At 44.9% G+C, this 140882-nt stretch overlaps 5 protein-coding genes, 2 long non-coding RNA genes and 1 pseudogene across 25 annotated transcripts in view, besides 9 other annotated features; 6 read left to right on the forward strand and 2 right to left on the reverse strand.

Moving 5' to 3' along the window:
- Nucleotides 2429-2723: a silencer, noted in NCBI's record as "tiled region #5260; HepG2 Repressive non-DNase unmatched - State 9:DNaseU, and K562 Repressive DNase matched - State 9:DNaseU". NCBI's record gives its function as "represses a minimal TATA promoter and a strong SV40 promoter by Sharpr-MPRA in HepG2 and K562 cells {active_cell/tissue: HepG2 | K562}" and the evidence as "EXISTENCE:reporter gene assay evidence [ECO:0000049][PMID:27701403]".
- Nucleotides 24158-24658: an enhancer, noted in NCBI's record as "H3K27ac hESC enhancer chr17:56219338-56219838 (GRCh37/hg19 assembly coordinates)". NCBI's record gives its function as "activates a minimal SCP1, AML or CMV promoter by ChIP-STARR-seq in naive H9 embryonic stem cells {active_cell/tissue: H9 hESC(naive)}" and the evidence as "EXISTENCE:reporter gene assay evidence [ECO:0000049][PMID:30033119]".
- Nucleotides 30565-41766, forward strand: OR4D1 (olfactory receptor family 4 subfamily D member 1). Of its 2 annotated transcripts, NM_001386095.1 has the most exons (4): nucleotides 30565-30765; nucleotides 31610-31977; nucleotides 36038-36144; nucleotides 37316-41766. In NM_001386095.1, exon 4 carries the CDS (start codon nucleotides 37335-37337, stop codon nucleotides 38265-38267), a length of 933 nt encoding a protein of 310 aa, NP_001373024.1. In that variant the 5' UTR covers nucleotides 30565-30765; nucleotides 31610-31977; nucleotides 36038-36144; nucleotides 37316-37334; the 3' UTR covers nucleotides 38268-41766. The 2 variants fall into 2 exon arrangements, with proteins under 2 accessions (NP_001373024.1, NP_036506.1); NM_012374.2 differs by lacking the exon at nucleotides 36038-36144.
- On the forward strand, nucleotides 39140-41301 carry MSX2P1 (msh homeobox 2 pseudogene 1; annotated as a pseudogene). The gene has a single exon (NR_002307.1). The product of NR_002307.1 is annotated as a msh homeobox 2 pseudogene 1 (transcript).
- Nucleotides 41767-49162: 7396 nt separating the features above from the next.
- OR4D2 (olfactory receptor family 4 subfamily D member 2) lies at nucleotides 49163-53297 on the forward strand. The gene is made up of 2 exons (NM_001004707.4): nucleotides 49163-49234; nucleotides 51819-53297. Exon 2 carries the CDS (start codon nucleotides 51837-51839, stop codon nucleotides 52758-52760), a length of 924 nt encoding a protein of 307 aa, NP_001004707.1. The 5' UTR covers nucleotides 49163-49234; nucleotides 51819-51836; the 3' UTR covers nucleotides 52761-53297.
- Nucleotides 58476-58676: a silencer, noted in NCBI's record as "peak2916 fragment used in MPRA reporter construct". NCBI's record gives its function as "represses an SCP1 promoter by STARR-seq MPRAs in K562 erythroleukemia cells {active_cell/tissue: K562}" and the evidence as "EXISTENCE:reporter gene assay evidence [ECO:0000049][PMID:32103011]".
- Nucleotides 66409-67002: an enhancer, noted in NCBI's record as "H3K27ac-H3K4me1 hESC enhancer chr17:56261589-56262182 (GRCh37/hg19 assembly coordinates)". NCBI's record gives its function as "activates a minimal SCP1, AML or CMV promoter by ChIP-STARR-seq in naive H9 embryonic stem cells {active_cell/tissue: H9 hESC(naive)}" and the evidence as "EXISTENCE:reporter gene assay evidence [ECO:0000049][PMID:30033119]".
- EPX (eosinophil peroxidase) lies at nucleotides 74907-87355 on the forward strand. The gene is made up of 13 exons (NM_000502.6): nucleotides 74907-75103; nucleotides 75219-75312; nucleotides 75552-75727; nucleotides 75895-76012; nucleotides 76144-76273; nucleotides 77145-77351; nucleotides 79120-79438; nucleotides 81221-81381; nucleotides 81720-81975; nucleotides 82406-82576; nucleotides 85262-85499; nucleotides 86403-86615; nucleotides 86917-87355. Exons 1-12 carry the CDS (start codon nucleotides 75028-75030, stop codon nucleotides 86602-86604), a joined length of 2148 nt encoding a protein of 715 aa, NP_000493.1. The 5' UTR covers nucleotides 74907-75027; the 3' UTR covers nucleotides 86605-86615; nucleotides 86917-87355.
- Nucleotides 82261-83104: an enhancer, noted in NCBI's record as "H3K4me1 hESC enhancer chr17:56277441-56278284 (GRCh37/hg19 assembly coordinates)". NCBI's record gives its function as "activates a minimal SCP1, AML or CMV promoter by ChIP-STARR-seq in naive H9 embryonic stem cells {active_cell/tissue: H9 hESC(naive)}" and the evidence as "EXISTENCE:reporter gene assay evidence [ECO:0000049][PMID:30033119]".
- On the reverse strand, nucleotides 87622-101436 carry MKS1 (MKS transition zone complex subunit 1). Of its 12 annotated transcripts, none has more exons than NM_017777.4 (18): nucleotides 101332-101436; nucleotides 100801-100910; nucleotides 98847-98917; nucleotides 98269-98424; nucleotides 96922-97019; nucleotides 96440-96568; nucleotides 95946-96050; nucleotides 95163-95271; nucleotides 94559-94615; nucleotides 93161-93203; nucleotides 92840-92905; nucleotides 90694-90764; nucleotides 90286-90355; nucleotides 90075-90182; nucleotides 89266-89399; nucleotides 88646-88728; nucleotides 88464-88561; nucleotides 87622-88351 (listed from the first exon to the last, which is right to left on the reverse strand). In NM_017777.4, the coding sequence occupies exons 1-18, from the start codon at nucleotides 101409-101411 to the stop codon at nucleotides 88260-88262; spliced, it is 1680 nt and encodes a 559-aa protein (NP_060247.2). In that variant the 5' UTR covers nucleotides 101412-101436; the 3' UTR covers nucleotides 87622-88259. The 12 variants fall into 12 exon arrangements, with proteins under 12 accessions (NP_060247.2, XP_011523260.1, NP_001308197.1 ...); XM_011524958.3 differs by having other exon boundaries at nucleotides 98847-98926; NM_001321268.2 differs by lacking the exon at nucleotides 96922-97019.
- Nucleotides 90840-91341: an enhancer, noted in NCBI's record as "NANOG hESC enhancer chr17:56286020-56286521 (GRCh37/hg19 assembly coordinates)". NCBI's record gives its function as "activates a minimal SCP1, AML or CMV promoter by ChIP-STARR-seq in naive H9 embryonic stem cells {active_cell/tissue: H9 hESC(naive)}" and the evidence as "EXISTENCE:reporter gene assay evidence [ECO:0000049][PMID:30033119]".
- Nucleotides 101264-101543: an enhancer, noted in NCBI's record as "active region_12461". NCBI's record gives its function as "activates an Ori minimal core promoter by ATAC-STARR-seq in GM12878 lymphoblastoid cells {active_cell/tissue: GM12878}" and the evidence as "EXISTENCE:reporter gene assay evidence [ECO:0000049][PMID:35858748]".
- Nucleotides 101495-115760, forward strand: LOC105371841 (uncharacterized). Its single transcript, XR_934884.4, has 2 exons — nucleotides 101495-102240; nucleotides 114841-115760. It is a non-coding gene; the product is annotated as an uncharacterized LOC105371841 (long non-coding RNA).
- Nucleotides 115761-120764: 5004 nt separating this feature from the next.
- Nucleotides 120765-140882, forward strand: part of LPO (lactoperoxidase) — a 29935-nt gene continuing 9817 nt past the window's right edge. The window contains exons 1-9 of one of the 5 annotated variants that reach the window (NM_006151.3): nucleotides 120765-120920; nucleotides 125159-125236; nucleotides 126175-126262; nucleotides 129659-129819; nucleotides 131241-131358; nucleotides 131747-131876; nucleotides 132596-132802; nucleotides 134363-134687; nucleotides 136992-137152. In NM_006151.3, coding sequence (NP_006142.1) covers nucleotides 125161-125236; nucleotides 126175-126262; nucleotides 129659-129819; nucleotides 131241-131358; nucleotides 131747-131876; nucleotides 132596-132802; nucleotides 134363-134687; nucleotides 136992-137152 — 1266 coding nt within the window. In that variant the 5' untranslated portion in view covers nucleotides 120765-120920; nucleotides 125159-125160. Of the gene's footprint in view, nucleotides 120921-125158; nucleotides 125237-126174; nucleotides 126263-129658; nucleotides 129820-131240; nucleotides 131359-131746; nucleotides 131877-132595; nucleotides 132803-133423; nucleotides 133996-134362; nucleotides 134688-136991; nucleotides 137153-140882 lie in introns of those variants that run through there. The other 4 variants (NR_027647.2, XM_011524808.3, NM_001160102.2 and 1 more) reach the window with 4 other exon arrangements.
- On the reverse strand, nucleotides 123859-131265 carry LOC124904038 (uncharacterized). 2 transcript variants are annotated; one of them, XR_007065862.1, is made up of 3 exons: nucleotides 131123-131265; nucleotides 127350-127473; nucleotides 123859-126696 (listed from the first exon to the last, which is right to left on the reverse strand). It is a non-coding gene; the product is annotated as an uncharacterized LOC124904038 (long non-coding RNA). The 2 variants fall into 2 exon arrangements; XR_007065861.1 differs by having other exon boundaries at nucleotides 126419-126696; nucleotides 131075-131265.
- Nucleotides 130965-131530: an enhancer, noted in NCBI's record as "H3K4me1 hESC enhancer chr17:56326145-56326710 (GRCh37/hg19 assembly coordinates)". NCBI's record gives its function as "activates a minimal SCP1, AML or CMV promoter by ChIP-STARR-seq in naive and primed H9 embryonic stem cells {active_cell/tissue: H9 hESC(naive and primed)}" and the evidence as "EXISTENCE:reporter gene assay evidence [ECO:0000049][PMID:30033119]".
- Nucleotides 131661-131730: an enhancer, noted in NCBI's record as "active region_12462". NCBI's record gives its function as "activates an Ori minimal core promoter by ATAC-STARR-seq in GM12878 lymphoblastoid cells {active_cell/tissue: GM12878}" and the evidence as "EXISTENCE:reporter gene assay evidence [ECO:0000049][PMID:35858748]".

The raw sequence follows: 140882 nt of genomic DNA on the forward strand, positions 1-140882 counted from the left end.
AGGACTTGAGAGGCATATTGGTTAACCTCTCAGTTACTCTTTGGTAAATGTGGAAATAGTAGTCCTTACCTTTTAGGCTTGTGAAGATGAAACGAGATAACATGTGAATTCTCAGCTTGGAGCCCAGTATACAGCAGCACTCAGTATGTGGCGAATTTTGTTAGGACAATATTACTCTTGGGCTAGGTACTGTGCTGAGCACTTCACATACATCTCCCCAAAAGGCTGTCATGATAGTATTAGGATCCTCATTTTGCAGCTGAGGAAACAGAGAACAGAGCCTGCATAGCATCCCAAAGTCACTTAGCTTCTAAGTAAAAACCAGAATTTGAACCCTGGTTGATCTTACTCCAAAGCCTTAGCCTTAGGTATAAAGGCTTGTGGTAGGTTTTTCATGATAGCAAAATATTAAAAATATAATTACCACCAGTAGGGGATTGGTTAAACAAGTTACAGGACATCCTCACAATACACACAGTTGCAAACAAAGTATTTAGGAAGATTTTCAAGATATGTTAAGAGAAAGAACACAGTATAGAACAGTGTACAGTATATTACTATTTCTATAAAAGAGGGTGATTAATATATAAATGTATGTGTTTGTTTATATATGCACAGGACACACAAGAAACCAATGACATTAGTTGCCTATCAGGAAGGGAACTAGGTGGCAGGGTGACATGGATGGGAGGGATACTTTACTATGTACCTTTTTTTTTTTTAGATGAAGTTTCACTCTGTCACCCAAGCTGGAGTGCAGTGGCACGAACTTGGATCACTGCAACCTCCGCCTCCCAGATTCCAGTGATTCTCCTGCCTCAGCCTCCCGAGTAGCTGGGATTACAGCCGTGCACCACCACGCCCAGCTAATTTTTGTATTTTTAGTAGAGATGGGGTTTCACCATGTTGGCCAGGGTGGTCTCGAACTCCTGATCTTGTGATCCACCCACCTTGGCTTCCCAAAGTGCTGGGATTACAGGCACGAGCCACCATGCCTGGCTACTACCCTTTTATATTTTTGTGTGTGTGGAGATGTGTGTGTGTTTTTTGTGGTTCAGAGCTGATCTGTAAATTAATATGTAAATAATTAACGTGATTTCACTGACTTCATTTTTTATCACCCTCCCCCACTCTCAGTCCCTACAGCTTGGGTTCTTGTGTTCCTCAAACATTCATTCCAGCCCAGGGCCTTTAAACTTGATTTTCTCCATGAGACCCTCTTCCCCTGATCCTTGCCTTTCCTTCACCACATTCAAGTCTCTGCCCAGATGCCATCCTTCAGAAAGGCCTTTCCTGACCATGTGACCCGAAATAACCACCACTGTTCATTGTTGCTTTATTTTCTTTACATCACTATGCACTGTCTCAAATTATATTATTCTGTTTTTCTGTGTATTTACTTGTTTCTTTTCTATTTCCCCCACTAGAATGTAAGTTCCAGTAGGACGAAGATTTTTTTCTGTTATATATCTTAGTGTATGATACATGATAGATGCTTAATAAATATTTGCTGGTGGAATTAATGAGCAGATAAGCATAACCTTTCTCTGTGATATTTATCACAGATAAATATGTTAATTTATTAATCAGTTAATTGAACATATATTTATCGAATGTCTAACATATTATAAAACAGTCAAAAGTCCCCATCCTCATGGGGCTTTTATTCTTATTGATTGAGTCATTTATTTACTGACACACAACTACAAGCCAGGCTCTATGCTAGGTACTTCAGAAGAGACAATGACAAAAAGCAGGTGTTTTTCCTTTAAGACATTTGTACTTGTTTAAGGAATAGGGATGGGAGTGGGAGTAGGAGTGGGAAAAGATTTGGTTGCACAGTACAAAATCTGAAACGTTAGGTGCCGTAGGGCTGGGAATGAAGACAGGGGAAGAAAGACCTTATTTGCATTCTCTGATGTCTTAGGCTCTAGGGAGAGTGATGGAAATGGGAGTAGGAGTGGGGAAAGATTTGGTTGCACAGTACAAAATCTGAGATGGTGCTGTAGGGCTGGGAATGAAGACGAGGGAGAAAGACCTTATTTGCATTCTCTGATGTCTTAGACTCTAGGGAGAGTGACAGAAATCAGAAGAGAAGAAGAAGTGTTGATGGACAAACAAGTGGTCCAGAATTTTAACAGAAGAAAACAGGAAAAATTGTATTAGACTTTACTTTCTACCAGAGATGCAGGCAGGAAGCAGCCCTATGTAGCGCCTACTGTCATACTCATAAGACACCAGCTACACACCATGAAACAGGGACCTCAGTCACAAAACATCCTGTCTGAAAGGTTCATGCATGTCACACAATAGGGGCTTAAATAAATATTTGTTGGGTGAATTGAGCACATAAGTGCAACCCTTTGCTGTAATAAATTTGTTAATTAATTGAACAAAAATTTATTCAGTGCCTACTATGTGATATTTTGTGGGGAGGAGTTTTCTAAGCCCGACTTGGAGGAAGACCATGGATTTAACCTGCAAGGTGTCCACTGCCAGCCTTGACGGGCCCTTCTGGAGGAACTTGCAGGGTGAGGTGAGCGTTGGGAGCTTTTTTAGGTGTCTGTAGCCATGTGCTACTGTCCATGGTCCTGAAACACCACCATTGCTCTTTAGGACACGAATTCTTCTTCTAGCACAAGAACATTGGTGACTTGTGTCCAGCATCTTTCAAAAATCCTGAAACAGGTAAGGAAGAAGAAGGTAGAGGAATATAGGATATGCGGGTGGGAAGAGAATACACAGAGGCTCTTAGAAAGGCACAGCCCCAAGAGAGTGTCAGGGAGTTCTTTGGCTTTGAAATATTAATATGTATTCACTTCCACCATGAAGGAAACCACCCTAGACCTAGAACACGGCCAAGACACTGTAAAGCTGAAGAATAGGGAGAAATTTCTGCATGAGGCTAAGCAAAGGTGACTATGAACAATATTGGGACGGCAATATCAAGATGGCTCAAGTGAAATACTAGTTATTATATCAAAGAGTTCATAATAAAATTAAGCCATATGGAGAATTTTACATATTTATTACATACTCATTATATAATATGTATAATATATAAATTACATATTTTATGTCATATATAATACATTGTATATATTTTATATGTAATGATAATATACACTATATGTAATATTCCTCATAACATATTCATTATAAAATTAAGCCATATGGAAAAGTTTAAAGAAGAAACAAACCACCCAGTTCTGTCACTCTGAAATATGATAGTTCAGGCCGGGCGTGGTGGCTCACGCCTGTAATCCCAGCATTTTGGGAGGCTGAGGCAGGCGGATCACAAGGTCAGGAGTTCGAGACCAGCCTGACCAACATGGAGAAACTCTGTCTTTACTAAAAATACAAAAATTAGCTGGGCGTGGTGGCGCACGCCTGTAATCCCAGCTACTCAGGAGGCTGAGGCAGGAGAATCTCTTGAACCCAGGAGGCAGAGGTTGCAGTGAGCTGAGATCGTGCCACTGCACTCTAACCTGGGCAACAGAGCGAGACTCCACCTCAGAAAAAAAATATGATAGTTCATCAAATCTAGGTTTTGATTATACTTCAAATCATTTTTTGTATCACTAAAAAAAACCTACCAATTAAACCATAACAAAATGCTTTACATAATCTAGAGTTTTTATTAAAAGAACTGTTTTAAACTTGTATAAATATATATTTTATAGCATGTTACTCATATACAAACATAAACAAAAAATATAAGAAATAAATTGGTCCAATATATTTCTAAAACACCTTCACATTTAGCGTTCAACTCTTCTGAATCACCTTTTGGCTCAGTCGTTGTGTGTGTGTGTGTGTTTGTGTGTGTGTGTGTGTGTGTGTGTGTGTGTGAATACAATATCCTTTGTGCATCAAGAGTATCAATGATGCAGCATTTCTTAAAAGAGTGCTCAGCTTCACGCCTGCAATCCTAGGCCTTGGGAGGCCAAGGCGGGCGGATCATGAGGTCAGGAGATCAATACCATCCTGGCTAACACTGTGAAACCCTGTCTCTACTAAAAATACAACAAATTACCCAGGTGTGGTGGTGGGCGCCTGTAATCCCAGCTACTCGGGAGGCTGAGGCAGGAGAATCACTTGAACCCGGGAGGCAGAGGTTGCAGTGAGCCGAGATCACACCACTGCACTCCAGCCTGGGCAACAAGAGCGAAACTCCGTTTCAAAAAAAAACAAAAAAACAAAAACGAGTGCTCAGCTATTGTCTCTGGACTTTATTTCCAAGGCACTGCTTGGAGTTTTGATGCTGGAACTTGCTTGATCTTACCAGAAGATGTCAGCAATGACAACTACTTCATGGCTGCCACCTGGCTGTCAGCCATTGTGTGGTCACTAGATTTCAGAGTTGTTTATATGTGAAAAAAAAAAAATCAGTATTTTAGAATGGGTGAAGACAGTAACTGGTAAACATTATTTCAAATATCTTTCTGTGCTTATAAACAACAAGAAGAATAAATGGATAGAAAGAGAAAGTTTTACATAAGGTTAGACAAAAATGATTTTGTAAAAATTAATCACTACATTTTATCAAAAATGCAAATTAAGCTTCTGAAATTTTAATGAAATTCAACAGAAGAAAAATAAATTGAAGTAGATCTGAAGGAATGGCTATAATTTAAATAATGTTTCCACCCCAGGAGATATTAATTACTAAAAGGATTCTTATAAGGGTAAGGACAAGTGGTTATAAAAACCATAAAATCATAAAGAGGTTGGAGTCATTGATTTTTCAAACCTCACACATTTCGATTTCAGACAGTATTGATTGATCCCCCGCTATAAAAGGTGAGATGGTTAGCACAGTTACACTTCCTCCCTCCTCCCTTTGCCAATCTCCCAATTTTGTTGCTTATGTTGATTTTTCTCTTGTTGGGATTTATATTATTTATATTCTGTTTTGTAATTGTAATTCCTAGCATTTATAATTAGTGTGTAAAGCTGACTTCCCAATCTTTTTGCACTGTCTTCATTTTTTTTTTTTTTTTGAGACAAGAGTTTCGCTCTTGTTGTCCACGCTGGAGTGCAATGGCGCAATCTCAGCTCACTGCAACCTCCATCTCCCAGGTTCAAGCGATTCTCCTGCCTCAGCCTCCCAAGTAGCTGGGATTACAGACATGCACCACCAAGCCTGGCTAATTTTGTGTTTTTTTTTTAGTAGAGATGGGGTTTCTCCATGTTGGTCAGGCTGGTCTCGAACTCCTGGCCTCAGGTGATTCACCCACCTCGGCCTCCCAAAGTGCTGGGATTACAGGCGTGAGCCACCGCATCCGGCTCTTCTTCATTTTTAAGTCCTTTTGGCTTTGTAATGACATCTTTTCAAAGTAAGACATGCACATAGTTTAAAAAGTCAAGTTTTACCACTTGGCCCTAAATGAAAAATTGCATTTCTCTGCTCCCTATTTTCACTTATCCAAACCTCACAGCTCTGAGGGAGTAATCCCTACCTTTTACAACGATCTCCTTTGTTGTCATGTTCACAGCCCCCAAACAGTGACTTCTTGCTATGGCAGCTGAGCTTTTCGATGATTTACTAGACCTCTCCTAACACACATATACATACACTCAGCATCCTCTCATCCTCCACATATAATTATCACCACTTTTCATTAAATCAAGATCCAGTGCAGAGGCCTGCCAACATATGTGACAGCTGTACTGGATCATTTTTTATCACCTAGGAGGTGATAAAAATATAATAATCATGAAATAAAACAAATATGTAATAGTAAGGAAAAGAAACAGTGAACCTTTTTTATTGAACTTCATATAACTAATAACAGTAAAAAATAAAAAATGAATATTGCAGTACTAAAAAAGGAAAAGCAATCATCCTAATATTGCGTCTTTTTTAGTGTAGGTGCCTTGGATGCACCAGCTTGTAATTTTTTAGCTTTTTCAGTAACTTTATGTAATGTTGAAGGTATTATACATTTCAAGATAGAGCCATACATTGCTTTTTTACATTTTTTCCTTACTGAAGTCCACTGGATTAATATTGTTTCATGTTAGTATGGGTACCTCACTTCAAGTTTCTTTATAAAATTCAGAGTAATTACAAACTGAATCAGTTGCTGGTTTCACAACAATATTACAAATGACCGCAAGTTCTTCCAAGCTCCTGCAGGACAAAAAGCACAACTATTTATCAAAGAATTCTTATATCTATGTAACAGAATTTTTGTCTTTAGTTACAATCTGATATATTAATATTTTAGGTTAGTAATTGTTCAATAACTATTAAGTGATCTTTAAAAATAAAACAAATGTCTCCAAAGGGTACCATTTAGGAAAGTACTAATAATAACACTAATTATACATTACATTTTTCTGGATTCATTCTTTAGTTTTAAAAACTAATAATTAATGGCCGGGCGCGGTGGCTCACGCTTGTAATCTCAGCACTTTGGGAGGCCGAGGCCGGTGGATCATGAGGTCAGGAGATAGAGATCACCCTGGCTAACGTGGTAAAACCCCGTCTCTACTAAAAATATAAAAAAATTAGCTGGGCATGGTGGCGGGCGCCTGTAGTCCCAGCTACTCGGGAGGCTGAGGCAGGAGAATGGCGTGAACCCGGGAGGCGGAGGTTGCAGTGAGCCGAGATCCCACCACTGCACTCCCAGAGCGAGACTCCGTCTCAAACCAAACAAAAAAAAACAAACAAAAAAACCTAATAATTAAAAAAAAAGAATAAATTTTAGGCCAGGCACAGTGGCTCACCCCTCCAGCACTTTAGGAGGCCGAGGCAGGTGGATCACCTGAGGTCAGGGATTCGAGACCAGCCTGACCAACATGGCGAAATCCTATCTCTACTAAAAATACAAAAATCAGCTGGGTGTGGTAGCGGGTGCCTGTGGTAGCGGGTTCCAGCTACTCAGGAGGCCGAAGCAGGAGAGTTGCTTGAACCCGGGAGGCGGAGGTTGCAGTGAGCTGAGATGGCACCATTGCACTCCAGCCTGGGCAACAAGAGCGAAACTCCGTCTCAAAAAAATTTTTTTAAAATTATTTAAATTAAGTAAAGCATATCATATATGAACAAAAACTGGCATTTACCAACCAAAAATATTATATTGTACCTTTTTGTTTGCACTGTTTCATTATTTTTAAACTCCAAGTGATTTGCACAGAATGACAAGATGAAGTAACTCAAGTTCTGTTTCTTTGTCGTTACAATACTGTGCTTGAATTATTTTTAATCTACTGTTTAAAAGCAGGAATGTGTGGTACCACAGGGGTAGAGACATAAACTGCACTAGAAATGAACCTGAACAATGATTCTGAACTATTATAAGTTTACTCTCAAACAATTGCCTGTAGCTGAATCTGTGTGTGTTGAAGATGGAATGTACAACTGGGAGTTGCTCAATTAGCTTTCATGTAAAACATAAAATGTTTATTAAAGGATAAATAATAAGAATGTGTTCATTTGAAGCTTGCAAATATAATGTTAAAGCTCAACAGTAATTTCAGAAATTATTTATAAATTATAAATTAGACAAACAAAAAATTTTCAGTGGGGGGAAAGAAGAATTTTATAATTGACACTATTTAGAATTGCTAGTGCACAGTGACAATGAAAACCACACTGACTTCTAGTTTTGTGATAGTTTTAAAGTTACCCTCAGTAATGCACTTCTTATTGCCAGCGCTTGAGGCAGACCGCTCTCACCATCCATCTTTGGTATGCCATTGGTTCGGCGTTTATATTATCAAGGTAATGCAATTAATATTGATAGTTGAGTCATAAACTGTACTATAATTACATTCCAACTTTTTTACTTCCTGAAGTTAATAATTGCCTCTTTTTTTGTTTGTGTTGTTTTCTATACACTAGTTCATTCTGAAATTTTCCACCAGAACTGAAAATCTTCTTTGAATTTTTGTTCAGACACCCCAAATGATCTATCAATTCTGCTTTTCTCTTGATATCAGTCCTCTGGGAGCAGTACATCATCCTACCACAAACTGGACAGGTTACTTCTTAAACACATTGTCTTCCTGGAAGCAGTTATCTTCCTGGCACTTCTCTTCACCACTGCCTAAGAAGTTTCCATCATTTTCCTTTTGTGTTGATTCTCACGTCTGGATCCCGTGTTTTCCTTCTTTATTCTCTTCATCATGCCGTCACAAAAGCACATCTTTCAGTAGCTTTTGGAGAAAGGGTGTGTGGGAGGTAAATTTTTAAAACCTGGCATATCTGAAAATATCTTTGCCTTTACAGCTTTATGTTTTCATTTTAATTTTGAATTAACATTCAGTAAAGTTGACTTTGTAGACAATTTTATAATTTTTTTTTTTTGAGATGAGGTCTTGCTCTGTCACTGGAGTGCAGTAGAATGATCACAGCTCACTGCAGCCTTGACCTCCCAGGCTCAAGCGATCATCCCACCTCAGCCTCCCAAGTCACTGGGAGGCTGCCACCACACCTGGCTAATGAAAACAGTTTTTTAAATTTTGGTAGAGACAGGGTCTCAGTATGTTGTCCAGGCTGGTCTCAAACTCCTGGACTCCAGCAATCCTCCTGCCTTGGCCTCCCAAAGTGCTAGGATTACAGATGTAAGCTACCGTGACTGGTCACAGTTTTATGAATTTTAACACACGTTGATTTAGGTAAGCACCACAAGATACAGAAGAGTTTCATTACCTCCGAAAACTCCCTCATGCTACCCCTTTGTAATCACACTGTCCTTCCCATCCCTAAGTCTTGGCAACCACACATCTGTTCTCTATCACTATAGGCTTGTCTTTTTGAGAATGTCATATCAATGGAATCATACAGCATGTAACATTTTAGGACTAACTTCTTTCATTCAATAATGCCTTTGAGATTCATCTAAGTGGTTGCATGTATCAACAGTTCATTGCTTTTTCTCACTGAGGAATGTTAGGTTTATCTATTTACCACTGAAGGACATGGGGTTGTTTCCAGTTGTTTATTGTTGTTTTGGAAATTATAAATGGAGCCATTACAACTATTTATTTACAGGTTTTGGTGCGAATATAAGCTTTTAAGTTTTCTAGGGTAAATACCTAAGAATTGTTGTCATATTATAAAGTGTATTTAACTTTATAAGACTGCCAAACTGTTTTCCAGAGTGGCAATATCATTTTGTAATCCCACCAGCAATGTCAGAGTTCTAGTTGCTTCTCATCCTAGTAAGCACTTGGTATTGTCAGTATTTTAATATTTTTAAGTATGTGTGGGGGGGGTGTTTGTTTGTTTGTTTGTTTTTTGAGACATAGTCTCACTGTGTCACCCAGGCTGGAGTGCAGTGGCGCGATCTCGGCTCACTGCATTTCCGCCCCCCGAGTTCAAGCAATTCTACTGCCTCAGCCTCCCATGTAGCTGGAATTACAGGTACAGGTGTGTGCCATCACATTCAGCTAATTTTTGTACTTGTAGTAGAGTCTTGTCATTATGAACTGGTCTTGAACTCCTGGCCTCAAGTGATCTGCCCGCCTTGGCCTCCCAAAGTGCTGGGATTATAGGTGTGAGCCACCGTGCCCGGCCAAACTTTTATTTATTTAGTTTAATTTTTACTTACTTATTTATTTGTTTGAGACGGAGTATCACTCTGTCACCCAGGCGGGAGTGCAGTGGCGTGATCTCAGTTCACCGCAACCTCCGCCTCCTGGGTTCAAGAGATTCTCCTGCCTCAGCCTCCCGAGTAGCTGGGATTACAGGTGTTTGCCACCACACCTGGCTAATTGTTGTAATTTTAGTAGAGACGGGGTTTCACCATGGTGGCGCGGCTGGTCTTGAACTCCTGACTTCAAATAATCCACCCATCTCAGCCTCCCAAAATGTCGCAATTACAGGCATGAGCCACTATGCGTGGACTTTTAAACCTCTCTTTCTTTATAAATTACCCAGTCTTGGGTATTTCTTCACAGCAATATGAAAATGGACTAATACACCTTTTATTTCTTTTTATTACCTTAATTAACTGGCTGAGAATTCCAGTATGTTGTTGAATAGGAGTAATGAGAGTAACCATCCTTGCTTTTTTCAATCCTCACAGCATCTTACACATGAATGTTTATCCAGGGATCTTTAGATATTTGAGGAAACCATCTGAAAAACAGGTCAATGGGAGTCGTTATATTATTCCCTCACTCTTTTATTTTTCTCTTTTTCTCTCTTTCTTTCTTTCTCTCTCTCTTTCTTTCTTTCTTCTTTCTTTTCCTTTCCTTCCTTCCTTTCTCTTTCTTTATTGCTTTTCTTTCTCTCTTTCTTTCTCTTTCCTTCTTTCTCTCTCTCTCTCTCTCTCTCTCTAGATAGGGTCTCACTCTGTTATGCAGGCTGAAGTGCAGTGGTGTAATCATAGATCACTGCAGCCTCAAACTCATGGGCTTAAGTGATCCTTCCACCCTAGCCTCCCCAGCAGCTGGGACTACAGGCATACACCACCAGGCCTGGCTGAAGGTATTTCTTAATTTTCCTTTAGCATCCAGTTTGTTCTTGATTAATCTGAAGCTGTTATGCTTCTTGTTATTTTGTGGGTGGGTGACCTATTCCTTATCTCTGGAGACTTTAAGGACCTCGTTTTTATTCTTAATGTTTTGAAATTTTATGAAAAAGTGCTTAGTGTGGATTAAATTTCTTCTGATGATGTTTTTCAGTCTGAGAGACTTTTATTTCTTTGATAATTTTTTCACCTTTTTAGTTGCCATTCTTTTGGGAATTCCTACTGAAATAATTTCTAAGCCTCTTATGTATTTTCTTCAGTTGCTTACCTAATTTTTTATTCTACATTCAGAAGAGATTTCCTCAACTTGATTTTCCAATCCCTCTGTTGAAGTTTTAATTTCTGTAAACATATTTGAATTCCCAAAAGCTCTTTTTTTGTTCTCTAGTTTTTAAATATAATTCCATTCTTAATTTATAGGTATTATATCTTCTTGCTTCTCTCTAAAGATACTAATTACATGAACTAAAGGGTTTTTTGTAAAGGTTTCTTACATTCTCTGTATCATTTTTGTTTTCTTCTCATTCATTTTTCTATTTATTTTGTTTTTGCTTTTTAATGTTGAAAGCCTTTCTTAAATGCCTGGTTATCTTTGGTTGCCTTTATCCATTTAGGAGGAAGGCACTAAAATTAGATTAGAACTTCTATATATAGGCAGAGCTCTTATGCTGATGGACTTCACTTTAGGGGAGCAGGTGGAAAATTGGCAATTCACTGGAGGACCCCAAAGTGCCAATATATTGAGGCCTGTTTTTCTGGGGTTGCTGTTTCTCCAGAGGGGGAAAAGTATTGGTTTCCTGTCTTTAAGTTAGATGCTAGAGTTTTGCACTGGATTAAGAAAGAAGATGAAATTCAGTTTTCTTTTAGTCAGGGAAGTTCCCACCTATGTCCTTCTATCATTTACATTACCTACACTTGAGTCTGTGACCCTGATATTACAAAAACTTTTCTGTACAAGACAGACTTGCAACATTCTCAAGGGTCTCCTGCTTTTGGCGTATCACATTCATTCCTGTTGTCAGGTACTTTACCATAACATGGTGGACATTGCAAGTTGTCTACTCAGCAGTCATGCCTAATTCCTTCTTCCTTGCCTGATTCCTGCTAAATTACCTGAAAAAGCTAAGTATTCATGTTCCCAGACCATTTAGCAGCTAGTAGTAGTCATGTGATAAATCCAGTAATTACCAGTAAGACATAGGGGCATCCACTGGGGAGTTTGGGGGAAAGATTTATTCTCCATGATTAAAGGCAAGAGATGAAGGAAGACACTGCCCACACTACTTTCCTCACTTCTAGTATTGAATGAAATTGCATGAGGACATATATGATGATCGAAGCCACGGAAACCATCTTGGACCATGAGGGAAAAAAAACAAGAGCATCACAGATTCACTGAACTGGTATTGTGATCTCATCAAGTCACTGGGTCACAGCTGGCTCATTGGCTTTGATCCTCTGAATTTACCTAATTATTTTTTTTAATCTTCCTTCTTCTTTTTAGTTAAATATTCTGTCTTGTTTTCTATTTCTCCCCTTGTCTTCTCTCATCCTTTCAGATCTTTAAAGAGTCTGAAGCTTGGATGGAAACACAGACAAAGTTATAGGCCCTTACCTGTTCTCATTAGGTCTTTTCTGAAACAAGATGAGATATGAATAAGCAAATGGGCTGCTCCCCCTATGTCCAATAGAGATGTCCAAATGAGATGTCTGTCATCTTTCTTCTTCTTTGCTGCCATAGAGGTCTTCATCTGACTAATACAACATGGGACCAAGCTTTATTCCCTCCCCACCAAAAATGCTCTTAAAAGTGACTTGGTGGCTGGGCGCAGTAGCTCACGCCTGTAATCCCAGCACTTTGGGAGGCCGAGGTAGGCAGATCACATTCATCAGAATGACATCCACTCATTCTGCTGAAAAGAGTTCTCATGAAGGAACTCACAGATTATTTGTAGAGTGATGGGATAAACACTGGAGAAGGGGTCAGAAAGCCTCGATTTCTGACCTTCACCTGCATAATGTCCTCCCCTGGTTCCTCATGTCTCTTACAGGAATGAATGTGATACACCAAAAGCAGGAGACCCTTGAGAATGTTGCAAGTCTGTCTTGTACAGAAAAGTTTTTGTAATATCAGGGTCACAGACTCAAGTGTAGGTAATGTACATGATAAATACAGATAAAATCTGTATTTATTAACCTAGTTCCTCAAAGCTCTGCATAATCTTCTCCCTGCCTGCTCTGTACCCTCAGCTCCCACCAGCTCCCCTGTGCTCCAGCCTTACGGAGGCTCTCCAGGTTCCTGGATTATAAAGTGTATGCTCAGAGGTACAAGGAGGAGCTGGTACCATTCCTTCTGAAACTATTCAAATCAATAGAAAAAGAGGGAATCCTCCCTAACTCATTTTATGAGGCCAGCATCATCCTAATACCAAAGCCTGGCAGAGACACAACAAAAAAAGAGAATTTTAGACCAATATCCCTGATGAACATCGATGCAAAAATCCTCAATAAAATACTGGCAAACTGAATCCAGCAGCACATCAAAAAGCTTATCCACCATGATCAAGTGGGCTTCATCCCTGGGATGCAAGGCTGGTTCAACATACACAAATCAATAAACATAATCCAGCATATAAACAGAACCAATGACAAAAACTACATGATTATCTCAATAGATGCAGAAAAGGCCTTTGAAAAAATTCAACAAACTTCATGCTAAAAACTCTCAATAAATTAGGTATTGATGGGATTTTTCTCAAACTAATAAGAGCTATCTATGACAAACCCACAGCCAATATCATACTGAATGGGCAAAAACTGGAAGCATTCCCTTTGAAAACTGGCACAAGACAGGGATGCCCTCTCTCACCACTCCTATTCAACGTAGTGTTGGAAGTGCTGGCCAGGGCAATCAGGCAGGAGAAGGAAATAAAGGGTATTCAATTAGGAAAAGAGGAAGTCAAATTGTCCATATTTGCAGATGACATGATTGTATATCTAGAAAACCCCATCGTCTCAGCCCCAAATCTCCTTAAGCTGATAGGCAACTTCAGCAAAGTCTCAGGATACAAAATCAATGTGCAAAAATCACAAGCATTCTTATACACCAATAACAGACAAACAGAGAGCCAAATCATGAGTGAACTCCCATTCACAATTGCTTCAAAGAGAATAAAATAGCTAGGAATCCAACTTACAAGGGACATGAAGGACCTCTTCAAGGAGAAGTACAAACCACTGCTCAATGAAATAAAAGAGGATACAAACAAATGGAAGAACATTCCATGCTCATGGGCAGGAAGAATCAATATCATGAAAATGGCCATACTGCCCAAGGTAATTTATACATTCAGTGCCATCCCCATCAAGCTACCAACGACTTTCTTCATAGAATTGGAAAAAACTACTTTAAAGTTCATATGGAACCAAAAAAGAGCCCGCATTGCCAAGCCAATCCTAAGCCAAAAGAACAAAGCTGGAGGCATCACGCTACCTGACTTCAAACTATACTACAAGGCTACAGTAACCAAAACAGCATGGTACTGGTACCAAAACAGAGATATAGACCAATGGAACAGAACAGAGCCCTCAGAAATAATGCCACCTATCTACAACCATCTGACCTTTGACAAACCTGACAAAAAGAAGTAATGGGGAAAGGATTCCCTATTTAATAAATGGTGCTGGGAAAACTGGCTAGCCATATGTAGAAAGCTGAAACTGGATCTCTTCCTTACACCTTATACAAAAATTAATTCACGATGGATTAAAGACTTAAATGTTAGACCTAAAACCATAAAAACCCTAGAAGAAAACCTAGGCAATACTATTCAGGACATAAGCATGGGCAAGAACTTCATGTCTAAAATACCAAAAGCAATGGCAACAAAAGCCAAAATTGACAAATGGGATCTAATTAAACTAAAGAGCTTCTGCACAGCAAAAGAAACTACCATCAGAGTGAACAGGCAACCTACAGAATGGGAGAAAATTTTTGCAATCTACTCATCTGACAAAGGGCTAATATCCAGAATCTACAATGAACTCAAACCAATTTACAAGAAAAAAACAACCCCATCAAAAAGTGGGCAAAGGATATGAACAGACACTTCTCAAAAGAAGACATTTATGCAGCCAAAAGACACATGAAAGAAATGCTCATCATCACTGGCCATCAGAGAAATGCAAATCAAAACCACAATGAGATACCATCTCACACTAGTTAGAATGGTGATCATTAAAAAGTCAGGAAACAACAGGTGCTGGAGAGGATGTGGAGAAATAGGAACACTTTTACACTGTTGGTGGGAGTGTAAACTAGTTCAAGCATTGTGGAAATCAGTGTGGCGATTCCTCAGGGATCTAGAAGTAGAAATATCATTTGACCCAGCCATCCCATTACTGGGTATATACCCAAAGGATTATAAAACATGCTTCTATAAAGACACATGCACACGTATGTTTATTTCGGCACTATTCACAATAGCAAAAACTTGGAACCAACCCAAATGTCCAACAATGATAGACTGGATTAAGAAAATGTGGCACATATACACCATGGAATACTATGCAGCCATAAAAAATGATGCGTTCATGTCCTTTGTAGGGACATGGATGAAGCTGGAAACCATCATTCTCAGCAAACTATCGCAAGGACAAAAAACCAAACAGCGCATGTTCTCACTCATAGGTGGGAATTGAACAATGAGAACATATGGACACAGGAAGGGGAACATAACACACCAGGGCCTGTTGTGGGGTGGGGGGAGGAGGGAGGGATAACATTAGGAGATACACCTAATGTTAAATAACGAGTTAATGGATGCAGCACACCAACATGGCACATGTATACATATGTAACGAACCTGCACGTTGTGCACATGTACCCTAAAACTTAAAGTATAATTAAAAATAAAATAAAATATAAAGTGTATGCTGGGCCATTTCATCTCTGAGCCTCTGTTCTTCCTGCCAGAAACACACTTCTCCCTCCTTTGTCTGCCTAACACACTTGAACTTCTCCTTTCTTCAAATGACACCGTATCTAGGAAGGCTTCCCCTGTCTCCCGAGCATGGCTAATTGCTCAGCCCTTTAGCCTTTGAGCATTCTTCTAGGTGAGGCATTTCTATCTTTAGTGCGTTTATGTGTTTCTGGGTCTCTCTCTCCAACCAAACCGTGAGTTCTCTGAGAGTAGAATGGATGTCTTGTTTTTGAATCCCCAGCATTGAGCATAGAGGTATATCTGGTCATGCCTCTTGCTGCTCTCCTACTCTTCAAGAAATTAAATTTTAAAGTATTGATTCCATCTTTAACAAACATTTGCATAATATCCACAATGGGCCAGGTATGATACACCAAAAACAATAAATAACATTGTAATCAACTTGTAAAATAGAGAAAGAAGACAACCCATCTTCATCCCACATCCCTTAACAAATTTGTTGTTGAGATCTGGGTATTTACTTCCAGTATATTTGAGCAGAACAACTTTTAAAGTGGTTCCTATGAGCCTCATTAGCTTCAGCAGCCATGGCTGTCTACTGTGTTGCCATTAAAAGTTTGCAGGCCCCAAGAGAGGTGGACGAGCCAGCCTAGACCTCCCTTGGGACTTGACCTTCCACTGGGGCACAGCAGTGAGTCAGTTTCCAGTGGGGATTGTCAGCAAAGTAAATAACCTCTCATTTGAATATTTTCTATTTTCCAAACTCCAACATCAGCATTAGCACATTTGATCTCATCTATAATTCTTACTGTGTCCATTTTGTGGATGAAATGGAGAGACTTGGCAAGGGTTGATGGAAAGAGCATTATGATAGTCCTGTGTGTAAGACCCAACTATGCCATTAACCAATCTCATGACTGGGAACAAGTTATATCACGTCTCCAGGCACCAGTTTCTGCATATGTAAAAGTAGAGAACTGGATTAGATGACCTCTTAAGGCTCCATAGAGTTTCAAACATCTAAGATTTTATGCCTGCTCAAGGTTACTTGGCTTGTTTGTGGCAGAACCATGGCAAGAATTGAGGTTTTATTCCATCACTCGGCAAATAATCTGTGAGTTCCTCCATGAGAACTCTTTTCAGCAGAATGAGTGCATGCCATGACCTCTACCTCTTTCTCTCTGTTCATTGTTGGAATAGAAAGACTTTGCTAAAGAGGTAGAATAAGAAGGGAGCCAGATGGGAGGAGAGGGTAGATGAAAACAAACAAACATGGTTGAAACATTTTGCACTTAAATCTGGGTCATAAGGAAGAATGATCCAGGGCATAAGTGATGATCTTGGGGAAAGTGACCAGGTCACTTTTTTTTTTTTTGAGACAGAGTCTTGCTCTGTTGCCCAGGCTGGAATGCAGTGGTGTGATCTTGGCTCATTGCAACCTCCACCTCCCAGATTCAAGCGATTCTTCTGCCTTAGCCTCCTGAGCCTGAGTAGCTAGGATTATAGGCATGCGCCACCATGCCTGGCTAATTATTATATTTTTAGTAGAGACAGGGTTTCACCATGTTGGCTTGACTGGTCTCAAATCCTGACCTCAGGTGATCTGCCCGCCTCAGCCTCCAAAAGTGCTGCGATTACAGGCGTGAGCCACTGCGCCCAGCCACCAAGTCACTTTTAAGAGCATTTTTGATGAGGAGGGAATAAAACTTGGTCTCGTATTGTATTAGTCCATTCTTGAATTGCTATACAACATACCAGAGGCTGGGAAATTTATAAAGAAAAGAGATTTAATTAGCTCACAGTTCTGCAGGCTGTACTGGAAGCATGGTAGTAGCATCTGCTCGGCTTCTGCCAAGGGCCTCAGAGAGCTTGCAATCATAGTGGAAGGTGAAGTGGGAGCCAGCATCTCACAAGGTAAGAGCAGGAGCAAGAGAGAGAGAGGAGGGGAGGTCCCAGATTTTTAAACAACCAGATCTCCTGTCAACTGAGTGAGAACTCACTTATTACCAAGGGGATGGTGCCAAACTGCTCATGAGGGATTCGCCCCCTTGTTCCAATCCCCTTCTGCCATGATCCAATCGTCTCCAACATTGGGAATCACATTTCAACATGAGATTTGGAGGGGACACATATCCAAACCATGTCACATATTCACCTTGACAGAAGGCAGCTTTCTAAAAAGTGAGATAAGGCTGGGCATAATGGCTCATGCCTATAATCCCAGCATTTTGGGAGACTGAGGCAGGAAGACTGCTCGAGCCCAGGAGTTAGAGACCAGCCTTGGTAACATAGTGAGACCTGTCCTTACACACACACACACACACACACACACACGAATAAATAAAAATGAAGCAGGAAGATTGCTTGAGCCAAGGAGGTTGAGGCTGCAATAAGCCATGATCATGCCACTGCATTCCTGCCTGGGCAACAAGAGTGATACTGTCTACAAAAAAAAGAGTGAGATAAAAGTAAGTCTGATTCCATAAGCAGAGACGTCTCTGGAAGAGAATGTATGGGAAGGAGACAGGAGAGGCACCTAACCAAAGGCAGATACAAGAGCTTTGAGAACCTGTTAAATAGCCTCAAGGTTAAAGTTGGAATCAGCTGAGCCTTTGAATAAGGAAAAGTAATCTGGAACAATTACCCAGGGAAGCTGAGAGACCACAGAGCTCTTGAGATCCTGTTAACTCCCACTTACGCCAGCAAGAAGAGGGTGACAAAGTAGGAAAGGGAAGGGAACACACACACACACGTGCATGCAAGCACACACTCACAGAGGGGAGACCTGGAGAGATGAGGAGATGTTGAGTTCATATCACCAGGAGGCCCAGAAGCATCATCTCCCAGGTGAGAGGCAGTGGCATGATCATAGCTTACTACAGCCTCAAACTCCTGGACTCAAGCGATCTTCCCACCTCAGCCGCCTGAATAGCTGAGGCTACAGGTGCTCACCACCACACTGGTTAATTTTTTAATTTTTTGAGGAGATGGGGTCTTAACATGTTGCTCAGGCTGGTCTCAAAGTTCTGGGCTTAAGCTACCCTTCTGCCTCTGCCTTCCAACGTGATGAGATTACAGGTGTAAGCCACTGCTCCTGGCCCAGTTCTGCTGATCTGTCTTCGAGTTCACTGACTCTTCCTCTGTCATCCCCATTTTGCTATTAAACCTCTTCAGTAAATTTTTAATTTCCATTATTGTATTTTTCAGTTCTAAAATCTCTACCTGGTTTATTTTTGCAGCTTTCATTTCTTTGCTGAGAGCTGCTATCTTTCAATGTTTCAAGGGTGTTTAGTTCTGCCTCATCCAGCATGGTTGTAATAGCTACTACTAAGCCTTTGGTAATTTTAAAATCAGCATTATGTCAGGTTTTTTTGATTGTCTTTTCTCTTACAATTTGTTGGAGTTTTCCTGTTTTTCTCTTTTAATGTTGCATAATTTTGGATTGTGTCTTGGAATATTATATTGTGAGACTTTGAATCCTGTCAGTGTCCTCTGGAGTGCTGATTTTGTTTGTTTGTTTTAGCTGTCAGTTAACCCTGTTAAATCCTGACCTGCCTTGAGTGAGGTGTGTGGTTCCGACGTCCACACTTTCTGAAGCCTTTGCAATGCCGCTCGGGTCTGCATCATGCGTGTGCCACCTAGGGGCCAGTCTGGGACCCAGGTGGTGGTTTACACCATATTTCAGTTCCCAAAGCCTTCGTGATGTTGCTTCAAGTCATTTCTACCCATGCACGGATTTAAGGACCCCTTTCTATGGCTGCCTCCTTTCTATGCTTTACTCCATACAGTCTGGCTCCTAGGGGCCGCTTTTTCTGGTGCTCTGGCTACAAAGCTGGGGTTTTAGCTTCCCTTTACTGTCACAAACTTTTCATGACTGGGTCTGTCTCAGGGCAAATTGGTGAAAGTAAAGAGAGAGAAAATATATTATGGACTTCCCCCACCCCCCACAGGGTCTCAGCAGGTAGCTATGGAAGGAAAAACAAAAATCAGAGAACTCACCACCATATTGGTTACATTAAAGTGTTGACTTCCTTCCTCAAACTGCTGTTACTTTCCAGAGTTCTTTAGTTTTTATTTACAATAGGTGGGAGAAATTGGGTGGAATCTTAGAACCCCTAGGTTACAGCATTGATTTGTTTGGTGGTTATACCTTTCTGGTGTGATCTCATTGTCCTTGTGTCTTAGTCCATTTGGGCTGCTATAACAAAGCACCTTAGATTGGGTAATTTAAAACGACATAAATTTATTGGCCATGGTTCTGGAGGCTGGGAAACAGAGACTCTCTGAAAGAAAATGAAAGGTAAGAGACACGGTGAAAGGGTAAGACAGCTCTCTGGGGCCTCTTTTATAAGGGCATCGCTATGGTTTGAATGCGTCCCCTCCAAAATTCAGGTGTTGCCAACGTGACAGTATAAAAAGATAGGACCTTTAAGAGGTGGTTAGGCCATGAGAGCGCCTCCTTCGTGAATGGGCTCAGGTGTCCTTATAAAGGGGCTTGATAGGGGAAATTGATTTCTTTCTTACCTTCTGCCTTCCATCATGAGAGGACACAGTAAGAAGGCTCTCACCAGATGCTGGTGCCTTGATCTGGGACTTCTCAGCCTCCAGAACTGTGAGAATTAAATTTCTGTGTTTTTAAAAATAAACTATCCTATCTCAGGTATTCTGTTATAGCAGCATAAAATGAATTAAGAGAGGTATTAATTTCACTCATGGAGGTGGAGCGCTGATGACCTAATCACATTCCAAAAGCCCCATCTTCTAACACCATCAACTTTGTGATTAGGTTTCGACATATGAATTTAGGGGGAACACAAACATTCAGACCACAGTATCTTCAGAAATTATTCTGCTCTTTAGTCTTTTAGTCCTTGTAACAACTTTGTACAAAATTTTCCCTCCATATTTTTTTGCGGCTCATTTTCATGTGAAAGTAGTTTTACTAAACTTTTAGAAGGGGACATGATTCACACATTTCCCTCTTCAGTTGTTTTTATGTAGTATTCAAAAATATGACTGGGTGCTGTCCCATGTGCCCGTAGTCCTAGCTACTGGGAAGGCTTAGACAGGAGGATTGCTTGAACCCAGGAGTTTGAGACTAGCCTGGGCAACATACAGCAAGACCCCATCTCAAACAAAACAAAAAAGTATGGTGACTTGCTTTCTGATATTTTTCTAGCTCTATCCGCCTCACCATTTTTAATGTATACCTTCTATTTGTACCTTCTTTGTCTTGATAGTCCGTCTCTGAATCAATTTTAATCCTCCCTCTTCAGTGCGGAGTTTGTGCTGAAAGGAGGCTCTGGCTTATCAGTTTTGAGAATTTCTGTGACTTAGACTCCTCCAGTCCTTCAGTTTCAACACCTGGCTACTCATCCTCCACTGAATTTGGAAGAACCAGTCCCTGTTTCAGCTACCATTTTTGAATTGGCCTGCCATGCGTTTCAGAGGATACCTGTTGGCTATTTTTTATTTTCTTCTTTTTGGATGCGTCAGGCACCCTGTTGCTTCCCGCTGCTTCTTCCACAGATGTTGGTACCACCGAGTAAGATTTTGTGCATGGATCTTCTCCACTTTCTTGTTGGGGCCCATGGGGTTACCTTGTTACTTAGTTTTATTGTAAATGCTGCCCATATATTTTAATTTTGCTATTTACTCCTCTGCTGGTTTTTTCTATTTTAATTCTTTAGTTCTAGAGATTGTGGAATTGACGTTGAGAAAGCTTAAGTGGTTTTCTAAAGGTTATACAGTTTTTTGTTTTTGTTTTTGTTTTTGTTTTGTTTTGAGACAGACTCCTGCCCTGTCTCCCAGGCTGGAGTGCAGTGGCATGATCTTGGCTCACTGCAACCTCCACCTCCTAGGTTCAAGCAATTCTCATGCCTCAGCCTCCCAAGTAGCTGGGACTACAGGTGCCTGCCACCATGCCTGACTAATTTTCTGTATTTTTAGGAGAAACGGGATTTCGCCATAGTGCCCAGGCTGGTCTCGAACTCCTGAGCTCAGGCAATCTGCCTGCCTCAGCCTCCCAAAGTGCTAGGATTACAAACGTGAACAACCGCACCCAGCCAGTCATACTGTTTATTTGTAGTGGAGCTGATACTTGCACACATACCTTCTGAATCCTGGTCCAGTGTCTGTTGTTGTTGTTGTTGTTGTTGCTGTTGTTAATTGAAATTTTTATTGAAATAATTATAGATTGACCTGCTGTTGTAAGACATAATAGAGACTTCTTGTATACTTTGCCTAATTTTCTCAAATGGTAACTATCTTAGTTCATTTTCCGTTGCTTGTGACAGAATACCCAAAACTGGATAATTCATAAAGAAAAGGATTTTCTTACAGATAGGAAAACTTGAGAAGTCTAAGGTTGAGAGGCCATATCTGGTGAGAGCCTTCTTGCTGTTGGGGACTCTGAGGAGTCCTGAGGTGGCACAGGGTATCACATGGTAAGGGGACTGAGTATGCTAGCCTGCTAGGTCAGGTCTCTCTTCTTCTTTTTTTAAAGCCACCAGTTCTCTTCCCATGATAACCCATTAATCCACTCGCCTATTAATCCTTGAATGGATTAATCCATTCATGGGGGCATAATTCTCATGATCCAATCACCTTTTAAAGGCCCAACCTTTTAATACTGCCACATTGGGGATTAAGTTTCTAACACATGAAATTAGGGGAACATGTTAAAACCATAGCCGTGATATTTTATTAAATTGCAGTGTAAGATTACACCCAGAACATTGCTGCTTTGCTATTTTAACATGGGAATTCTGGGATAATAAGAGACTATACTGATGCCACCACTATTATGTCCCTAAAATAATCCCAGGGAAATTTGATGCAGAAGGATAAACAATAAAATGAATCCCAGTAAAGGCTGAGAACTCCAAAGATAACGACAGGCTTTTAGGACATGCAGAAGAATCAAACCACCTTTAAGGACAAAAACAAGACTGGATTTATGCCTCCAACAATAACATTTAATTTTTTTTTTTTTTTTTTTTTTTTTGCAAAAAGGTCTTGCTCTGTCACCCAGGCTGGAGTGCAGTCACGCAATCATAGTTCACTGCAGCCTTGAACTCTTGGGCTCAAGTGACCCTCCCTCTTCAGCCTCCTGAGTAGCTGGAACTAAAGAAGCACTCCAGCACAACTGGCTAAGATTTTTTATTTTGTAGAGATGGCAGTGGCGGGCGGGGGGGGTCTCACTATGTTGCCCAGGCTGGTCTTGAACTCCTGGCCTCAAGCGATCCTTCCCACCTCTGCCTCCCAAAGTGTAGGGATTACATGACTGGGCCACTATGCCTGGCCAACCATTAATATTATAAGACAATGAGACAATATCTATATTGTCCTCAGAAAAAGAGGGTGTTATACTATGCTTACATCCAGGCAAACTACCATTCAAAAATAAAGGAAACAGGTATTTTAAAATATGCAAGGACGTAGAGAATATATTCCCAGTCAACTCCTTTGAAGAAAATACAGGGAACAAACTTCAGTCTATCAAAAGATAAATAAGAGACTATGCCAAAAGTATTGATGCTGAGCATTAAACCTATTTAAAGTAGACTTAAAGTCAAACACGTGAAGAAATTTTGGTTTCCAAATATAATGTAAATGTTACAAACCAGAAAGAGGTAGAATTAGTAAAAGTTGGAAGTAGAAAAGAAAATGAGAAGTAATCTAAGCATACTAATTTCTTCCTTTTGCATTGTTTAAAGCTAATGAATCAAGTAATGGAGGTATGAGTTTAACTTACATTTTATAAATAATTAATAGTACCACTAGACCAACTAACAAAAGTTGTACAAACAACTAAAGTTAGGGAATAAAACAGAGGAGAGGGAAGGGAGCTGAGAAAGGGAACATTCTAATTTTTTAATATTTTAATATGGATAGTCAATAGATACTGTCTCAGTTGATAATACATATATCTGCTTATAAGTAGATAAGAAAACATAAAAAGAAAAATTTTTTGTAAAAAATAAAATGCAAAAGAATCGTTAAAACTAGAGAATTTTCATTAAATAAGATGATAGAAGTAAAACCAGTTATAAGAGAAAAATAGACAAATCTACAATCATGGTAGGAAATTAAAAGAGGTCTCTTTCAGCTACTGATAGGATGAGAGAAATAAACAAACAAGAAGGATATGAAAGATTTGAGCAATACAATTAACAAATTTGACCTAATTAGCATTTATAGAACACTGCATCCAGACATCAAAATCATTTTCAAATGCACAAGATACATTTACCAAAATAGACAGGCCAGAAATCAAATTTCAACAAATTCAAAAACTGAAATCATACCAAGTGTGTCCTTTGACCACAGTGGAATTAATTAGAAATCTAAAACATAAAGATAGCTAGTGGGATGACAACATGGAAGATAACTGAAGCAACTATTTTAGAACTCTGAAGTCTAGTCAAACACTTGCAGAATTCTGGAAAGTGCTTTATTAAAAAAAAAGAATTAGTCCCTCTCCCTCTCCCTCTCCCTCTCCCATGGTCTCCCTCTCCCTCTCTTTCCACGGTCTCCCTCCCCCTCCCTCTTCCTCTCCCTCTCCCTCTCCCTCTCCCTCTCCCCACCGTCTCCCTCTCCCTCTCTTTCCACGGTCTCCCTCTGATGCCGAGCCGAAGCTGGACTGTACTGCTGCCATCTCGGCTCACTGCAACCTCCCTGCCTGATTCTCCTGCCTCAGCCTGCCTAGTGCCTGCGATTGCAGGCGCGCGCCGCCACGCGTAACTGGTTTTCGTGTTTTTCTGGTGGAGATGGGGTTTCGCTGTGTTGGCTGGGCTGGTCTCCAGCTCCTAACCGCGAGTGATCCACCAGCCTCGGCCTCCCGAGGTGCCGGGATTGCAGACGGAGTCTCGTTCACTCAGTGCTCAATGGTGCCCAGGCTGGAGTGCAGAGGCGTGATCTCGGCTCACTACAACCTCCACCTCCCAGCAGCCTGCCTTGGCCTCCCAAAGTGCCGAGATTGCAGCCTCTGCCCGGCCGCCACCCCATCTGGGAAGTGAGGAGCGTCTCTGCCTGGCCGCCCATCGTCTGGGATGTGAGGAGCCCCTCTGCCTGGTTGCCCAGTCTGGAAAGTGAGGAGCGTCTCTGCCTGGCCGCCATCCCATCTAAGAAGTGAGGAGCATCTCTGCCCGGCCGCCCATCGTCTGAGATGTGGGGAGCGCCTCTGCCCCGCCGCCCCGTCTGGGATGTGAGGAGCACCTCTGCCCGGCTGCGACCCCGTCTGGGAGGTGAGGAGCGTCTCTGCCCGGCCGCGACCCCATCTGGGAGGTGAAGAGCGTCTCTGCCCGGCCGCCCCGTCTGAGAAGTGAGGAGCCCCTCCGCCTGGCAGCCACCCCGTCTGGGAAGTGAGGAGCGTCTCCGCTCGGCAGCCACCCCGTCCGGGAGGGAGGTGGGGGTCAGCCCCCCGCCCGGCCAGCCGCCCCATCTGGGAGGGAGGTGGGGGGGGTCAGCCCCCCGCCTGGCCGGCCGCCCCATCCTGGGGGGAGGTGGGGGGTCAGCCCCCTGCCCCGCTGGCAGCCCCGTCCGGGAGGTGAGGGGCGCCTCTGCCCAGCCGCCCCTACTGGGAAGTGAAGAGCCCCTCTGCCCGGCCAGCCGCCCCGTCCGGGAGGGAGGTGGGGGGGGGTCAGCCCCCCACCCTGCCAGCCACCACGTCCGGGAGGTGAGGGGCTCCTCTGCCCGGCCACCCCTGCTGGGAAGTGAGGAGCCCCTCTGCCCGGCCACCACCCTGTCTGGGAGGTGTACCCAACAGCTCATTGAGAACAGGCCATGATGACAATGGCGGTTTTGTGGAATAGAAAGGGGGGAAAGGTGGGGAAAAGATTGAGAAATCGGATAGTTGCCGTGTCTGTGTAGAAAGAAGTAGACATGGGAGACTTTTCATTTTGTTCTGTACTAAGAAAAATTCTTCTGCCTTGGGATCCTGTTGATCTGTGACCTTACCCCCAACCCTGTGCTCTCTGAAACATGTGCTGTGTCCACTCAGGGTTAAATGGTTTAAGGGCAGTGCAAGATGTGCTTTGTTAAACAGATGCTTGAAGGCAGCATGCTTCTTAAGAGTCATCACCACTCCCTAATCTCAAGTACCCACGGACACAAACACTGCGGAAGGCCGCAGGGTCCTCTGCCTAGGAAAACCAGAGACCTTTGTTCACTTGTTTATCTGCTGACCTTCCCTCCACTATTGTCCTATGACCCTGCCAAATCCCCCTCTGCGAGAAACACCCAAGAATGATCAATTAAAAAAAAATAATAAAATAAATAAATAAAACAATTAAAAATAAAATTAAATAGTCAAAAAAAAAGAGTTAGATAAATTTTAGTAAATTTTTTGGTTTTTAATGAATGGCTACCCTCACCATCCCTACCCTGATGGCAGGCAGCTATGGGGATGGCAGCCTGCACTGTTGGTGTGACTTGCTTTTGTCAGGGTGGGTAATAAAAACATTGCTCTCCAGAACTTGGGGTTGTACATTTTGATTGCTGTTTTTTATCACTGAGGGGACAGAACAAAGGCTGGCCATTGTTTTAATCCCCATGGGCTGAAGTCGCTTCTCTAGTGACACTGGTTGGAGGGAATGGAAAAACAGACACTGTTTTTTTTTTTTTTCTCCTTTTCTTATCTTATTGGATCCAGGCATTTAAGGAAATCTCTGTAAGGTCACTGGTTGACTATGGAAATAATGGGACAGAGACTTCAGTGACCAATAAAGAGGCAAAAATAATAAAAATGAACCAGCCAGGCACAGCACAAGACAAGGAATATGGTCTTTGCAAGATAGTTTGGAAAAATTACCAAAGAAATGGATGACTGTGGCCTTCATCAAGTAACAACAGCAATCTCTGCAAATGGATTTCCAGCATTACCACATACAATATTCAAAATGTCCAGTTATCAACAAAAATTTACAAAGCATACAAGAAAATAGGAAAATATGGCTCATTTAGAGGGGAAAAACAGAAATCGACAGAAATCATCCTTGAGGGAGCCCAGACATTGAGTTTTCTAGACAAAGACTTCAAATCAATTGTCTTAAACATGCTCAAATAAGCAGAAGGAAACCATGGAAATGAACTACGTGAAATCAGAGGAACAAATATGAACAAGTAGGTAATACCAATAAAGAGGCAGAAATAATCAAAATGAGCCAGCCAGGCACAGTGGCTCATGCTTGTAATCCCAGCACTTTGGAAGGTTGAGGCGGGAGGATTGCTTGAGGCCAGGATTTGAGACCAGCCTGGGCAACATAGCAAGACCCCCTCTTTACAAAAATTTAAAATTTAGCCAGGCATGATGGCACACACCTATAGTTCTTGTTATTGAGGAAAGAGATGAAAAGATCACTTGAACCCAGGAGTTTGAGGTTATAGGTTAGAGTGAGCTATGATTGCACCACTGTACTCCTGCTTGGGTAACAGAGTGAGACCCTGTCTCACAAAAAAAAGGAACAAAATAGAAAATCTGGAGCTGAAAAACATAATAGCTGAAATTAAATATGTATTACAGAGGTTCAATAGGATATTTGATCAGGCAGAAGAAAGAATTAGTGAACTCGAAGATAGGACAAATGATATTACCCAGTCTGAGGAGGAGACAAAATGAAGAAAAATGAACAAAGCCCAGAGACCTATGGAGAGTCACCAGGCACACTAACATACACATTCTGAGAGTCCCAGAAGAAGAAGAGAAAAAAGGGGCAAAAAAATTTTTTGAAGAAATAGTGGCCAAAAACTTCCCAAATTTGATAAAAGACATGAATCTACACATCCAAGATTAATGAATTCCAAATAGCATAAACTCAGAGATCCACACTAGGATCACTATAATCAAATTCTCAAAAGACAAAGGGAGAATCTTGAAAGGAGCCAGAGAGAAGTGACTCATCACATTCAAGGGATTCTCAATAGAATTAACATCCAGTTTCTCATGAGAAATCATGGAGGCCAAAATGCAGTGGGATGATATATTTAAAGTGCTGAAAGAAAAAAAAAAACTGTCAACCAAGAATTCTATCTTTCAAAAATGAAAAAGTAAGAAACATATTCTGAGACAGACAAAAGCAAGAGAAGTTAATTGCTAATAGACCTGCCCTAGGAGAAGTGCTAAAGGGAGCCTTACAGGCTGAAACAAAAGGATAATAGATGGTAATTCAAAGCCACACAAAGTGATCACACCAGTGATCTTTATATCTTTGTGTGTCTTTGAGTTATGTAAATATAAGTCTTTTATTTATACAGGTAAATATAAATGCTAGTAGTATTGTATTTTGGTATATAAGTCTTCTTTTTGTTTCCTATGTGGTTTAAAAGACAAATGCATAAAATAATAATTATAAGTTTATGTTAAAATGCACACATATATAAAAAGGAATTTATGAGAGTAACAACATAAAGGTGGAGGGAAGGAATGAAATATAGGCAGTGTTAATGTATATTATTGAAGCTAAGTTGTTATCATACTAGATTCAGATTAGCTTCAAATTAGATTGTCATAAATTTAAGGTGTTAACTGTAGTCCCCATGGTAACCACTAAGAAAATAACTTAAACAAATACAGAGAAGGAAAAAAGAGAAAATCAAAATACTACACTTGAATAAAGAAAGCCAAAACACCTGAATGGAAGTTTTGCCTTAAATAAAGGCAATATTGCAGAATTGAGGAGGAAAAATGTAAGACATATAGCAAACAAATAGCATAGCACAATGGCAGAAGCAAGTCCTTTATTATCAGTAATCACTTGAAATACAAATGGATTAAGCTTGTCAAAAGACAGAGATTGAAAGACTGTATTAAAAAACAACACAATCCAATTATATGCTGCTTACAAGAGACTTATTTTGGCTCCAAAGACAAAAATAGGTTTAAAATAAAAGGATGGAAAGAGATATTCTGTGCAAATAGTAGCCAAAAGAAAACTGGAGCGGGATCAATAAGAAAATACGGGACTTGAAAAATATTATAAACTGACTAGACTTAAAAGAGATTTACAGAACACCCAAAGACAACAGAATGTACATCATTCTCAAGTGCACATGAAACAATCTTCAGGATTGACTATACGTTAGGCCATAAAAAATTTTCAATAAATATTCAAAGATTTAAATTATACAAAGTATCTTCTCTGACTACAATGGAATGAAGGAATCTACAACAAAGGAAAAACTTGAAATTTTGCAAATATGTGGAGGTTAAACAACATACTCTCCAACAACAAATGGGCCAAAGAATAAATCAGCAGTGAAATCAGAAAATACTTTGAAGTGAATGCAAACAAAAGCACAACATACGCAGGGTGCAGTGAAAGCAATACTTAGAATTTTATAGCTGTAAAATCCTACATAAAAAAGGAAAAACGTCTCAAATCAATTATCTAACTTTACACTTTAAGGAACTAAAAAAAGAAGAGCAAACTAAAACCAAAGCCAACAGAAGGAAAAAAACAATACAGATTAGAGCAGAGATAAATGAAGTAGAGAATAGAAAAACAATAGATACAATCAATGTAACCAAAGTTAGTTCTTGAAAAGATAAACAAAATTTATAAATGTTTAGCTAAACTAAGAAAAAAAGAGAAGAGGCAAATAAATAAAATCAGAAACATTACTACCAACCTTACAAAAATTAATAGGATTGTAAGAGAGTACTATGAGCACTATATGCCAACAAATTGGCTAATTTAGATTAAATGGAAAAATTCCTGGAAACACAAATTACCAAAACTGATTTCAAAAGAAATAGAAAGTCTCAACAGACCTATAACAAGTAAATGTTGAATCAGTGTTTAAAAAACCTCCCAACCAAGAAAAGTCCAGTACCAGATGGCTTTAGTGGTAAATTCTGCCAAACATTTAAAGGAGTATGAACACCAATACTATGCAAGTTCTTGTAAAAAAAAAAAAAAAAAACAGAAGCAAAGGGAACACTTTTTAACACATTCTATGAGGCCAGCATTATCTTGATACCAAAGCCAGACAAAGATACAAGAAAAGAACTACAGACCATATTCTTTATAAATACAAATGCGAAAATTATGAGATGCCACTTCACTCTCACTATTCTAAGTAAGATGGTTATTCCTCAAAAGATTAGGCACAGTTGCTATAAAATCCAGCAATTCCACATCTAGCTATATACCAAAGAAAAATGAAAGAATACATCCACACAAAATCCTATACATGAATATTCCTAGCAGCTTTATTCATAATAGCTAAAAAGTGGAAAGAACTCAAATGTCCGAGAGCTGACTGACTGATTTACAAAAGTGGTATATCCATATGATGTAATATTATCCAGTCATAAAAAGGAATGACTGGTACATGACTAGTACTGGTACATGCTACAGTACAGATGAAACTTAAAAACATAAGTGAAAGAAGCAGGACACAAAAGCCATATATCATCATATGTGTGTTATATGATTCAATTTTTAGGAAATGTCCAGAACAGGCAAATCCAGAGACAAAAAGTAGATTAGTGGTTTCCAGAGACTGAGGAGAGAACAGAATGGGCAGTGACTGCTAAAGGATATGAGATTTCTTTTCAGAACGAAGAAAATGTTCTGGAATTAGGTAGTGGTGATGGTTACACAAGTTTGTGAATATACTAAAAACCACTGAATGGTTAAAATCATTTAATAATTGTGAAGCTTATGGTAGTTGAATTATATCTTGAGGATGAACTTAGCCAATTTACATTGAGAGTTCACTTTGGCTGAGAGAAGAGCAGATCAGAGATTGGGATAAGAGATGGTACCTTAATGACTGTACATATGAAAAAGGCTTTGGAGTTTATAGAGGGGGTGACCTGGACTGTGTCCTAGGACATAACTCACTTTTCCAACTACAGTGGTGATAGGAGAGGGTGGAGGCCTTGCACTGCCCATGGTGCTGAGGGATTTGGTTCTTGTAAACCTCCCTGGGAATTCACGTCTCTTTAGGGTTCTTATCCTTCTTCATCTTGGTCCTTTGATCAGTAACTCTGAAATGTTGGCCCCAAGACAGTCTCCCAATAATTATGTGCATCTGATGCAACATCTCACATACTTTTTAATAACTCCCATTGCTCATTTGCCCTTAGCAGCCTGAGCCAGGCTTTATCTTATGAATTAAGCCTAAGTTTTACTCCCCAAGGAATTTCCCTTTCCTTAAGGCCAATCCCATATGTGTTCCTTGTCTGAGAGAGGCCAGGAGAAGAATGGAGCTACAGGAGAAGAGTGACCTGGGAGATGGGAGGCTCTAAGTCCTCTTGGCCACTGTGGGCTGGAGGAAGGTGATGGCCTCATTGTCCTTCCCATGGACAAATCAGCACGACAAAGCCTATCGTGAGACAAGCATGGGGTGGAGGGAAGGCATGGGGGAAGTCATCAGGCATTAATGCAAGGGGAACGGGATTTGGGAAACATTGATTTTATCTAACATTAAGACTTTTGTCTGTATTGGCTTATGTGCTGGGTGGAATTTAGAACAGAGGGTGGGAGGGAGAGCGGAATATAGACATACACTGTTATCTCCCCCGCCTCCCACATACATACTACAGCTTCTTCCCACACCTAGGAGAAAACACAAACAGGTCTTGCTCTGACACTTTCCACCCTCTACTGTTCCTTTTTAAGTCTCATCTTCCTCCATCTTCCCCCTTCTCCTGCCTGCTTCTCTCACTCACTCCAGATTTTCTTCCCTTCTTTATTGCTGTCCCTCCATCTTATCCTCTCTTTTCTTAAATCTTGTGTTTAACAATACCTGTTAATGCTCCCTGGATGACAACAGACTAGATTCTACCCCATTTTGGGAACCCACTTATTCCTTCTCCCCTCGTCTCTCCTAGTCCTGTGTGGGCTGATTTTCTAAGAGCAAAGACAGATGGGAGAGAAGATTGAGTAACAACAGAAGAGGTCTAGAATCCTCCCCTTTCCCCATACAGATCCATGTCCCTCCCTATGTCTATTTTCTTTCTTGTCTAGAATCCCTCTAAATCTATTTTCTATGCATGTAGGGGGAGGAAGCATTTGCAAAGATTCTGATGGGTTTGTGGAAAGAATCGGGCCATGCTAAGATGATGCTTCTAGGATTGTAAATCTGGTGATGCTGGGAATTAGGATTCTTGGATTCTCTTTGAGGTCCTATAAACTGCATTCTATCCAGTGGCTACTCTCTCTTTCTTCCCAGCTCTCACGGCAGTCTGGCCCATCCCAGCACCCTGTCCTCCATTAAGCAATCACACATTCTTTTGGGAACCAACTATGAGAAAGGGTCTGTGTGTACCACGTACTGTGTAATACTTAACATATTGGATTTGCACTGAAATTACAACACATGTGAGGAACAGAGCCATCCTCATGAAAAAATACCAAGGCATAGCAACATTATGGAAGAGCTAATTACTCTTGAACCTTGAAGGAAGGGTAGAATTCAGACAGGTGAACAGGACAGAAAAGCAATTCAGATGCGGCACTGACTGGATGAAGGCACTGAGACCTGAGGGACCGAAGAAGAGATAAGTTTGGCTGAAGCTGAATCTTCTTAGAGGAGAGCAGGTAAGAGGAGAATAGTCATTAGGAGTGCAAATTCTGGGTCAATCAGACCTGGCTCAGAATCCCAGCTCTGCTTCTTCTTCTCCATGTGATCTGGGAGAAATTAGTTAACCTATTCAAGCCACAGTTTACTTATCTGTAAAGTGGAGATAATTTATGGTACTTACTATACTTATAAACATGGGAATAATATGTGAGAATTAAAAAAGATAATGCCAGCAAAATATTTAGTATAGTGTCTATCACATAGTAAGCATTCAAAAAATGTTTACTACGATGACAATTACTGCTATTACAACAATAAATGCTTACTACCACAGTTATTACCATTACTACAATTACAATAAATGCTTACTACTACTACTATTAAGTGGCAGATGGACCTGGAAAGAAAGGTAGGAGCCTGTTTGTGTGGAAGCCCCTGAAATCCTAACTAAGTACAAATTCCTTCCTGTAGACAATAAAGAGCCATGGAAAATTTTTGAAAACCTTTTGAAATAGAGGGGGAAGATGTTGTTGAAGAAGTTTATGTATGTACTATGTTGCACAGTGTGGATTAAAATGGACCAAAACCTGGAGGCAAGAACCCACTTGGAGGCCCACAGCAATAAGCCAGATAGGAAAAATAATTTGGCAGTAATTTCAAAGGAAGAACGAATATGCCTTGGTGATAATACATGTGGAGTTCAAGGGAGAAGTCTAGCTGGGTGAGGGGATAACAGACAGAAATAGGAGAGCCAGAGAGGTATTTGGGTTTAGAGTAAAGAAGTAGCAAGAATGATTTCATAATAATGACAGGCAGCTCACAGTGCCAGATGGAGCTGAAAGAACCCACGGTTACTGACGGGCTTTAGCCATTACAGTGACACTCAAACTGAAGAACTGGTTATGAGGAGGGGAGGAATCCAGCGGTTCTGCAACAGTCCTGGGAATCACGGTCTCCTTCTCTCCTCTCTTTTACAGAAGAGCTTTCCCTTTTCCCACACTGCGTCTCCTCCTCTTTTTCTCTCTCTCCCTTTTCCTCAGTGTTCTGAGGTTTCTCCTTCCCCGAACCCTTCCCCTTGCACACCTGCGGTTGTCTTTCGCCCCGACAGTGCTCATGCTAAGAAGTTTTTCAGCTCTTACCTTTTCTTTTTCTTGGTCTCATTATAATACTTCTTTTGCTTTTTTTGATTAAAATTTTATGACAATTTATAAATTACAAGAAATAAAAAAAATTTTGTAAAGAAGAGAAAATATATGTTCCATCAATCCCATCAACCAGAGATAACCACTATTCACACTGGTAACATTTTGGTTTTCCATGTCCATTTTTTCCCTTTATATTTATACTATAGTTTATCAAAATATTTTGTAATTCTCTCTTTAAAACAACAATACTTTGAGTCTTAAAACCCCTCATGGATAATTTTAGAGATAATCCTGTCTATATTTGTCTGTAAAGGTTGATGAAGATCTTTTTTTTCTTCAACTTTTATTTTAAGTTCAGGGGTACATGTGCAGGATGTGCAGGTTTGTTACATAGGTAAACATGTGCCATGGTGGTTTGCTGCACAGGTCATCCCATCACCTAAGTATTAAGCCCAGCATCCATTAGCTATTCCTCCTGATGCTCTCCCTCCCCTCGCCTCCCCCCTGACGGGCCCCAGTGTGTGTTTTTTCCCCTCACGTGTCCGTGTGTTCTCATCGTTCAGCTCCCACTTGTAAGTGAGAACACTCTGTGTTTGGTTTTCTGTTCCTGTGTTAGTTTGCTGAGGATAATGGCTTCCAGCTCCAACCAGGTCCCCGCAAAGGACATGATCAATAGAGCTATCTTTTCACATGTATCCATTCAATTCCCTTATAAGAGCATCAGTGCAATCACTGCTGCCCCTCCCATGGTAAAATCAAATCCCATAGAGTTAAACATCCTTTTAGGATATATTTATTCTTAACTAGTATTTCATCCCATGGAGGAACCATATTTTATTTAACCAATATCTTATAGTCATGCATTTATGTTGTTTCTAGTTTATCAATATTATAATAATGTGATGAATATCCTTAAGCATACATTTTTAAAAATTAGTTTTCATTGTTTCTTTAAAACAAATCCCTAAGACAGAAATTACTGGGTCAGGGAGTATAAATAATTTATGGATTTGGCACATATTTTCAAATTGTCTTCTAGAAAGATTGTACTACCAGTGATTTATCTATTGCTCTAAATTCTCAATAATGCTGAGTATTACAAGTTTTTAAAAGATCAATGTTAACATAATTTTTAAAAATTGTTCCTTATTATATTTTATCTTTAACTTTTTGGATAATTAGTAAATTCTAGATACATTTGAATTATTATTATATTATTACAGGTGCTTGCCACCACGCCTAGCTAATTTTTGTATTTTCAGTAGAGATGGGGTTTCACCACGTTGGCCAGGCTGCTCTCGAACTCCTGACCTCAGGTGATCTGGCCGCCTCGGCCTCTCAAAATGCCGGGATTAACGCATGAGCCACTGCACGCAGCCATGTTATTTTATTTTAAAATCCCTTCCTTCCATCATGATTTATACATAGTTCATTCAAAGTAAAAATACCCAAATAATACAAAGACATCAGGATCAAAACTAGAGTATCTCTGAGGCTTTTCATCTTATGTTTTATCATGGAAATTTGTATATATTTACAAAGTAGAGAGAATCACCATTTTCAGAATTACCACTATTACCAACAGTTTGCCAGTCTTGCTTCACATACTCCTCTCACCTTTAATAAAGTATTTTAAGGCAAGACCAAGACATCTTTTCTTTACATCCATAAAAACTTCAGTGTTCATCTCTGACTGATAAAAGCATATAAAAATGTATGGGGGTGGTAGGCTGGGTGCAGTGGCTCACACCTGTGATCCCAGCACTTTGGGAGGCAGAAGCAGGTGGATTGCTTGAGCTCAGGAGTTTGAAACCAGCAGGGGCAACATGACAGACCCTGTCTCTACTAAAAATACAAAAAAATAGCCAGGCATGGTGAAGTGTGCTTGTGGTCCCAGCTACTTAGGGGGCTGAGGTGGGAGGATTGCTTGAGACTGGCTCCTGGAGGTTGTAGTGAACTGAGATTGCACCACTGCAGGCCAGCCTTGGGGACAGAGCGAGACCCTGTCTGAAAAAAAGAAAAAGTATGGTGGTTGTAATCTTAATAGGGATAAAGATCTTAAGATAAAATAATGAAGTATGCTGTTAACATTTCAGGAATCAGTAATCAGGTGTGAGAGTTGGAGTTGGGGATGAAGGATTAGGGTCAGGGGCTTTCCCAGAGAGGCCAAACCATGCCATTTAAATGGCTGCCCACCCAGTCTAACCTTGACACCATGTGGTGGAGAAAGGACACAAAATCAGAGACCAAAATGTGTTACCCTCTGTTGTGGTTGCTGCGACAATGCTCCAGGAAGGGTGTGTACTACCCTTGCCTGTCTCAGCTTCCTGCCCTGGTGCACTGGGATAAGCCCATTCTAACCCTGTTTTACCACATCATTTCCTGCTGAAGAGCTTGCCGGGGTTCTCAGTTGCCTATGGGGACATTTTTCAAACAGTCCTAGGCTGGGAGTTGGTGAAGCCACAGAACAAACACAGCACATCTTCCTGGAATATCATTTTTGCACAAATATCTGAGGATAAATGTGAATTTTATGTGAAGAATAATATGACAATATTTTGAGTACTGAAATCCCTCATAAGTTTTGAGATAATCCTGTTACATTTGTCCATAGAGGTTTATAGAGATCTTTCCAAATATATTCATCCAATTCCCACGTAACAGCATCAGTGTAATTGCTGCTACCCTACCCATGTGCCAGGTGGGAATCAGGGAAAATAGACCTTTTTATGTTCTATTGTCTGTACAGGATGGGGCCTTGGGACAAATTTTTCTGAACAATTAGAGAAAATACTTGTGGAAAGGTATAATCCAAAAGAATGGGTTTTAACACCAAGAACTCAGTTTATTTTTCAAGCTAATGTCTTCTAAAACTTTCACTTACTAAAGAATCATGTCTCCCTTCATGCTCTAATTTTCTTTTTCTTTTTAGAGATAAGATCAGCTGGAGTGCAGTGGCCATAATAGCTCACTGCAGCCTTGATCTCCTGGGCTCAAGCAATCCTTCCACCTCAGCCTCCTGAATAACTGAGACTACAGGTATGCACTACCATGCCCAGGTAACTTTTAAAATTTTTGTAGAGATGTGATCTCACTATGTTGCCCAGGCTTGTCTCAAACTCCTGGCCTCAAGTGATCCTCCCACCTCAGCCTCCCAAATGGCTGGGGATTACAGCTGCATGCCATCACACCTGGGTAATTTTTAAATTTTTTTTATAGAGGTAGGGGTCTAGCTATGTTGCCCAGGCTGGTCTCAAACTCCTGGCCTCAAGTGATCCTCTTGCCTTGGCTTCCCAAAGTAGTGGGATTATAGGCATGAGCCACTGCATCCAGCCAACCCTCTTTTTTTTTTTTTTTTTTTTAAACAACACTTTGGTCTTGTCAAAGTTTTAAGACCATAATAGTTACATTTTAAAAGCTCTCCCAAAGATTGTCGAGGGATATGTGTATAATAGAAAATTCGCATAAATTTTAGAAGTTAAAACATGAGAGTTCAAGGAGATAGTGCATTTGTCCTGGGCTTCTTTGAATTGCCCCCACAGATGGCCCATGGCAACAAATGCTACTACAGAAGTACTTACAGGGAAACATTTGAGAAACACTAATCATCCCAGCTTCGCTACAACCAAGATTATCTGCTTATTTTTCTTCACATTTACCTCTGATTTTGTACATAACAATTTTCTTCTAATGCACACCTCTCTTTCTCCAGCAATAAACATCCTCTCAAATTCCCACCATAAAGAAGCATCTGTTTGTTTATCTAAAATCATTATTCTCAACTGTATATCCTATCAAGATTTATGCACATAGGTTGATGGTGTTTGTGGTCACAGGTACTTGCTGATATGTTTATTTATTCACTGATTGATTCAACTAGCTTTATGGAACCTATGGTTCACAAGGCACTATGTTGGGCATAGCAGGTATGAAAAAGAATCAGACATGAAACCTGTGGTTGAGGACAGCATGGCCGAAGGGAAAAAAGACCCAGATTCTTGTAATATACTGTAGGGCGTGGTCAGGGAAGTAAGTCTCTGGAACCCTTGAAAACATATGGAACTTCCTCCCCGTGGAGGGCTTTCCTAAGCTACATCTCGGATTGACACTCAACAACTCAACTTAATCAACTCAATCCTGACTGTCCAAGGAAAATGATTGAATTTTCATTTTTTTTGTTTGTTTGTTTGTTTCAATGGTTTCTCTGTAGGAACGTGGGGGAAGATCCTATGGAACCACAGAACACCACACAGGTATCAATGTTTGTCCTCTTAGGGTTTTCACAGACCCAAGAGCTCCAGAAATTCCTGTTCCTTCTGTTCCTGTTAGTCTATGTTACCACCATTGTGGGAAACCTCCTTATCATGGTCACAGTGACTTTTGACTGCCGGCTCCACACACCCATGTATTTTCTGCTCCGAAATCTAGCTCTCATAGACCTCTGCTATTCCACAGTCACCTCTCCAAAGATGCTGGTGGACTTCCTCCATGAGACCAAGACGATCTCCTACCAGGGCTGCATGGCCCAGATCTTCTTCTTCCACCTTTTGGGAGGTGGGACTGTCTTTTTTCTCTCAGTCATGGCCTATGACCGCTACATAGCCATCTCCCAGCCCCTCCGGTATGTCACCATCATGAACACTCAATTGTGTGTGGGCCTGGTAGTAGCCGCCTGGGTGGGGGGCTTTGTCCACTCCATTGTCCAACTGGCTCTGATACTTCCACTGCCCTTCTGTGGCCCCAATATCCTAGATAACTTCTACTGTGATGTTCCCCAAGTACTGAGACTTGCCTGCACTGATACCTCCCTCCTGGAGTTCCTCATGATCTCCAACAGTGGGCTGCTAGTTATCATCTGGTTCCTCCTCCTTCTGATCTCTTATACTGTCATCCTGGTGATGCTGAGGTCCCACTCGGGAAAGGCAAGGAGGAAGGCAGCTTCCACCTGCACCACCCACATCATCGTGGTGTCCATGATCTTCATTCCCTGTATCTATATCTATACCTGGCCCTTCACCCCATTCCTCATGGACAAGGCTGTGTCCATCAGCTACACAGTCATGACCCCCATGCTCAACCCCATGATCTACACCCTGAGAAACCAGGACATGAAAGCAGCCATGAGGAGATTAGGCAAGTGCCTAGTAATTTGCAGGGAGTAAACTTTAAGTAAGTTGACTTTAAATGACAAATTTCTCTGGATTTTTATTTTCCCACATGAAAAATGGAGGAAAGTCTTTATAAAGCATAACAAATCAGATTACACTTATATTTCTTGAGGACCTAGTGCTGTGTCAAGTACTGTGTTAAGCACTTCCACGCTTTTTTTCTTTTTTTTTTTTTTTAGATGGAGCCTTGCTCTGTCACCCAGGCTGGAGTGCAGTGGTGCAGTCTAGGCTCACTGCAACCTCCACCTCCCGGGTTCAATGATTCTCCTGCCTCAGCCTCCCGCGCAGCTGGGATTACAGGCACCCACCACCACGCCCGGCTAATTTTTGTATTCTTAGTAGAGATGGGGTTTCACTACAATGACCAGGCTGGTCTCGAACTCCTGACCTAGGTGATCCACCCGCCTTGGCCTCCCAAAGTGCTGGGATTACAGGCGTGAGCCACAGCGCCCGGCCTAACACTTCCACAGTTTTATCTCATTACTTTTCATGAAACCGACAGTAGATATATTATTATTGTTGTTAAACAGTTTTACAAATGAGAAAACGCAGAGAGAAGTGACTTGCTCAAAGGTGAACAGTAAGTGAGTGGCAGAGCTTGCCCTGGAACCTGGTTCTTCTTGACTCCAAGTTTAGAGGCAAGAAATAGGAATGGGATTTGAAACTCAAGAGTTTCCTGCGACCACAAGAGAAAACCTAGAGAGGTCTTCGTCTATAGAGAAGTATCTCTGATGAATGGTCAACTGCTTCATCTTAACTCTGGGACAGTTACATTCTTTTCTGCTCCCCACCTCCCTGCCTCATTCCCCACTGTGGAATTTAGAAAGTTATCTCGCCCTCCCTCCTCCCCCACAAAAAAAGTTTGAGTCGCCGCTGCGGGTTGCTAGCGGAGTCGCGCGTCGGGAGCTACGTAGGGCAGGGAAGGCATGGCTTCTGTTTTCGTCCAATGAGAAGGGGCCAGCGGTGGCGGTCGGGCCAGGTCCGGGGCCTGGGGACGCCGAGGCGGCCGCGGAGGAGCGCCGCGTCAAGGTCTCCAGCCTGCCCTACAGTGTGGATGCGCTCGTGTCGGACAAGAAGCCGCCCAAGGAGGCATCCCCAGTGCCGGCCAAAAGCGCCTCTTCCGGGGCCACCCTGCGGCTACTGCTGCTGCCGGGGCACGGCGCTCGGGAAGCGCACAGCCCCGGGCCGCTGATCAAGCCCTTCGAGACCGCCTCGGTCAAGTGGGAAAACTCCCTAAGACGGAGCGGCGTGGATGCAGGAACCCTGCTGATAATTCGCCGCCGCCAAGACACGTGAGCCCTACCACCTGCACCCTGAGAAAACACAAGACCAATCCGAAGCCGCGCACAGCCTTTACCACGTCCCAGCTCCTCGCTCTGGAGGGCAAGTTGCTCCAGAAACAGTACCTCTCCATTGCAGAGGGTGCGGACTTCTCCAGCTCTCCGAACCTCACGGAGACTCAGGTCAAAATCTTGTTCCAGAACCGAAGGGCCAAGACGAAAAGACTGCAGGAGTCAGAACTGGAAAAGCTGAAAATGGCTGCAAAACCTATGCTACCCTCCAGCTTCAGTCTCCCTTTCCCCATCAGCTCGCCCCTGCAGGCAGCGTCCATATACGCAGCATCCTACCCGTTCCATAGACCTGTGCTTCCCATCCCGCCCGTGGGACTCTATGCCACGCCAGTGGGATATGGCATGTACCACCTGTCCTAAGGAAGACCAGATCAATAGACTCCATGATGGATGTTTGTTTCAAAGGGTTTCCTCTCCCTCTCCAAGAAGGCAGGACCAGCCAATACTCCTGTTCTGCAAACCCTGAGTGCACCACCCTAAGCGGCTAGGCCGGCAGGGCCACACGACACAGCTGAAGTTTGTTCTTTAGGCGGAGGCACCAAGCCTTGTTTTCTTGGTGTAATCTTCCAGGTGCCCCCTTCTCCTTTCACAAAGATTGGCTCTGATGGTTTTTATGTATAAATATATATATAATAAAATATAATACATTTGTATACAGTAGATGTAAAAATTCAAATTATTTTAAAAGGCAAAATTTATATACATATGTGCTTTTTTCCTATATGTCACCTTCTTAAAGAGACTGTGTAAGTCCATTTGTTGTGTTTTCTTAAAGAGGGAGACAAATTATTTGCAAAACTTGCTAAAGTCAATGATTTTGATGGGATGATTGACTTCTGCTTATGGAAAACAAATATTAGAATTGGACATAATGCACATAGAAAGTATTAGATATGGAGAGGTTTTTCAAAGTGAAGGGGACACATCACATTTCTGCATTTTACTTGCATTAAAAGAAACCTTTTTATATACTACCATATTTGTTCCTATCTCTCCCCACGCCCACCCCCCCCCCACACACACATTTTTACAGTTTTACCTTTTTGAAGAATTTTTTTTTTGTAAGACCAATAACCGGGATGAGAAGAATCCTGAGAATGCCTGGAGGTGAGGTAGAAAATTAGAAATACTTCCTAATTCTTCTCAAGGCTGTTGCTTTACTTCATTTCAGATAATTGGAGAGTAAAAAGTTAAAGCCTGTTGGGAGGAGTTGATGGTTTCTGAGAAATACTAGGTACTTTCATCCTCACAGATTGCAAAGATTATTTGGGTGGGGGGGTACAGTAATTTTCTGCTTAAAAAATGAGTACCTTGTAACCATTACCTGTATGCTAAATATTCTTGAACAATTGGTAGATCCAGAAAGAAAAAAAATTATGCTTTCTCTGTGTGTGTACCTGCTGTATATGCTAAACTTATTAGAAAATTTTATATACTTTTTAACATGTCCAGGGCAGAAGATAAAGCCATGTTTTGACTTGGTGAAAATGGAGTTGCCAAACAGCCCATTAAGCTCCCTGGTATTTCACCTTCCTCTCCATCTCTCCCATCCCTCCAGTATGCCTTTACCCCTTTGAAAGGGTGCCTTGTACAATTGTATATATTTTATTGAAGAGTTATTATATCTTATTCTGAATTAAATTAAACATGTTTTATTGCAAAAAAAAGAAGAGAAAGTTATCTCACTTTTAGCATTGTCTAAATAGTTCCCCAAAAGGCATTTGCCCTTTGTTTTTGTTCCATCTTTACTAAATACTCTTTGGATAATCTTCACATTGTGCTACTTAGCTGAAATGGCTTAAATATGGCCCCTTCAAAATTCAGGTATTGAAATTTAATGTTCAGTGTGATGGTGTTAAGAGGCGAAGCCTTTAAGAGGTGATTAGGCCATGAGGATTCCTCCCTTATTAATGGGATTAAGGCCTTTATAAAAGAGACTTCATGCAGCATTAGGCTCGCTAGCCCTTTGGTCTTCTGCCATATGAGGACACAGCATTCCTCCCCTCTGGAGGATGCAGCAACAAGGTGCCATCTTGGAAGCAGAGAATAGCCCTCACCAGACAACCAAACCTGTTGGAACCTTAATCTTGGACTGTCCAGCCTCCAGAACTGCAAAAGAATAAATTTCTGTTCTTTACAAATCATGCAGTCTGTGGTGTTTCACTATAATCATACAAACAGACTAAGACATTACCCAACACAATCTTTCCCTCATTTGTATAGTATGGCTGAGAGGAGGATGGCATAACATAATTGAGGAACCAAGGCCAGAGAGGCCAGGGCCATGCTTACCAGTGTTCCAAATCTAGGGTAGTGAATTCATTTCCAAGGCTACTACTTCATGTGTGTTTCTGCTTTTCTCTTTAACTGGAATGAGAGCTTCTTGAGGGCAGGCGCCATGCATTATTCATTTTTAAATCCTCCCAGCTCCTGAACAGTACCTGACAGAGAGAGGAAGCATTTTTACTTTTATCTTTTTTTAACATTTTTCCAGCTTCCTATAGTTTCCCTCTGTCAATTTCTGTATATTTATTTCTTCCATCTTCCTTGGGGTATGCATCATTTTGTAAAAGTCTCAGGCAATGTATAATATGGACCCAAAGTTAAGAAGATGATGCAGAAGCTTTTTGTTCCCCCTTCTCTCCCAGCAACCATCCCATCCAAGAAATGAAAGTCAGACACCAGGCACAGTGGCTCACGCCTGTAATCCCAGCACTTTGGGAGGCCGAGGTGGGCGGATCATTTGAGGTCAGGAGTTTGGGACCAGCCTGACCAACATGGTGAAACCCCATCTCTACTAAAAATACAAAACATTAGCCAGGCGTGGTGGTGGATGCCTGTAATCCCAGCTACTCGGGAGGCTGAGGCAGGAGAATCGCTTGAACCCAGGAAGCGGAGGTTGCAGTGAGCCGAGATCGTGCCACTGCACTCCAGCCTGGGCAACAAGAGTGAAACTCCGCCTCAAAAAAAAAAAAAAAAAGAAGATGAAGAAAGAAAAAAAAAAAGAAATGGAAGTCAGAGGCTCTTCCTGGTTTCTCTTGAAGCCATCATGGCAACTCTGAACTTATCCTTTCTCCACTTCTTCCTCCTTGTTTCCGTTTCACACATTTCTCCACATTTACACTCAACCTTTGGAAATGAGGAAGGGTAAAATGGACTCTCTGTCTTATTTGATCTCTGTGGCCCCTTAGAACAGCATTTTCCTCTTTCACATTAAAATCCTTTAAATATCAAATGATGCTTTTCACATCCTCCAATTTGTCTCTTCTCCACGTGCAACATCTGCCTTCCTATAGTTGTTCCTCTTGTGACAGGTTTGCTGATTCTACCAGCCCGGGCATCTCTTCTGTATTTACTCTCATATGGCAACATCCCTCTTAAGGTGTGATGCTCACCATATGATACTGCTGCACTGGGCTGTAATTTCTTTGAGAAAAGATGATTTTCTCCTCTGAAATATATGTCCATAACAATGCTTTTAGCTGCAAGTAGCAGAATAATCAAGTGACAGTGGCTTCAATAAAGAAGAAAGTATTATCTCATTTAAACAGAAGACTAAAGGATAAGCAATTCCAGAGTTGGTTAATTCAGTAATTTAAACATTTTAGGGCTCTGGGTTGGCTGCTCTGCAATTCCTTGTCTTTCCTCTCATGGTAGCCATACGGCTGTCAAAGCTCCAGGCATCACACCTTTATTTCAAGTGATTCAGCAAGAAGCATAAGAAAATGCATCCATGTGCTTTTTTTTTTTCTTTTTACCAGGGGAGAAAAGAACCACACCAGCAGAATTATCGTATGACCCAGTTGACCAGAACTGCATCATATGGTCACCCCAGTCTGCAAAAAAGAATGGAAGGGTGAATGTCTGGTTTCTTCAGCCAGGAAAAAGAGTACTGGGAATGGCAACCAACAGTGTCTGCCACGTATGTCTAAGCCCCTGGCAGCAAGAAGACAGACAATTGGATTGAGTGAGAAATCTTGTTGATAAGAAAACTCTATCATGGGCAGTGATTATAAAATCAAATGCCTAGAGAAGCTGACAATAAGTTAAGTGGGCCCAGTGAACACTAAGGGGAACTGGAGGTGCTCATCCAGATAAAAGAGGAAATCCTACTTCAAGTCTTCTCTTCGACCCTAATGCAGAATTCCAGTACTTAAGTCTGTACAAAAAAATCGGAAGGATTTTACTTAGAGATACAAAACAGCCCCAAATAAATAGTCCCAGGCTGTTTTCTCCAGTTAACAAAACAGGTGACATGATAATCCTAAGAGAGGCCTTCAAGTTCTCAAGCCCTACTCATGCACATAGTGCTTCCAATCAGCATCTTAGTGGTTTGATTTTAAATACCAGTGGTTAGCTGGAGACCACTAGGCAGATGAAGAAAATTTCCAATATAGAAGGCAGACACAAAAGCAGAACAAAACGGAAAATTAGAGAAGTCCAAGTAAACAGAAGCAATTCAAGTAATAGAAGAAAACTTTCTAAGTTTTTATAAATTTAACTTTATATTTTGAGGTAACTGCAGATTTACTTGAAGTTGTAAGAAATAATAGAGATCTCATGTACACTTTACCCAGATTCTTTCAATGGTAACTGCCATATGCTAAATGTTTATGTCTCCCCAAAACTCACGTGTTGAAACCTAATCCCCAGTGGAATGGTATTTGGAGGTGGGGCCTTTGGTAGACGATTAGGTCATGAGGCAGGGGCCTTATGAATGGGATTAGTGCCCTTATAAAAGAGTCCCTGGAGAGCTGCCTTGCTCCTTTGCCATGTGAGGACAGTGAGAAGACAGCTGTCCATAAACTAGAAAGTGGACCTTGATGAGACACCGAATCTGCCAGCATCTTGTCTTGGACTTCCAAGTCTTCAAAACTGAGAAATAAATTTCTGTTGTGTATAAGCCACCCAGTCTATGGCGTGCTGTTATAGCAGTGCAAACAGGCTAAGGCAGAAATAGCTTGCAAAACTATAGTATGATATCACAAGGATATTAACATTGATACAGTCAAGACATAGAACAGGAAAGTTTTTAAAATCCTACCATTAATATCCACAAAAGATAAGTCACTGTATTCATAAAACAAGATTAGGATGCTATTTTAGAAGGGTACAATAAGAGGATGAGAAACAAATTCTTGGAAATTAAAGATATGTTTTGGTATACTGTATTTTTCTAAGATGACCACATCAATATCTTCCATTTCACATGCTCTTCATTACAATATGAATTTCACAAAGTGGGATCTTTGTTTCCTACCCTTGAATCTGGAAGGGCTTGTGATCTTGGTGGAAGTGTCACCATGTAACCTCTGAGGATAGGTCGTAGAAGGCAATACAGACTCCAATTAGTTCTCTGTGGAATGCCCACTCTTGGAAGCAAGCTACTATGCTAGGAAAAAGCCCAAGTAGCCACATAGAGAGGCCATTTGCATTTCTATTAATATCTTGATTGACCGGCGTTTGTCCCCAGGTAGGTTTTTCAAGAAAGATTTATGAGAACTATATTTTCTGAATTAAATATTTGAAACAATTTATCTGTTGTTTTTATATATAAATGACAATTTCACTGAATAAGCATCTTTGGATAATACTTTTTATTTTTCTTAGGTCTTTGTAGATGTTCTTCCGTTTTCTAGGGCTATTGAGAAGTTTGAAGCCAGCCTTCTTCTTATAGATGGATTCATCTTTTTCCATGGCAGCTTTTAGGATTCTTTCTTTATCTTTGGAATTCTGTAACTTTATTCAGTTCTGTTGTAGCATCTGTTGACATTTATCACATTTCCTGGCACACAATCTGCCTTTTCAATCTATTGATTCCATTTATTTCATTTTCAGGAACATTTTCTTGAATTACATCTTTGGATATTTTTTGCTCCAATTATTTATATGTCTTCTTCAAGGACATCCAAGTATTAATTAAACTGATATTCTTTGTCTATATTTCATGTACAAACATACACACACACTTCTTACTCATCCTTTTAAACTTTTGCTCTTTTCCATTTCATTGTGTTTAGTTCTCTTAAGCCTGCCTTTCAGATATCTTACTGTATTTTAAGCAGTGACTATTCTCATTTTCACTGTTTCCATTTTTTTGTGATGATTTTATTTTCTTCCTATTCTTTTTTCCTGATCTCTGCCAGTTACGTTTTCCATCTCTGTTTTCATATTATCATTCAATTCTTAAGATTTAATTATTCTGCTGAGCTCTTAATAGATAGAAGTTTGATTCATTTTTTTCTGAGTTATCTACATTCTTGAAAAACTTTTCAATAAAAATTTTCTTCTCTATTCTGTTCTGTGCTCTTCACCTGCCTTCTTTCCTCCTTTTTGACCTATTTTTTATAGACTCTGCAAGTTGCTTTTTAATTATTACACATTCTTAAAGAAGCAATTTGTTTAACTAGTTATGTGTTAAAATAAAAAGTGGTGGTGATGGTAGTGAAGACAGGCCAGGGAGTGCTCTGGGTTAATTGTCCTGGGCTCACAGTGCAGCACTGAACACTGAATGATAGAGGCATTTGTGTGTTTGTGTGTGTGTGTGTGTGTGTGTGTGTGCGTGCGTGTAAATTTAGTCTATCTCTTCAGCTGGTAAAGATCAGCAGCTGCAGGGGTGCCCATAGCCCACAGTTTCTCTATCTTACTGGATAGTGCAGTTATAAATGTGGCATAAGCCCAGCCTCTCAATCCCTTTTTGGTGTTTAATATCACTTAAGGAAGCTCTTGCAGCCAGCCTGTGTGCCCGGATCTGGTCCATCCACACAAAGGTGGTTGTTTTATCTTCATTATATACCACCTACTTAGGAGCCAACTCTGCCAGCATTGTCCAGGAGTTGTTGTGGGCAGAAGCCTCTCTCTCTTCACAGTACTTGATAGTCCTTCATGGTTCATTTTGGGTTTTGTTGTCATCTGAGTTGTAAACATGTCTTAATTTTATTGAAAGTGGAATTTCTGTTGCCAGTGAGGAAGAGAAAAATAAAAACCTTTGTTTTCTTATAACCAGAAGTCATTTATTCATTTAATTTTTTAAAAGTTGTCTTGGGCCACTTTTTAGTTTATAAAAATCTTACTTTTATATGATTCAGAATATCAGTTCTAAAGGTAATATACAGCACAGAAAAGCTGCTTATAATCTACAACACTGACACAAAGGGAAGGAATATAAGTAAAATTTCTTCCAGATTTATCTTACACATGGTTAATCCACAACACCAGGTGCTTAATTGAATTTGTTGAATATGCCCCCATTAAAATGAATATGGCTATATTTATGAGAATTTATGCCTTTAAGACATCTCTTACTGAGGCTATGTTCTCTGAGAGAGAGAGAGAGGAGAGAGAGAGAGAGAGAGAGAGAGAGAGATAAAGGTATTTATTGCAAGGACTTGGCTTACATGATTGTGAAGCTGGCTAGGCAAGTACGTAATCTGCAGGGCAGGCCATCAGCTGAAGTTGCTGTCTACATGCAGAATTTTCCTCCTTCAGGGAAACCTCAGTTCTTCTCTTTAGTTCTTTCAACTGATTGAATCAGGCACACCCAGATGATCTAGGATAACCTCCTTTACTTAAAGTCAACTGATTATAGACATCAATTTTATCTACAAAATACCTTCACAGCAACACCTAGATTAGAGTTTGATTGAATAACTGGAAACTATAGCCTAGTCAAGTTGACACATAACACAGACCATCACAAAGGGAGAATGATTAATTATCAATGATGCTGGGCTTCCTGCATGAGAATTTACATGATATTTCCTCTACACGTGTCCTGTATCCGTTTAGTGGCTTGACATTATAATAGTAGCTAAGTCTGACAAACATTTATTTTCTTAGAAATGTGATACATATAGAAATAATTTTCTCAGCTCAATTTTCCATGACTGAGTCTTTAGCATAATTACTCCATCCAGGCCATTCATACACTGGCAACCATTATACTGGCTAGTGGTTGCAGTAAAGATGAGCTTTGATGGACATTTTACGACCTACCTGTACTTTTGACAGGGGAAATATATAAACTGGAACCTACCAGGTCTCTATTACTGAAAGCTAAATCGGAATCATAAAGAATTAATCCAGGTAATTCAAAATCACCCATCTGAGAGTCAATAACATTAACAAGGCCTGTGCCCATCCCCACCATCAATCTAGACTACTTTCCTGAGTGGCTCAATTTTAAAGTAGACTAAAGCTCCAAATAATGGGAAGAATTTGTGTTTTTTTTAAATTGACATCTCTTGTATGTGAAAGAACGTCACTTCGTGTTCTTATCCCCAGAGGCAGAGTCTTTATTTTGCCAAGTATAAACATTCGCAATGAAAGAACTCAGACCAACCTGAGAACCTCACGTGGATCAGAGAGCTGTGAGAAATCACACAGATTTTACAGCACATCAAGCTTACAGTGTTGGTTAATTCCAATTTTTAATCAGTTCCTCATAATTAGAAAATATATGGGCTTCTTGTGCCAATCCTTGTATTAAAGGGAGTAATAATTGACATGTAAATAATGCTAGCACTTTGTAGATGGTGTGAGTATAATTGATATGGGTAGTGAATCAACTGTGGGGGTATTGGTTGACAAGATGAAGAACAAGATTTATGGGGTAATTAAGTTTTCATTTTAGTATGCAGACATTTTCCCATCCATGACGTTGCCTATGTAAAGATCAATTCAGTTTAAAAGGAGAAGAAATCAAACCAGTTACCTTGACAACACCATGAAAGAGAACTATCCATTGTGCTGAAGAGCAAGTCGTTGGTTCTCAATGTCTGGTCCCTGGAACAGGTGCATCAGCATTATCTGAGAACTTGCTACAAATGCAAATTCTTGGTCTTACCATTGATGTACTGAATGAGAAATTCTGGGCTGGGAACAGAAGTCTGCCTTTTAACAAGGCCTTCAGGTAATTCTCTCAAGGGTAGGTGTCACTGGTCTAAGAAAGAAATTCTCCTAAAACTCTCAGAGTCTCCTTTTTTTTGAAGACCCTCTTGTCCTTTTGGATCTTGGCCTGAATATTACCCATTCCTCAAATCTCTAAAATTTTCAATGTGCTTGGTACTTTGGGCCCCCCAAGGAAGACCTCTCAAAGAGTGTGTGCTTTTGAGACATTTAGAAACTTTTTAACAACTCCCATTGCTCCCTTGGCCCCAGTGATAATCAGCCCAGCTCAGCTTCCTGAGCCCTGTCCAATAGTTTCTCCCAAAGGATATTCCCCCTTCCCCTGGGGTCTCACCCATGGTATTATTCATGAAGTAAGGGCAGGAGCTAAGAAACTGTGAGGCTGAAGCAAAGGATCTCCAAGAAGATGTACACTGAAGCCCCATTCTGGGCTAAAGGGAGGTGAGAGACCAGTGTTTCCTCAGCTGCACAGAGATCAGCTGTAAGAAAGATCTTGCAACACCTGCTAGAGGGTGGGAGTAATAAGCAAGTGACATAGACCTGACGATAGTAAGTCTAAAGGATGAGCAGAGACTCAAGAAAAACTGCAAGGGGAATGTGATGTTGAAAACGGATGCCTCCGATTACATAGGAAAACAACAAAGCACAGAATTCGCCCTATGAGACTTAGAGGGAGGATGCTCACAGCAAAGGACATCAACGGTGAGGAAAATCACAAGATTCTCGACATTGTCACATAAAACAAAGTCACATTTACCTGCTAATATATTAAGTTGGCAAACATTTCTGAGCAAGTGCTAAATCAGAGATGCTGTCATAGACTCTGGGCTTACTAAGTTATTGAATTTACAATCTAGTTAAGAGAAGCAATAGAAAAAATGATAAATGCTATAATGGAGGTATTTATCAAATGCTATTGGAACACAGAGAAATAAGGAATTAATTCTGCATGAGAGAAATGGGGGGAGGAGTCAAAGGGAAAGTGATATTTCTCTTATCGCCTCTAGGTTGAGAAGGTAGCAAAAGGCATTTCAGGAAACAGGATTTATTACCAAAGATATGAAAATAATGAAATATACTGCCTACATGGAAGCTATGAGTTCTTTGAACAGCAATCAGTTCCCAGGTGACAGTGATACTGATTAGAAAGGTATAGGGAGGCTATTTTTTATAGTCTTGTATGAAATGCTGAGAGAGAGTTGCATGCACGTATGTAGGTATGTTTTTCCACCCTCAGTTTATCCACAGAGCATTTTAGGTGGCTTCTGAGAGTTTGAGTTTTAAGCTGTGAGCAAATCAAATATTATAACAATGAGGAATATGATCACATCTGAGTCAGAGGGGTCTCATGGACAGCTGTGTAGAAGGTGTCCTGGAGTGAGGCCAGGCGCGGTGGCTCATGCCTGTAATCCCAGCACTTTGGGAGGCGGAAGCGGGCGGATCACGAGGTCAGGAGATCGAGACCATCCTGCTAACACAGTGAAACCGTGTTACAAAAAAAATTAGCCGGGCGAGGTGGTGGGCGCCTGTAGTTCCAGCTACGCGGGAGGCTGAGGTAAAAGAATGGCGTGAACCCGGGAGGCGGAGCTTGCAGTGAGTGAGCCGAGATCGCGCCACTCCAGCCTGGGCGACAGCGAGACTCCGTCACAAAAAAAAAAAAAAAAAAAAAAAGAAGGTGTCCTGGAGTGGAAGTAAACTGAAGGAGCAGAATAAGATTAGAATGACCTATAATATTGTAGATAATAGATTGCAATAGGCCAGGTAAGAGAGGGTAAGAGAGATTGAGACAGGGCAGGGGGAGGGGGGAGACCACTGACCCCCTCCCCTGTCACCCTCCATCTTCTTCTTCTTTTTTTTTTGTTTTTGATTTTTTGAGACAGAGTCTCGCTCTGTCACCCAGGCTGGAGTGCAGTGGCATGACCTCCACTCACTGCAGCCTCCAACCAGCTTCAAGCGATTCTCCTGCCTCAGCCTCCCAAGTAGCTGAGATTACAGGTGTGTGCCACCACGCCCGGCTAATTTTTTTGTATTTTTAGTACAGATCCGGAGTTTCACCATGTTGGCCAGGCTGGTCTCAAACTTCTGACTTCAAGTGATCCATCCGCCTCCGCCTCCCAAATTTCTGGGACTACAGGCGTGAGCCACCTCTCCCGGCTCCTCCATCTTCTTCTGTCCCTTTAGTCCCGTTTTCTCCACCTCCCCAGCACTTTTCCACTTCCTTTACCTTCACTTGCTCTATTCCTTCATCTCCCTTTATTCCTTTGTCTATTTCTATTTGTTTTCTTTCAACAACTTCCTTTGTCTCCCACCCTTGGATTCAGTAACATCTTGTAAAATTCCTGTTTCATTCAGAAGCTCTCTGAGTCCCCTTCATACAATATTCATCATCTATTTCTCAATCCAATGACTCTCCCTCCCTTTTCTCCCTCTTGTCTCAGCACCACCACATATGCCTCACTCATAAGGGGCCGCCCACAGTGGAGGGCAGGGGAACTACTGGATGTCTCAGGCATCCAGCTGCATCCAGTGTCTTCCTTGTGCTGAACTTGTGCACCTGATAGCTATTCACCCATGCAGCAGTCAACACCAAGAGCTTTTTAAGTTAACTGTCATTAAGAATGGGTACTGCAGGGCACAAATAAATTGTGAGATCCAGATATAGGCTTTGGACTTAATAGTTGAATTGTGGAGGGAAAATATAGACAAGGAAAATCCATTAACACGATGATGTATTAAATGTCATGTGAAAAATAATTGGCAAAGAATCTTATTACAGAGTGGAAGAGAGGATATCTTTAGATTAAGAGAATTCACACAGGTGAGTAATTGCCATTGATTATTCCATACACTGTTTTAGGAACTTTATATCTATCATTCTACTTAAGTCCTCAGAAAATTCTACAAAGCAGGTATTTTTATTTCTACCTTACAAATTCCCGTGAAAACTGAGGCCCAGAAAGATTAAGTAAGTTACTCATGGTCAAATCACAATGAAATGAAAGACCTGAAATTTGACTTCAGATGTATCTGACTCCAAGTGTCTTCCCACCACTATATGAATCTTTGAAAGGCAGGTTGTATATACTTCTGGATGGCGTTAAGATTTCAGGAATGTATATTCCAGCACCCACTTGTAAACGATCCAGAGACAAGACAGCACCTAGTATAATGGTCTACACATAAGGATGCTCATCATATGGGCCTAAAACCTTGGTTCTGAGCCCCTGAGCCCTGAAAGGGAAAGTAGTGACTTCATGTATCTGTGTCTGTGGTTCATTTTCTTCAGGTGTATGGAGAAAACACCATGGAAACAGGGAACCTCACGTGGGTATCAGACTTTGTCTTCCTGGGGCTCTCGCAGACTCGGGAGCTCCAGCGTTTCCTGTTTCTAATGTTCCTGTTTGTCTACATCACCACTGTTATGGGAAACATCCTTATCATCATCACAGTGACCTCTGATTCCCAGCTCCACACACCCATGTACTTTCTGCTCCGAAACCTGGCTGTCCTAGACCTCTGTTTCTCTTCAGTCACTGCTCCCAAAATGCTAGTGGACCTCCTCTCTGAGAAGAAAACCATCTCTTACCAGGGCTGCATGGGTCAGATCTTCTTCTTCCACTTTTTGGGAGGTGCCATGGTCTTCTTCCTCTCAGTGATGGCCTTTGACCGCCTCATTGCCATCTCCCGGCCCCTCCGCTATGTCACCGTCATGAACACTCAGCTCTGGGTGGGGCTGGTGGTAGCCACCTGGGTGGGAGGCTTTGTCCACTCTATTGTCCAGCTGGCTCTGATGCTCCCACTGCCCTTCTGTGGCCCCAACATTTTGGATAACTTCTACTGTGATGTTCCCCAAGTACTGAGACTTGCCTGCACTGACACCTCACTGCTGGAGTTCCTCAAGATCTCCAACAGTGGGCTGCTGGATGTCGTCTGGTTCTTCCTCCTCCTGATGTCCTACTTATTCATCCTGGTGATGCTGAGGTCACATCCAGGGGAGGCAAGAAGGAAGGCAGCTTCCACCTGCACCACCCACATCATCGTGGTTTCCATGATCTTCGTTCCAAGCATTTACCTCTATGCCCGGCCCTTCACTCCATTCCCTATGGACAAGCTTGTGTCCATCGGCCACACAGTCATGACCCCCATGCTCAACCCCATGATCTATACCCTGAGGAACCAGGACATGCAGGCAGCAGTGAGAAGATTAGGGAGACACCGGCTGGTTTGAGAGTGACAATGGTAGGTTTCTTCTCTTTGGCTTTGTTTTCCCTTTGTGAAGTGGAGAGGGAGCTACTACCTTTGCTCTCTTCATAGTGTGTTGAGGTTCATCATAGCAGGGAATGAATTTTGAAACTAAGCAACTTCGTGTTTTAGGAAAAAAGAAAGTATCCTCTTTGGTGGTTAAGGTTTGTGATAAAGAGTTTTAACACACTCGCAACAATGAGAATTGTTCACATGGCCCCTGAAAACCACACCTTCCTTTTCACCTTCTTGGTGGACAGTTTCCTGTTGACAGCATTTCCCCTGTGCGAACATTTCTATTTTCCGTATTTTGAGCTCTCTTCCCAATATTTCCTTTTGGTGTGAGTCTGGGTTGTTGGGAACAGCACAGAATTTGGAGTCTTAAGCTCTAAATTAGAGGCCCTGACCCATCATTGACCAAACTGATGACTTCGAGTAAGCCACCCAGCTTTTCTTGGCCTCATGATTTCTCCCTCACCAATTTGCTTAAATTAGTATGTGCCCCTAAAATATTCTATGTTTGTTATGAGATTCAAATAAAAAAATTTTGTGATAAAACAACAAGTAAATCATATAACTATATGTTATCTTCCAAGCTTTTAAAAATGATTGTATTTTATTTTCAAATATGAAATTATTATGAGTATTCAAGCTTTTTCTCTCTATATTTACATTTTAATATAATATACAAATTTTGAATAAAAGATCATGGGCAATGCATGCACATTATGAAACTTATGTCATTATGTATAAATGCTCATGTATACACTACTCGATTCAAGAACCAGAAGTTACCAATAACTTGCCTTCACCTGTATTGTCCTCTCCATTGTGTTCACCTTGATTCCTATCCAGAAGAAATCACTCTGTTGAATTTCATGTTTATCACTTCATTGCTTGTATAAAATAGTTTCATCACTTTTTTTACATAAACAGTATATTGTTTTGCTACTTTGGAGTTTTATAAAGATATTGTACTGTACATAATATTCTGGGATTTGCTTTTTTCACTCCATGTTATGTTTCTAACATAACATGTTGATGTTTGGCTCTAATTCATTCATTTGCTCTGCTGTAGAATATTCCACTGTGAAAATAAGTTTATTTGGGTTGTTTCCAGGTTTTGGCTATTGGAGAGTGCTTTTTTTGAGACGAAGTTTCACTCTGCTGCCGAGGCCGGAGTTCACTCATCACCACACCCAGCTAAGTTTTGCATTTTCAGTAGAGATGGGGTTTCTCCATGTTGGAGTTGTGACCATTATTGCCTAAACTATTTTTACTGCGCCTTTCTCTCCTCTTCTTCCAGGATTCTCATTATGTGTGTGTCTTGGTATCCTTGATGGTGTCTCACAGGCTTCTGAGCCTATGTTCATTTTCGTTTATTCTTCTTTTTGCTCCTTAGACTGGATGATTTCAATTGACCTATAATATCTCTAGACCTCTGATTCCGAAATGCCATCATAGAGGAAAATTGGATTCACTCCCCGACTTCCACAGAACCAAAAACAAATATATAGCACTGAGATCTACACCAGAAACAACCCAGAGCTCAAGTATAAGAGTGAGACAGTTCTTGGGGCCACAGAGGGATGAAAAAAGTCCAAGCAGCTGATAGGAGAATCAGACTTCCACATCTGGGACACCCCTCATCCCCATTCTGTCCAGCACCAAGTGCCAAAAAATCTCCTCCCAACTACAGTTTCTACACTGGAAAAACTGAAATTGAGGTGGCCCACCAGCTTCCTTACCTTCTTGGGGTCCCTGGCAGGAGAACTGTTCTTGCCTTAATCCACAGATAGCATCATGACTGCCTGAAAGAAGAAATGTCCCCGAAGAAAGGCAGAGAAATTCTGCTCTGTAACTCAGCCAAAGGAGACACCAACTCAGAGTTGCTGTCCAGCAGCACCATGCTGTAGGAGGCATGTTCCCCAGGTCCCCTGGGCACAAACCCCTAGCCAGACTTCCCACACTGCCAGGATAATCTCTTTGGGATCTCCTTGATTTGAGACAGGAAGTGCTTCAACCATTTACTAGTCCTGAGGTGAACCTGGGCTTAAGGCACCACCTAGAGTCGAATAGAGGCAGTGACCTAGCAGTGAAGATTCAATAAGCAAATGTATTCAATAAAAACCAAAACAAGCTGTACAGAGAAAACTGGAAAGATGGATACATACCCACAAGAAACAACAGCAAACAGGGAACTATGACTTCCTCAAAAGGAAAAAGCAAAAATCCAGTCACTGATCCTAACAAGATGGTGATTAGTGAGCTCTCTGACCAAGAATTCAAAATAGGAGTTTCAAGGAAACTCACTGATCTCCAAGAAAACACAGAAAAGCAATTTAGAAATTTAACAAAGAGACTGAAATGATTCCAAAATGTCAAACAGAAATCTTGGAACTCAACTAACCTATCTTCAGATTCATTGATTTTATTTTTATTTTTTAAGACAGTCTCACTCTGTTGCCCAGACTGGAGTGCAATGGTGTGATCTTGGCTCACTGCAACCTCCGCCTTCCAGTTTCAAGCAATTCTCCTGCCTCAGCCTCCTGAGTAGCTGGGGCTACAGGCGCGTGTCACCACACCCAGCTAATTTTTGTATATTTAGTAGAGACAGGGTTTTACCATGTTGGCCAGGCTGGTCTTGAACTCCTGACCTCGTGATCAACCCGCCTCGGCCTCCCAAGGTGCTGGAATTACAGGTGTAAGCCACCAGGCCCAGCTGATTCTTTCTTCTACCTACTCGAAAGCTCCTATTGAAACCGTCCTGTGAACTTTTCATTTCAGTTACTTTTATTGTACTTTTCAGCTCCAGACTATTTCTTATTTTAAATCAATTTCTCTCTCTTTTTTGATATTTTCTATGTAAAACATTCTTCTTCCTTTAATTCTTTACCCATAGTTTACTCTATGTTCAAGAAAGTTGCTTTAAAGTCTTTGTCTAGTTAAGTCAAATGTCTGTTTTTTCTCAGGAAGTTTCTGCTAATTTCTTTTCTTCCCTTGAAAGGGCCATACTCTCTTGTTTGTTTGCATGTCTCATAATATTTTGTGAAAACCGCACATTTTAAATATTATAATGTTGTAGGAGTGGAAATAATTTTCTTCCTGCTCCCTATTATTTGTTGTTTTTTCTTGCTGTGAGTTGCAGTTGTTTGTTTAGTGACTTTTAAAACTTTTTTTTTTGTCAAATATGGCCTCTGAAATCTGTTTCCTTAGTTCATAGTCATCTAATGGCTTTACAGTAACTTTGTTAAATGCCTGTAGACAAATGATATGGCTTGGACCTGTGTCCCATGAAATCTCATGTGGAATTATAATCCCCAGTGTTGGAGGTGATGCCTGGTGGGAGGTGATTAGATCATGGGGATGAATTTCTCACGAATAGTTTAGCACCATCCTTCCCTTGGTACTGACCTTGCAATAGTGTGTGAGTTCTCATGAGATCTGGTCATTTAAAAGTGTGTGGTGCCTCCCTCTTACTCTCTCTTCCTCCTGCTCCAGCCATGTGAAGTGCCTGCTCCCACTTCACCTCCCACCATTATTGTAAGTTTCCTGAGGCCTCCCCAGAAGCCAAACAGATGCCAGCATTATGCTTCCTGTACAGCCTGCACAATCATGAGCCAATTAAACCTCTTTTCTTTATAAATTACGAGTCTTAGTCTCAGATATTTCTTTATAGCAATATGAGAATGAACTAATACAACAAAGAAATGAAAAAGAAAGAAAATATACTCTCCCAGTCTTTCCAGATTGGCTCTGTGTTTGGATACTCCCTCAACACTTAACAAGGATGTTTACAGCTCTGCCTTAGCCTTCACTTTCTGCTTGCATTGGGCCTAAAGATTAGCCAGAACTTATATCTTAGGACTGTCCCAAGTCTGTGTTTTCATCCTGCCCTTATATGCAGAATGTGGCATTCTAGATTTCATAGTATATACAGGAACTTTCCAAAGTTCTTATTCACCAAAGTATCTCTGTTCCTAACTTTTCCTCTCAAGCTTTTGGTGTGTGTTTGATTGCCCCAGGTGGCAGAGGCGTGCTCATTTGATTTTCAGTGTTTTTGAGGAATACTTTTTACGTAGCCACTTTTCTGCCCATAGTGAATTCTGAGTTAGGTAAAACAAAGGCAAGCTCCTCACATCAGTCCTTCAGGAACCCCCAGACATTTCAAAACAGACAATACAATCCTAGGGAACAAGGTTCATTCTGCTCCTTCCGGAACCAGGGACTCACACCAGGAACATACATTGCCATCTTCAAGACCACCAAGCTGGGAGGAGTGTGGAACAACAATAAGTTAAAAGTTTTCCTACTGTGTTTCAGTCACCTTTTGAAACAAAGTTCATTTAGTTGCTATTTGACTATTTTCTTTGACAATTTTCCAGAATTCCAACAAGGTTGATTCTGATCACTTCTGCTTTTATTTTTTTTTTTTCCTTTCTATGGAGAGATGAGCCCTCGGATTCCCAGACTGCTATTTTTATGACATCATCATATTTAAGATAATAATTTATGTAATTCACTTCTCTATGCAACCAGTCTTTCCTAGTCACTCCATATCTGTTTCCATTCCTTCACCAGATACTTTCCTCACTCCGCTTGGGCTCTGATATCCTGCTTCAGGCCAGCGCCCTTCCCAGCCACTTTTCTTACCCCACACATGCTCCAACATCCCACATCAGGACACTTTCCATGCTCCTCCTCATTTTGCTTGAGCTCCAACACCTGATGTCCAACTGCACCTCTGTGTGGATGCATTTCTTAGCCCTCCCATGCTCTGACTCCCCATAGTGAGTCAGCCCTTGCTGGGATACCCTCTTCACCTTGCTTTAACACCCACAATGGGCAGCTCACAGGAGTAGACACCCAGGCTCTGACAACCCATGCTGGGCCACATCCTATGGACACCTTATTCACACTATTTTTGTTCTACATTAAGAGGAGATTTCTCCAACTCTGATTTCCAACATTTTTATTAAAGTTTTTATTTTTTAAATCAAATTTTAGTTTTCAAGAACTCTTGCATGTTCTCCTTTTTATGCCATTCTATTCTTATTTTGTGGATATTATATTTTCTTTCTTCTCTCAAATGATACTAATTTCATAAGCTGAAGTTTTTTTAAGTTCTCTTTTGCTTTCTGTGTCACTTCTGTTTTCTTCTTATTTATTTATTATTTTGTACTGGAGACCTTTCTTAAACTCTCAGTGATCTTTGGTTAGCTACATTTAAGAGTAAGGCAATAAAATGCTGATTTGAACCTCTATATATGGGAAGAGTTTTCAAACTTTACTTTTTTTTTTTTTTTTGAAACAGGATCTTACTCTGTCACTCAGGCTGCAGTACAGTGGTGCAATCATGACTTACTGCAGCCTTGACCTCCTGGACTCAAGTAATCCTCCCACCTTAGCCTCTCGAATAGCTGGGGCTACAGGTGCACACCACCATGCCCAGCTAATTATTTTAACTTTGTTAAGAAGTTTCTAAGACTCTCAAAAACACTTACCATTAGAGAGGTCTGCCAAGGACATTGAAAATCACAGAGATCTATGAAATGTAGGATAAGCAGGTCAAGATCAGAAAGGACAAAAGTATCCTCACAAGAAACAAATTTTGGAAGGACCTGTTGCAGTGCACACTGGTTCACGTGTGTGAGCGTACATCAGAATCAACCGAGAGGGCTTGCTAAAACTTGGAAACCCAATGCAGAGCTTCTGATTTAATAGGTCTTGGGTAGAGCCCGAGAATATGCATTTCCAGCACGTTGTTGGGTGATGCTGATATTGCTTATCTGGGGGCCACAGTTTGAGACTGCTGATTTCAAGTTTCGTTGTGCTGTGTTCTTCAGCACAACGGACAGCTCTCTCACACAGCACCAGAGACAACTTGTTTGATTTCTTTAAAAAAAAAATTTTTCAACTTGGGCAATGTAATAGGTGGGGAAATGTTTGTATATTATATTGGAAACTTAAATCCTCTAAACTTTTTTTTTATTCTACCAACCAGACCCCAAGGGCGATTTCTAATCCATAACCATTTTTACAGCACCATCTGTAAAATTCTGTGCAGCCAATAGGGGTTTCTTTTTCTGTGAATTTAAAGACAACAATTATTAAGAATGGATTTTTATGATCACCATGCTTGAGCAATGTTAGAGATAAAATACTCCTCCTTGCCTTGTGGATTTGCTCCCACCGCCCTGCCGTTCACGAGCTGTGTGTGTGTGCTGCAGAGGGGATCTGAGTAAGCAAGGAAAGAATCAGAATTGGATGGGTGAAGCCCAGAGGCCTCCTGAGAGAGGGAAGCATGAGGAGTGGGGAGAGGGGCTCCATGCCCTCTGACTGAACAGGTGTCAATCAAGCAGCGAGACTGCGAGTGACCACTGAGGTGAAGGCTGAGGGGGAGGAGGAGTTTGAGCTGGAGCCCAGACTCTGATGACAGGGAGTATACAGGGGGAGCCCCTGGACAGCCCTCCAGGAACTCGGAAGTGGGGCCCATGGGCTGTTAGGCCTGGCCCCACAGCTGACAGAAAAGCCATGAAGACCTGGAGCCTGGCTGCTTTGCAGTGAGAGCTCAGAGGGAAGGAGATATCGCTTTCTCTTTTCCTCCTCCCCACACCAACACCAGGCAAGAGGTGCTGGAAAGAAGGAGGAAGAAGTGTTAGAGAGCAGAGTCCTGCACCACCAACCACGCTCCACCCTCGGAGGCCTGGGCCACAGCCTCCCAAGTTGAGGGACAAGGTGGACTTGGAGTCGAATGTAAGAAGGGCATTTTCACTAAATAGGACAGTCTTAAAAACTGGAATGAAACTGGTGACTATTGAAATAAAAGTGATGAAAAGTGTATAGGACTGGACTGAGCTGCTGTGAAGGGAGAGAGTCACCCAGCAGGAAAGAGGGGTGACAAGGCACCGTTGGGAGCAGTCTTGAGAAAACAAGAATTTTTTGTTTGTTCCTCAGTGAGTAGCAACACCTTGTTACATGGATTACAACGTGTTTCTTAAACCTGAGTAATATGGGGAAAGATAAAGAAATAAAAAACATATTGAGGACTTCTACTGCTGACTTAAAATCTTTTTGTGATGGTATGTATGTTCAAACACAAAGCTATGTAAAAGTTTCTCATTCTTCTCTCTTCTGGGACCACGAAAGCAAATAAATGTACACAAAAAACACAATTCAGGCCAGGCGCGGTGGCTCACGCCTGTAATCTCAGCACTTTGGGAGGCTGAGGTGGGTGGATCACCTGAGGTCGGGAGTTCGAGACCAGCTTGATCAATATGGAGAAACCTCATCTCTAATAAAAATACAAAAATTAGCTGGGCTTGGTGGCGCATGCCTGTAATCCCAGCTACTCGGGAGGCTGAGGCAGGAGAATCGCTTGAACCCGGGAGGTGGAGGTTGCAGTGAGCTGAGATGGCACCATTGCACTTCAGCCTGGGCAACAAAAGCGAAACTCTGTCTCAAAAAAAAAAAAAATTCACTAGCAACAGATTTATACGACTGATCTGGGAATGTTTTTGAATGTGACATTTTCATTCTGCCACGTGTCTTGTGTTTTGACTCAGTTTCCCCACCACTTCGTTTTGCATTTGATCCTTCCTTCAAACAGTGCTGAAGGCAGCAAAGCATTATGTGTAGCATTTTTTAAAGAGGCAGGACTAGGCCGGGTGCAGTGGCTCATGCCTGTAATCCCAACACTTTGGGAGGCCAAGGTGGGTGGACCACTTGAGGCCAGGAATTCAAGACCACCCTGGGCAACATGGTGAAACCCCGTCTCTATTACAAATACAAAAATTAGCCGGGCGTGGTGACAGGCACCTGTAATCCCAGCTACTTGGGAGGCTGAGGCCAGAGAATCGCTTGAACCTGGGGGTGGAGGCTGCAGTGAGCCGAGATCGTGCCACTGCACTCCAGCCTGGGTGACAGAGCAAGACTCTATCTCAAAATAAATAAATAGGCAGGATTATTTGAGGCCAGCTGTATTGTAAACCCAATTACAAACCTGGACACTGAAATTGTGTGACTGTACTTGTTTAAAACACACACACACACACACACACACACACACACACACACAGAATTGTTTATTTGGATTTTTCTATGCTTAGTTGAACACGTTAAAGGGACTGTGAGGTCAAGCACTATCTACAGACCAATGTTATTCTTATTAAGGGCCTCTCCTTCCAGATCATAGTCCTTCATCCTAGGCTCCTCTGAAGTGGTATGATTGGTTGTGTTAATGGTACTTTGGCCTCCAGATTGTCTCTGAAAGGGTGTGGGTGATTTTATGCAACAAGTTAAACACTGTTTCATAACTCCCAGCATTCTTTTATCCCATCCTCAGTCCCAAGATCTGAATTTATTCCAGTATTACCCCCACCCCCCAGGATATTTTTTCCCTTCTCAAGGCCAACCCTATGTGACTTCATCTGGAGAAGAACTAGAGAGCTCTGAGGCTGCAGGAGGGATGGGTCATCCTGGAAGGTGGCCACCAAAGTTCCCTCTCCTGTTCTGAATGCAGGCTTCAGGATGCCCACCTCAGGGACAGGTCTGTCCTGCTGAGGCCCTGCCAACACCCAGCCAGGTTGTCCTCCCCTGCTCTGCCAGAGTGATGGTTAATATTGAGTGTCGACTTGATTGGATTGAAGGATACAAAGTACTGTTCCTGGGTGTGTCTGTGAGGGTGTTGCCAAAGGAGATTAACATTTGAGTCAGTGGACTGGGAAATGCAGACCCACACTCAATCTGAGTGGGCACCATCTAATCAGCTGCCAGCACTGCTAGGATAAAAGCAGGTGGAAGAACTACACTGGCTAATCTTCTGGCCTCCATCTTTCTCCTGTGCTGGATGCTTCCTGACCTCCAACACCAGACTCCAAGTTCTTCAACTTTTGGACTCTTGGGCCTACACCATTGGTTTGCCAGGGGTTCTTGGGCCTTCAGCCACAGACTGAAAGCTGCACTGGTGGCTTCCCTACTTTTGAGGTTTTGGGACTCAGACTGGCTTACTTGCTCCTTAGCTTGCAGATGGCCTGTTGTGGGACTTCACCTTGTGATCATGTGAGTCAATACTCCTTAATAAACTCCCCTTCATATATACATCTATCCTATTAGTCCTGTCCCTCTAGAGAACCCTGACTGATACACAGAGTGAAGCAGTTCCTGTATCTTGTTTCTCTAAGAGGGGCTGGTGACCCTTTAGAATTCAGCTCATTTGGCTGCCTTGTGACCTCATCTCTCTAATAGGTTTATAAAATGTTTATGTTGTGTAGATTACCCTGTGTTTACTTATTCTTCTGTTAGGAGCTGTGCATGTTCCTTGTGACTTTCTTCCTCCGAAGCAGAAGGAGAATTCTTTTTTTGAGTTTGATTCTGTCACCAAACATGGTGGCAGGGCTATGGATGGCACACTTAGTGCCTTTATGGGAATTAGAAAAAGGCACCCCTTTCACCAGGCTGATTTAACCCAACACCTGGACACAGCGTGGAGAGCATAGTGTAGGCTGGCTTTCAGCCCCCACACCTGCTCTCAGTCAAGTTCGTTGGGGTGGGGCTTAATTTGCAGAAACAATATGTTCAAACCAGCACAGAAAAAGATCAACATGGCTGGAATGTAGAAAGGTAGTTTTTTATTTCATACCTTTCAGACATCTGTAAGCTTGACAAACGTTCCCCTGCCTTCTCTGTCTGCCTTCGTATAAGCTTAGTCCAAAGTCCTGGTTTCCCCTGAAGGAAAAGATTTTTCATTCATTCATTCATTCATCCTTTCATTCAACAAAGCTTATGGAGGTCCTACTGTGTGCAGATCCCTTCATTGTGTCCCCGTGGGAAAGAAGAAGGCATAGTAGAAACAACACAAGTTTCTAGAACAAGGCAGCCAAGGTTGAAACTCCAGTTCTGCTTCTTACTAGCCCTCGGTTAGTTAAATCTTTCCTCAAGTCTCATTTGTGAAATGAGAATGATGACCCTTTGTCATGGAGTCTTCATAAAGCCAATGGGGCTGATGTAAATAACATGTTTTATACAGTTTCTGGCATACAGCAGTGGCCTACTATGTGTAGCTGTACCTGTGTACATACTTGCAGGCCCGGGGTGCTAAAGAGAAGTGCCCTTCTGGTTTGGATTGGCAAGTCACCAGCCAGAGAAGGGAGAGCCCCCTTCCCTCCCTGCACCCTGTGGCAGGCGTGGAGGGGTGCCACTCCAATGTCCCCACAAGGAAGGCAGTTAGCTGACAGGATCAGCTGATAGGGTGACACGAGGGACCACCCAGCTTTTGAGCTAAGGCCACACACTTCCCAGGCAGCCCCAGTTGATGACTGAGTGTGGCAGTGGGTGAAGGGCTCCCCATTTCTGGCTGTCTTTTTGCCAGGGCTCCTCACCAGTCTGGCTGGAGCTTTCTCAGAGCCCCAGCATGGTCTGTGACTCCTCCTGCCCCCTCCTCACTCCTTTTCCCTCCTGTTCACCGGAGCTGGGCTTGTGCTGCAGTCTGAAGGCATCCCCTGCCTATGCCTGCCCTCTCTGCTCTTTCTCTCATGGACATTGCCCTCTTCTAACTCTGTCTTAGCGTCTAGATGGACACAACTCTGCTTTCTCCCACAGCCACATTTCCTATGTCAGGATCTTGCTTCCCATTTGTATAGTGAGTTCCATGGCCAGCATCTCCTGGGACGGCCTCAGTTGTAACAGCTCCTGCTGCCTTGATGCCACACACCACCGTGTTAATTCTACCCACAATATTTGCATGATTTCTAGGTGCCAAGCACAGCTCTAAATACCGAGGATACAGCATTGAACTGAGCAGACAAGGGCTCAGCCTTCGTAAAGTATATGGTCTATGGGGGAGACTGACAAAGTAACAAATGGATAAATAATTTCATCTAACAAGAACTGTGGAGCAGATGCATGGAGTCATGTGACTGGTAGGGTGGGCAGCATCATGAAAGGTGGTCAGGGAAGGAATCTCTGAGGAGGGGGTGTTTGAGCAAAGACCTGGGCAATGAGAAGAAGCCTGTCAGGAAAAGATCTGAATGAAGAACAAGCATTCCGGACAGAGGAAACAGCAAGTGCAATGGTCCTGAGGTGGGAATGAGCTTGGTGTTAAAGGAAAAAGAAAGGAGGCTGCTGTAACTGGTGTGTAATGAACAAAGAGGATCTTGGGAGGAGGTGAGGTCTAATATTGCATTATTTATCTGCCACTGCAGAAAAAAATCAACCCAAAACCTAGGAGCTCAAAATAAAGTAATCATTTGCTATCGTTCATAGATGCCATGGACCAGGAATTCCAATGGCACAGCAGACAGCTTATTTCTGGTTCAGGATGTCTTTCCTGGGCCTCAGCCAGAAGATTCAAAGGCCAGGGATAAAATCATTTGCAGTTTCACGTGGTCATTCAATCTGGCTGTTGATGTTGATGTCGGCTGGGTGCCTAGATGTGCCTGTCAACTGGTCTCTCCTTGTGGCTTGGGATTCCTCACTGCATGGTAGCTGTGTTCCAAGCACAAGTATCCTGAGGTAGGAGCCAGGTGGCAACTGTATCCTTTCCACCGCCCAGCCACAGAAGTCACATAGCCTCACTTGTACTACATTCTATTAGAAAGAAGTGTGTTGCCAACTCCAGCCCACATTCAAGGGAGGGGAGTCACACCTCACACTTTAAGTGAGACATGTCAAAGAATTTGTGGAAATATTTTTAAATTACCATCAATGAAGACAGGAGCCAGGTCATTTTTAAAATCTTGAATTTTGTTCTATGTGCAATGGAAAGTCATTGAAGGGTTTGGGGTGGCAAGTGTTGGCATAATCTAATTTATGCCCTACAAAGGTCATGTTGGCTGCTAGGCAGAGAATGGGTTATAGAGGTCAAGCCTAATGAAGCAGGGTAAGAATCTGACTTGGAGAAGGAGACCTGATTCAAGTTCAAATTTCTGCACTAGCTAGCTATGTTACACTGGGAAAGTCTTCTAACACGGGAGGGTGTAGGGGTACTCTCTTGCATTTATTATTTTATTTATTTATTTATTTATTTATTTATTTAAATTTATTTTTGAGATGGAGTCTCAGTCTGTCGCCCAGGCTGGAGTGCAGTGGCACGATCTCGGCTCACTGCAAGCTCCGCCTCCCTGGTTCACGCCATTCTCCTGCCTCAGCCCCCAGGTAGCTGGGACTACAGGCGCCCGCCACCACGCCTGGCTAATTTTTTGTATTTTTTAGTAGAGACAGGGTTTCACCGTGTTAGCCAGGATGGTCTCGATCTCCTGACCTCGTGATTCACCCGCCTCGGCCTCCCAAAGTGCTAGGATTACAGGCGTGAGCCACCGCACCCGGGTTGCATTTATATGAGGATTTACCTAAGACCTGCAGGAAAGTGTTTGTTTCATGTCCTCCTCCATCAGGTGCCTGTTTTTGCTCACCACCATGTACCTAGTACCCAGCATGGGCTGTGGCATAGGGAGGCTTTCCATAAATATTTGTTGAAAGAGTAAACAAACATATAATATTGTAAACCCTGTGTTAGTCCTTCAGGTCAAACTTCTCTGATCTTCCAGGTCTGGAGTGTACCCACCAACCCAACAAGCTTTGAGGAATTGGGTAGCATCCGGGAGGAACATTGGGGAGGCTCTGGGCTCCATCTCTTCTGAAATAATTCCATGCCCCATCTTAAATTCAAGTCCATGAGGTCTGATTTCATTCAGAACCATCACCACTGCCCAGATAGACACAAAGAAAAGTAAGGCCGGCTCTTGCCCAGAGCCCAGCATGGGTGGCAGACCCAGGAGAGTCTGCTCTGGGGACTATAGGCAATATCAAGTGGCACATTCATGGCTGGCTAACGTACTCTCCAGGGACAGTGAGAAGGGGCGAGAAGAGCCTCTCCTTTTCCCATGACACCTACCAGAAGATGACACCATAGGAGGGGGAGTGGAGAGAGAGAGCAGCCCTCCCATAGCACGAAGAGCCCCAGCTAGTGGAATTCCTGCCCTTGACATTGGGCACTGACTGCAGCCATCTCCAGGGCTGCCGAGGGGTTGGGACTGCCAAGATCACCACCCGCATGCTCACCACCACTGTCAGAGAGACACTGAGGAAGCTGTGGCTGGGGACTTGGGGGTGGGGCACTGCATAATTTTTTAAATTGCTGATTTGCATTTTTGAGCCTTCTGAGTGCCCAGGCAAGAGACTGTTTCATTCAACAGGGTGTCTAGATTCCTATAACCTTCAGGCCTTCATTCTTTCTAGGTGTATTGAGATGCTAAGAGGCAAAAATGCAGCAGCATGGGCCTGTTCTCGTGGAGAGACTGTGTTGGGTTTGTATTTAAAATGTGTCAGGCCGGGCCCGGTGGCTCACGCCTATAATCCCAGCACTTTGGGAGGCTGAAGAGGGCAGATCACTTGAGGCCAGAGTTCGAGACCAGCCTGGCCAACATGGTGAAACTCTATCTCCACTAAAAATATACAAATTAGCCAGACGTGGTGGTGCACACCTGTAATCCCAGCTACTCGGGAGGCTGAGGCAGGAGAATGGCTTGAACCTAGGAGGCAGAGGTTGCAGTGAACTGAGATCTTGCCACTGTACTCCAGCCTGGGTGACAGAGTGAGACTCCTTCTCCAAAAAAAAAACAAAAATTGAAAAAAAAATGTGCGGGTCAAGGGAGGTTGGGGGAGGGTGCAGCCCTCTCTCCCAGGCGTCTGCCAGCCCCTACCTTTTTTGTGTTCCTTCCCCTTTCCTGCTTCCCCTGCTTCTGAGTAGCTTCTATCCTCCTCAGGACAGAAGCAATTAGTCCACGTGGCTCACCCAGGAGGGGGCCCCAGGAAACACCTCTTGGCCAGCTGCAGAGTCAGTACAATTGGTGCAGCCAGTGCGGCCTGTCAGACTCTGTGGGGGAAACCAGGCCCGCCTTGGCCTGCTCAGGCCTGAGGCATCCTCCCAACCTGTGGGAGGTGGCTTCCTTCCATTGGGTCACATCTGGGAACTTGGTTTAGAATTAGTCTCAGGTTGCGATCCCCTTCCTGGCTCCAAGATCATGACTCATTCTTTTTTCTCTCTGCTTCAACCATCGAACAAGTCCCAGTCAGCAGCTCCCGCCTCAGAGGGTTGTTATAAGGACTCAGGCAAGAGCAGTAAAGCACAGGGCGCTGGGCTGGCATACAGCAAGAGGCGAGGGGCAAGGAATTGCCCCGGTCAGCTGTGCCCCCTCCTGCTAGAGTCCAGCACTACCAGGGCTCCAGTCACACTGGCAGTGCCCCATGGGTCACATGCCCCACTAGCCTTCCTACTCGTTACTTCATTGATCTAAAGCAAGGTCTGTCTCTTCTGCAAGCCCACAGACCCTCTCCCATGCCCCAGGCCCTGCCCTTGGGAGCTCCTAGTCTGATGGAGGAGGTGAGGTACAAACTGTCACATCAGGCCAAGGCAGGAGGGAGGAGAGAGGGGACAGGTGCTTGCCCTCAGCTGGCCCTCTAGTGTGGACCTGTGCACCTCCCAAGTGCTCACCAGAGAGCCCTCCTGCCCCCGCGATCTTCTTCTTGCCCTTTAGTGACTTTACTAGCAGATCAGAGAGGCCAAGCCCTTGCTCAACGTCACACGGTCAGAAGTGGTGCCAGACCCCCAGGCCAGCTCTCCAAGTCCCCGAACTGAGTTTTCTTCAGCCTTGCTAAAGGCAGAGGACTGAGAGCTTCCTTGGTCAGGAGAGTCCTCATCTCTGGACCACACATGTACACATGTGTACATATACACATGCACACATGTGCACAAACTCCTGGCCTGCCTCAGCCTCTGGTACAGTGTGGGGCCACTGCAGTTTGAGCCAGAACCCTCCTCCCTGCACACCCTCAGTGTTCTCATGAAAATAGGGCCAAGGACCTCATTCTCAGGAAGCCCTGGGAGCAGAAGCAGGCCCTTCAGGCCCCGCACTTTGGCCAGTCCCTGCTGTCTCAGTTGGGGCCGTTGGAGCTGAGCAGATAAAGAGATCTAATCAGGCCTGTGGCCAGCAGCTCCACCATGGACGGTTCTTGTGAAAGCAGAAGCTTGAAGTTTTGAGCTGGCCAGGGGAGGGTAGGCAGGTGTGGAGGATATTGGGTATTGCAGCTGAAAGATGCCCAGGAAGGAAAGCTCCCTCATGGTCTAGGGGCTGGATACTGACCAGGCAGGGCCAGGCCTGCCACAGCATCCACTGACCCAGGGCTGGCCTGGCCCCGAAAGAACAATGCCCCTGACAAAAGGCACTGAATCCTGACGGATGTACAGGCACAATCCATTCCCTGACTCAAGAGCCAGCCATGAAAATCAAGGTGAGAGCAAATGCATTCATTCCACAAATACATATTCAGCCTCTGCCAGGTATTGTGTTAGGTAATGAGGTTACAGTGAGCATCAAAACAGGCACACACCTGTTTTCTGTGACACTCACAGACCTGCAGGGACTGGAGCTTAGTCAAATCCAACCCTAGAGATATGTGTTTAATGATGTTACTCTCTAGGAAGGGAGCTACAAAAGTAAGGAATGGGAAGGACCAGACTGTGGAGGTGGGACAGAAAAGCTCTCTGTGGATAAGACCCAGAGGATGAATAAGAGTTGGCCAGGCAAACAGACGGAAGAGGCTTCATGGTTATGACCCAAAACAGGAAGGAAATAGGCCTGTTTTGGGGACTGTAAGCCAGTGGGTTCAGAGGGCAGAGGAATAGAGGGTGAGGGGATGGGACACTGGAGAGGAAACTGGCAGGTGCCAGACTGTGCAAATCCCTGCGGGTTCCCTTTCCTTAGGAGCAACTGCAGCAGAGGCGACTGGATGTTTACAGGACCAGTGGTGCCAGATCTCCCAAGGCCTCATACTCCCATAGCCACCAGGGAGGGAGGGACAGCAGCAACCAGAGGGCCGGCTGGTCAGGGCCCTCTTCCCCAAAAACACCTCTACCTTCTCTGTCCCCTTCATTCCCAGTCTCCAAGCAGCCTTGTTTTCTCCTGTCGCCCCAAGAGCAGTCTTTCTGGTGGGTCTCATTACAAACATTTCCTCCTGTGTAGCTTGGTCTTGGACATTTCTTTTGCCCATTTCCCTTTCTGGAGAAGAGCTCTCCCACACAACTCCCAAGCCTCTGAAGTCCAACCAGGTCCCAGGCCTGTAGGGAGCCTGGCCCAGGCCCAGCAGCGGGTTCTGGACTCCACTTATTGAGGGAAGAGCTCACACAGGCCTTGAAGGGAGCCGGGCTTCCCACATGCCCAGCCCTGGGAGGTGTCCCAAGTGATGTCCCCAGCAGGTGGCCTCCATGTCCAGTGGGTTGTCCATCCTCACCTCCCTTGGACAGCACCCGCTCTAACCACCCACCTGGCCAGCCTTGCAATGGAGATGGCCTCAGGACCCACTTGGTGCCCACCCTAAGGCTCTTCGTTCTCTACATCACCTCGTGGTGGCACCCCCACCCCTGCCCCACCCCACCCACCTGGCTTATCAAGGTCAAAACCCTGGGAGTGGCTGAACTGCCATCTGGAGAAGGAAGGAGATTTGGGATGTGGGGAGGGAAGGGGACCTGTCTTCCTTTCCAGGGTGAAAAAGGGTGTGTGGACTCACAGAGTTAGTCTGTGACGTGGTTCACTCATGTTCCACAAACATTTCTGAGCGCTGGCCCTGGGCCCAACCCTGTGGTGGGTACAAGGTATGCAGCTGTAAATGAGACCAGGACTGGGGATCAGTGGCCAGTCCAGGAGACGGACACGGTGACAGCATGCCTTCAGTACAGCACAGTATGTGTTGAGGGAAGTATCAGCATCAGGTGCCCCACAGACAAAAATGGGGTGTCTAATTCAGATCATATCTGGGGAGTGAAAAGGAAAGGGATGAGAGAAGGCTACCTGGAGAAAGTAATGACGCGGCTCAGTTGGGAAGATGAGTAGAAGTTAATCAGGCAAAGGGAACACGTGCAAGGACCCAGGGGAGAGGGGAACACGGTGCATCAGAAACCTTCGGGGGATGAAGCTGGAGTGTGGAGGAAGGGTGGTGGAAGAGGTGAGGGCAGAGGCTGGAGAAGTCCTCCAGGGCCTAGGAAGCCATGGAAGGATTTGGAGTTCCCTGTACTGCTGCTGAAGGAATATCATGAATAGACCCCACAGACTGTGACCCTGCCCACTAGGACCCTGGACGGGCTGGGCTCATCCCAGGACACCCATGAGCAATTCCTTCTCTACCTCCAGTGCTCTCCTCTTCCCTCTCCCTGGGAAACCAGAGTGTGTTGAAGGCGGGGTGGGGCAAGGGTATGGAAGGACACGAAAGCCTCCCAACTTGTCACTTAGCAAAGGTAATTAGACGGGACAAATGCCAGTACCAAGGACAGGGCAGAGGAAGCCACCCGTTCCAGGGCAGAAAATAAGGGGTTCGTCATCTATAGGAAGTTTACAAGAAATAACAACACAGATAAAAGGTCAGGCTGCTTACGATGATCACCATGCAGGGGCAAGTTTACATAATTTCAGAGCTCAAATCCTGCTCCCCAAAGAAATCTTGTGTTGGTCTAGATTCTAAACCATTGCTGTGATTACCATTGGGCTTAGTAATATGTGGAAGCTTCAAGTTAATGCACTTTTATTGCTTATCCTTTAAGAAGCACTGTCTTCCATGTGGAAGTTGGTTGGGAGAATTCCCAGTCATACAGTGGCTCGCTTGGCTGAGTATGTTCCCTCTGAGGATGGGCTGATGGCTCAGATTCCTCTGAGCGGTCTTTGGTGCAACGTGCGCCTCCTGCCCCTGTTAGCACTGTAGATTCTTGCATTTAAACAGCTCGTTCGATATAAACAATGATAGCACAGTGATTGTAAAGATGAGGAGACAGAACTTGATTTTTAAGTGCAAATTTTACTTCATACATGAAATATTGTACTGAATTTGAATAATTACTTTAAGATCTAATTTATTCTTCTAAGTTTGTAATTGTTCATTTTAAAACTAATGAATGGATCAAGAAGACAGAAAATGTAATGACATATTAAATATTAAAACTACAAATATGTATGTAGATTTCCCCTTTATTTAAAATGCATTCATGTAATTTAAAAGTATTAATTCATTATACTTTTCTTTTGTATATTATTTATTTGTTTATTTTGTTATGTCTCTACTGGCATGATTATACATAAAATTCACTAAAAGAGAACTTTTACATATTTCTTTGTTGGCCATTATTATGACTTGCTTCATTTAACGAGTATTACTAAAAATTATTTTGTTGTGTAGAGGAGGGGGTATCAAAAAATAATCTGTTCCCAGGCCAGGTGCAGTGGTTCACACCTGTTACCCCAGCACTTTGGGAGGCCGAGGCAGGCAGATTGCCTGAGGTCAGGAGTTTGAGACCAGCCTGGCCAACATGGCGAAAACCCATCTCTACTAAAAATACAAAAATTAGCTGGGCATGGTGGGGGGTGCCTGTAGTCCTAGCTACTTGGGAGGCTGAGGCAGGAGAACCACTTCAACCCAGGAGGCAGAGATTGCAGTGAGCCAAGATTGCGCCACTGCACTCAGCCTGTGTGACACAGCAAGACTCTCTCTCTCTCTCTATATATATATATGTGTGTGTGTGTGTGTGTGTACGTGTGTGTGTGTGTGTGTGTGTGTGTGTGTGTATATTTCCAGTGTCAGATACTCCAGGTTGCTACTGCACAACACTTAATGCTAAGGAAAATCTTGCCAATGAAATCCCAGTGGGCACGATGAAAAGCCCACGAGGGGGACACAGAGGGCAGGGGGCCCTTGCCTACACTCCTCTTCTTGTCCCTGCATGTGGTTGGCCCTGACCAGAGGGAGGAAAAAGCAGATGTCGACGTGGACCACTGTGAGACATGGCGAGCACCCTGCATGTCACCTGCCCCATAGTGGGGGCCAGAGCTGGAGAGGGTGGGTGGGGTCCAGGCTGGAAAGCCCCTGGAGAGGGGCTAGAGAGGTCTCTGTCACTTCATCACGTTCACTCCGTCTCCAGTGGCCCCGTATCTGGCACGCCCACTCTGACATGAGGAGGAGTGCTTGGAGAGCCTCGGTCTGAACAGCCCTAAACTTGGAGGCCTCCCTTCCAGGCGCCCAGCCCTGAAGGGTCTGCAAATCCCTTGCACTCACTGCCTCCACCCTTCAGGCCAATGGCAATTGCTGCCTTTGACAGACAGCCTCAAGGGACCTCAATAAAGGAAGCAACAATAGGGCAGAAAAACAAGGTATGTTCAACAACACTGTTGAGCGCCTGCTATGTGTCAGGAATGATGTCTGCGAGGTAGACTAGGAATGACCTCCATCTGACAGTGAGGAGGTGGGCTCAGAGGTTGAGGAGCCTGCCCAAGTGGATGACGGTGCTAGAATGGGGACCAAGTTCAGCTTGTAGCCACCTCCCTGTACTGCTCTCAAGGAGCTCCCGCCTGCTAAGTGCTGTGGCTATGGCACCAAGCCCAGCTTGTGGGGTGACTCAGAAATGGCTTCCCAGAGGGACCTGCTAGGAAGAGGAAGCTTCCGGCAGAATTAGGAGCTGCTTGGAAGGAGAGAAAAGGTGGGGGTTATATGTGGAAGGTTAGGATGATTGGAGCCTAGGGGCAGGGTCCTGTGGGGGAAACGTGGCAGAAAGTAGGCTAAGGAGACATCCAGAGCCAGAGTCCAGGAGAGCCAGGCAGCAGGCTCTCATCACCACCCCGAGCAACCAATAGGTCCAAATCCCCAAGAGATCAGCCACCATGGCAGGGCTGGGCTTAGAGCCTAGGTTTCTGTCTCAGGCTTGTCCCAATAACCCACGGCAGCCCATGGCTGTGGAGAAACCCTTGCACTGCTCACTATTGTTGAAGAACTAGAGTACCCTCTGCAGGGAGAGCAGAGCTCACTCTGAGTGCTGGGGACCCTGGAAGTACAGCAATCCAGGATACATGCACCCCATCCTGGCTCCAACCTGGGTTACATACACCCCACCCCAACTCCAACCTGGAGTATATGCATCCCATCCCAGCTCCAACCTGCGGTACATACATCCCACTCCAATTCTATCCTGGGTTACATACACCATACCCCAGCTCCAACCTGGAGTACATACATCCCACCCCAACTCCAACCAGGGGTACATACGCCCCACCCCGACTCCTACCTGGGGTATATACACCCCACTCCAACTCCAACCTGGGGTACATACATCCCACCCCAATTCTATCCTGGGTTACATACACCCCACCCCAACTCCAACCTGGGGTACATGCACCCCACCCTGCCTCCAACCTAGGGTACATACAGCCCACCCCAACTCCAACCTGGGTTACATACACCCTACTCTGGCTCCAAGCTATGGTACATACACCCCACCCTGGCTCCAACCTAGGGTACATACACCCTACTCCAACTCCAACCTGGGTTATATACACCCCACCCTGGCTCCAAGCTGTGGTACATACACCCCATCCAGCTCCAACCTGGGGTACATGCATTCCACCTGGCTCCACCCGGGGAGCACCTGGCTCCCTGAGGGCCGGGAGGTGACACACAGCTGAGGAGTGCTGTGTGATTTATATAATCTCTCTCCTCCATGAGGCTCCCTGTCCCCATCTCACAGGTTTGGAAACAGGTCCATGGAGGGGTGTGATTTACCCAGTCACTCAGTGGGTCAGCATCAAGGAACCCAGTGTGCTTTCAGCTCCTACACAGTGACTTCTACCCAGGCCCCCCGTCACAGGAGAGGGGCCTCCGCTAAAGATAAGGAGATAAGATTAGGAGGGCTCAGGCCATCAACTGGAGCTTGTGAAAGGGGTTGCCGAAGAGAGGTGGTTGTTTCAAGAGCAACGGTTGGGCTGGTAACATTGCTGTGGGAGGAGGAGGCTGTGGAAGGCACCGGGCAGGGTTTCGGTAGGGTGTGGGGGTGGGGGAGGAGAAAGGACACTTGGAACAGCCTCCCTGGGAGTCTGGAGCAGGCACGGGGTCCACACTGAAGAAGGAATGGACGTGTCCTCCTGAAGAAGGGGCGAGGACACGCAGGCTGCTGGCCACAGTGGTGGTGACTCTGGAACTGTCTCAGGGATGAGCATGTGCTCTCCAGGCAGCCGGGATGAGGTCAGAGGCAAAGGATGAACCTGGCTCATCCAGGGCAGGGAACTACAGGAGGAAGGCTTAGGTGCAGAGAGGGTGGGCCCTGGCAGAAGGCCGACTGGGATGCACTCTGCACTTAAGGTGGAAATGGAGGCGCACTTAAGGTGGAAATGGAGGCTCACCCAAGGTCACGAAGCTAGTGACAGGGCTGGATTCAATCCAGGCCAATCAGACCCTGGTGCAGCACACTGCCTCTAAAGAAGCTACTTCTCACCAAGCCCAATAGGAACTCATAATTGAAATCTACTTCTCAGAGTAAACCTACTACTGATTGGCACCTAAGAAACTCCAAGAGAATAAAGCCCATGGCGGGCGCTTACTTTTAGGCTCTGCAGCAGCTCACTGGGCTGGGTGTTTTACCTGTGACATCTCGCCATGTCCCCAAAATGGCCCCATGAGGGATTTCACTGCCAGGCCCTGCCTCAGTCACAGCCTCACACTCTCCCTGGCACCTTGGAGGGAGTGAGTAGGGCTAGGGGATAAGGAGAGGGGCCAAATCATTCATCACAGATCATTCATTCACTCAACAAACACCTGCTAAGCACATACTAAATGCTGGGCTTTGAGCTGGGTATGGGGGGTGTGTATAACAGTAAGGCAGATTCAGTTTCTGCCCTGTTGCAGGAGGAGAGGCACCCTTCCAATCATCTGGCCCAACTCTCATTCTAGGGATGTGAAAACTGAGGCCTGGAGAGGGAAAGTGGCTTGCCCAAGGCCATGCAGCCAGGCGGTGGCGACTGAGGTGCACCGCTCCTGTCAGCCAACAAATATCCATTGAGCGACACCTGTGTCCCAGGTGCTGCTCTGGGCCCTGGGAGAAGTGCATCAGTGGGCTTGGTAGTAGAGGGTAGGGATGGAGTGAAGGGTAGGCAGGAAGAATGTCCCCAGGCTGGTAGGAGGTGGGGTGGGGGGTTTCAGTCTCAAAACTCCCATGAAAACCAGAGAGAAGTTTCAGAACTCCACCCAAGAGGCTGGGTTTCTAGGGCCCAGAGCTGCCCTCCCCCACCCTAGAATGGGCTATAAAAGTCCCTTCCCAGCTACGTCCAGAGAAGAGCTGGAGGAAGTGAGAGGTCGGCTGGGGGTCCTCAAAGTGAGAGGGGAGCAGAGGATCCTCCCGTGCAGGCTGTGGATGTCACTCACTTCCCAGCTGGTGAAGCCTCGCTGCAGAGATGCATCTGCTCCCAGCCCTGGCAGGGGTCCTGGCCACACTCGTCCTCGCCCAGCCCTGTGAGGGCACTGACCCAGGTAATAGTCCCCTAGACAGGCAAGGAGGAGGGAGGGGAAATGGAAGGGGAAGCACTTGGGTCTTGGAGGGGGTCTTGTGGCTTGCTGAACCCTGAGTCCCCATCTCTTTGAACAGCCTCCCCTGGGGCAGTGGAGACCTCGGTCCTGCGAGACTGCATAGCAGAGGCCAAGTTGCTGGTGGATGCTGCCTACAATTGGACCCAGAAGAGGTGGACTTGGGTCTGGGGGCTGCATGGGCCTGGGAGGATCAGTGAGGGGCATGGGCCCCAGCCAAGTTCATCTCACTCATCAGCCACCTCTGGACCCCATGAACATTTCCTGTTGGTAGAGCCTCCCTTCCATCCATCCTTCTGTCCGCTTGCCCTGTCCTGACTGTGCCCCAGGACTGGGTCTCTGCTGGGTGGGTCTGCACCCTCTCTCCAGCCCTCACTCCTCCTCTCCTGGGCAGCATCAAGCAGCGGCTTCGCAGCGGTTCAGCCAGCCCCATGGACCTCCTGTCCTACTTCAAACAACCGGTAGCAGCCACCAGGACAGTTGTTCGGGCCGCAGATTATATGCATGTGGCTTTGGGGCTGCTTGAAGAGAAGTTACAACCCCAGCGGTCCGGACCCTTCAATGTCACTGGTACTCTGATCCCCACTGAGCCCGCTGGGCCTACCCTGGCCTGGAGTAGAAGGAATCCAGGAGAGGGAGGCAGGGTGCACAGGTTTGGGGTGCTGGGAGGAGAGAGGGTAAAGGGATGGGAGGTACAGAGCAGGCCAGCTCAGGTCTGCCCATTTGCCTTCCCACAGATGTGCTAACAGAACCACAGCTGCGGCTGCTGTCCCAGGCCAGTGGCTGTGCTCTCCGGGACCAGGCCGAGCGCTGCAGCGACAAGTACCGCACCATCACTGGACGGTGCAACAACAAGTGCGTGCGGGGCGGCAGGAGGGGCTGCCCCTGCCTGGGGGACCTCTCCCTTCCTGCACCCACCCTCTCCCTCCATGCTGAGCCATCTCCAGGCCCTGCCCCCTGCTAACCTATCCCACCCATGGCTGCAGGAGGAGACCCTTGCTAGGGGCCTCCAACCAGGCTCTGGCTCGCTGGCTGCCCGCCGAGTATGAGGATGGGCTGTCGCTCCCCTTCGGCTGGACCCCCAGCAGGAGGCGCAATGGCTTCCTTCTCCCTCTTGTGAGTTGGGGCTGAGGGTTTGGGAGGTTGCTTGATCTCTTAAATGCGGGGAGTAAAACACAGCCCAGAGTCACGCAGGCAGGGCTTGAACCCAGGCCCTTCCACTGACCAGTGCAGTGACTTGAGGCAAATAACACAGCTTTCTGAGGCTTAGTTTCCTCATCTGTAAAATGGCCCTAAAACCTACCTCGTAGAGCCTGTGTGGATATTGAAGTCCTTGGTATAAATAGCTATAGAGGACATGATCTATTCATGCTAACCATTACGGTGTTGTACGGTTTTTTCTGAGAAAATTAGTGTCAAAGTCTTGCTAAATATAAACAGCTCTATACCTTAATCTGGCTTTATCTATTGATCTATTTCACATTTATCAACTCATCAGTTTTCTATTGATATATCGATAGAGCAGTCTATCATCTACCCATCTATCAACATCTATTAATTAATTTTCTTCTATCCACCCTTCCATCTGCTGACCCCGTACTCCCTACGTGTATTATCCATCACCTGGCAACCAGCCCATGCACCTGTGAATCCGTGCTATCATCTGGTTAGCTATCAGTGTACAAATTGATCTATCTATTTGATCTCCCTTCCCCTCTGGGAGAGCTGGTGAGGTCTGAGCCAGTCAACCTAGCCCCTCTCCTTCTCTTTACCACCGGAATCCTCAGGAGCCCAGCCAGAAACCATCCTTCTAGGAATGAGAGCAGGAGGTGGCTACGCCTCCAGGGACAAAAGGGGCATGGAGGGCAGAAGAGGAGAGGCTGTCAATTCCAGCAGGGGAGCTGCTGCTCCCTGAGTCCTGGGTTGGCTCTAATACCTTGTGGGGTCAGGGAGCCCATGTCCCGTGCTGATGTTATTTCCCCACCAGGTCCGGGCTGTCTCCAACCAGATTGTGCGCTTCCCCAATGAGAGACTGACCTCCGACCGTGGCCGAGCCCTCATGTTCATGCAGTGGGGCCAGTTCATTGACCATGACCTGGACTTCTCCCCGGAGTCCCCGGCCAGAGTGGCCTTCACTGCAGGCGTTGACTGTGAGAGGACCTGCGCCCAGCTGCCCCCCTGCTTTCCCATCAAGGTACCTACCCTCAGCCAATCTCCCATGCCCTTGTGTGGCCTCCCCCAAAGGCAAGGTGCTGGGGGTGGGGATCTGGAAGACTGGAGCACCATCCTTAAGGAGCTGCCTGTGGAGCTAGGGTATGAGACAGAGACACAAGAAACACAGCTGAGCAGAGACCCCGCGCCGTGTGTGTTTGAGAGGTGGGGGTAGGGCAATCTGCCAGGAGGCTCAGGTCAGGCTTCATGGAGTGGGAAGCCCTTGACACATGCCTTGACCCATGGGTCTGAATCCAACAGGGGAAGCCTCTGGGCCCCTGCTTTTGGCAACCTAAGGGCCTCTTAGCTCTTGCCCTTCTCTCCTTCCCAGAGTAGTCCAAGGGTCCTGCGGCTCTTGCCAGCTTCTTGGGCTTGGGCTGTAAGTAGGGTCCTAACCTTCAGGCTAGAAGCCAAGGACAGTGTGGGGCACTAGGGGAGGAAAGATAGAATCCAGGGAGCAGAGTCTCTGCTAGGAACATAGGGTTGACACACGTGCACACACACACTCTCTCACACACACACACGTGCACACACACGCTCCCTCTCACACACACATGTACACACACAGTCACCCTTAATAGGTGGGGCCACATTCATGAGGGATGACATGTGAGGGCCTCTGGATGGCCTCTCCCTGTTGCAACCTTATCTATTCCTCAATCCCTGGCTTAGGGGCACCTCCTCTGGGGAGCCTTCTCAGATCTTCCTATTACACTTTTAACATATGTCCTCCCCTCCCCTCTCCTCTCTCTCCTTCCTTCCTTCTTCCTTCCTCTTTCTTTCTTTCTTCTTTCTTTCCTTTCCTTCCTTCCTTCCCTTCCTTCCTTCATTTCCTTCCTTCCTTTCTTTCTTTCTTTTTCTTTCTTTTTCTTTCTTCCGTCCTTTCTTTCTTTATCTTTCCTTCTTTCTTTCTTCTTTATTATTATTATTATTGTTTTGAGACAGAATCTCACTCTGTTGTCCAGACTGGAGTACAGAGGGGCAATCTCAGCTCACTGCAACCTCTGCCTCCTGGGTTCAAGCAGTTCTCATGCCTCAGCCTCCCGAGTAGCTGGGATTACAGGCATGTGCCAACAAGCCTGGCTAATTTTTGTATTTTTAGTAGAGATTGGGTTTCACCATGTTGACAAGGCTGATCTCAAACTTCTGGCCTCATGTAATCCACCTGCCTCGGCCTCCCAAAGTGCTAGGATTATAGGCGTGAGCCACCACACCTGGCCCACATATGGCTTTTCTATCAAGCACAGCAGATGCCACTTCAACTTAGTTTCTTAACTCTATGTGTGTGTGTCTTTTTCCACTGAACTGCCAGCTTCCTGCAACCTTTCCTGTGTTTTTTTAACCTTCATAATCTCCAAAGCAGCAAGCAAGAAAGGGGCTTAGAAAAGGTCTGTCGAATTGAACAGAATTAAAGAAGCTCAGGCCTAAGAGTCAAGAGAACTAAGTTCTAATCCCACCTTTCCTGCTAACTGGTTGTCACTTCCCCTCTCTGAGGCTGTTTTCCTTGCTGTAAAATGAGGATCGAGATTGTTTCAAAAGCCTCATTCATTCCTAACCTTTTGAGACTCTATGAAACAAAATGTTAAGGACACTCAGACTGACGGGGTGAGCAGCATGAGCCTGGGTGAGTCAAGGAGGGCTTCCTGGAGGAAGGGAGTTTTAAGCAAGGTTTTGAGGAGGTGGAAGATGACGGAGAGGAGTGAGTCTGCTATTGAGGGGGCCCCATGTCACTGTCTCCTCTTCCATCTCAGATCCCACCCAATGACCCCCGCATCAAGAACCAGCGTGACTGCATCCCTTTCTTCCGCTCGGCACCCTCATGCCCCCAAAACAAGAACAGAGTCCGCAACCAGATCAACGCGCTCACCTCCTTTGTGGACGCCAGCATGGTGTATGGCAGTGAGGTCTCCCTCTCGCTGCGGCTCCGCAACCGGACCAACTACCTGGGGCTGCTGGCCATCAACCAGCGCTTTCAAGACAACGGCCGGGCCCTGCTGCCCTTCGACAACCTGCACGATGACCCCTGTCTCCTCACCAACCGCTCGGCGCGCATCCCCTGCTTCCTGGCAGGTCAGACAGGGAGGAAGGTGGTGTCTTCCCAGGAAACAGCCATCCCTGGGGTCCCAACTGGGAAGCAATGGTGGGATGTGGTGAAGGTACATGGTTTGGGACCTCAGTATTAGGCACACCATAAGCATGGATCTGTGCACAGCCATCATAGAATCAGAACGTTGAGTCCCTTTGCAAGCTCCCTGTGTGTGGCCAGAGATAACTGCTTAACCGTCTCCAGTGACAAGGCTCTCACCGCCTCTATGGCACCCCAGCTCAGCCACAGGCAGCTCCGACTGTTAGAAAGTCTCCTTATTTTGATCACATATTCACCTATTCCCCTTAATCATGCTTCTGGAACCTCAGAAAAGACACTGTCCCTCTTACACGCAGGAATACCTCAAAGTAGCTGTTAACTCCATCTCCATTTTTTTTCTCTTCTCTGGGATAAATTTCCGTAGTTCCTCCCTGTCCCCAGCTGTTGCTAGACAGTTAATACCCTCTTCTGGAAGCATAATTTGAACTTTCCTCAGGGTCTTTTGTCCCATGTACATGGTTACAATAATAATGGTAGTCATTTCTCATTAAGATATTTATCTTATTATTATTATTATTTTAAGATGGAGTCTCACTCTGTCGCCCAGGCTGGAGTGCAGTGGCGTGATCTCAGCTCACTGCCACCTCTGCCTCCTGGGTTCAAGTGATTCCCCTGCCTCAGCCTCCCGAGTAGCTGGAATTACAGGTGCCTGCCACCACGTTTGGCTAATTTTTGTATATTTAGTGGAGATAGAGTTTCACCATGTTGGCCAGGCTGGTCTCGAACTCCTGACCTCAGGTGATTCACCTGCCTTGGCCTCCCAAAGTGTTGGGATTACAGGTGTGAGCCACCACGCCCAACCTTATCAAGATATTTAAATGTGCCATCTCTAAACCTTGCAACAGCCCTGAAAGGAGGGAATTATTATTGTTCTCATTTTACGATAAGAAACTGAGACTCAGGGAAAGTGAATCATGCGCCCAAGAGCACAGAGTTAGTTTCAAATGACAGAGTCCACTTGAGAACACAGTCAGTGTAGTATCAAGGTCTCTGCCCAGTCCACTGTATTCCACTGTTTTCCTCACAGAGAGTCGGCCCCAACCCCTCTTTTGAAGGATTGTACATTTGTGTGTCCTGGAAAGAGCAGCTTGTGCCTTCGGGAGAGGTCAACTGAACTAAGACCTTGTGCAAAAGGGTTTAGTTAAAACCAAGCAAATGATGGAATTAACTTTCTTTCCCTGCCTGTAGTAGGTCTGTTCGTAAGGACAGTCTCTGCCCAACCCTCCCTCTCTTCCTCTTTCCCTCTGGTTCACGGGGGAGAGCAGTATTATACCAAGCCCAAAGATAGGAAGAGGTACACCAGCCCTTGGCAGAGAACACGCAGGCAGATGCAGCTCATGGACAGGTGGGCTCTCAGTCCCAAAGTCAAGGTGCCCTTGCCCATAGCTGGTCCAGGCTATGGATCTGGTTGTCTTGTAGAGTAGAATCCTTAGGCAAAGATGCCCCTGCCTGAGACCAGCAGCTGCCCTGTGCTTTCCCACCTCACCCAAGCCTGCTAGGAACCCCCGGTCCTTCCGCTCCTGGCCTGTGGTGTTAGGGAGGAGGGTGGCGATGAGGAGCCTCAGCACAGCTGAAGAGATGGAGGTCCAGTGAGGGCCAGGAGTTTGGCCCACCCCGTCTCTCCCATCCCCAGCCCTGGGTCTACCCTGGTAGAAAGACATTTCTCTGGGAAAGGCTGCAGTAAATCTGAGCTTGGGGTTTTCAAGGTGACACCCGATCAACGGAAACCCCCAAACTGGCAGCCATGCACACCCTCTTTATGCGAGAGCACAACCGGCTGGCCACCGAGCTGAGACGCCTGAATCCCCGGTGGAATGGAGACAAACTGTACAATGAGGCTCGGAAGATCATGGGGGCCATGGTCCAGGTAAGGAGCTCTGCATCCCAGCATCCCCCAGATGACAAGCTTGGCATGAGAAGCAGTCCTTAACACATCCTTGCGGATGTGCCTAAAACCAGCTGGGTCTGGGCAACTGGCGGAGCACCTGGACCTGTCCTCTGGCCCCGATTCTGCCTCTAACTCCCGTGTGACCCTGTCTGTGTCACTCACCCTCTCTGGGCTTTGTATCTCCACCCACCAATAGTAAATTAATGTTGTCACATTTGACGTGATGACAATAAAGAATATGTCTGAGCCACCCTTTGAAAAGGCAAGGGTATGGGTGAGTAGCCTCTGGGGAATGTTCCTCCTGTCTTCCCTTCCAGATCATCACCTACCGAGACTTTCTGCCCCTGGTTCTGGGCAAGGCCCGGGCCAGGAGAACCCTGGGGCACTACAGGGGGTACTGCTCCAATGTGGACCCACGGGTGGCCAATGTCTTCACCCTGGCCTTCCGCTTTGGCCACACAATGCTCCAGCCCTTCATGTTCCGCTTGGACAGTCAGTACCGGGCCTCCGCACCCAACTCGCATGTCCCACTTAGCTCTGCCTTCTTTGCCAGCTGGCGGATCGTGTATGAAGGTGACCAGGTTTTCCAGGGGGCAAATGGGGGTGAGGGTGGGGAGCATGCCCTCCCCTAGGTGGGCCAAGCTTACTGCCAGGAAGCCAGGCTGCTGCAGAGGCCACTGCTAATATCTCCCCAGGACAGTGGAAACAAGGCAGGTGCCAGCAAGACCCTCAGTCACGGGCCTCCCATCCTGTGTGGAATGAGAGGATTTTTTAAAGGGGTGGAGACTAATGTCAGATTGATGGGGAGCTCACCTTCCATTCCTTAAGAAGTACCTCCCAGCTCCAGCTGCTTCATGTCTCTCCAGAACTCTGTTTCCTGACAAACGTTACTAACATACCCGACTGGCTTGTCCAGCTCTGGGCTAGCTTGGCATCATGTGATAACCCAAGTAGCTTCCCAGAGGCTGGTCCAATCTGTGCTGCTCACATTCCCTGCCACCAGGGGGCATCGACCCCATCCTCCGGGGCCTCATGGCCACCCCTGCCAAGCTGAACCGTCAGGATGCCATGTTAGTGGATGAGCTCCGGGACCGGCTGTTTCGGCAAGTGAGGAGGATTGGGCTGGACCTGGCAGCTCTCAACATGCAACGAAGCCGGGACCACGGCCTTCCAGGTGAGGGGGCTGTCCACCTCTTCTCCCAGCTTTGCTCGGGCCAGGCTGCTCAAGGGGTTCTGGGAAGACCCTGGTACCTCCTTTCTGACTGGGACTGTCTACAGGATGTGCAGGAGTGCAGAGGCATGCAAGGCCAAGGTCGATGTCCCAAAGCACTCCTGGAACACCGCTTGCTGTCCTGCCATGGCTCCCCCATCCACTGTAGGGGCTCCAGCTTTAGGTTCACCACAGGACCAGCACTTAGGCTCAGGAGCTGAAAAAGGGAGGCTCGAACTTTCCAAGTAGAAAAAAAGCAATAGGCTTAAAAGGCAGGGAAGAACTGCTCCATTCCCAACACGCTGGCAAGTTCCAAGGAGGAAGGCTAAAATTCCAGAGCTACAGAAACGCTCCTTGCTCTAAGTGGAGAAAGGCAAAGAGCCTTAGAGGCAGGGAATAGGTGGAATAAAACTAAGGCTGCAGTGGCTGTTTGGTGAGGGCACAAATGACTTTATCCCAGGAAAGAAGAAAATATAGGCACTTTGTTAGTCACTTTCATGTATATTAATTTATTTTGTTCTCCCAATCACCTTGAGAAGCAAATGATTACAGCCATTTTATAGATGAGAAACTATGTTCAGAGACAGCTAGTAATTTGCCCAAGATCACATAAATAAGAAGTAGTAAAATCTGAATTTAAATTTACAATTTCTCCTTTCTTCCCCCTGTTCAACCCCAGTAGGGGAAGGTTTTGGCCACTGCCTTGCTCCTCTCTCCTTCCCACCTCCTACCTCCCTGTCTAGAAAGAACCTGAAGGCCCATCTGCCCATGTATGAAGCAGTGGTGGCACCTCCTACTGCCCACCCCACTTCACACAGCGCCTGGTAGAGCACAGCAGGCACTCCGGAAACCTGAGCTTCTTTCCTTTCTTAAACTTGGGCGCTCCTGGCAGCTAAGGAGCTGTGGGCACCCCCTGCCGGAGAGCTGAGATCGCTAGCCACCCAAGTTTCTATTAGGTTTTGAAGGGAAGGCAAGGGTTAAGGAAAGACACAAAGAGAGAGGGCGGCTGAACAGCCAATGCAGGTATTTATTTCCAGCATAAAACCTACAGAGGTGGGGGACCAGCTTATTGCCAGAACCTGCCGCCGCCTACAGCTGGGGTACTGGGTATGGGTATGGGTATGGGCAGGAGGGGTCTGGGTCGTATGGCTTGCTACCCAGCAGGATATTGATAAGATGTACCTATGATCAGGTCCTTTTTTCAGTGGGATGTGGTAAGATGTTCCTTGGACCTTTGCCCAGCAGGATATGATAGGGATGTTCCTTCAGTTGGGCCTTTGCCCATTAGGGTATGTTATGTTTTTCATGGCCCGACCTCCTGTGGAACGTTTCACTTTGACCAAGGTCTGGGAAATGGTGGGGGGCTTAGAAAATGGTGCAGTTTGGACTAACATTCTTGCCTTCTACTTTGGTATAAAAGGAAGAGCTGGAGAGCTGAGATCGCTAGCCACCCAAGTTTCCACATTGCGAGCTTCTGCTCCCCGCAATACCTGTGCCCTCCAGAAATATTATCCTGACACTAGCTCTTGCAATCTCCTCTAATCCCTTCCCAAGTCCAACATCAAACTGGGAACTGGACAACCTGGTTTGAGCTCCACTTAACAGTAAAGTGACCCTGAAGCCTATGGTTGCTCAACTTTAGTAAACATACCAGATATAGTTAGCATGCCATAAAAGCACCTCAAAAAGGTGCTGTGAGGGTCCTGAGATATTCACCCAATAGTGCTCAGTAATGGTAAAATACTGTGTGGTTTTCATGGGTTCCGCTGGGGGATGGTGTGTGTGAGCTGTAGTTCAATGGATGACGTTGGGCTGGTGTCCCTTCGGGACATGGCAAAGCTATCTCCTACCTTGATTGTCACATCTTATGATGTGGCTTGGCCCTGCGTGGGATCCTGATGGCTGACAAATTGGTATGGCTTGTCTTTGGAAGTTTCTGAAAACTTTTTAAAAACTTCTTTATTGAGATATACCATAAAATTCACCCATATGAAATAGACAATTCAATGATTTTAGTGTATTTAGAGTTATGCACCCATCACCATGATCTAATATCACACCATTTTCACTCCCCAAAGAAACCTTGTAAGAACAGTCAATCCCCATCCCCACCCCAGCCCCAATCACCTCTAATATACTTTGTGTCTCTATATTGACCTATGCAGGACCTCTCATATCAACAGAATCATAGTGTGCCGTCCTTTTCTGAGTAGATGAATTTTATCATTGCTCTCCATTTGTTTGCTTGTTCATTCATTTATTCATTTGCTCACTCATTCATTCTACAAACCTGATGGAGAGTCTTTTATATTCTGGGTACTGTCTTACTTGTGTCTAATGAATGCAGTCGAGCCCAGTAATATCACTAAGTGTCGGATTTGTGGTTATGAGTTTTGGGTTAAAACAGCTTTTTAGGTTAGGACACACTCCTCAGTCTGATGCACACTGAGCACAGTTGTCCACTCACATTTTCAATCAGAGGACAGAAACCTAGTCTTTGGAAGCTCTAGGGACTCTTCTGCCAGCAGGATCTTCTGGTTCTGCCCAATATTGACTGGCCACAGCTTCCCCCCAGAGGACTGGTGGAGAAAAACAGAAGCTAATGGGAGATCAGCAAGACTGAAGCTGCTTCTCCCCGTTCCCCTGCAGGGTACAATGCTTGGAGGCGCTTCTGTGGGCTCTCCCAGCCCCGGAATTTGGCACAGCTTAGCCGGGTGCTGAAAAACCAGGACTTGGCAAGGAAGTTCCTGAATTTGTATGGAACACCTGACAACATTGACATCTGGATTGGGGCCATCGCTGAGCCTCTTTTGCCGGGGGCTCGAGTGGGGCCTCTTCTGGCTTGTCTGTTCGAGAACCAGTTCAGAAGAGCCCGAGACGGAGACAGGTAAGTGACCCTATCATAAAAGACATCAGCACCAGAGGCAGAGCAGAAAAACACTAGCATTTCAAGACTAAACATTGAAGAACACTGCTCTTTTTAGTATCATTTCTTCCAAGTTCACAGGATCTGAAATCAGGAGGCTCCTCTCTGAAAAGCTGGGTCAAAGGAAGAGAGACACTGACCCAGGCAAGGCCCATATTGCCTGAGCTGGAGTCATCTTAAACCCAGAGGTTGCCTGGCAGCCTCACTATTCTGGGTTGGTGGATCCCAGAAAACATGGGCAGAAAGGGCTAAATCTGGTTTCCCTCCAATACATTTGTGATTTAAGACCTGACGGCCGGGCGCGGTGGCTCACGCCTGTAATCCCAGCACTTTGGGAGGCCGAGGCGGGCGGATCACGAGGTCAGGAGATCGAGACCATCCCGGCTAAAACGGTGAAACCCCGTCTCTACTAAAAATACAAAAAATTAGCCGGGCGTAGTGGCGGGCGCCTGTAGTCCCGGCTACTTGGGAGGCTGAGGCAGGAGAATGGCGTGAACCCGGGAGGCGGAGCTTGCAGTGAGCCGAGATCCTGCCACTGCACTCCAGCCTGGGCGACAGAGCGAGACTCCGTCTCAAAAAAAAAAAAAAAAAAAAAAAAAAAAAAAAAAAAAAAGACCTGTCTCCTTATTTGGAGTTGGTATTGCCCGAGTTCAAATCCAGCCCTGGCCACTTAAATTACTGTGCACTTAATACTGGGCAATTTATTTGGCCACTGAATTTGTTTCATTTCTGAGATTCCAATCTTGCAGGAATTTTGTGAGAATTGAATGGAATAATATATGTAAAGTACCTGGCACACAACAGGTGCTCATTATAAGGTAATTCCTCCCCAGCCTTCACCCACATCTCTCGACTGCCTGGTAGGTTCTGGTGGCAGAAACGAGGTGTTTTCACCAAAAGACAGCGCAAGGCCCTGAGCAGAATTTCCTTGTCTCGAATTATATGTGACAATACCGGTATCACCACGGTTTCAAGGGACATCTTCAGAGCCAACATCTACCCTCGGGGCTTTGTGAACTGCAGCCGTATCCCCAGGTTGAACCTATCAGCCTGGCGAGGGACATGAGGCTTCTGCAGGTAAGGGGAGGCCACCTCCAGCACCCTGGGCTGGGTTAAGCCCTCACATCCTTCCCTGGATGGATGGCTGAGTCCTCTTAGGTCTCTAAGCAGAGAAAACAGAACTTGTCACTAGGTACTCTTTCCAAGTGGCTTCCCAATGTGCTAGTTTCTGGGCTGACAGTCAATTCCAGGCCCTAGGACTTTGGGGGGAAATTAGGAGCATCCAACTATCCTCAGCTTGGTCACTAATACCTGAAAACAGCTCCATTTCTAAACATCCAGTAAATTCCTGACTTATCCAGTTCTGTTACTTCCACAGGAGTCTATCCCAAGTCTCCAACTTTTGGAGACAAGGGGAAGGGGAGGACCATGAGGCTGCCTTGTCTCCCTGGAGCAAGTGCAGGCTGCTGACGCTTCTGCTGGCTACAGCTCAGAGCTGGGTTCCCCAGCCAGGAGTGAAGGCTGGGGGCTCCTATCAGCAATGGACCTTCCCGCCTTGGGAGCCTCTTAGGTATTAGGCTATGAATCAGCGCCACGTGCAAAGGCTTGGGAGCCAAGCCATGTGGTCTTGCACCCCAGGCAAGAAAAGTCAGCTGGAGGGTTTACAGCACTTTCTACTGTTTCCCAGCCCTCCCTCCCCTCCCTCACCATGACTAAGAGACCACTCGGTCCTAGCCTCCAGACACCCCACAATACTCCTCTGAGCCTGAGGCCAGGCAGCATGCTCTGCTTCTACCAATAAAGCACTGCTAAGGGCAGGGGCTGCTGTTTCTGTGTTGGGCTAGGGAAGACGTGGCCTCAGTTCCATGCTTTGCTCCAGATGTTTAAGAGAAGTGCTGTTAACACGCAAGCTGGCACAACCATCTAAGCCTCTCCTGGGGGCTGAATTAGGAGAGCCCAAAGAAACACTGTGGAGTAGGGAAAGGCAGAAAAGGGGAAGGGCAGACATGGTAGGGGCCCCGACATTAAGAACACCCTAGCCATACCAGCAACCTGAGCAGACAAACAGCCAACAGAACATCAGTCAAAATAAAAGGGGTTTATGTAACAAAAAACAAAAAAACAAACAAACAAAAAAACACAGTAAAAGATACCACCCAGCTAGCAGAAAGGACTCAGCACTGCCTTCAGCCTTCACTTACTCAGAAATAACTCATATCTCAACCTCAGCAAGCCCCAAGCAGTAGAATGAGGCTTCCCTGGAAAGAGGCTGAGACTCACAGGCTGGGGATTTAAGACCCTCTCACCGTCCACCTTCCTTCCTTCTTTGGTCTTGGAAGATGAAAGGCTCCATTTTTAAAGGGTGGAGAACAGCAGATCCCCTGCTACTGTGAGACAAGCCAGAAAAGTGAGTCAAGGCCAGACTCACTATGGGGTCACCCCAAACAGCTTCAGATCAAAAAGCCTGCCTTGCTGTGATGCCCATTGACAGTGGCTGCAAATATAAAGGGGGGGCCACAGGGTCTCTGGCTTTATTTCCACAGGGTAGGGAGAAGACCCTGCAGAAGGCTAGGCAGAGGGGCCAGCCGGGAATTTCCCAGCTTTTCTGGTTCTCAGCAGACCAACGTGGTCTCTAATCAGAAAGACGAAGAGGCAGGAGAGCACTGGCCTCAGATATCCCCCATCTTGTCCTCTTGCACTGTGGGCCAGGGCTGCTGTGAGCTAGGAGACCAGGGTTCCAGAGGGGCTCACTAGGTCCTGCGGGAGGCTTTCCCGGGCCTCCTGCATGCGGCGCCGGGCTCGACGGAAGGCCTCTGTAAGGAAAGGAGATATGCTATTTGGCTGCCATATGGTATTTCTCTCTGCACTGCAGAGAGAAACAGGCCCATGCTGACCTGGGGTGGCCAGCTGGGGGAGGGGACATACCTAGCACATTGTGAATGGAACTCTGCTGGCTGAACCCTTCCAGACGGTCCAACACACTCCGCATCCTTTTCTGAAGGGAGCTCGATTCCATGAAGGCCCTGCAGGGAGGCCAGCCACATGGTTACGGCTGTCTCCACCCCTCAGGGCTAAGGTGCCCTGAGGCAGAGGGCCAAGTCACTCACCTGGACTGCTGCAGACAGTGCAAGCGGAAGGTGACAGTGCCTGTGGTCTCTGTGCGGAGTCCAAAGCGGCTCAGGCGTTCCCCCTGTGGCATGCCATTGGGACAGCCTCAGGTTTCTGCTCTCTCTAGACACCCCCGCACCATGCTGGCCTCACCCCCATTCTTATTCCCATTCTTGGGAAGCGCAGTTCTGTTGGGGAAACCTTATTCCATCACCCAGACTCTATTACCTCAAGGCTAATACTGGGCTATTGGGCTCCCCCAACTAAACCAGGGAACATTCCAACCTCATTTGAGAAGCGGCGGTCTTATATGCTTACTGTGAATCCTCCCCACATCTGATTACTGAGGCCTTCAGTGATGGGGGAAAGAGCCAGTTATTCTGATGGGAACCAGGGGAAATCTCTAATTATACTATTTTCCAGAGACCTCCTACGATAGCAGTGTAGATATTGGAACCTGATTCAAAATGTGGTCATGACTTCCAGCTTAAGCCACAGGAAGGAAGGGGTTAATACTGAAGCAATGCACAACTAAGGGGTCTTGACCCAGATCCCACCTCCTACAGAAGGACAGGACCATAAGTTCTCAGCGTGAAGTCACTCCAAAGACAAAAGTCACCTTGAAGGATCCTGGTATCCGTACATAGGAGAGGTCCTCCAGTTCCAGAGAACCGCCAATGAAAAACCTCCTCAGCTCAGCCACCGTGCCAAGCTCCACAGGTCTCCACGTGGAGACTGTCAGGGTGTGTGAGCCTGCGCAAGGGAAGAGAAGACTGGGGCCAGGTCCAGAAAGGGCATGTGGCCCCTCACTGACTCCCCAGCAATGACACAGGCCTAGACTCAGCTAAAACACCTGGTCTGGTGATGACCTGGCCTCTGGTGCAGGTTATCATGGTTACCCATAGCACCTGTATGGAAATCAATCAGGGAGAAATTCAAATTTCCGCTCTGCCAGTTATTACCTGCATACCCAGGACAGGTTTCTTAACCTCTCTGAAGCTCATTCTCCTCATCTAGTAAAATGGAAATAATACCACCTGCACCTCACAGAGTGACTGGGAGAATTAAGTGAGAAGTATGGCACAATGCCTGGCACACAGTAAAAGACAGATGCTTTTATTCCAAACTGAATGCTGATTCATTCAATACACATATGCTATGAGCCAATTTTGCCATACAGCTTCTCACCCTGAGTCCAATCAGAGGAGCATGAAGCACATGGAGAGACTGTCAGGAAGTCAGTGCCAAGGCCACGTCATTGTCGCTAATGGAGGGGGGCAGAAAGTCCTCAGAGGAACAGGAACTCTTTCAAGCCAAACATTTCCAATTCCCAATTATCTCCACCCCTCACCAGAAGCATTCGAGTGTTAGTCTTGTTCTTAGGGCCTAGGGCATGTGGGCCACAGAAGGGCAGAGACGAGCGGTTACCTGGAGTGGCAGGCAGCACCACAGCCCCATAGCCTTCCACACGGTACCTCTGCCAGAAGTCCAGCGAGAGGACCTCACAGTAGAGCACAGGCCACTCCGGGAGTGCATCTGGGAGCAAGGAGAGAAGCGGCCAGGTCACAGGCGGCCTTCACCAAGAGACAGCACTGCTTGAGGGGAACCAAGGCCCAGGATCAACTGCTGAGCTACTCACCAGAAGATTCATCCTCATGGAGGAAGAAGGCTTCAAACGTGAATGGGTAGGAGAAGTGAGCCACCTTGTCCTATAAAAAGGAGTGTCATAGGGTGGGCAAGGCCTCCCTTGGAATCTGTTCTCCTTGTGGCCAATGACAAGGTTATCTTCACAAGGGAAAAAGAAAAATTATCACCCAGGTGGGAAATAGGAGTCTGAGATGCAAAAGGACACCCAAATACAAGCTGCTGCCATGCTCAAAAAGACAGACAGGATCTCCGGACCAGGTGGCCCTGTAGAACCCACACACAAGTCACCCAACTCTGGAATCCTCCCCAGGGCGCACAGCACTTGGCCTGATAAAACCTCAAATGCCATCCCAGGAGCAGATCTCATTCCCTTCCAGATACCCGCTCTCATTCTCCATACCATTGCCAGGGACTTGGTGGTGCAGGTCTGTGTTACTCCTGAGAGCTGCTGGAATGCTGGGCTTGACCAGTCTGAAAGCCAAAGACCAAATATAGTAAGCTCGCCTGGGAGGAAAGCAAGTCATTCAGAAAAAGACAGTTTCTTTTTTCTTTTCTTTTTTTTTTTTGTATTTATTGATCATTCTTGGGTGTTTCTCGGAGAGGGGGATGTGGCAGGGTCATAGGATAATAGTGGAGAGAAGGTCAGCAGATAAACACGTGAACAAAGGTCTCTGGTTCTCCTAGGCAGAGGTCCCTGCGGCCTTCCACAGTGTTTGTGTCCCTGGGTACTTGAGATTAGGGAGTGGTGATGACTCTTAAGGAGCATGCTGCCTTCAAGCACCTGTTTAACAAAGCACATCTTGCACCGCCCTTAATCCATTTAACCTTGAGTTGACACAGCACATGTTTCAGAGAGCACGGGGTTGGGGGTAAGGTTATAGATTAACAGCATCCCAAGGCAGAAGAATTTTTCTTAGTACAGAACAAAATGGAGTCTCCTATGTCTACTTCTTTCTACACAGACACAGTAACAATCTGATCTCTCTTTCTTTTCCCCACATTTCCCCCTTTTCTTTTTGACAAAACCGCCATCGTCATCATGGCCCATTCTCAATGGTCGCTGTCTCTTCGGAGCTGTTGGGTACACCTCCCAGATGGGGCGGCCGGGCAGAGGCGCTCCTCACTTCCCAGACGGGGCGGACAGTTTCTTTATTCATTTATTCACACAATCAATCATTCATTTACCATTTACTGAGTGCCTGCTATGTGCTAGTATATCTTAGGGGTATCTTGGTAACTAGATAGAAAAGATCCCCATCTCTCATGGAGCTGACATTCTGGGGGAAGCAGGGAGACAGACAAAAACCAAACCAACAAGAGACTATTGGGTAGTGATGAGTGCTATACTAAAAACAAAACGGGGAAGGGACTGAGTGATTGGGAGGCTCATTTAGACTGGGTGGTAAGAGAAGGCCTCTCAGAGGCGACACAGGCTGAGACCTAAACTCAGAAAGAACCAGCCATGCTAAGATATGGCAGAAAGGGTTTCAGACAAAGGAAACGGCCCTTAAAAGGCTACAAGGTGGGAATGAACCTGGCTGGGAAGAATGACTGGAAGGTTGTATGGAAGAGATAGGCAGGGGCCAGCTCATTCAGGGTATCAAGTTTACATTTTACTCTAAGTGGGAGGGGAAGCTGTTGGGGTTTTCAGCTCAAAAGGGACATAACTTGTTTACATTTTTTAAAGCTCAACTTGGCTTTGGTGTCTGTGGCAAATCAACGGCAAATGGGAGCAAGGCAGGAAGCAGGGGGATACATCAGAAGTTGAATGCACTGGCCTAGACAAGAGATGGTGGTGGCTTGGTGTAGGGTGCTGGAGAGAACAAATAGGTTCACAACAGCTTTTGAAGACAGAACGGACAGGAACTGTTGACAGATTGGCTGGCTATAGGGAGCTAGGGAAAGTGAGGGATCAAGGATGTTCCCTAGGTTTTTGGCATCAACAACTCAGTAGATGACACTGCCATTCTGTTAGGATGGGGAAGACCAGGGAGGAGAGGTTTGAGGGAAGAGGAGGAATCAAGAGTTCTTTTTGGTCATGTTAGACAGAAATGACAAAAGAGGTAACTGGATATGAGTCTGGAGTCCAGGGAAAAGGTTAAGGCTAGAGGCAGAAACCTGGGAGTCTGAGACGTATTGATGGTATTTAAGCCATAGGATGGATGACGTTGCCCAGGAAGACTGCAGACAGAGAGTAACAGAAGGCCTTGGCTTAGCTGTGGGTACTCTCACGGTTTAAGATCAACAGAAGGGAAGGCATCACCCAAGAAGGATGAGGGGCCACCAGCGAGATAGGAGAGAGAAGTGTGGAGCCAGAAGCCAGAGAAGTGTGTCATGCAGCACAGTGGGCTCTGGAAAATGCTTCAGGAAGGTCAAGCGAGGTGAAAGCAGGGAAGTCTCCACTGGGTTTGGTAAAGTGGATGTGATCTATGACCTTGAAAAGAACAGTAACAGTTTCAGCAGAGGAGTGGGAAAGGAAGCCTGACCAAATGCCTCTAGATCTGTCTGAATGGGTATAAAAGGAGAGACTTAAGAATATTACTTACGAGCAGTTGGCAATTCTACAAAGAAGTGGACGTAGAGATTGTCATACTCATAGCCTTGGGCTGAAACTACGAGAGAAAACAGGAAGCTATTTTAGCTTTTTCTCCTACCACCCTTAGCACCCAACCCAATCCTGAGGGGCCTACACACCCTGAGAGCAAGTCTTTTGAGGGCCAGGAACCCTCTGCGTTTCCAGGAAAGACTCACCACTGAGTTTCCCAAGTACAGCAGACAAGGCCTCTACCAGAGTGGAGGAGACTATTCACAGCTCCATCTAGGCACGTGCCTAAGCATCAAGAGATCTATGCTAGCAAGACACTTACCGACCTCTCCATTTACAAAGAGCCGGAGGGCACCTGGGACAGTCTAAGGTGAAGAGAAGTGGGAAAGGATCAGCAGGCCTGGAGGGAATTGGCACTTCTCCTCCAGCCCCATCTACAAATCTGCAGACGACCTGCCACTAGGGGTCAGGCCCTGGGTGTCACTACTGCACTTTCTCCCCACCCTGACACTTCTCCACAGATCTGTTTCCTTCATTCCTAAGATTCACAATGTAGGGGGAAAGTACATAATTTAAATGGCAGTGAGGACAATGCACTATGGGAAATTATTCAAGCAACAGCAACTGTCCTGTGGTGTGCAATGGGAAGCCAGAACGCCCTCTTCCCTTTAGATGGCTGAGGTCAAGAAACCAGGGAGTTTTCTTTTTTAATTATTTGTGCATGTCTTATCTAACTTTTAAATACTGAATATCTGTTGCTTATGCAATATGGAAATAGTGAAGGTTAATTTTTCAGAGAAAGAGAGGGAGACCAGGAAGTAATTCTATCCTTGTTTCCAGGTCTAGAGATAGAACTCTTAGAATGAGAAAAGACAAAGAACAGCACAACAGAATAGCTGAACTAAACCACTTTCTTTTTTTTTCAGACAGGGTCTTGATCTGTTGTCCAGGCTGGAATGCAGTGGTGTGATCATAGCTCAATGCAAACTCAAACTTCTAGGCTCAAGCAATCCTGCTGCCTCAGCATCATGAGTAGCTGGGACTACAGGTATGTATCACCATGCCTTGCTAATTTTTTTTTTTTTTTTTGTAGGGATGTGGTCTCACTATGTTGCCCAGGCTGCTCTCAAACTCCTGGCTTCAAGTGATCCTCCCACCTTGGCCTCACAAAGTGCTGGGATTATAGTCATGCGCCACCGCATCAGGCCTATATTTTTTAAGAGCCAAAATATGTGACAAACAGAAATGGCACCCCTGCCTCTCTATGGGGTATTTTGAAAAAATATCCACATGAAAGGTGAAGAAGACATTTTTCATCCTTATATTTATTTTTTAAATTAATTATAAAGTAATACCTAAATACATTACAACTGATAAAAATTCAAAGCTACCTAAGTTTAGGGAATAAAAAGCAAAAATCCCTAATATATCCCTCTCACCACCCACTACCCTTCTACCACATCTAATCCCACCCTCCCCAGAGAAAGCCACCCACAGCATGTGCATAGCCTTTCAGACCTTTTTCTTAGCATTAACAGTTCTCTATCAACATGCAATGTTGCAAAACACATAACAAGGACTATATGTGCTATTCTTTGACTTCCTTTTCACACTGTAGAGTATACCTTTGGGCCTTTAAGAGAGGTAGTGTAACTCATCCACAGTCAGAATGCTCCGGCTAAACACAGCTCACAGTGCTGCAGGAAGCCAAGCTACTCACCATCTCAAAGTCGGTGCCTACGAGGCTGCTGAGATACTCCTTGTGCCGGCCATAAAGCTGAGGAAACAAACCAAACCAAAACTCAAGATGCAACCCAAGCTAGACCAAAGTTCAGTTCTGAATGGGAAGAAGAAAAGCAATAGTGGGAAGGGTCAGCAAGAGCTGGAGGCGTAAGCACCTGACTCACCGCCATTTTACCGTGAAGCAGAGGCCCTGGAGTCAGCTGGTCTGGGGCAGAATCCTGACTCTCGCCCTTACAAGCTATGCCACCTTGGGCAGACTACTTAGCTCCTCAATCTCGGTTTCCCCACTTATAAGGTGGTAATAAGTGTTCACCTCAAAGGGTTGTTGTAAAGACTAAAGGAAATAAGGTATGTAAAGTACCTAGCACAGAACATGGTAAATGCTCAAATAAATGGTTATTGTTATTATTATAATATGATCAAAAACTTCTGTCTGATATGTCAGCAATGCTGCCTAAGTCAGAAGGGGCCATGAAGGGCAAGGCTTTTCCCGAGCAACTGCTGACATCAAGTTCAGAAATGGTCTCAGCTCCAGGCACTGAGGCTCATCCCTTGGATACTTGGAATGAACTTGCGCTTACATCCTTGAACACTCGCCGTTCCCGCTCCTCCTCCTCCGGCTGTGCGTGGGGGGAAACATTGTCGATCGTATATTTCCACAGCTCCTGCTTCTCCCCCTCCGTCTCAATCCTGTAAGGTCAAAACCACAGAAAGGAGCAACTCTAATAATGAGAGATGGGCCCTGGGATAGCTCCCAGCCCAGGGATGAGCGATCAGGGGCCATACACCTCACTAAAGTATATGATGATAAAAGTGGCTGTATTGACGACCAGGAGAGAGAAACAAAAGGGTAAAGCAGAGAGGGCACCAGACTAGACTCAGAAAGTATAGGTTCTGGGCCCATTTCTGGCTTGAAGTTACAGTCAAACTGTAAGGCACAACATTCCTGCCACCCAGTTCTCTCACCTGAAAAATGGACAGGTTGGGCCAGATAATTTCTAATTTACATTTCTGTCATTTCCAAGATACAGAGATGAGGAACAGTCAGCCCACAGGAAAAGCCTGGCTGAGTTCACCCCACTCTGTTCTGGTCAGGTCCTACATTCAGCAGCACAGAGAATCACTGTCATTTAACTGTACCACTGAAGTGATCCCTTTCAAATTGGTGCAGTTGCACATTTTCTGAGAAAGGAGTCCCTGGTTTTCTAAGGCCCTATGACTTGGAACAGAATACGAACCATTGCCTGGGAATGTAAAAGTTAGAACAGATGAAGGACTTTCTGACAGTCTAGTTGACTAGGGACAAAAAGTGCAACCAAGGGAAGGAATGCCAGTCTCCACTACCCCTTTCTTCCTCTCCTCACCTGTAGGGTCCTTTGAGGCCCGTGAAGTCAGGCTTTACTGTGATCACACCATTGCTATCCACCTTCAGAGTACACAGGACATGTTCATACTTCTTATAGCCAAGCCTAGAAATCAGGAAAACACCAAGGTTGAGGTCAATGGTCCTTCAGGGAAACAAGAAGAGATACTGAGCCCACTGCAGGGGAGAGAACAGAGGCTATAGGGAGAGCTGTCATGGTAAAACTTTCTTCCAAGTACAACTAAGAAAAAAAAGGAAGAAAAAGTCCCTTCCTCTCCTATAACCCAGGATGATAACAGGAAGGGGATAGCTGGTGAGAGGAGAAGAAGATGAGGATCTGAGTTGGCAGTGAGAAGCTTCACTCATAACTAAGAAGAGAAGGAAGAAAAAGTCCCTCCCTCCCCTATAACCTAGGATGATAATAACAGGAAGGGGAGAGCTGGTGAGAGGAGAAAAGGATGAGGCTCTAAGCTGGCAGTGAGAAGCGCCACTCACTTTTTATAGGGCCCCAGGTCTGCCATGATGTGCATTGTCTGAAGAGGGGTGTTAATGACGTGGTTGTTCCTGACAAACTCTTCTGAGGGCTCCCAGGTGACGATGCGTGACTTGAGGATGCCGCCCTCCCTGGGAGACACCACAGAAAGGTCACTTCCCTGGCACACCCCAATGGAGCACCCCAGTGGAGAGCCACTTCAGAATGGGAAGTTTGAGCTAGTGGACATACTGTTTTGTTTTGTTTTTTAAGAGCCAAAATATTTGACAAACAGAAATGACATCCCTTCCCTCTCTCTGAGGCACTTTGGAAAAATGTCCACATGAAGAGTGAGGAAGATATTTTATATTTTTATATTTATTTTTTAAATTAATTACAAAGTAATACTTGAATACTATATATAACCACTGATAAAAATGCAAAACTACCCAACTTTAGGAAATAAAAAGTAAAAGCTTGTCCCCCATCCCATGCCCGCACTCACATCCCTCGCCTGTCCTGCCGGCGACGCCTGACATTTGCCATTCGCTCGACCAAGAATGAAGGCACCTCGCTGGCTGCAGTGGTCATTCTCTGACAGTGCTGGGAAAAGCAAGCAGCCCTGTGTACGCCATCTGGTCAGGGCCACATGGAGCCAAGTACCTGAAGGGAAGTCTTCCTCCTGAAACCTCATCCAGGACCTGAACCCCACAGGTTCCGCCACCTCACAATTATACATGCTAACGGAGGGAGCAGTAGCCAAACAACCCAAAGAAGATTTCTACCACATCATGGTTTGCCTTTGGATTTTAAAAAGGAGTTATTTATGTTAATATTAAAATCAGTCTGCATTCTCTGAGCACAAACCAACAAAAAGTTGGGTTAGTGTGCTTGGTAGATGTTGAAGTTAACAAGGTGGTTAGAAAATGCCAAATGGGATACAAGCATTTTGTGGGAAATCCTCACATGGTAACTGAGCACTAACTGCATTTTCATTTGCTTTTCCAAAACAGACAACCCAAATTTTATTTAATTTATATATTTTTTTAAGAGACAGGGTCTCACCCAGGCTGCAGTGCAGTGGTGCTATCATAGCTCACTGCAACCTTGAACTCCTTGGCTCAAGTGATCCTCCCGCCTCAGCTTCCCACGTAGCCGGGACTACAGGTACATGCCACCATGCCCAGCTAATGTTATCAATCCACAGCTCTAATAATGAAAGCACGTCAATCTTTCAAAAACATTTATTGAATACCTGTTCCTTGCAGAGACCTACAGAGTCATAGACAAAAATAAAAAAAATAGGCTCTACCCTCGAGGAGCTTAAAATCTTACTGAGAAGACAGAAGCAACTGAAATGCAGTGACTGAAGAAAATGTAAAACAAGGTCACAAGGGTATTTTTGTCATAGGCAAATTGAGGACATAAGCCATTTTCCATAGCTATACTGAATTCCTCTTCAAACCCATATACTCAGAGTTTGGGCTGAATCCCCTGATGAATTTTATCTATATTGTTCCAGACTCCACTACCTGTCTTTTTTCATGATGCATGGAGGAAGTCAAGCCCAGTGGTTACTTCTCCCAGTATGCACTCTGCAAGCATATAATCAGAGATACTGGCAGCTCCCCCAGGCCCTCTAGCAGGCAGAGAAGGGAGCAGCAGCCTCACCACCTGTAGACTGTGCCCATTCTATTCCAGGCTGGCTGCCAGCAGCAGCAGCTCACAGCAGTTCCTAGACAGGCTACTTGTCTCCCCTTACTAGGCTCTGACATAACACACAGAACTCAGTGAGGCAAAAAAGCTAGAGGAAGCAAAGATGGAAGCTATGAGACCCTAGAAAGAACAATACCTCCTCCAAATTGGTGTATCTATCAGAGTCAGTGTAGGTAAAGATTCGTCGGTTTTTCTTGCCACCCGAATTCTCCAGCTTCAGGATCTCCTGACGGTACTGATAATCCAAAGGACTCTGACAGGCTGTTTCATTTTGGTACAGATCTACTTCAAACTGAGGTTACCATAAGGAAACAGAGATGTGTACATCATTATAATACATCAAACTTTTGCTTCTGTAACTGTTTAATCAAATCAGTTCTACAGAACTGATGCTATCTGACATGTTTTCATAACCAACACTAAACTAATGAATGGCAGGGGAACCAAGAACATTAGAGCTAAAAGGAACCAGACTGATAGTCTAATCCAAGTCTGCTATTACAGATGGCATATAGCCCAGAGATGAAAAGTTCCTCACCCAGAATCACAAAACTGAGTAGTGGCAATCCCTATGTTACAATGCCCTTTAAACACAACAGGGGAAAGTATAAACTGTTACAACCTGTCTGGAAATCACTTTGGCAATATGTATCACCAGCCATGTGGAGGTAGACCAGATGGAATAGACAGAGAAGACAAGAGACACTGGCTCACCTGGCTAAAGAGCTTCTCCTGCCACCCAATCACAATCTCCTCCTCTTCGTCTTCCTCTGGGCGGTGTCCACCTCCAAAGACAACAGAGTGAATCAAATGCTTGAGCCAAACCAGCACCACTTCTTGTTCTGTGGTTTATTATAACCAAAGTCCCTATTCTTATATTTGCCACAAAAACTAGCTGGAATTCAGCAATTTAGTAAGCACTCAACCTAGAGAAATGCTAGAGAGGCTGTATATGAGAGTTAGTATGAGTAGAAGCCAAGATTAGAACCCAGGAAGTCTTAGTCATGACTCTAATTTGAATAAAAGAAAATACCCCCCAGGAATTTTTTTCTGGGGGGGATGGAGTCTCACTCTGTCACCCAAGCTGGAGTGCAGTGGCACTGTTTCAGCTCACTGCAACCTCCTCTTCCTGGGTTCAAGCGATTCTCCTGCCTCAGCCTCCCAAGTAGCTGGGATTACAGGCACACACCACCAACCCAGCTAATTTTTGTATTATCAGTAGAGATGGAGTTTTGCCATGTTAGCCAGGCTGATCTTGAATTCCCGACCTCAGGTGATCCACCTGCCTTGGTCTCCCAAAGTGCTGGGATTACAGGCGTGGGCCACGGCGCTCAGCCCGCTCCAGGAAATATCTAATCTAACTGGATATAAGAAACTGAAATTTAGATATAAGCTGAATAGCCAGCCCTTCCTCAGTCCCAACTGTCTGCATTTGCTAGAAAATAACCCTGGCATTTTTATCTTTACTATTTCTAAAGCCATATATGTAGAATCACAAACACTGAAATTTAGGAGACCAAGTGTAAGGAGAGGACAGTGAAGGCAAATAAATGATTTTTTAACAGAACCAAATCTGGCTGAATGCAGTGACTCACGCCTGTAATCCCAACATTTTGGGAGGCTAAGGTGGGAGGATCACTTGGGCCCAGGAATTTGAAACCAGCCTGGACAACATAGCAAGACCTTTTCTCTACTAAAACTTTAAAAAAAAATAAACTGAGTGTGAGTCTGTAGTCCCAGCTAGTTGGGAGGCTGAGGCAGGAGGATGGCTTGAGCCTGGGAGACCAAGGTTTACAGTGAGCTATGATCATACCACTGCACTCCAGCCTGAGCAGAAGAATGAGATTCTGTCTCAAAACAAAACGAAAACAAAAACAAAGAAAACAAATCTAATCTAATACACTCTTGGGTATGCCTTTTTCAGAGACACGTTTCACAACCTGTGAGCCCACACTCTTGCCCAGGAACAGCTCTGAACAGAAAGAGAAACAATAAAAGCAAACAGACTAGTGACCTGACAACAACCACTCTGTCCTCTCCTCCTCATTCTTTTGGTTTCCCAGATAAGGAAAACCACAAGAACACAGTTGATCTATACATGCACATCATATGCAGATTTTGCAAGCAGTCTCCAGTTTAAAAATTGTTTTTAAAAGTGTTTATATGTGTATTTAGGGTTTGGGGCACGTTTTCTCTTTTAAAAATGCCACAAATAGGACGGGCGCGGTGGCTCACGCCTGTAATCCCAGCACTTTGGGAGGCCAAGGCGGGCGGATCACGAGGTCAGGAGATCGAGACAATCCTGGCTAACACGGTGAAACCCCGCCTCTACTGAAAATACAAAAAATTAGCCGGGCGTGGTGGCGGGCGCCTGTAGTCCCAGCTACTCGGGAGGCTGAGGCAGGAGAATCGCGTGAACCCGGGAGGCGGAGCTTGCAGTGAGCGGAGATAGCGACACTGCACTTCAGCCTGGGGGAAAGAGCAAGACTCCGTCTCAAAAAAAAAAAAAAAAAAAAAAAAAAAAAAAAAGCCACAAATAGAATGTAGGTTGCCGGGCAACTCTATAACATATCAGAAGTATAGTATTTGTTATCTCACTACATTTGGCCACAATTCTGATTAGTATCATAATTAGTATTAGATGGCACATCACCACCGTAACACCCACTGGCAGTTGGCTGAGGCCTAAAAGTGGCCAAGTCTATGAGGTCCTTCCCGAGCTCGGCAGCAGGCTGATAATGAAGAAAGTTGCTTGATGTGATTCTTTGCAGGTGGACTCTGTCAAGAAAAGCCCAAAATATTCGTTACCAGACACGCAACCAGGAGATGAACACAAAGCAAGGATGGGGGAAACAAAACAGAGGAGGTAGGGTTGCCAAGGTGTGCTGGGTGCAGACAACGGAGAGGAGGTGGGTGGGTGCGCCGTCCTATGGGGAAGAATGAAGGGGAGAGGGTGTACTGGGGGCACAGGGCTTTGAGAAACTGGGAGCAACAAAGACGTGAATGGACTTGGGTAGGTCTGTAAGGGGTTCTTAGAGGCTGTGAGTGGATGGGGGTACGGATAGTGAAAGAAGTGGGGAGCCCGGAGAAGTGGTCGGGATTGTAAGCAGAAAGTGGGGACCTCAGAACACCGAGCTCAGGTTGGAATGATCTAAGGACACAAAAGCATGGGGCCTCGGGGCTGGGGCGGTGCGACTACCGGAGGCGCAAGTTGCGCACGGGGTCCCGGGAGCGATACACTGCCTCCCCGGTGTCAGTGCTCCAGACGGTCTCCGCCATGACAGCTGCGACGCGCCGCGACTGCGCCGGAAAGCGCGCCGCTCTGTTTTCCTGGCAACGGAGACGCTGGATCGGGAGGCGACGGAGGTGCTGCGCGCGCAACCCGCCGTTCCCGTCACGGCGCCACGGTCGCAGTTGGCCACACAGTGCAAGTGCAGCCCAAGCCGAACGCCCAAGAGGGCTCCGGGGTCCTACCGATCACCGCTTACCATGTATGCGATAAAAGCTCACCGAAAGCGGGACCTCGTGCGCTGTGCAAATGAGGAAACTGGCACAGCCATCAGCCCACTTCATATAGACAGATAGATGCAGAAATGATGACGGGGACCAGGTGGCCTGAGTCTTCGCCCTCTACCTTTTCCACCATGCCACACTGCCTTCCACCCAACGCGTGAAAACTTTGGCCTGAAAATCGGGTGATGTGACTGTAAGAAATGCACCCATTATTCCCAAAGGAGTCAGGGAAGGTGATGGCCCTTAGCCAGACAAGAAAATATATTCTTGGAAGACAAAAAAAGTGTCAGAAGATTTATTAGTCTTTGTGTTGATATTCACTGAGCAAAGAAAGAAAAAACAAGGAAGTCAACAGTAAGGAAGGAAACGATGTTATTATTGAACTGATTCTTACCTTGTGTATGTTAGTTTTGGATCATTAAGCCACTTTGTTACTGCACTGGCTTCCTGAAAAGCCAAAAAAGTGACATTCACAAGTCATGCTTCGTTGTACTAGCAAAGGAAGGACATGCTGTAACCTCACGTCTGGCGTCCCGGCACTTTGGGAATGTCAACATTTATCAGCCTTGTTCACATCTAGTCCTCCTCCAACAAAGTAAGCAATTGTCCCCTGAACTCGGGAATCTCATGCCAGTTTGATGATTTGGCATTGGAAGCTCTGGGTGCCATAGCCACTAGTTGTGTAACACCGACTCACCATAAATAGCACCATTTATTTAGGATCTAGTGCAGCTTGAGCACTTTTGTTTGCATTGTCCCAAATCCTTGTAGAAGCCTCTCAAAAAGGTACTTTTATTCACTTTAAAAATGAAGTTCGTGAAGGCCAGGGTTTAAAGGACTTGCTAGCTTGCAAGTGGTAAAAGTACTGGGATTCTAGCCCAAGTTCTTCTGTCTTTTGAAGCCTAACCACCTTCCAGTTTGCCTCACAGCCTCTCACCTACCAATTTATTCCATAAACGCACACATTTCCAACCTGGGAAATAATAATTTTTTTTTTTTTTTTTTTGAGACGGAGTCTCGCTCTGTCGCCCAGGCTGGAGTGCAGTGGCGGGATCTCGGCTCACTGCAAGCTCCGCCTCCCGGGTTCACGCCATTCTCCTGCCTCAGCCTCCCAAGTAGCCGGGACTACAGGCGCCCGCCACTACGCCCGGCTAATTTTTTGTATTTTTAGTAGAGACGGGGTTTCACCGTTTTAGCCGGGATGGTCTCGATCTCCTGACCTCGTGATCCGCCCGCCTCGGCCTCCCAAAGTGCTGGGATTACAGGCGTGAGCCACCGCGCCCGGCCGGAAATAATTTTAACATAAAACAAAAGGCACCTTTCTAGCTCCTAAGAAATTGTCTCTCCAATGTTTCCTTTTAAAATTGTGAGTAGGCAATCTGTGCCACATGCACAACAGCTGATAAAGTGGAGCCTGATTCTAGTTTAATTTTATAACCAAATCTAACTTATAACAAAGTTAATCTGACATAATTATATGCAAAATAGTTTCTATACCACGTTATGGAAATATAAGCTATTTGTGTAAGCAACCATAATTAGTATTATTTTTATATAGGTAAACTAAGTTTTCATGTTTTGTTTACTGATTTCTATGAATCAGGATCCTTTTATGTTTAAATATTCAGCTTATTGGTCTTAAGTACATTTACCTTGTTTTTCAACCATCATCACCATCCATCGCCACTACTTTCTTATTTTTGAAAATTGAAACTCTGTTCCCATTAAATAGTAACTCCTCATTCCCCTCTTCCAGCCCCTGGCAACTACCATTCTACATTTTCTCTCTATGAAATTTGACTGTTTTAGATACCTAATCCATATTGTAGCATGTGTCAGAATGTCCTTTTTTTTTTTTTTACTTTAAATTCCGGAATACATGTACAGAACATGCAGGTTTGTTACATAAGTATACATGTGCCATGGTGGTTTGCTGCACCTATCAACCCATCACCTAGATTTTAAGCCCTGAATGCATTAGTTATTTGTCCTAATGCTCTCCCTCCCCCTGCCCCAGACTTTGCGACAGGCCCCAGTGTGTGGTGTTCCCCTCCCTGCGTCCATGTGTTCTCATTGTTCAACTCCCACTTATGAATGACAACATGCAGTGTTTGGTTTTCTGTTCCTGTGTTAGTTTGCTGAGGATGATGGCTTCCAGCTTCATCCATGTCCCTCCAAAGGACATGATCTCATTCCTTTTTATGGCTGCATAGTATTACATGGTGTATATGTACCACATTTTCTTTATCCAGTCTATCACTGATGGGCATTTGGGTTGGTACCATGTCTTTGACATTGTAACTAGTGCTCCAGTAAACATACGTGTGCATGTGTCTTTATAGTAGACTGGCTTATATTTCTTTGGGTATATACCCAGTAATGAGATTGCTGGGTCAAATGATATTTCTGGTTCTAGATCCTTGAGGAATCCGCACACTGTCTTCCACAATGGTTGAACTAATTTATATTCCCACCAACAGTGTAAAAGTGTTCCTATTTCTCCACAGCCTCGCCAGCATCTATTGCTTCCTGACGTTTTAGTAATTGCCATTCTGACTGGTGTGAGATGGTATCTCATCGTGGTCTTGATTTGCATGAACCAGGATTCTTAAAACTGAGATCCATGAGTGGGATTCAAGAAGTCTATGAATCCTTTCCCTAGAATTCTGAATGGGGGATTTTTCTAGAAAGAGTTCATAGCTTTTATCAGATTCTCAAAGGAGTTTGTACCATGATATCAAGAATGGCTTGGGCCAGACACAGTGGAGTTTAGACCCAGGAGTTTAGACCCACCGGGGCAACATATTTTTTATTTATAAAAAATTTAAAAATTAGCCAGGTTTGGTGGTGCATGCCTGTGGCCCCAGCTACTTGGGAGGCTGAGGTGGGAGGATCATGTGGGCCGAGGAGGTCGACGCTGCAGTGAACATAATTTAAAAGGAAGAAGTAAAATTGTGTATATCTACATACAATATGAACCTAAACAATCCTAAAGAATCTACAAAAATGCCAGCAGAACTAATAGGGTTATAGAATACAAGGTCAATATACAAAAATCAATGGTATTTCTATATACTAGGAACAAACCATTTGAACTTGAATTTTAAAAATCACAGCCATTTAAAATAACATCCAAAAGCACAAAACATAAAATTAACAAAATATGTGCAAGCCTTGTACACTTAAAATGTCAAAACATTGGTAAGATGAAGACCTGGATAAAGTAGAGTACTATAACATGTCCATGGATTGGAAAAATCTATATCATTAAGGTAATTATCCTCAAGATGATCTAAATCTCAGTAAAAATCCCACCAGGTTTCTTTGTAGAATTGACAAGCTGACTCTTAACATCTATATGGAAATGCAAAGGAGTTACATGGTTAAAAGAATTTTGAAAAAGATCACGCCTGTAATCCCAGCACTTTGGGAGGCTGAGGCGGGCAGATCAAGAGATTAGGAGATTGAAACCATCCTTGCCAACATGGTGAAACCCTGTCTCTACTAAAAATACAAAAATTAACTGGGCGTGGCGGCATGCACCTGTAGTCCCAGCTACTCCAGAGGCTGAGGCAGGAGACTCGCTTGAACCCAGGAGGTGGAGGTTGCAGTGAGCTGAGATCACACCACTGCACACCAGCCTGGCGACGCAGCAAGACTCTGTCTCAAAGCAAAAAACAAAAAAAAGAGTCCAAAATAGATCTGTACGTAGATGGCCTATCAATTTTTGACAAAGGTCCCAAGGTAATTCAATGGAGAAAGGACAGCATTTTCAACAAATAATGCTGGAATAATAAATCCATAAGCAAAACAAATACAAAGATGAACAAAATTCAACTCCTTACCCTACACAATTTAATGAATTGAAGCAAAATGGATCATAGACCTAAAAAGTAATAGTTACAACAATAAAACTTCTAGACAGAAACATAGGGACAGATCATTGAGATCCTGAGTTGGGTAAATATTTTCTTAGGACTCAAAATGTACAAACTATAGAAGAAAAAATCAATTGTCATCAAAATGCACAACATCTTTTCTTCGAATGACACTGTCAAGAAAATAAAAAGACAAGACACACTGAAAAATATTTGCAAAACACCTATCTGATAAAGGACTTATATCTGGAATATATAGTCTTACACCTCAGTAATAATAATACAAACAATCTTATTTTTTAAATGGTCAAAAGATTTGAACAACTTACCAGAGAATATATGTGAATGACATTAACCCAGGAAAAGATACTTGATATCATTAATCATCAGAACATTACATATTAAAAACACAAAGATACCACAGCACACCTATTACAATGGCTAAGATTTAAAAGTTAGACCATATTAAATGCTAGTGAGGATGTGGAGCAACTGGAACTCTCATAATTACTTATCAGAATGCAAAATAGTACAGCCACTTTGGGAAACTGGAAATTTCTTATAAAGTGAAACATTTACATACCATATGATCCAGCAATCTCACTCCTAAGTATTTACTCAAGAAAAATGACAATATGTGTCCACAAAAAGGCCTGTATGTAAATGTGTATAACAACTTATGATAGTAAAAATGGGAAACAGTCCAAATGTCCATCAATGTGTAAATGTTTAAATAAATTGTGTAATTTGTATAATATTTATACAATGAAATACTACTCCATAATAAAAACAAAGTGACTACTGATACATAAAACCACATGGATGAATCTCAAAATCATTATGCTCAGTGAAAGAAACCAGACATAAAAGACTATATACTGTACAATATATTCGATATGGCATTCTTTAAAAAGGAAAAATTATAGAGATGGAAAATAGATCAGTGGTTGCCAAGGATTGGGTGTGGGGATAGGGATTGAGTATAAAGGGCAGTGTGAGGGAATTTTAGGGGTGATGAGACCGTTCTAAATCTGTGGTGATGCTAAACAACTTGTTGCATTTGTTAAAAACCTACAGAAGTGTATCAGTAAGTGAATTTTACTGTATGTAAATTTTAAGCTATTTACCAGGTTGTGAGGGGTACTTAAAATGGAATGCAGACTATGACAAATGACTCTGTTATAGATGACTCATCTAACCACACTGAAGGGGGTGAGGAAGCAAAGAGCCAACCTAAGTAACTTTGGAAAACTATTTTGGCTGAAAGCTGAAGGATGAAGACAGAAAGATCTGTCCACAAACACTGTACTCTAGTTGGTAAATTTGTTCCTCAGAGGAGTTGAGTTAGCAATTCTAAAGCTACTTTATGTATGTACTATCACTAAACAAATAAGTAAATATGTGGTAGATAATGAGTACCACTTCTGTGTCTGAGAAGGAAGTTATAAATAAGGAAAGGGGTGAAGGCAAGAATGGACCCTGTGATGCTGGATCAGAGTTGGAGGTAGCAGTAAAAATTCATGGGTGTTTAAAAATATATGTATAAATACCACTTGGTTGAGTCTTTTTTTAAGAAATAAATAATAGTAATAATAACAATAATAATAATAATAATAATAAATAGGCCAGGCATGGTGGCAATTGCCTGTAATCCCAGCACTTTGGGAGGCCGAGGCAGGTGGATCACCTGAAGTCAGGAGTTCAAGACCAGCCTGGCCAACATGGCGAAACCCCATCTCTACTAAAAATACAAAAATTAGCCAGGTGTGGGGTACATGCCTGTAATCCCAGCTACTCGGGAGGCTGAGGCACAAGAATCACTTGAACCCAGGAGGTGGAGGTTGCAGTGACCTGAGATCACGCCACTGCACTCCAACCTGGGCAAAAGAGCGAGACTCCATCACAAAAAAAAAAAGAAAAAGAAAAAGAAATTTTAAAAATATATGTAAAAGAGTCAGAAATGTGTGTGTGTGTGTTTATATATATATATATATATATATATATATATATATATATATATATATATATATGCATGAGTTAGTATCCACACATGTAACTTCTAGCTCTGTCTACTGAGAGAGCCCAGAAGCAGTCACTCCTCAACAGAAATGAGCATACCTAGTACCCAGACCTTGGTTTCTAAAGACCATTCTCCACTACAAAGGAATCAGGGCTCCTTGGAGAATTCATTGATTCCCAGAGAAGCAGCAAAATGAAACTTCTTAGACACTTCTTAGCTAGGTAACTCCTATCAGCCAAGAACAATCCTGATATGGGTATAGGTATGTGCTGTTAACAGTCAACATAGTTAGCAGCTGGCAAAGAAGATCTTGGTAGGACACCAACAGCATCTGCTACAAGTACATTTTGGGGAGGTGACCCCAGGGAACATTGGATTGGGAGTGGGGCTAAACTCAGGCCAACTTACTCAGGACACCACAATCATGAGTATCCCTGCCTCTTCCCAGGCCCCTTCCAGGCAGTGTGCCAACAGGTAGAACAGGTGAGACTACATGAGTATTACCATGTTGATATTACCAGAGTCAGTAGGAGAATAAAATAGTTCAGCGTTACCCAGGAGCTGAGCATCTGAAGCAGGTCGCTTGTATATCCTAGCCAGATCTTAAATGTCTTTTCCAAAGAAACATACTAAGCTTCTGACAACTAATTGCTTTATCTTGAGCAGCCCTGTTTTCCCTACAGTGTCCAACAGGTTAGCTCAGGTCTCCAGTGATGTGTCAAGACTTGGGGCAATAGGAGTGTTCTAAACAGTAGGACACTGATAATATTGGCTCCTATGGCTCCTCCTCCTCAAGAAGAGGATTCGATTTTTTAGAAATACAGGGACTTTACAATCCACCTTCCATGCTCCTCCCATTCTTGGTATTCTCCTGGAAATCACGAAGAAATTAATCTCTTCAGCAAATTCTAATAAGCCAGTCTTCTCCTTTTCTTTTTCCAGAACTTTCCACCAACTATGAGATTCTTTCAAGTTTGATCTCATTATAGCCCACTGACTTTTTCCAAATCATCAGTGAGCTTTTGAAAGTATACATTCATATTTACCCAATAATTTTAAGTCAAGATTTTGGCTCTTGTCTCAAAAGAATCATTTGGCTTCAGCTATTAGAACTGAAATTAGGTGGTTCCTTGAAATTGCTTTGAGTAAGAATTCTCAGCAATCCTGTCAGAGACTACAAGATATGGTAGTTAAGAGTTCGTGCCATAATTCATTAATTAATTCACTTAATTTATTCAAAAAAAATTGTGTTTTGATGGTCTTGGAGTATGTAGTATACTAAACAGTCTCTGACCTCATGAAATTTACATTATGGTTGGGGTAGGTAGACAGTAAACAAACAAAAAAGCAAAACATAGTACAATATATGGTGGTCAGTTCCACAAAGAAAAATAAAGCAAGAAAGAATAATGCTATGGTCTGAATGTCTCTTCCAAAACTCATGTTGAAACTTAATCCCCAATGTGGATTAATGAATTAATGAGCTGATGGATTAATGGATTATCATGGGAGGGGAACTGGTGAGAGACCTGAGCTGGCACATGCACACTCAGCCCCTCGCCATGTGATACCCTGCACCACTCTAAGGAGAGTCCTCTCCAGGAAGAAGGCCGTCACCAGAGTGACCCCTCAACCTTAGACTTCTCAGCCTCTAGAACTGTGAGAAAGAAACTCTTTTTCTTTATAGGGATACCCAGTTTCATGCATTCTGTTATAAGCAACAGAAAACAAAGGTAATAAGAATTACAGGAGGAAGGCCAGACACAGTAGCTCACGCCTGTAATCCCAGCACTTTGGGAGGCCCAGGCAAGAGGACTGCTTGAGGCCAAGACCAGCCTAGGCAACATGGCAAGACCTTGTCTCTACACAAACTAAATTAAAAAAATTTAGCCAGGCATGGTGGTGCATGCCTATAGTTGTAGCTACTCAGGAGGCTGAGGTGGGAGTATTGCTTAAGCCCAGGAGTTTAAGGCTGCAGTGAGCTGTGGTCGTGCCACTGCACTCCAGCATGCGTAACAGAGCGAGACCCTGTCTCAAAAAAGCAAAAAAAGAATTGTAGAAAAAGAAGAGTTTGACATTTTTTAAAAGGGAAATCTGGAAACACTAACTAAGACTGTGATATTTAAGCAAGTACTCAAAGATGGTGAGGAAATGAGCCATGTGGATATCTGGAGAATGAGCACTTCAGGCAGATGAAACAGCAAATGCAAAGCTGGGTGCTGGGACATGAGTATATTTTGTCTCAACTGTCTTACAACTGATGCAAGATTTTTCTCAGCCCCTTCACTGGACTTACAGCAGGGGTACCCCCTCTACTCAGCCCACCACGCTCAACCCCTTGCAGGAGGGAGCACATGAGCGAGTGAATGTGGGGTCCAGCCAGCCACTCCTAGTGCCAACACAAGAGCAACCTCCATGCAGGGCCTGCAGAGGCACCCAGCTAAGGGTGCCCAAAATCCCAAAGGCCCAGAGGGGTTGTTACAGTGCTCCTTTAGTTCCACTGTCCACGGATAGCGGTGTGTTAACAGTTCAGTTGGCCCCTTACCTCATCACGTGGGGAAGCTGCCCTCCACCAGTGAGGGCAAAGGGCCAGTGTGACAACCTTTCTGGGTAAAGTGTCCCAAGCTCTTGTCCAGGGTCCAAGAAAAATGAAGTCACATGGACAGCTGAAGGATGGCAAAGGTGGAGAATTTTAGTGAATGATAAAAATGGCTCAGTGGATAGGGGAATAGGAGAGGCAATGAGAAGGGCAGGTCATCTTCCCCAAAGTCAGGTTGTCTCTTCACAAAGTCAGGAGTCTCCTCTTCTACTGACTGAGCCTGGGGTCTTTATAGGCACAAGATGGGGAGTGCGTGCTGATTGGTCTGTGAGTATGCAAAAAAAGTTAAAGTGAAAACACCACTCAAAGGTGGGCATGACTGTGTAGAAAACCAATTAGGAAAAGCTAGATATATGTGAAATAGGTGAAGGATGGGGATCAATCAGAGGAAAGCACATCAAACAGGAGGACAAGTTCTCAATCCAGTCCAAGGATTTAACTTGTAGCTTGGCTTTCAGGATTTAAATTGTCTTCGACTTGGAGGTGGGTACCCAACCCTGTCTGTCTAGGCATTTGGCTGCCTCCTGTCACTATCATTATATGTGAATAATTAGAATAATTTATATTGTTAAATTAAACCTGTCTCCAAGCTCCCCCTCAGCAGAGCTGATGCGATGTTCAATGTTGTTATTGTGGCCCCTTCCACTTCCTGGACTCAGTGCAGAGTTCCTACGCCCCAGAAAGGGGCCTCCAATCCATGCTGGTCAGTGCTGGGGTGGTCATGCCCCAAGCTCCCAGCTGAGCAGGCTGCTCTCTGCTTACCGTGTCCATCTTCCTCCTGGTGACTAACTTGGCCTCCAAAGACCACAGCCTATAGAGTCCAGTCCCAGATATCCATGTGCCACCCTGTCAGAGGTCCATGCAGGAATTCTGCCCCGTGCAGGAATGCTGCAAGAGAGCTGAAATTCCCTGTTTCTTGGTCCTGCATCTCCAAGGTAACTAACCAATCCCTCCAACCCTATAGGCTTCAGCAACCTACCAGTTTCCTCTCCATTCTCCCTCCTCCCTCCCCCACCCCCCACCGTACCTCAATTGAGCTCCCTAGCCCTGTGAGCTATGTTTGTTTGTCACTTGTGTTTTTGTTTGTTGTTATTTGTTTGGTTAGTTTGGTCTATTGTTTATTTGCTTGTTTATTTTGTTTTTTCAAAACAAAGGCTTGTTAATCTTCCCAAAGACAAAGAAAATTCTGCCCTCCAGGACACAAAGCTTTAATTGCTCTCTTGAGAGAGGGTGAAGGGAAAGGTATTTTTAGTCTTTGAACGGAAGAAAATTAAGATTTCAATCGCATTAACATCTCTGGAATCCTTTCCCAGCTCTCCACCTCCAGGACCACCAGGCACTACCTCTTTCCAGGATACCATTAGTTCCTACCTTCGTCATTGCAACAGGGTGCCTCCTGACCTTCCTCTCTGCAGTCCTACCCTCCACCTCTTCCCCACCCTAAAGCCAAGTGATCTTTCTACAGCAATAATCTAATGACCCTTAAAATATCTTTGCCAATTAAGGAACAGGCACATGTTCCAATTCAGGCCAGTGAGACGTAAGAAAAAGCTTGCCAGGATTTCTGGGAAAGCTATTCTTTCTCTTCTGTGAGATTCTCTGCCTTCCCCTGCAGGGGGTTGTGTGCCATTTTGCCTGCAAGGGAAGGATGGAGTTGAAGCTGAGAGGAGGTAAAGCCAGGAGAACTGCAGGGTGAAGGAAGCCAGGCCCATTGAAGTAATTCAACCCTGAAGTCAACCCTATCCCTGGATTCTTGTTAGAGGTTTTTTTTTTTTTCAAATGATCAAAAAATATGGAACAATTATTGGTTGCATAGCAATGTGAATACTTGACAAAACTGAACAGTACACTTAAACATGGTTAAGATGGTAAATTTTATATTATGTGTATTTTACCACAACTAAAAAAAATTACACCAACAACAGCAACACAAATATGGAACAAATCGTATAATCACCATCCATGTGCCCAGCATTCAATTTGAAATTTGCCTTGTTAGTTAAGCCAATTTGAGCTAGTTTGTTGGTGACCTGGGCCCAGCAAACGCATGCTAAGTAATACGGAATGTGTGCCTGGAAGTAGGCATGCTGCAATTAACAGGCTTATACTTGATGGAATTGGCTGAAGAGATAGGGCTTGCTCATGAGCTAGAAAGTTAGCAATCCTATTTAAGGGATTGTGAAATAGAACTGGTTTCTCTGCCTGTTGAAGTTTAATGTGCAAAAAAATCACCTGGGGATCTTGTTCAAATGAAGATCCTGATTTGGTGGGAACTGAGAGTCTGCGTTCCTAACAAGCTCCCAGGTGGTGCCACTGCTGCTGAGCCATGGACCACACTTTGGATAGGAAGGAGTTACACTGATGTGTCTGGGAATGGGGACCACATACTATGCAGGCTGTTGCATTAGGAGGATGGTGGGGAAAATTCAGGATATTGGATTGTGTTACCAACTTCTTACAGCCCTCAGTAAGGTTCTACAAGAGACAGGCCCTTAGTTTCACACTGGCCTATGTGAAAACAAGAAAATACATCTCTGTTAAGAGAGGTTCTCTCTTGGCGGGGCACGGTGGCTCATGCCAGCACTTCGGGAGGCCGAGGCAGGTGGATCACAAGGTCAGGAGTTCAAGACCAGCCTGTCCAAGATGGTGAAACCCCGTCTCTACTAAAAATACAAATATTAGCTGGACGCCGTGGCAGTGCCTGTAATCCCAGCTACTCGGGAGGCTGAGGCAGGGGAATTGCTTGAACCCGGGGGCGGAGGTTGCAGTGAGCCAAGGTTGAGCCACTGCACTCCAGCCTGGGTGACAGAGTGAGACTCCATCAAAAAAAAAAAAAAAAAAAAAAAAAAGAGGTTCTCTCTGCCTATGAACTGAAATTTAAAAATGGCTGAAATGTGATCACGTGACTATGTCATCTTGGTCAACTTTTTAGAGTCTGCCCATATTTGTAGAATGAATGCATGAATGAGTGAGTGAGCTTGCTATAAGAAAGAGCTAGATAATTAGAGCCTCCCAGCAATGAAGCAGGTTGCCATGTAAATACTGAGCTCCCCAACCCCGGAAGTGTTCAAGCAGTGACTTGATGACCATCTGTCAGCTTTAATGTAAATAAATATGACCTGGGGATTTTGTGAAAATGCAGATTCTGATTTGGTACATCTGGGTGGGGCCTGAGATTCTGTATTTCTGAGTAGCTCCCAGAAGATTCCAATGCTATAAGACTTTGGATCATACCTTGAGGAGCAAGGATGTAGTGGGGAATCCTACAGAGGGTAGAAAGTTCAGCTAGATTAGTAGTTTCCAAATCTACCCGTATGTCAGACTCACCCAGGAGATTTATTAGAAATAGAGGTTCTCCAACTCCAATGCCAGAGCTGGAATTCTGTAGACCAGGAGCAGAGTCTGGATGCCTGTATTTTTCCCAAGCTTTCCACTGATTCAGATGCAACCTTTGGGAATCACTGAACCAGAGGCTTCTGAAATGTTGTTCAAACTCTAAGCTTACTTTTTAAAAGAATCAGACAAATATAAATCATGATGAGGCAAAGCCAGGCTGACTAAAATCCCCTTGCTATACTTACTTGGCAAATATCACCAGGGTCAAAACACTGCCTTGTTATTTATGAGTCCTAGATCTATGCTTAAATCCATTTCTAGAGAATGTCATATTTCCTATATTTTTGCAGATTGGAATTACATTATGCTCTTAAAGTAGCCCAATTAATGATTTCTTGAACCCCAGCAACTTGTAGTGAAACAACATAATTATGTTAAAAGAGGGAACTTCCACATTAGGTTTCTTGGAGAATGTTTCAAAAGATAAAAATAGCAAGGAAATCTAGGGTTGTGTGACACATCGAAAACATCCCACAAACGGGAATCTTCCCAATTGAGTCTGTTAGGTCATGGTCTCTTGCTCTCATTGCAGCTGTGAGCAGGGAATTGCAGATCCCTAATCTGAGGCTGTAAAGTTTTATTGCTACAGATTTGATAAGTTCTAGGAGGGCAGAATCTCAGGCAGATTTGATCAATTTCTGTTTTTCTTACCCATTCATCATTTTCTCTTTTGACATGGCCACAAATGGGAGGGTTCATGAAGGTGGGCCAGCACCACGTTTTAGAACTTGGGGCTGGAGGGAGAGGCTGGACTTTTACCCCACTGCAGGGGTTAGAAGGGCCAGTTGAATTTGTAGGATGTGAAATCCAGTAAGGACCATGATTAAATTGCCAGCAGTGGCAGTGCCTCGGGCACTGGATCGAAATTCAGGGCAAAATTTCAGAGTTTAGACATGGAAAGCTAACAGTGGGGCCATCACCTCATGGGGGGCCAGGTACTGAAGTCAAAATGGGCCTCCTGAAATCTGTAGCAAGAAGGGAAAAGAGAAAACATGAGTTACTATAAGCAATGCAGGCCGGTTTTCAGCTGTCAGGCTAGGAAATTCTGCTAGGCTTTATTTCAGCAGACGGACATCATCAGCTATGCAGTATCCAGGTCCACAGGGACTTCAGAGAGGTGGGAGCAACTAGCCTAGGTTGCCGAGTTCAAGAGCAGAAACCCTGCCTGGGCCAGCTGTTGTCCTCAGGCTGAAGATGGACTCTTTCACATCCATGTGACCAAAAGAGGGCAAAACTAGAGTTGGCTCCTTGGGGACAGGGTGGTGCCATGGCCCCCATCATCTCCTTTTTTCTTCCCATCAGATAGCAAGCAGCTCATTGGAGAGCCACACAGTCACCAGGACAGAGAGAATGCCCAGCAGCAGAAGCCAAAAAAAGAAACTTTCCCTTTCTGTCTCCTCTGTCTGTGGCGTGCAACCCAGCTATGAGGACGTGGGGTTGAAGCCATTTCCTTTTTCAGTTTCAGCTTCTGACCCTCCTCAGGATTAGAAGTGGCGATTCAGAGGCTGGGAGGGTGAAAGCATGACTTCTCAAGAACCAGCTCGTGCTGAAGTCACTGCTCACCTTCCTGTCTCAGGGATGCTCCTGATGCTAATGACGTCGTGTGAATCATGCTCTACGTGTCTGCATGCCTGAGCCGAGCTTATCCTCATGGCACCCTGTGAGGCAGGCTGCTGCTCCTACTCCCACTCACCAGAAGAGGAAGCCGAGGCTCAGAGACTGAGTAACTCTTGAGGTTACACAGCCACCGAGCAGGGTCATTAGGGCCCTATGAGATTTCCTTCCGACTCCGCTCTGAACTCACTCTCGTAGGCCCAAGCTGGGCGCCTCCCCCAGGGAACACCGTAGTGGCCCGGAAAACAGAGAGCACAGGTTACATTTGGCTCACATTCTTGGTGTGTCCACTGTAGGTTGCTGTGAAGTAAATTTTAAATTTTTATATAAAAACAAACAGATAATTTCTTGAGTGGGACATAAAAGCATGAATTTGAAAGTTAAAATGTAAGATATTGACCTTTTACTTAATAATAATGTAACAATATTGCTTTATTAACTGTGACAAATGTACCATTGTAAAATAAGATAATCATAATGAAAACTGGGTGTGGAGTGTGCAGGAACTCTGTATTATCTTTGTAATAATATGGTAAATCTAAAATTGTTCTAAAATAAAAATTTTTCTCTTTAAAAAAGTAAGATATCAAATAAATTTTAGAATCTCAGTTTCCTTCAGGGGTACCTGGTCATGATTATCTTTTGTTAGAGGCATATCAGAGGCCATGTTGCTCGCTGAGTAGAAGGACATTCTACAGTGTACGCTTACAGCCTCTTGAAAAGCCTGTATTCATTAAGAGAAGAAAAAGAGGGTGGGACAGTGAAGATTCTTTCACTTCCTCTCCCCAGCCTCTGTCCCCTTCTTAGCACTGTGCGAAGAGTGAGAGGTAATAACCACTTCACCCTCCCCAGGTTTCCACCAGAGTGGAAGGGGTTCCATCACAGACAGACTATTTGAGCATTTCACCCCATTCCAGCCTCCACCACAATCCTACAAATTCAACTGGCCCTTCTAACCCCTGCAGTGGGGTAAAAGTCCAGCCTCTTCCAGAGACAGGAGAATCACTTGAACTCAGGAGGCAGAGGCTGCAGTGAACCAAGATAATTCCACTGCACTCCAGCCTGGGCGACAGAGCGAAACTCCGTCTCAAAAAAAAAATAAATAAATAAAAAATAATAAATAAATAAATAAATAAATAAATAAAGTGGGGGGTAATTCAGGGCAGGGCAGAACCAGAATGTGGGGAAGTCAAGGAAGCCACAGAGGCAAGAGATTTATGAAGGACAAATGGACAGGATTCAGTGACCAAGAAGATGGGAGGAAGGGGAGGAAGAGAAAAGAGGGAAAGAAAAAAGAAAAATGCCCAGGGTGTCTCCCTGGTTTCCAACTTGAGTGACAGAGAATGATCACATTCCCAGCAGAATTTTTCTTCTTTCTCAACAAGATTCTTCCTGTTCTTTTGTTTCTGGTTGTCCCTCAGAACTAAGGAGAAACAGCCTTTGGGATAGTTGTCCCCCTACCCCATCCCAGCTGGTCCTAAGAGTAAGAACATAGGATTCTCATCCCCCTTTTATATAAAGAGAACCTGAGGGTATGTAATGTGTACAAGACTGTACAATGAGGCAGAAGCTCACTGGCACTGGGACCTACAAGATCTACTGATTCACAATTGAATTCTAAACATCACAGCCCAAGGGAACCAACACAATTACTTAGTGGACCCATTTCTCTTTCCAGAGAAGGAAACTGAGACCTCTGAATAAAGAGTAATTTTCCCAATGTCACATGCTGCTGACTAGCAAGCTAGGACTAGAGCCTGGCTTGCTGAGTTTTAATAATCCAGTGCTCCTTGCATTTTCGCTAGTTGCTTTGTCACATCTGTATGCACGTGTGTGTGCAAACACATACACACACACATACACATGCTTGCTTGCTTGAGAAACAGGGCATTTTATTCGCATGATATTTTCTTTATGGACTTATCACAAAGCATATCCTCAGACTGCTCACAGAATAACAATAGCAATTCAAGATTGTTTTTTGTTTAAAATCCTGTGTTTCTTTATTTGTGGCTTAAGTGGGAATTGGTTTATTGCCCCATCTCTACCCTGAGCAACTCAGGATTTATTCAGACTGTCTTGCTCCATTGAGGTCTATCCCCTTCCCCAGCCCTATGCCTACATTACCCTGCCAAGGCAGGGAACAGATCTGACAGCTTTTTTGCTTAAGCAAACTTATTAAAATTCATAATTTGTCAACTAATTAGGAAGAGAGAGGATTAGGAGTAAGAAAAAACCAGAAGCACATACTATTAGGTGCTCAGTGAATATTTAAGAGGAACAGGGAAAGAGGGAGGAAAGGAAAGACAACACTGAGGGGAAATGGTTGAATGGCATTAACTGAAAAAAAAAAAAAAAAAGATTTGCCATTAATGAAGAGAAGGAAGAGACAGTATTCTGCCCACCCACCAGGTCGGTTCCCAGGGAAGCCCTTCAGTCTCAGCATGCTGTGGCTAAGTGGAAAAATTCATTGATCATAGGTTTGCCAGTTGGAACCCTTGTGTTATGCCAATCTCAGAAGCTACCAAGCATCAGATCAATTCTCCCACTAAAAAATACTAGGAGGCCGGGCTCAGTGGCTCATGCCTGTAATCCTAGCACTTTGGGAAGCCAAGGCAGGAGGATCACTTGAGCCCAGGAGTTCGAGACTAGTCTGGGTAACATAGGGAAACCCTGTCTCTACAAAAAATTAAAAACTAGTAGGGAATGGTGGTGCATACCTGTAGTCCCAGCTACTTGGGAGGCTGAGGTGGGAGGATGGCGTGAGCCCTTGCACTGACTGGTGGTTGCACCACTGCACTCTAGCCTGGGAGGCAGAGTGAGACCTTGTCTCAGAAAAAAAAAAAAGTTGCTAGGAGAAGATAACAGAGCCTCCTCCTGTCTGCTAGAGAGACATACAACCCATCCCAAATATTTCTTTTTCTCATCTATAAATCCCTCCTCTCTCTCCAAAGGGGGCTGCCTGGCAATGTCCCCATCCCTTCCAACAGCTCATGCCGCCCTGGGACACCATTCAGAGAAGCTCTGCCATCTGCACACCCCTCCAGAGGCCAGGGACAGCTTAAGCCAGAGTGCCTGGGTTCCTCCCTTCTCTGGGGTAGAACTAGTGGATGAATCCCAAAAGGGGTAAACATGGGCATATAGAGCCACCCTTGGGACAAGAAGTCTGTTTGTTTGGTGTTCTAGGAAACCAACAAAAGGAAATGCATTTTAGCCAGGAAAGAAAAGAAAAAAAACAACCCTGCCCAGCTATGAATGACAGCCAAGCCAGCAGACAAAGGTGAAAACAGACAGCTAAGGAAGGGACTAGCTATGCGCCCATGGGAGAGAGCACCTGACATGGGCCCAGTGTGAGAGCTACAATCACCTTACACAAATAGAATGGTCACTGTGTTACCAACCATGAGTATCCTTTGGATCAACCAAAGGTTGTGTATGCAGCATGCAGCATTCTAATTCTAGAAGGCGACAGAGGTGAGCCAGCTATGTCCAAAATCAGTCTCATTTATAAACTGTGTGTTCCTGGGAAGTATGTGTGCATGTTTGTGTGTGTGTGTGGGTGTGTGTACTGTCATGTGCCAGCGATAGACCTTATCTTCATTGGGTACTCCCTGCTGCTGCTGCTTTTGCTAAAATATCTTGGACTCTGCACTGACATATGAGAAGCTATTGGCCTTTTTAGCTTTCTCCTGAACTTTCTGCCTTCCACTCTCCATTTCTCAGGCCAATTTGCCATTCCCACATGGGAAGACATCTACCTGTGCTACAGATTTGACTAGACTGAGATAAACCCATGAAAACATGTCATCACATGTCAGCAAAGCTCTCAAATAAAAATTAGCTATAGAACAATAGGCATGTCACTGTCAGATTGACTGCCTCCAGGTGTGCTTCACGGCCAATATCAAGGAAGGTCCTTACTGGGCTGGAGCTGACACTGCCCCATCCTATTTGACCCATTACAGAAAGACCAAAGCTAGGACATATCATATCATGTCATAACATGATAAAACCCGGGAATAATCAGACCTGTATTTTGCTGTTACCCTGACCAATAAGTCACTATATTTTGTACATAGGAAGCAATGTTATCCCATAGGGTCTTCTAAAAGGAAGTTCCATCTTCAGATTATTCAGAACCAACTAGGTCAAGATCTGCCTAACAACACAGCTTCCTGAACATATTAAGCATAAAACTCAGAGGCAAGAACCTTGAGAAACATGTGCCAAAGTTCAGGGAATGGTCAGACACAGAAAAACAATGCTTGGCTAAGGAGCTGAAGTGTGTTTCAAAGAAAACAAGAAGAGCCTGATGTCTCATTCACCTCTCCTGGACAGCTGCCTTCTTCCGAGATGCCCAGCTTATTTGCCTGGATTCATCACGAGAGAAGTAGTTTTTAGATATATTCCACCATCTAGAGAAAGGAAATATCACTTTTTTGAAGGCGAACCAAGAAGTCTGTTTTGGGGTTGATAAATTTCTGACAGTTGCTCCCAGAGTATTTTCAACTCAAAGTATAATTTCATAAAGAGGCTTATTATGTTTTAAATTGTCTGTCTGTAAAATATACTTTCATGAAATTTTGTTTTCTCGGAATCTTCCTTTTTCCTTCTTGTATGAATCTAATGAACTTGAATTTCCAAAGTCATTGAGGTAGGAAAGGTATGTAACATTATGCTTGAGCTTTAGGTCAATAATTTATACGATAGTGGTGGTTTTGTTTTGTTTCGTTTTGTTGAGACAGAGTCTCGTCCTGTCACCCAGGCTGGAGTGCAATGGCATGATCTTGGCTCACTGCAACCCCTGCCTCCCAGGTTCAAGTGATTCTCCCACCTCAGCCTCCCAGGTAGCTGGGATTACAGGTATGCACCTCCATGCCTGGTTAATTTTTGTGTTTTTAGTAGAGACAGGGTTTCACCATGTTGGCTGGGCTGGTCTCCAACTCCTGACCTCAAGTGATCCACCCACCTTGGCCTCCCAGATTCTGGAGTTTTTTAAATGGGTCACCCTATAGAAGGCATGAAGTCATAGAATCATAATAATCACCAAAACCAACCATTGATTTCAATACTAGAAAATTTGAGACACCAGAAGGTGAAGTGACTTGCCTAGAGCCATACAATGGCAGAGGCAGGGACTGCAACCCACTATGAAAGCTTAGGGCTCTTCTCACCCTTTGGTGGCCAAAAGTATTTTGAAATTTTGACCAAAAAAATTAATGTTTATTGATCACTTTAAATCCAAAAGATGAATCCACTGGATTCCACAGTAAATTGGGTGGAATGTAAGGGAGGGATCAAAGGGCAGTGAATATATGAATGGGGAGGAGAACCATTTAGCTAGGTGCAAAAGTAATTGCGGTTTTTGCAATACTTTTGCACCAACCTAATAATTGTTCATAATTCTAAGAGCTATTCGGATCCCATTAGGAGCTTAAAAGGGACAAATGTGCTCAGGGCATGCAGTTTTTGCCTTCCGGAACTAGATCAGGATCATGCATTTAAGCTAGAAAATGGAAAGAGGAGTTGCTTCACCCACAGTCAGTGCTATTGCATCAACCAATCCCTGCCATTCTGCAGTTTCCTGGTGTATCTGCCCGGAGTCACACAGTCTTTCCTGCTAAGCCTCAGCGTCTCCTCCAAGCCACATCAAAATCTTTCCTTCTGGGCCTTTCCCAGAAGTGAATTCTTGCTGGAAGGTATAAAAGACCAGCTCCTCCAAGCAGAGCAACTCCCTGGCTGCCGTGAAAAGACAAGGCACTGGGCAGGTAAGACTCGTCAACTTTCATCTTTCCTGGTTTCTGCAAAGTTGATGATGAAATTTCCTAACGTCTTCTCAGAAAGCTTAACACTGGATTTAGACTTGTCTCTATCAGGCACTTTCTGGTGCCAGCTTTAGCCACCCCATGGCACACTCCTCTTGTTTGGTATAAGAGAGAATGTAATTAAGCCTCCCCCCACCACTGTGGGGGAAAAAGGCTTTTCTGTGTCTGAAAACTATGTCAGAGAATCATAAACTCTTAGGGCTGGAAGGTACCATAGACCTCTCTTATCCACCTTGTTTAGGAACTGAGACTTAAGCAATTTAATGTGTCCAGAGTCACACAGGAATTTGGGGGAAAACAGTGACAGAATGGTGCTCCCTGTGCTGTTCTTGAGACAGTGTGATGAAATCTGGCCTCTCCACTATAGTGGAGATTTTGCAGTGTTTTAAGGGGTTCCCTAAGCCGGAGCTGTCAGGTCTTCATCTCATTTCCAGCATCTCATGCCTGCCATCTGCAGCAGATCCGACCATCTAGTTTGCCCTCAATGTCTAGTCCTAGCTGTCTTAAGTGCCCTGTGGACACCTGGCTCTCAAGCAGGTGTGTGACCTGTATGCAGCGGTAGTAGGCAGGCTTCATTTTGGGGGAATGGGGTGGTTAAATTATATTTGTTTTTTATGCAATTGTGTGCCTCAAATCTTTCAGTTGAAGTAGATTATTTCCGCTCTAGAGGGCTTGATAAGAGCTATCTCTTCATTCTCATCCTGATCTTGGAGTCACTCAAAAGATCAAGAGAGTGTTCCTGCAGGTGATGGGGCAAGAATTATGGCTTTCCTATTGGCTCACTCCACCACCCTCCACAGGGCTCTTTACAATCATGGAAGAGAATCTCACTGACTTCATCCCTTCTCAGGCCTTCCCCCTATCTCCTTGGTGACTGCTCAGCGACATTGAGAACCAAAGTCTGGAAGGCCTTGGTACTCAGAGTGTGGTCTGCAGACCAGCAACATCATCATCACCTGGAGCTTACTGGAAATGCAGACTTTCAGGCCCCTTCTATGACCTTCTGAGTCAGAATCTGCATTTACCAAAATCCCTAGGTGATAGTAGGCACATTACAGTGTGAGAGGCTTGCCGAGGGACTATCTCTGCCCTCTCCCTCTGCAACCTCCAGATGCTGAATTTCTCTGCTCTAGGAGTTTTATTCATTCAGCATGCACCCAACACCTATTATGTATTGACATGCTTAGGTCCTGGGAAAACAAATAAATAAGATGGAGCCCTTGAGGAGTTCATGGTCTGATAGGGGAAACAGATGTGAAGACAGTAATATGAGATATGGATGAAATACTGTGGGAGGACAGAAAAAGGAACGATCTAACTTTTCCTGGAGAAAACTGGTAAACTTCACAGAGGAGGTGAAATTTGGTCTGGGTTTTGAAGAATGAATAGGAGTTTATTAGCCAGAGAGGGTATTGTATAGGGAAGAGCATGAGTAGAGGCATGGGATTGTGGACCAGCCTGGCATTTGAGGGGCAAAGGCTGTGGCTCTGTCTCCAGATAGTGCTTCATGTCCCAGGGAAGGCTCCAGGCTTTGCTGCAAATCAAAGGGCTTGGGAAATGGTTTCTGCACTCAGCATGTTGATAAGAATATGGATAAATATCTACACATCACAGGAGCCTCTTGTTGGCCTCTTACACTCTAAAGCCCCAGGCCCTCTTGCCCTGTGTGGTTCTGGCTGAAGACAGTGTCCCTCTAGAATCTTTCTGCACACCCCCTTTTCAGTGACATGACCTTGTATTCACCTGGCTCTGATTTTTGTTCATACCCGTCCCTCACACCCACCAGGAACATTGCCCAAGACATGGGAAAATAATTTCTCTCTGGCCTTGAAGTCCCCCTCCTCCACTTTCCAGTGAGGAGAGCATGAAGGGGGTCCTAAAGAAGAGGAGAGGAGAATTGAATATTTAAGTATTGTTTCCTGTTCAAATTTCTCAACTTTCATGTCTTCTTCTATGATTTTGTCTTCCTCAGGCTGTCTCAGATGATGTCTTTTTAAAAAATGGACTAATTTTTTACTTTGTGTTTGTCATTTATTAGGAAACGCATTAGTCATTCAAAGAACAATATAATGAATGTTTGTGCCCACAGCCCTCTTTAAAAAAATCAGTGATATGGTGGTTGCCAGGAGCTAGGGGGAAGGGGAAATAGGGAGTTGGTGTTCAATGGGTATAGGGTTTCAGTTTTTACAGGATGAAAATGTTCTAGAGATCCATTGTGCAACATGTGAATATACCTAACATTACAGTACTGTAGAGTTTAAATGACTAGGATGCTAAATTTTATGCTATGTGGATTTTTGTTGTTGTTGTTCTTTTCTTTTCTTTTTTCTTTTTTTTTTTTTTTTTTTTTTTGAGCCAGGCTGGAGTGCAGTGGCGCAATCTTGGCTCACTGCAGCCTCCACCTCCCAGGTTCAAGGGATTCTCCTGCCTCAGTCTCCCGAGTAGCTGGAATTGCCGGTGTCTGCCACCACGCCTGGCTAATTCTTGTATTTCTAGTAGAGACAGGGTTTTACCACATTGACCAGGCTGGTCTCCAACCCCTGACCTCAAGTGATCCGCCTGCCTCAGCCTCCCAAAATTCTGGGATTACAGGCATGAGCCACCACACCTGGCCATGTTTTTTACCATAGTTTGTTTTTTAAAGTCAATGATACCTTTTCCTCCAAAACCATCATCTCTGTTTGTCTGAAGGGCAGATTTCTGCTAACTCAATGAACCCTGCAATGGGTCCCCTGAAGTTGCAAAATATGGTGACAGAGGGATAGGAGGTCACAGAATCTCTTCCTCCTTGGGGCCATACAACTATAAGGACAAGAGCCCACTGAGAGGTCAAGCTGTTTGAGAACTCATCTTGGGGTGGGGGGAAGTAACAGAGAGAATCTTGGCCAGAGAGGTATTTATTCATGCCTTGCCCCTTCTCTAGAGTTAGCTGGCAAAAAGTACAACAAGATACAAATTATTAGGGGGACCACGAAAGGGCAGAGGGAAAAATTGGAGGCAGGCAGGGGTGAAGGAGGCTGAAATGACCTGATCCATATACAGAGGTCTCCTGGTCTGGCCTATTCCAAAGGGAGATGATTTGGAGAGGGTCTGCAAGACATACGGGGAAGTCTGTCAGGCAAAGCTCCAGAACTATGATTTCTCTCTGGGAGCTGAGCCCTGGGGAGACATGGCTGGGGGGCAACCTGAGGCTGCTCTCCTTAGTGTGCTTCTGGATTCCACCAGTGAACGCCGTGCTGCAGGGAGAGCACAGGCGCCCTTGTGAAAGCTGAGGAGCCTCTCAGGACCATGGTCTAAACACACAATCATTCCATCTGCACGCTGTGGCTGCCACCCCGGGCTGGAGCCAGAATCTCCTCAGAAGATGTATGGGGTCTGCTCCACTAAGCCCAGTGAAGACCCTCATCAGAAAACAAAGCTTCACAAATTTCAGTCTAAAGATTTGCATTCAGAGTTAAAGCTCATGGCAAAGAGGTTAATCCATGAGCTGGAATCTTTCCAGGCAGCCTGGGGCACAGCTGTGGGCTCAGGGGAGCTCTGAGCTTTGTCATAACTTTCTTTCAGTATTGCCATCAAGTTGGCACTTTGAGGGAAGGGGAAGCCCCTGCCAGGTTTCCGAAGGGAGGCGCTGAGTGTCTGCCTCTCAGGCATTCTCTCCTGGGGCTGGGCCAGAGGAAACTGGCTTGCAGGGAGCAATGCATCCTGCAGGGAAGGAGGGAGGGGAACTCAAAGGCAGGCTCCAGCCTTGGTAACAGCGTTTCTCACACCTGTGACAAGACAGGTACAGCATCTCCCGACCACAGGCTGTCAGGGCAGAATTGAACATTCTGGATCACTTGGTCCCACCTCCTCCCATAGCAAGCCAGGACCCCAGAGATGTTAAGTAACCTGCCCAAGGTCACAGAGCTATTGGAGCAAATGCAGAATGATAACTCAGGGCCTTAGATCCTGAAGCCTGAGTTCTTTCCCTTCCACCATGTCTTCTCCTCTTTCCATCTCTCCCAGTACCTAGCACAGGCCTGTGTGTATGGTAGATGCTTCATTCGTTAATGTGGTTTCTCCTTTCCTGTTCCAATATTAGGGTGTCTGGTGCTCCTTTGGCTTTCTCTGCTTTCTGTGGTTCAAACCCTCCCACTTGGTCTCTAGAGAGGCTCACAGTGTGATCCTGCATCTCGTTTCAGTGATGAGGGTCCTTCTCCATCTCCCAGCCCTCCTGGCTTCCCTCATCTTGCTTCAGGCTGCAGCATCTACCACAAGAGGTGAGTGTCTCCCTTTACGGGTTTTCTGGGGCTGCTGTCACAAAGCACACCAACTGGATGGCCTAAGACAACAGAAATGTATTCTCTCACAGTACGGGAGGATAGAAGTCCAAAATCAAGGTGTTGGCAGGGCTGTGCTCCCTCTGAAGGCTCTAGGGAAGAATGCTTCCTTTCTTCTTCCAGCTTCTGGTGGCCCTGGTATCCTTGGTGTTCCCTGGCTTGTAGCTGCAACACTCCAATCTCTGCCTCAGTCTTTGCGTGGCCTTTTTCACTGGGTGTCCTCTCCTCTTCTCATAAAACCACCATTTATTGGATTTAGGGCCGATGCTAAGGCAGTATGACCTCATTTTAATTCATAACATCTACAAAGACCCTACTTCCAAATAAGGTCACATTCTGAGGTTCCATGCAGATGTGAATTTTGGGAGGGCCATTATTTAACCCACTACACTCTCCTTGTTGAGAAAACAGATCCTGTCCTCCATGCTCCAGACCCCAATACAAGAGGGAACAGGGAATCCCACCATTACTCTCATGCCATCCCCTTCTGTACGTCAGGGTCCTGGTGATCAGTGGGTCCTCTTTGATGAACTTGAGATAGTCCACAAGACCATCTCACCAGGAACCAGAGAAATCCCCACAGTCCAGTAGCCCAAGCCACCCTGAGTGGCCACACTCCCTCTTCATCCCATCTCTGGGCATTCTAGTGAGATCTCAAAGAGCAATTTTGACATCTTGTTGAAGATCCAAGAGTATTCTTCCCATTCTGTGCTTTTTCCCCTTAAGGACTCTTATGAAACTTTCCTAATCTTGATCTCCTGCCTACCCAGATTTGAGGGGTGGGGGTAATGGCCGAGAAAGAGGGAGACAAAAGCAGAAGACATCGCAAAGGAGTGGTGTCTGACACCCTACTTCCTGCTCCCCACTCCAACCCCAAGCGCAGACTACCAGAACCTCTGCCATCTCCGATACTGTGAGTCAGGCCAAGGTCCAAGTCAACAAGGCCTTCCTGGACTCCCGAACCAGGTACGTGAGACACACACACACACACACACACACACACACACACACACACACTTCCCTTCACAGGCTTCCTGTTCATGACAAGCACATCTAGGCCAGCCCGGATGAGCCAATGAGGTGAACAATGATAAAACTTACCCTTCCATCCTCCTAGCCCTCCAAGTACATGACAAGTAGGAGCAATAGCCCACAATTCCTAAAGTCCTCAGCCTGTACATCACCTGAAAGAGGACATCTAATCTAACCCTAGAAGGACTTTCTTCCACGTGGCCCAATGTTTCCTTGGGCCATGCATTCCAGAGTCCCAGAAAGCCTCTCAGTAAAAGTTCTTCATTCATCCAGCTGATATTGACTGATTCAGCCAGGTCCACCAGAAGCCGAATCCGAGCCCTGCATTCAGGTGCAGGTGACATATTAGGGGAATGCTCACAAGGAAGCTGTGATGGGGTGAAGAAGCAGAAGTGAAGGGGGAGGTTAGACAAATAAAGTGGCTTCAAGTCTATCCTCAGCCTGACCCCACAGGGAGACCTGGAGCAGAAGTTGCTCCTCAGAGCCTGTCCCATCTTGGAGCGAGGGAGCAGAGCCCTCATCTGCCCACATCAGTCAGACATGGCTGCAGGCTTGCAGGTGGCTGAGAGGTGTTGTGGCACACCTGTGGAATTCCCGGGCACCCCCAGCCAGGCCACTCCAGTGGCTCAGAAGCAGGCGCCCAACAAGGTTACTGGAGTGAGCCTGTAGCAGATGCACCCATGGCAGCAAGGGGAAGAGCCCAGGGCCCACAGGGCACCAGTAGAGTCAACTGCCCTCCGATCCTGTACAGGGGCAACGTGGGCGCCTTCCCTCAGGAAACGCACACTCTAGGGAGAGGGCAGACATTGAGAAAAAAAGTAACCTTATTCTTTCCTCTCGCTGTCCCTTTACACTGGACCTGGGCTTCCACTCACTCCTCCTCAGCCCTTGAATGAACTTTCAAGCCGTCAGATAACTTTTTTGGTGACTTAGATGATAAAACACGCTCTGGACGCTTCTAGTCCCCAGACCAGGATTATCTCAGGAATTAAAGTGTCAGCATAAGAAGATAAAGCCAGACCTGCTCTATTCCTTCAGCTCAGAACTGCTTGAGGCCTCTGGCGGGAGAAGAGAGTGCAGTCTCCTTCTCCCTCTTTCTGGGGCTCCTCCTTCCCAGCTTGGGTTTCTGCTCCTTGGGGGTTAAGCTGAAGGAGGAGGGAAAAAGGGGTGGTGAGTCTACATCCCCTGAACAGTTCAGTCCTCAAGGGGCCGGAAGCTCTCTCTCTCTCTCTCCCCTTGGGTGCTTTCCTGGTTTCAGAGAGAGATTCTGCTGCCAACTCTGTGATCTGGAAAATTCTCTGGCCAGTGGCTCCCAGCTCTAACCCTCTCTGCCTGGGAGCATCGGGCCCACTCCTTCACCCCTCCCCACCCTGTCTTGGGGCAGGTCCCTTTTAAGCAGCCTCCAGAAGACTAGCAGCTTCGCCCTACTGTTGAGGCGGTGCAGATTCCAGATTCCGCCCCTCTCTCCGTGCTCTCAGGACACTGCTCTTCAGGCAGGTGTCAAACCCCAGCCATGACTCCAGGACACACAGTTAAGCCCTCCTCCTAAGACCTTTCTCCCTAGAATTAAACTAGCAAAGGAGGAGCCCCATGGTGTTGGGAGGGACGTGCCCAGTATTTCTGCAAATGTCTCCAAAGGAAAATTCTCTCTCGCTCCTCAAATTCAATCCCTTTATAGCCTCAAGATGGGGGACAGCATAAAAGCCACAAAACCGGTGTTCATACACCTCCTTTGCAAGTCCTGCACAGGCCAACCAGCGCCCTGCTTTGAAATGTGGAGGAGCCCTTCCCTGCTGGTTAGTCCTTGGACTCAGGGGCCTCACAGAGACAGAACGAGTCACATTTAAACATTCTGTTACCCAAGTACATACACAGTGCAGTGACTCACAATTTATGATAAGGAAAATGAAGGAAATAAACAGGGCAAGGGATGCCACTCTAGGCACAGGGATCAGGGAAGCCTGTTGGAGAATAGGAAGGAGCCACCCAGGCAGAGGGCATGGGGGTGGCATTCCAGGCACTGCAACAGCATAGGGTCTGAGGCAGGAAAGACCGTGGGTGCTCAGGAAAAGGAAGGCCAGTGGAGGCAGGAGGCAAGGAGGATCACGCATAAGGTGAGAGCAGAGAGGTGTGTCGCCCCAGGGTAAGCCATTAGAACATTTGAATCAGCGGTGGCATGGTCTGATTTTTATGCTAAAAAGATCACTCCAGCAGCCCTGTGGAGAACGAATGGGAAGAGGACAGCAGTGGAAGTAAGAGCTGTCTAGATGGGAGAGGATGATGGCTAGGACCGCGGTGGAGACTGTGGAGATGGCAAAGAGGTCCTTCCAAGACCCTGCCTACCCCCAACAGAGCCCAGCCCCAGGGCAGAGCAGGAGGTGAGTCCCTGGTGAATCTGTGTTCAGGCAGAGGAAGCATGCAGAGCCCAGGGCCGGGCGGGAAAGGAAGGAACATCTGGAACCTTGGATGGGACCTTACAGGCTAAGCCCAGGGAGGCCCAGCGCGGCCTGCCTGCCTTTGTTCACGGTGTGAGGTGGGGACTCTAAAATACCTTGCAGCAGCCCCTCTGGGACCCGGCTGATGGAGACAGTGATGCTCACACACGTGAGTGTGTGCTCTGTGCAGATGCAGCTCTGGGGGCCCTACATTCATTCCTCCCCAAAATCCTAGGAAGTACTGAATCGAACTGTAGAAAACAGCTGTTTTCAAGGTCAAAAATGATGAAACAACATGGTTCAACCTAAGATTACCATCATTATTTTCATTATACCAATAAGGAAACTGAGTACAAAGAGCTTAAGTAATTTGCCTCAAGGGCACACAACTAGAAAGTGGCAGTCAGGAGCCAATCCCAGTCAGTCTATCCCAAAGTCCATACAGAAGTCTCTGATGGGAGGAAATTGTGATTTCCAGTTCATAAATGAGGGGAAGTCACTCAGAGGTCATATAATTAAACCAATCCTGGTGGAACCCAGATCCACCCCTGTGTCTGTCCAGCTCTAAGCCCACTTTAGGCTAGCAGTGTCCAAGATAACTTTCTAGGATGATGAAATGTTCTATATCTGCACTGTCCAACACAGTCATCACTAACCACACCTGGCTATTGAGCACTTGAGGTGTGCCTAGTGCTGCTGAGGAACTGAATTTTTAATTTTAATTTTAATGAGTTTCAATTTAAATAGCCACATGTGGTTAGTGGCTACTGTATTGGACAGTGCAGCAGCTGGGTTATGAGGCCATGTTGTACACACACCCCTCCCACCCCTCCAGCGGCCCCCAGCCCCCTTCCTACAGGGTCCAGGCCATGATCCCCATCTCCCTCCACTGTAGGCTGAAGACCGCCATGAGCTCTGAGACTCCCACCAGCCGACAGCTCTCAGAATACCTCAAGCATGCCAAAGGCCGGACGCGCACAGCCATCCGCAATGGACAGGTGTGGGAGGAGTCTTTAAAGAGACTGAGGCAGAAGGCATCCTTGACCAATGTCACAGGTACAGAAAACCCACCAGCCCTCTGTGGCAGGAAGGGGTCATCTCCCCACAGGAGAAAGCAGAGGCCACCCAAAGCTGCACTTCCTGTTGAGAGCTATCTACTCAGAGGAACACTCCTGTCTCTCCCTTCTTAGACCCGTAGACGAGACTGGCAGAGCAAGGAAGGTCTTAGAGGACAGCTAGGGCAATGCTGTTTTTGCAGAGGAAGAAACTGAGACCTAGCAAGCTCACATGGCCGACTCCAAGTGAGGGGACATTGGTGCTCTTTGTATAACACCGTCTGTAAGGCCTCTGCCCAAAGGAAGTGCTAAAGTCAATAAACATGGGTTCCTTGTCCTAAGCCACAGTGTCACCACTTCCTCTAGTAGAAGAGACATTTAAGCCACATGTGTCAGGGGGATTTACTTGGGATAATGTCACAGGAGCTAAGATTTCCATCGTGTTCTGGGTAAGATGGAGCTATCAGTAAGTGAACTTAACTGATGGCTTGGTCATGGCCTCCTCCATCCCCTCCACTCTCACCCCCAACCAAATGCCACAGCCCACAGAGGGTCATGAGGAAGGGGTTTGGTCCTGACAGGAGGAAAAGGCTGCAGGTTCTCCCTGGGAAAACATCAAGTGAGGGGGGATACCTGGCCCAGGAGTTGGGCAAATTCCAAAGCTCCAAAAGAAGGAAACTGGGACAAGGTAAGAAGTAGGAAGCACTTTGACCTCTGAAATACAAAAGGTTCGGAGAGCTGAAATCCTGCCACCTTTCAGAGATGGCCCCCCGGAAGAAGCCCCCATGAGCCAGATTCCCTCACCTCCCTGCCCTTGCAGACGCCAGGGTGGATGAGGGTATGCGTTCAGAAGTGGGCATCTCTCTCCACTCTGTGCCCACACTGAACACTCTGATGCCTAAAGCCCCCCTACTCTGTCACTCCTCCCACAACCCTTGCCCCTCACTGAAAAATTACCTGTCCCTTCCCAACCTCTATCCTAGCTATGTCCCTGCTTGCTTGGTACTTCAGATGTGAACGAAGCTTTAGAAGAAAGCAGTCTTATCACACTAACTCATACTAACATATGCTTAACCTCCCGGGGTATTTCCATTCTAAAAGAAAGATCTGTCAATTCAAATGAATCTGGACCTGGTATACCAGGAATTACTAGCAATTCTGGGGACATTCCCAGTTACTCTGTGTGGCCTTGGGCAAGTCTCTTGAACATTGTGTTCTCATTTTCTTCCCTGTAAAATGGGAATAAAATGTATTACCTTAATGTGCTGTCAGATTAATTGAGAAACCACTTGAGAAACGCTTACTTAGAATGGAATGCATTCCAAAACATGCAGGTTCACCTCTGGTCTCCATTTCCTGCCTCCCACGGGTGCCTGTGAATGGAGAAAGAACTCAGTCCCTTTGGGGTCCCTTCTGTTTCAGATCCCAGCCTGGACTTGACTTCACTGTCTCTGGAGGTGGGCTGTGGTGCTCCTGCTCCCGTGGTGAGATGCGACCCGTGCAGCCCTTACCGCACCATTACGGGAGACTGCAATAACAGGTGGCGGGGCTTGGGGTGTGGGGGCCGACCATTCCAGCCACTCCGCCCCGCCCTGCCAAGGCCTTTGTCCCTTGGGCACTCTAGGCAGATCTGCCACTGCCTTGCCCACCTGGGCTGGCGTTCCCACCTTCCCCACCTTCTCAAGATCGCGCGTCTCCAGCCCTCTCCCTCCAGCCCACTGTGTGTCTCTGGAAGCGGCACCTTTCCCCGGGGCGGGGGAGCCCCGCGCCTTCAGGGGGTGGGCGCAGTTCAGAGACCCCAAATTTGAGAGGCCCCCTTCTCTGCGTCCCCTCCGCCTCGAGCAGAGGCTCCTTCCCCCATGGGGTCCTGGGCTTTGGAGCCCCGGAGCCGGCCTGCCGAAGCTCAGCGAGGATCGTGCTGGTTTCAGGAGGAAGCCTGCGCTGGGCGCCGCCAACAGGGCTCTGGCGCGCTGGCTGCCCGCGGAGTACGAGGACGGGCTCTCCCTGCCCTTCGGCTGGACGCCGGGGAAGACGCGCAACGGCTTCCCTCTCCCGCTGGTGAGGGCAGGCCGGGCCGGGGTGAAGGATGGGAGCCAGAGGGGACGGGATGCACTACCCAAACACGCAGTGAAAGGAGGAGGAGGGATCGGTGGGGGCAGCAGGGGTGCGCGATGGAGATCTGCACAGACCCCCACCTTCCGCTAGAGGGCAGCAGAGCTCGGAGCCCGGAGCCCGGCCACGTGGCGGTCACGTTCTGGCCGCCGCAGGCCAGATACCCTGGGGTCTCCCGGGCAGATGGCCTCCCTGCCCCATCCCGCTCGCACTTACCCCAGCCCCCGCCCCTGGAGTGCATCAGCTGTTGTTTGCCTGGAGGTCCTATTTGTTGGCCTTATCGAGCTGGCAGCCCCTACCCAGAGCCCCTCTCCTATTCCTGGACACCTGGCACCTCCGTAGCTCGCATTTCAGAGGCAGCCTGTCTTTGTTTTCCCTCTCTTAGTGGAAAGGGCACCGGCTTGGCAAATCATCAAGTCATACGGATCTGGGTTCAATCCCATCCCTGTCCCTTTGTAGCGGCAGGACCTTGGAGAACTGACTTCACCTGTCCAGGATTCAATCTCCCCCTCTACAGAATAGGCTAATGCCACCCACCTCACAAACTCCTTGTAGGGATTAAGTGCACTTGTAACATGGTAGGTAGTTAATAAGCTGTAGTTGCATCTGAATCCTCAAAGCACTTTTTCCTCTAATCTGCCCTCCCCTTCTCTCTCCATCTGTAGGCCCGGGAGGTATCTAACAAGATTGTTGGCTATCTGAATGAGGAGGGTGTTCTGGACCAAAACAGGTCCCTGCTCTTCATGCAGTGGGGTCAGATTGTGGATCATGACCTGGACTTTGCCCCTGACACCGAGCTGGGGAGTAGCGAGTACTCCAAAGCCCAGTGTGATGAGTACTGTATCCAGGGAGACAACTGCTTCCCCATCATGGTACGGCCCTGCAGCTAGGCATCTCTGACTAGCCCCTTGCCCACCCTGATGTAGCAGACATTCCCAGCTCATCAGCTAGGATCTCTGGATAGATCTGGGATACTGATTTGGTAGTTTCCCATGCCTCACGTGTCCATTCGTTCACTCATCCGTTTATTCAGTAAATAGACATTGACCACCCCATACCAGGCAGTGCACTAAGCGCTGAGGATTCCAAAGTGAACAGGACACCGCTCCTGCTCTCAAGAACAAAGGGCCAGTGTGGGAATTGGACAAGTAAACTACTGATAGCAGAATGGGAACACTGGAGAAGGTTGTCTACATTCCCGACCCAGCAGCATTGGTAAAACCTGCTTATTAGAAATGTAAAATCTCAGTTGGGCGAGGCGGCTCATGCCTATAATCCCAGCACTTGGGGAGGCTGAGGTGGACAGATCACCTGAGGTCAAGAGTTTGAGACCAGCCTGGCCAACATGGTGAAACCCCGTCTCTACTAAAAATACAAAAATTAGCCTGGCGAGGTGGCACATGCATGTGGTCCCAGCTACTCAGGAGGTTGAGGCAGGAGAACCGCTTGAACCTGGGAGGCGGAGGTTGCAGTGAGCCGAGATCACGCCACTGCACTCCAGCCTGGGCAACAGAGCAAGATTCCAACTCAAAAAAGAAAAAAGAAAAAGAAAAAAAAAATGCAAAATCTCAAGTCTCACCCAAGATGTTAGGAAATAGATTCTACATTTTTACCAAGATCAACAGAGATTCATTTTATACATGATAAAGTTTATACTGCTGTACATCATCGTGGAGGATGACTTCAACTCCACTCAGAAGGACTTGAAACCTGGATGAATCCGAGTGAGCAGCAGGGATTTGTAGGGATTTCCATCCGGAAGGGAGAGGAGCTTGCAGCAATGCATCTTTTCTTATTATTCATGGGTATTACAGTTGGAGAGTCATTTCTTCACTCAAAGAATAAATCGAGGCTATGTGCTGTGGTATAAAGAGCATAAACTGTGGAATGAAGCCAATGATCTGAATCCTACATCTTTCCCTTCCAGTGTATAAGTTCTTAGGCAACTTACTTAACTTTTCTGAGCCCCAGTTTTCTCATCTATAAAATGGAACTGAATTGTCCACCTTACAGGGTTTTTTTGAGGACTGAGATGAGTTAAAGTATGCATAATTCCTGGCACATGGTAAGTCCAAAATAAATACATGGCAGCTGTTGTTAGTAGTAATTATTAACAAACCTGTTCCCACCTCGTGTCCTGCTTTCCTGTCCAGGGAGCTCAATACTCCCTCCTCACCAGAAATTTGGAGCCCTCACTGTGAGGACTGAATGATTACCCTCAGTTCTTTCACACAACAGGATGTAATGAACTTCAGGATATTATGAGCCCAGGGTGTGTAATGTCAGCAAGAAGTGTCTGGGGTCAGTGTCTGGTACCAGGGTCCTAGGAGGGTGCCATCAGCATCTTTGCATCCAGACTTGCCCTGGGGAGAGGTTGCCAGGACCCAGCTGTTCCACCCCTGCCCAGTCACTTATGCCCACTCTCTCTGCAGTTCCCACCCAATGACCCCAAGGCGGGGACTCAAGGGAAATGCATGCCTTTCTTCCGAGCTGGGTTCGTCTGCCCCACTCCACCCTACAAGTCCCTGGCCCGAGAGCAGATCAACGCTCTGACCTCCTTCCTGGATGCCAGCTTTGTGTACAGCTCCGAGCCAAGCCTGGCCAGCCGCCTCCGCAACCTCAGCAGCCCCCTGGGCCTCATGGCTGTCAACCAGGAGGTCTCAGACCATGGACTACCCTACCTGCCCTATGACAGCAAGAAGCCAAGCCCCTGTGAGTTCATCAACACCACTGCCCGTGTGCCCTGCTTCCTGGCAGGTGAGTCTAGCCTGGGAACAGAAGGGCCCAAGGACAAGGGGATTATCCAGGGAAGCTTTACCACTGCCCCCTTCTTGTCATCTTTCTGGAAAAATGCACACTGAGCCATTGCTGTCCCTAGCAGTGGTCCAGGACTAGCAGAAGGGCCCAGATGAATAAAGAATTCCAGAACATATGTTCACTGTAAAACAAAATCAGGAAGTCCAGAAAAGTAACAAAGAAAATAAAAAGAAAGTGCCAGGCTTGGTGGCTCACGCCTGTAATCCCAGCACTTTGGGAGGCCGAGGCAGGCAGATCATGAGGTCACGAGATCGAGACCATCCTGGCTAACATGGTGAAACCCCGTCTCTTCTAAAAACACAAAAAATTAGCCGGGCGTGGTGGCACACCCCTGTAGTCCCAGCTACTCTGGAGGCTGAGGTAGAAGAATCACCTGAACCCAGGAGGCGGAGGTTGCAGTGAGCCGAGATCACGCCACTGCACTCCAGCCTGGGCAACAAAGCAAGACTCCATCTCAAAAAAAAAAAAAAAAAAAAAAAAAAGAAAGAAAGAAAGAAAAGAAAAGAAAAAGAAAATTCACACAATCCCACTACCCACCAATAATCATCGTTAACATTTTCATGCTTATTTTCCAGTATTTTTTCTATCACAGATACAGTTCTACATTGTTTTACATAATCGGGTCTTACTATAAATAATGCTCCAAAACCTGATGTCTTCACTTAATTTACTCCATGCCATTAACTGTTCTTCTATGACGTGATTTTTAATGGCTGCCTGGTATTTCATGACACATATTACCATCATTTATTTTCTCAATCCTACTTGGGGGAATTTAGTTATTTCAAGTTTTCCTGTGTTTTGTTGCTGTTGTTTAGGTAATGAACATCTTCATTGATAAATCTTTGTTCTCATTTTTAATACATTTATTAAGCTAATTTCCCAGAAGAGGAAGTTCTAGATGAAGAGGAATGTATATTTTTAAAGCTTTTTATAACCTGGGGACAAAATCCCCATTCCATTCAGCCTGTGCACGACCAAAGCCCTGCTAATTCTGTTCATTCCAGGTGCCCTCCTGGTCCTCTCTGTCTCCGGCTTCTAGAGGCCATCCCACCCTCAAACATCCTCTCTCTTTGGACAAACCCCCTGGCCACCCTGACATTGCAGAAGGCCAGCTCTTAGGCCAAGATACCTTTATAGATCTTTTGGATTTTGTGTTCACATATATCCCACAGCAATCCAGACACAAAACCGAGTTCTTTCTTGTTTTTCATAAAAATATGCACTCACACCAAGAATTTACAATTTTAAATAGATTTCCTGGCCTGGTGCAGTGGCTCATGCCTGTAATCCCAACACTTTGGGAGGCTTAGGTGGGAGGATTGCTTGAGGCCACAAGTTCGAGAACAGCCTGGGCAACATAGCAAGACCCCTGTCTCTACAAAAAATTTAAAAACTAGCAACACATGGTGGCACATGCCTGTAGTCCCAGCTACTCTGGAGGCTGAAACAGGAGGATCACTTGAGCCCACGAGGTTGAGGCTTCAGTTAGCCAAGATAATGCCATTGCACTCCAGCCTGGGCAACAGAGCAAGACTGTCCAGATAGATAGATAGATGATGATAGATATATAGATATATAGATATATAGATAGATAGATAGATAGATAGATAGATAGATAGATAGACTCTCCTAAAGATTAGAGGGCACAGGGAGAAGTCCTTTATCCCCTTATGAGACACCTGGTCTTTGGCCATTTAACTGTTCCCCCATCGTTACTCCTCTCTCCCTCCCACTACAGACCCCCATCTCCAGATTATTCTCCCTTTATTACCCAGAGGAACTCAGCCTTACCCAAGCTCCTCACCTCAAACCCGCATTCCTAAAACCTTCAAATTTGCTCTGTGAAGTAAAAAGCTCCTCATTCATTCGAAGCTCCCCTTCCTAGAAGGCGGTTGGGTTATAATTAGCAAAATGTTACTGTGTAGTTTGTCACCACTAGCCTTTGTCACAGTGCTGTGATAGGCTTTATTCTCATTTTCATAGGTAAGGAGACCGAGGCTCAGAAGTGTTAAGTAACTTGTCCAAGGTCACACAGCTAAAAAGTGTGTATATAGAACTGAGAGTCAAACCTATGATTCAGTACCCCCTCCCCATCCCTATTCACCTGACGGGAAGTAGGGCTTGTTGACGGGGCGGGGGGGGCGGGGCGCGGTCCTGTGGGGCACCATCATTTCTTTGTGCAGGTTACTGGGTCCTGGGGCTGTTAGGGAGAATCTACCTTCCTGCCTTCTGGGCTTTCAGGAGATTCTCGAGCCTCAGAGCATATTCTGCTGGCCACATCCCACACCCTCTTTCTCCGCGAGCATAACCGGCTGGCCAGAGAACTAAAGAGACTCAACCCTCAGTGGGATGGAGAGAAGCTCTACCAGGAAGCCCGGAAAATCCTGGGAGCCTTCGTGCAGGTAGGGAGTCCCAGGAGCACTGTCACCTGGTCCCACCTGGCTCCCACTCCTGGCTCTGCCCTCTGCTGGCTGCTGTGCCTCAGGCTCTCTCCTCTGTTCCCACACCTCCGTTTCCCCCGGCCCCTCTGCTGCTTCTCTCTTGTTGTCTCATTCTTTGAAATCCCCTTCCTTTCATTTCTTCAGCTTCTCTGTCTCAAAATGAATCTCTGGATTTGGAGTGTTGGAAAGTCACTTGTGCGTTGGTCCCTTCAGTGTGCCTGCCTGGGTGCCATTACTGGGACTGTAGGCTCCTTCACTCCCGGGACTGCTACATCGCAGTGATTTGGGTTATTTTGATTTGATTCTCTTCCTTTTTAATTGTCTACATCTACGCCCATCTCATGGGCATACTCAGCGGATACTGTTGATTGGCTGATCAACTAACTAGAAGAGATTTACAAAGGTTGATGTGTTGATATTAACCATGCACATATTTTTTAAACATTTTATTTTGAAATAATTATAGATTCTAATATATTGCAATAGGAGGGGGGTTTCAAAGGATGAGACAACAGGAGAGAAGCAGCAGAGAGGCCGGGGGAAGCAGAGGTTTGGGAACAGAGAAGGTAGCTGGAGGCGCAGCACCGAGCAGAGGGCAGAGCCAGGAGTGGGAGCCAGGCGGGCCCCAGTGGCAGGGCTCTTGGGCCTCCCTCCCTGCAGATTATTAGATTCTAAGAATTGTACAGGAAATTTTTAAAAATGTACAAGGAGGTCCCATGCACCCCTCACCCAGTCTCCTCCTTACATTAGCATGTAAGTGCTAATGTCTTACATAACCAAGATACACTGGCAAAACCAGGAAGTTAACAATGATATAAACCATAGAGCTTACTCAGATCTCACCAGTTATAAATGCAATCAACTGTGTGTGTGTATGTGTCTGCATAGCTCTATGCAGTTTTATCACAGATGTAGCTTCAAGTACTACCACAATAAAGACTCTTAACCGTACTGTCCCCTAAAACTCCCTCATGCTATCTCTTCATAGCCACATCCACCCTCACCCCTATATCCCTAACCCCTGACAAGCCCTGATCAGTTCTCCATCTCTATGTTATTTCACAGATGTTATATACATGGAATTATGCAACATGTATCCGAGATGGGCTTTTTTCATTAAGCATAATATCTTTGAGGCTCATCCATGCTGTTGTGTATATAAATATTTCATTCCTTTTTGTTGCTGAGTAGTATTCCATGGTATGAATGAACTACAATTTGTTTAACCATTCAACTTTTGAAGGGCATTTGGATAGTTTCCAGTTTTAGATTATTATGAATAAAGCTACTACAATCATTCAAACATAAGTTTCTGCATGAAAAGAAATGTTTATTTGTTTGAGATACATGCCTAAGAGTGCAATTGCTAGGTCACATGGTAAGTCCATTTTTAGGTGTTTTTTTTTTTTTTAATTTTTTAATTTTGTGGGTACATAGTAGGCGCCTATATGTATGGGGTACATTAGATGGCTTGATAAGGGCATACAATGTGAAATAAGCACATCGTGAAGAATGAGGTATCCTGCTGGGCACAGTGGCTCATGCCTGTAATCCCAGCACTTTGGGAGGCTGAGGTGAGCAGATCATAAGGTCAAGAGATCGAGACCATCCCGGCCAACATGGTGAAACCTTGTCTCTACTAAAAATACAAAAATTAGCTGGGTGTGGTGGCATGCGCCTGTAGTCCCAGCTACTCGGGAGGATGAGGCAGGAGAATCGCTTGAACCCAGGAGGTGGAGGTAGGAGGCGGAGGTTGCAGTGAGCCAGGATCACACCACTGCACTCCAGCCTGGGCAACAGAGTGAGACTCCCTTTCAAAAAAAAAAAAAAAAAGAATGAGGTATCCATCCTCTCAAGCATTTATACATTGAGTTGCAAACAATCCAGTTACACTCTTAAGTTATTTGAAAATGCACAATTAAGTTAAATTATTATTAACTATAGTCACCCTGTTGTGCTATCAAATAGTAGGTCTTACTCTTTTTTTTTTTTTTTTTTTTTTTTTGAGATAGAGTCTTGCTCTGTTGCCCAGGCTTCCTCAGCCTCCTGAGTAGCTGGGGTTTCAGGCACCTGCCACCACGTCCTGCTGATTTTTGTATTTTTAGTAGAGATAGGGTTTCACCGTGTTGGCCAGGCTGGTCTCAAACTCCTGACCTTAAGCGGTCCACCCACCTTGGCCTCCCAAAATGCTGAGATTACAGACATGAGCCACCGCGCCTGGCCATCATTCTATTTTTTGGTACCCACCAACCATCTCCACCTCCGCCCCCCACAGCCCCTCATTACCCTTCCAGGGATCTGGTAACCATCTTTCTACTTTCTATGTCCATGAGTTCAATTGTTTTGATATTTAAATCCCACAAATAAGTGAGAACATGCCATGTTTGTCTTTCTCTGCCTGGCATATTTCACGTAACATAATGATTTCCACTTCCATCCATGTTGTTACAATTGACTAGATTTCATTCTTTTTTATGGCTGAATAGTACACCATTGTGTATATGTATCACATTTTCTTTATCCATTCATCTGTTGATGGACACAAGTTGCTTTCAAATCTTAGCTATTGTAAACAGTGCTGTAACAAATGTAAGAGTGCGGATATCTCTTTGATATACTGATTTTATTTCTTTTGGGTATACACCCAGTAGTGAGATTGCTGGATCATATGGCAGCTCAATTTTTAGTTTTCTGAGGAATCTCCAAACTGTTCTCCATAGTGGTTGTACTAATTTACATTCCTGCCAACAGTGCCAAATGTGTTCTCCACATTCTTGCCAGCATTTGTTATTGCCTGTCTTTTTTATATAAGTTATTTTAACTGGGGTGACATAATATCTCATTGTAGTTTTGATCTGCATTTCTCTGATGATCAATGATGTTGAGCACCTTTTCATATGCCTGTTTGCCATTTGTATGTCTTCTTTTGAGAAATGTCTATTCAAATCTTTTGCCTATCTTTTGATTGGATTATTAGATTTTTTTCCTATAGAGTTGTTTAAGCTTCATATATATTCTGGTTGTTAATCCCTTGTCAGAAGGGTAGTTTGCAAAATTAATATTTTCTCCCATTCCGTGGGTTATCTCTTCACTTTGTTGATTGTATCCTTTGTTGTGCAGAAGCTTTTTAATTTGATGTGATCCCATTTGTCCATTTTTGCTTTGGTGGCCTATGCTTGTGGGATAGTGCTCAAGACATTTTTGCCCAGACCAATGTCCTGGAGATTTTCCCCAATGTTTTCTTGCAGTAGTTTCACAGTTTGAGGTCTTAGATTTGTCTTTAATCCATTTTGATTTGATTTTTATATATGGGTAAAAGATAGGGGTCTAGTTTTATTCTCCGGCATATGGATATCCAGTTTTCCCAGCACCATTTATTGAAGAGACTGTCTTTTCCCCAGTATATGTTCTTGGCATCTTTGTTGAAAACGAGTTAACTGTAGATGTGTGGATTTGTTTCTGGGTTCTCTATTCTGTTACATTGGTCTTTGTGTCTGTTTCTATGCCAGTACCATGCTGTTTGGTTGCTATAGCTCTGTACTATAACTTGAAGTCAGGTAATGTGATTCTTCTGGTTTTGTTCTTTTTGCTTAGGATAACTTTGGCTACTCTGAGTCTTCTACTTTTAGTTTTAAAAGGAACTGCCAAACTATTTTTTAGAATGGCTGTACCATTTACATTCCTATCAGCA

The sequence above is a fragment of the Homo sapiens genome, chromosome 17, assembly GCF_000001405.40.
Source record: "Homo sapiens chromosome 17, GRCh38.p14 Primary Assembly".
NCBI classification, from domain to species: domain Eukaryota; kingdom Metazoa; phylum Chordata; class Mammalia; order Primates; family Hominidae; genus Homo; species Homo sapiens.

Bases quoted from the DNA above. Each gene is read 5' to 3' on its own strand.
- EPX (NM_000502.6), top strand. From the start codon at position 75,028: ATGCATCTGCTCCCAGCCCTGGCAGGGGTCCTGGCCACACTCGTCCTC. The intron at 81,976-82,405 runs GTGACCAGGTTT...CCCTGCCACCAG, and splicing joins CTGGCGGATCGTGTATGAAG to GGGGCATCGACCCCATCCTC. The intron at 82,577-85,261 runs GTGAGGGGGCTG...GTTCCCCTGCAG, and splicing joins CCGGGACCACGGCCTTCCAG to GGTACAATGCTTGGAGGCGC.
- OR4D2 (NM_001004707.4), top strand. From the start codon at position 51,837: ATGGAAACAGGGAACCTCACGTGGGTATCAGACTTTGTCTTCCTGGGG.
- MKS1 (XM_011524957.3), bottom strand. From the start codon at position 101,411: ATGGCGGAGACCGTCTGGAGCACTGACACCGGGGAGGCAGTGTATCGC. The intron at 95,272-95,945 runs GTGAGGAGAGGA...TTGACCTTACAG, and splicing joins GGCCTCAAAGGACCCTACAG to GATTGAGACGGAGGGGGAGA. The intron at 88,352-88,463 runs GTATGTCCCCTC...CTTTCCTTACAG, and splicing joins TTCCATTCACAATGTGCTAG to AGGCCTTCCGTCGAGCCCGG.
- OR4D1 (NM_001386095.1), top strand. From the start codon at position 37,335: ATGGAACCACAGAACACCACACAGGTATCAATGTTTGTCCTCTTAGGG.